This window comes from Motacilla alba, chromosome 5 (genome assembly GCF_015832195.1).
Source record: "Motacilla alba alba isolate MOTALB_02 chromosome 5, Motacilla_alba_V1.0_pri, whole genome shotgun sequence".
Lineage (NCBI taxonomy): Eukaryota > Metazoa > Chordata > Aves > Passeriformes > Motacillidae > Motacilla > Motacilla alba.
This window is the reverse complement of record NC_052020.1, coordinates 51,443,731-51,561,345: the sequence shown is the minus strand read 5'-3', so window position 1 is coordinate 51,561,345 and position 117,615 is coordinate 51,443,731. Positions and strand designations below refer to the sequence as shown.

The window sequence follows — 117,615 nt, the reverse complement described above, 5'->3', positions numbered from 1 at the left end:
CTGCTGGCCTCTTCCAACTGCAGGGGAGCCATGGTTGTGTTAGATTGCCTGAAGTCTGTATTTGCTGGAGACTCACATGCTCGCTTTACCCAGCAGGAGAAAGATATAAGAGGGGAGAACAAAGAGGAAAGCAAAGACAAGGGAACAAAAGCTGGGTAACACTTTTTGCAGTTAGCCAGACCCAGACTTTGAGCAGCATCAACAGACTTTCTGAGGCATCACATGAGGAAGCTGAGTGACAGCTAGAGGAGACTTCTCCTCCACCCAGCTCCCTCCTTGGGAAGCTCCATTCCATCTTCCACCATTAACCTCTCTGGACAGGTTCTCCTCAAGCTGTGAGAGCAGAAACTCTTCTTCAAACTGAGCTTAGCTGAGCAGAAGATAAAGACAGCATTTTTCCTCAATTACATTAAAAAATAGTGGATTATCAGGACGTGCCAGCACCCTCTGGTAGCAAGAAGGGGCAGTGCAAGGGTGGAGCTGCTGGTCTCTGACACCTGCCCTGCCAGGGGCCTCAGCTGTGCCAAAAATGAGCAGCACAGGCACATTTCTGCTGTGGGGGCAGCTGGTATCTAAGCTGGCCTCAGGGGCAAAGTGAAATGTAAATCCTCTGTACTTCAAGCCAATGCTAAGGTTTTCTTCACTTTTAAGAATGCTTTTGACCAAAATGATGAGAGATTCACTGTGTTGAGCAGTGTAACATCTGCACCTCCTGTCACAGCCTCTGTCCTGTCATAGTGCCACATGTGCTTGCAAAGGTAAAAATAAAAATAAGCAGTACAGTGATTTTTTTTCCCTTTATAAGGTCAGGAACAGTCTATCTATCCATTTTTATTGATGCAGTGCTTGAGAAAGTTCCTGCCTGACCATCAGGCAGGCAGGCTGCCTGGTACCATCTCTAAGATCCACAGCACAGAACTGGCCCAAGTCAACTCCAGCAAGTTTCACATGGAGTGATGCTGTCTGAAGGAGTGAAGAAAGGGAACTGGATAGTCAAAGGCTGAACATAATCCCTCAGCCTTTCCTTATAAAACACAAGGGGAAGCACTCTCCCAGCACCAAAATGGGACCAAGAAGAGGACTTGGAAGTAGTGTGGTTTTACCTTCACAAATTCTCTTCATTCTAAAGATGGAGGGTAAGAGTGAAGCACGTGTGGTTTTATTACAAGGATTCATGATCTGAATACTGGAGAGATCTTTGGAGACCTGTGAGGGCCCTGACATCCATGGGTGGCTTTGCTCTTCACCTGGCTGTGCAGATTTGCATCAGGGAGATATCTCTAGCTGCTTCTCCTCTGGCAGAGGAAAACCAACAATCTGTTGTCTGTGTCTGATGCAAAGGAGAAGTCACCAATAATGGGATGCTGTAGAAAACCTTGTCGCTACCAAGAGGGGCCGAGCCCTGCTCAGTCTCCAGCCAAGGGCAGCTGATTTGACACCCACATCTGGCCACCAGGACAGCGTGCCAACCGAAAGGACATCACAGCAGTGAGACTATTGATCTGACTCACTTTGTGGTCCACAACTGATGCTGGATAGGAACTGCTGCCTGTGAACCTGTCCACCACAGCAGAGGAAACAAAACCATCCAGGGTGAAGCCAATGGGCAGAGCCCAGGGCAAGGCAAGCATTGGTCCTGCTCCCTGCTCACTCCATGGAGGAGGTCAGGGCCCCACCTGCTCCTACTCTGCTCAGTCCATAAGGGCAGCAGAAATTTGAGTACATCCCCACATCCTCCCACCCCCCAGCATCTGCCTGCTAAAACAGTTAAACCACCCAAAACTGCTATGGTTTCAGTTTATCACGTATCACGTACAGATCTCTCAGTGCTCACTGGCTCTCATGATGTTTGCTTCCCTCAAAATGTCATCCTATAAAAAATACCTAATTCAACAGGGGAAGGGAGTTTGATATTTTCTTCTGAGGCTTTGAGTATGCTTTTCTTTTCACCAAGCAAAACCACTTTTGCCTTCTGTAACTGGAAGGAGAGAAGTGTGATCCAGGGCCTTGAACTGCTGTAAAGGCTGAAAAGGAGGGGCTCTAGTTTCCTTATTCCATCCCAGAAGGGCCTCTCTGTCTGTAAGGCTTGTGACTGTACAATTTGACTGTATGATCTCACTCTGTCAATGAAAGGGACAGACCACTGCCTGCACTTGTGCTCTTGCTGCTGTCACCAGGGCAGCCACTGAGTCCCCCATTCCAAACAAGATCTTCAGCCTCAGCGTGTCCCTTTCTTTGTGTTATGAAAATGGCTGTTTATGTGATTACTGTTGCTACTGGCACTTCAGTTTGATGTGAAATTAAATGCTTGGTCTGGTAATGAACCATGATTTCCAGGTTTTTAATTAAAATAATAAAGATTGAGTAAAAACAAGAAAAGTTTGAAAGTCTGAAATTTTTAGAAAAACAGGGAACTGTTCAGCTTTACTTTGCTTTACCTTTCAGCTGTTTCAATGTCATCAAATTTTGCATTTTTTTGTGGAGGAAACCCAGCCACTCCAGTTATGAGCTGTAAAGCTAAGAAAAATAAATAAGAAGAGTTTCACTTAGCCTCTATCAGTTGCCAAATGAGATGTGCCTTTTGCCTGAAGTGCAGCTATATTACAGCAGAGATGCCCACGGAAGGAGGATTTTCTCATAACACCCATGACCACAACATCCCTTATGTCCTCAGACAGGATTCACTCCCCTCACCTGGGATCACCTTGCTTTCAGTTTTCCCCAGTCCTGGATTTTCCCTTCCCCCATCAAAGGCAGAGCCATGTTTGCACAATGGCTCCTTTTGCAGCAAAGGCAAGCAGCATGGGCAGCAAACCAGCCCCCGTGTGCTGCAGGACAGCTGCAAAGGTGGGGGATCCCCCCAAACGGGAGGAACATAACTCCACCCAGGAGAGATTCCCCCTTGGCCGCGGAGTCCAGCCCTGGGGGCCGGTATGCGCAGGAGCACACCATGCTCACATCCCTGACCTCACAGCACTTACTGTGCCTTCCCCATGCAGGACACAAGCAGAAAGGTGATGCTTTGACTTTGTGGGGTCACTCCTGACTTACACCACCACCACAGCTGATTTAGAGATTCCTACAGGAGTGGCACTCGCATTTGGTTCCACATGATTACTTGGGTGGTGACAAGGAGCCTGTATTGTGGTGTAATTACTTTGATAAAGATTTCTGCTTAACAGACATTTTCCCCCTCTCTGCTGGGTGCAAACCTCACACAGAACCAAAATCTGTCCACAAGTGCATTAAAATGCAAAACGATTTCTGCTTCACAGAAGGACCCTTTCCATTGGCACCTCTGATAGACAAGCGTAATTCTCGTTCTATTTTACAAAACTCCCCATTAGTAAGGGGAACAGAGGCAGAGGGATGTTTTAAGAGATCTGGAAGCTGTTAAACATTTTCACCAGGTCTGTTAGAAATTCACATCAAGAACACAAAGTTGAAAAAAACCCCCACACACACCAAAGAATTCCTCCAACTGAGTTTCCAGGCCAATAAGTGCTGTTCTGCATGTGCCCAGCCATCAGGTATGAGCAGAGCCTGCACTGCCAAGGCAGTTTCTTCAATCAGACCCAGGTTCCTCTGCCTATAGTACTGCTGTACAAATTGGGGAAGAAGAGCTGCTGAGCCCTCTAGACATGATTACACCCATGTTCCTGGAATTATAGAGGGCAGGTACTGCAGAAAGAAACAGACAAACAAGAGAAACCTGCCTGCACCCTGTTCTTAGCTGTGCCCAGCAGCAGAGATGGTCCCACCACAGCCATGTCGCCAAGGTCTGGGCTTTTCCCTGATGTGTGTGTCTTTCCTGGCTGTGTGGTCTGGGCATGGCAGATGCACACAGGGGCTCAGCATCCTGAGCAATGCACACCAGCATAGTTCAATAGCAGTGGCTCCAAAGGGAGAGTGAAAAAGGTTATTGCTCAGTAATTAAAACTGAGTTCTCATCTTTGACACAGCTGGGACATGGAGCAAGAGACGCTGCAGCTAAGGTTTAGCTTCCTTGGGGTGCAGCTGTGAAGGGAGAGCACCCCATCCCAACATGGCTTTCTGAGCCCTGTGTTGGGGCTGCAGGCCTAGGCACAGCCAGTGGCCATAGCCAGCCCTGCAGGAGAAACACCCAGGAGAGGCCTGGGAATGGGAAACAGCTCTGTGGACAAGCTCTGCCCACATGTGCACAGCATGGAGGTGACCCAACGGCAGCATAATCAACAGAGAAACAGCAAAACAGCCACCTCAGGCTTACTCAGAAAGAGAAGAGCTGAGCTCACTTTTACCCTGCTTAGTGGGGAAAAGAAAATCCCATTGCATTCTCTCTGCAACCAGCTACTCAACAGCTTCCTTCTGTTCCTTTGCTCTTTTGTTGTTCGTTATGGACCTTGGTCTTGCTCTGACTATCCAGGTTTTCCTCTCAGCGTAACCAAGCACACAGCTATACTGAAACCATTTTTTCCTCTCCCTGGAGAAGAGAAATATGAAAGCACAGGTTTTCCTCCCTCAGTTCAACTCACCTCTCTACTTTCCACAGATGCCATTTCCCTTAACCTTAAATTTCTTCTGCTGAAAAAGTCCCTCAAAATAACTAATCCTCCTGCCTTCCTTCTCTGCCTCCCACCTCCTGTTTCCCCATCCCTGCTCCTCTCCTGTTTCTGGTTTCTTCCCTTTCATCTGGTTTCTCTCCACCAGCTGGTCTCTACATACACACAGCTCTCCCCTTCCTTCTCAGTCTCTCTTCATCCTATTAGCATTTTTTCACTTGTGCTAATTAGGCCCTCGGTTAACATCTTTTCTGCTTCCCTTCCCATGACTTCCTAGCCCCCCTGTCCTGGCATTTTCCCTTTCCAGGGCTGCCTTTTCTGCCTGTCCTGGCATTTTCCCTCCCAGGGCTGCCTTTAATGCCCTGGAATCCCTATTGGGATAAAGAGGCTACTCAGTGCATCCAGAGGTCTGAGTGGGCTCTGGCAACCCCTGTTAAAATACCCTTGCTCAGAAAGCTGCCCAATCTGCATCCCCACACTGCTGCCCTGCACAGCTCAGCACCAGCGAGAAGCCACTGTGGTGATGATCACCCCAACCAAGGCTCACTGCCTTAATTAAGAGGAGATCAGATCATTACCAGCAGGTCAGGCCAGCACCAGCTCTGAGCACAGCCAGGCCAGGTGCTCTCCTCCCCCAGCGTCCCCAGCTCCACATGAAAACTCCTCCACTGCAGTCCCAAACCACAACCAGCACCAGTCCAGGAAGGGCTGGGCATCCTTCTCTGTCAGAGGGAACAGGGGAGCATTTCACCTCAGAGCTGATGTCCCTGAGACCTGCCCTCGAGGACATATGCTACAGCAGCAGCGTGACTTACAAACAGAGCCTTGCTCTGCATCTTGGTGGCACATTCCCAAGTCTCCAAATAGCACAGGTCACTGACAAATTGTATGATTCAGATGCCAAACCCTTGGTATCTGGGATGGTTCTAGTTAAGGACTGGAGAAAGGAAGGCTTGTGGCTTCTGAGGAGTCCAGCCCATTGCTGGGAGAGGTCAGAGGGGTTTTGGTCTATGTGTGTGCTTTTGTCGAAGCTGGACTGGAAGAAAGTTTCTTTTCCCAAAAATGCCTTTGAACTGCTTTTCCCAGGGGTATTTTTCTCAGCACGAGATCCTCAGGCAAAGAGTTCTGCAGCTGTCAGAAAGCAAATGCCTGCAAAGAAAACCAGTACAGCTCAGTGTATTTTGTTTTAACATCACTGTCACTCTTCCTTCTGATCATCACTGTTTGCCAGAGCAACCAAAGCCTTACTACTGGACTAGACAGACCCTGTGCTGAACATGGGAAGATGAACTCTCTGGTAAAAGGGGAACTGTCTAGACAATCAGCTCCTGTTTGGAAATCATTTAGAACAAGAAAAGTAGATTTTTTTAAACATTGAAAACATTGAACCATCATTTATCTGGCAGCAGCAGTATGGCTCATACACATAATCCACCTGAGGACACAGGAAGGGAACACGAACACTGGGTTTTGGCTAGCGCTGCTTGTGACAGCCAGACTTTGCCTCTTTCCAGGCTGCCCTAAAGGCTGCAGGGAAGAGCAGCTATCCTCTTACAGGAGTAACTGAGGAACTGGGTGTTGAGACACGTAACCACACAGCCAACTCTACCCAAGCATCACCCAAAGCCCACAGAGAACAGCCCTGGCAGAAAGATTTGCCCCAGCTCAGCACAGCCCCTCCTCAAACCACAAGGAGCCCACAGGGAGCCAGTGGGACCAAAACCCAGAGAAGGGCTCTGCTGAACACACATGGGAGCTGGCACAGGAACACTACTGTCCCTCCCCAGCCCTGCAGGGCCATTCCAAGGACAAGGAGGCACCGCAGCTGCATCTCTGCACTGCAGCTCTCCCCGCTTGGAGGAACACCCGTTTGGGATGTGTCTGACCCCACATGAACCTTCTCCCTCCTTCCCCTGCCAACTGCAAATGCGTCACTGAGGGATATTGCCAGAGCCAGCCCCGGTGAGAAGTCGGGCGCTTTTTATTGCAAAACAGATGAAAATGAGGCAGTCTGCACACAAAACTGTATCCAAAAGTATTTTGACAGGGAGAAAGTTATTCCCATTTTTTGCATCTAACAGATTTTATTTTATATTAAACCAAAAATTTAAGATAATTTTGAATTTTCTTTCTCTCTCTCCCCCACCCCCTTGGATTTAGAAGCTGTGTTAGCAAATGCCACAATGCAGCAGCAGTGCCATAAGCTCCCAAACAGCCTCCTTGCTGACCTCAAGCACAGGCAGTGAATGAAGGACTCTTTTAAATTGCTCTCTGTTTTTCCCGTTGCCTCCCACTATCTACTCCCCAGGACACAGCTTCCCCTGGGATTGCTGAGCACACACAATCCATCTCCTCTTCCACAAATACTGAACTTCTGATTCTGACAGGGATGGATCCTCCAGGCTTGGGCTGCATCCCTTCAGCTGCCTCTGGGTTTGTGAAGGCCGAGGACCACAGCAGCTCCTCCCCAGGTCAGGATCAGTGATCTATGCCTCAGCAAAGCTTTGCCTGGGCTGGGTCAGCCCAGCACATTGGCAGTCCCCTGGGGTCTGCATCCCTGCCCACTTAAAACATTGCTCCTTTGCAGTATTTGCCAGCTGCAGGGTGGAACGGGCCTTGCTCACTCCAGCCATGGCATCACCCTCCCCAGGTGGGAACACCAGCAGGGCCCCCACTGACCTGGTCCTGGTCAGGTCTAAGCACAGGGGGCCTGGATTCCCCTGAGCACTGCAGCTGGCTGGCAGCTACGTGCCAGGGCCATGCCAGCTGGGGGACGATGGGTAATTGCCAATGAACCATGAGGCTGGAGCAGCCCTGACAAACTCTATCTGATCGTGCATCAAGCCAGCCCATACAGTTTACTTGTCAGAATGTTTTAAGCCCCTGTGGATGTGCAGCAGGAGCTGCTGCTGTACCACTGCTCTGTAGCAAGGGGGTTGTGACAGCAGCGATCCAGGCTCCAGGAGCAGCTATTCACTGCTCTGGCAAACCAAGCTCATGGCTCTCCTCTCATCCAGCTCCTGATGCTAGGGTCAGACAAATCTGCATCACGGCACGAAGCAAAACACAGCAGCATATTTTAACTGTGCTTGTTAATAAACAGTAGCAGCAACCCTGTCCAGCCAAAAAGGGAGAATTCTAAGGCAGCAACAGGCTCCAAATAGGATGAACAACTATTATGGAGATGAGGTGCGGGTGCAAGAGGATGCAGTAGAGACAAGACCAGCAGTGCTTTCCTGCTAACAGCAGTGATTCATCCAAGAGAGCTAACTAAGTAAAGTTTTCCCAGACAAACAAGCAAGGTTTGTTCCTGTAAGTCATCCTAAAACAGCTGGCTTTTAGTTTTCCATTGAGCATCAGCTGCCTCCTTGTCCACTCTTTCCAGGAAAACCTTTAGAAAGGTTGAGGGGGAAGAAGGAGGGATGACAAGAGAAGGCTGTTCAAGAATGCCTGCAAGTTAATAAAAAGACAGTGTGGAATGCTCTTCTGTGACAAAATGGGAACATCTGATTTTCTTAAGATTCCACACTACTTTCTTGCTTTATTGATTTTTTTAAAGAGATTTGGGTATATTCCCATTTGGCCATATTTCCAGGCAGCTGTGGTGTGAGTTTTACACACCCTCTCCCTGAGCCAGGCCTAAACTTCCCCCCACCTCTGGCATGGGAATTGCTCCCAGGGAGATGCAGGCAAGGCACAGCTTCCCTTCCCATCCCTACTCTCAGTGCTGGGTGAGGGGCTGGTAGCACTTTTAGAACTCCAGGGGCCAGAGCTGACCTGGGGCAGGTGTCACCCAGAAGGGTTTAAGGGCTGGAAGCTCCAAAGCTCAGCTCAGCAATACAAGATCCAGGCATCATGAGACAACTTATGCCAGTCCTGGTGAAAAAAGGACAAACCCTGGCCACCCCACCACCAATCCTGCAACGGAAGTGAACATTTTAAAGTGCTTGTTTGCAGCACCCTAAATAGAAAAAATATATATATTTGCCTCCATCATAGGCTTTGCTTTGTGAAGGGAGAGAAATGGGTTTTCAGGGGCTTTTTATAGCTTTGTGAGCTTCCACTACAAAAACAAAAGGAGGATACAAGAGCCCTGTTTCCACCATCAGCAATAAAATGTTACACAGCTATGAAGCTGAAACTGAGATTATAAAGTAAAACTAAGTTGAAATTTAGTACTTTTGCCTTAGGTCAAGAAGTTGCATTTTCAGTGGAACCTTAATTACTTCTTCCAGCTGTAGGTCTTAAATAAGCCTGTCTGTCAAAAGCTCACAGATTGGGTTGAAGTGGAAATTTCTGTGTAACCAAATTTGGAGCAGATGAAATTAAAGAAAAATAAACCACAGAAGAAAAACAAAATGACATAATGTACTGAGGTAGAATTAATTTTGCTTTCTTGACAGACTTCTGGAAGGGGTCACCAAGTCCCACATGCCCATGCCCAAGGTGTTGGGCAGGAGGAGAGGAGAGCCACAACAGTGTTAGTGCAGTGAAAACACCGACCAAAAGTTGAAGAAAGCCTAGAATAACTAAAGTCAAACTTCATTAGGTCACTCCTCAGTACAGCTGCATTTTATCATCTCCCAAGGTCAGTTTTCATGCGAGGGAGTGTCAGAGTCAGCAATTCACATTTTTTATTGATATGCCACCTTGCAGCAAGTTCCATGTTAAATTTAACGGGTGCAATTTCCAGCAGGGCAGGCGGCTGCTGTGGTGTTGTCTCCCCATGGGGAGCCCATAGTCCTGGCTGTGTCTACTCCAGAAACCAGCACAGGGCAGAGCCAGGGCCACCCTAGCCTCGAGAGCTTTTTGGCCACCAAGAGCCATGGTAGGGTCCCACAGCCCCTCCAGCATGGTTCATGCTGCTCCACAGCCTTCCCTGGGGACCATGACCAGCCCAGCATGGGCAGCCTAGAGCAGGGTGGACAGAGCAGCAAGAATGCCAAGAGTCACTGTTGGCACATTAATCTGCTGCCAAAGCACATCCCCCTGAACCTTCTAAGGAGCCTTGGCCTTAAACCCCAAATCCACATTTAGAGTAGGTCTAGACTCCCTCAGGTCATCATCTTCCTCTCTTTTTCCTTAAAGACAAGGAATGTGGTGTTCAGCCACTGTAACAGTTGGGTCAGCATTTGGCCTGGAGGAGAATGACCCTCTGCAGAGGAAGGGCCACGGGAGCAATCAGCTTGGAGCCAACAACCCATATCCAAAGGTGTGGGCACTTCATGGCTACATCATGCAGCTGCTGGCCAGCTGCCACAGCTGCTTGCCAACGCTGGCCTCACTTCTGGCAAAGCCTGGAGCTTTTCTTCAATGAAGGAACCCAGGCACCCACCCCTCCCCAGCCAGCTCTCTACCCCACACTTATTCTGGTCACTGGTCTGCAGCTTTCCCCTGCCTCCATTTCAGTCTGGGCCCACTCCTGCTCATTCTGGTGTGCCTGATCATATGTAAGGAAGCACAGATAATCGGATAACTGCCACATTCAAAAAACAAAAATGAAAAAGAAACTCGGGACTCCCAGGAGAAGCCACACTGCATCACACAGTCTCAAAACAGAGCCATGTCATAACAAACCATATCCAGGCCAGGAAAGGAAAGCGATCCCCTATTATCTCCAATATATTGAGTAAATACAATCTCCCAGACCCTATGAAAACAAGAGGGCTCCCTGCGCCCACCTCCCCCCGACCTCAGGGAGAACAGACAACTTGTGACAGACAGCCTCACCTCGCACCACCCTGGACTGTGCTCCAAGCACAGAACAATCATCCCTGACATCTCCTCAAGGAGATGTGTCCAGGGCAGGCTCCTCTGCTCGCAGCAGGAACGTGCTCGTACGTGTCATCCGTTCCCCACCCACGCCTTTGCTTTGCCATCTCAGCAGTCCCTGGGGCTTTACCCCCCTTTTCGGTGACATTCACTGACTGTCAGGTCCCGTCCCGTCTCTGCCCTGGGTTGGCAGCGAACGGGAGATGCTCGGGCCCCAGCACCGGGGTCCCGTTCAGGGTGACCGAGCCCTCGCTCAGCCCCAGGCCGGGCCCGCGCCTCCACCACCACCGCACCCAGAGGCGCAGCCGGGCCGCTCCCGGGCCCGCTCGCTCCGTCCCCACACAGATCACATTGCCCTCTAGCGGAGCTGGAGGCACAAAAAACCTTCAGCAGCGGCCACAATGACTGGGGAAATCAACACCAAAAAAAAATCCAGCCGATCAGCTCCCAGCCAGGCTCCCGGGCATGCGGAGCCGCTCTGTGGGAGCAGCCGGGCCCAGCAGCAGCAGCCGCGGGCCGTGCAGCGAGAAAGGCCAGAGCCAAGTGCCCTGAAAAGCAACGAGCCATGGTGCAGCTCCCAGCCATCCCACAGGACAAGGCCAGGACATTCCACGCAGCGTTTGGTTCCCCTGCACACTCAGGGCTGGAGCCTGGGCTATCAAAGGCTGCTGCACTTCGGGTGAAAAAGCTGCAAGAGATGTCCCTCCACCCGGGAGAGAGGGAGGATTTTAAGTTGGCAGTTACCAAACTCCTTAGTGCTGGTGCTTTTTGAGAGGAAAACACTGCAACTATTTAGCCAGGGTGGGTGGTGGGTTCAAAGCGATGGGAACAAAGCAATGGCTCCAAGCTGTTCCAGCCTCCCAGCCGGGATCGCTGAGAGGGGGATCGATTATCCCCCTTGGAGCAGGATTTCAGAGCATCTTGCAGGACCTGTGAACCATCAGGACAGCAGCTCATCCCTTGCAAAGGAGGGCAGCACAGATGGGATGTGGTGGCCCTGGCAGTGGCAAAGAGGCCGTGGTTCAATCCTGGGACACAGGCACCCACACAGCCTGGGGGAGGCTGGAGCAGCCCTTTTTCCCAGCAGCGATTTCAGCGTGAATCCTTACCAGCTCCCACAGGACAGAGCCACAAGAGAAGCTACCCAGGAAGACACAAAAAAGAGGCATCACTAACTGCTATGGAAGCTGCCCAACTTCCCAAGGGGTTGTTTTTTCTTGGCAACCTGACTCCAAATCCAGTATGGGAGGATTAGCGCAAGACCTGGCCTGCTCATTACATCAACTCCAAGGAACAAGCCGGACTCTTGACTGGGCTTGATAGAAAACCAACACAAATGAGAGGAGAATTGAACTTTCAAACCACTCCTCCACCTAAAAATAGTTAAAGGTAAAAGAAACAGGGCTATTTTTGGTTTACAGGTCAGCACAGACAGTCCTGTGCCTCTGCTCCATAGAAGCATTCACCCACCCCAGGATGCCAACAGTCACACCAGGAGCTCAAGGCCACTCTGGGACAGGGTATTGTCCCAGTTATCCTTGGAAAGATGGCCCAACCAGACTACTTTGGGCCTCTTGCAGCCCCTCCTCAAGTGCTACCCAGCAACTTCTCTCTAAAGTTTCTGTTGCTCTCTGGTTTGCAGGGTTGGACAGCTGCCACTGCATGACTGCACCGCCGAGTCATCCAGCCGGAGCATTTGCTGAGGGGAAGCTCATCCAGGCTCGGATGCTGCAGGGACTGTGTCACTCTTGGACACTCACAACCCCACTCCCAATAAAGGCATCCTCCACACTCTTGCTGGGGTGATTCTGGGCACCACCAACCAGTTCCTTTCCACTAGGCAAGGAAAGGTTTGTGGGTGTGAGCATGTGGATCCTCATGTCTCCTGAGAGTGCCACCTGGTCAGGATACAGGTCAGATTGCTGCACACCAGCAGGGCTTGAAAGCAGGGACCCATATACAGAGCAAAAGTCTCCTCCCTCTCTTGATCCACCTCAACCAGGAAGGATCATGCCCTCCCATTACCTGACAGCCCTCCATGAGGGAGTTTCACCAACATTCTATGAGGGTCAGGCACATAGCTGCTTTTTGGGTTTGATTTCTCTGTCTGTATTTCTTGCATCCATGATTCAGGTATAAAAGCCATGCAGATGAGGTCCTGGTGCGTTTTCTATTTGAGACCGGGCAAGAAAGAAAAGGAAAAGGAGGTCAGTGCACAAGAGGTCCTTTTCCTCCAAGCCTGGGCCAGTAGATAACAGCGAGTCCCTGCTGAGAGAAGAATCATGGAGGCAAACAGCACTCAGGTTTCCTCTGAAAACTGGGAGCAGACGCTGTGCAAGACACTGGACTGAAGTGCACAGTGCCCTTTAGCTGGGCAGTGGGATGCAGCTGATCACTCACCTTTGGTGAGGATATGCTCTTGGACTCTACAGGACATTTCACATGCCTCTCACACACAGGCCCATTAGTCAGACCTTTCTCTTCCCCACTCTTCCAGTTTTATTCCTGTCCTTTACTCACACATCCACCCAGATCTTCCATCACCCAACAAACACCCACCTAGCAATAGATTGTTTCAATCACACGATGGTCCCCACTGCTGGGCCAGCACTGCTCTTGCTGAGTGACGGGGAAAGCAAAGAACCTTCTTCCCCCTCAGGCGAGTCCATCCAGGGGAGGAGCAGCACCAAGCTCTGCACCCTTCCTCCCCAGTCCTTTCTTTCCAACTCCTTCACTTAACTCAGGTCAAAGCTGCTGTGCTCTGCATGCTCCTCCATTGCCCAGGGCTGAACACATTGAAAAATTACTATATTTTACAACATATGCAAATAATAAAGAATAAATAATCCCTGATCTGCTCAGCCATTCTGCTAGAGCCAAATGGGGACAGAACTTACCTTCAAAAGTCCTGAGACACAGCATCTCAAGCAAAAGATTTTTAAGAGGCCTGAATAGACAGAGATGAAATTCAGCAGATTTATGTTTTTTGGGACATTGAATCTAAATTTGGAATCAGGCAGTTGCCTTCCTGTTAGGCCTTAGCTATCCACTTTCCCAGAAGTAGCTGCCTGTGTTTCCAAGACATTTGGCAACTTTTCTGCCTCTGACATCATGAGAACGTCCATTGGTTTCTGTAAAAGGGCTTTAAATAAAAGGAAAACACTATAGAAAGGTAGAGCATCCCCTTTGATACAGGTTCAGAGGACATAATCATTTAGCGACCTCACAGACTGAGAAGAACAGAGGTTTTAGTTCTAAGCGCACTTTCAGTGAAAAAAAAATGCACATTTGATGAAAAAGTTTCAAATAATTTTTTTCATTATGACTGAGGACAAATTCCATATGCATTCAACTGGTGCCAAGTTAGGTCTTCTAAACCTCTGACAGAGCCTTATTTTATCTGATCATTAGTTACAAAATTAGTTCTTTGGGAATACCATCTCCTTGGAGAATCAGACAAGTTGAGAAAATTTCCCTCTGGGGAATCACTGGTTTAATATTCAGATTCAATTCTCTTCTAAATTTCTGGTGTGCTCTCTCATATATTGAGTAGAGAGCTGAAGACATTTAGCAGACCATATCATCAATTTGAAATTCATGTTTTGTCTGGGAATGTGAAGGCTAAGCTGCTAGAAGTAGAAGCATATTCATCCCAAACTTGCTCTGAGCTGGTTCCCCCTTTCTGAAGCTCTTTGCACGCAGCATTATTACATGTAAAGCTAATTTCCCATGCACATTTTGTAGCACTGCTCCCCATGTGAACTCAGCTGCTCAGGTGCCAAGGGCTGTGCCCCCAAGTCCCACTTTAGAAGTGCCCTCAGATACATCCTGTTTCCTAGCCAGGATGAAGCCACTCAGTGATGGCCATCCAGATCAAATGGCAGAAACTCACTTCAGAGGAGTCCCTGATGCAACCTACACCAGGAGTGAAGAGTGGTAGGAACAGGAAAAAATGCCTGTTTACACCTAAAAGCAGGCTGGACATGACAGTGAAGTGTAGAACACACAGCTTCTGGAGGAGAGGAAGCCTCACCCACTGGTGCCAGGGCACTCACTGGTGCCTCTGCAGAGGAAGGATTCCAGTCCCCAGGGCTCTTAATCAGGCATTTAATATAATTGATCTTATTACACTAAGCATATTACTGTTAAGCCTTCAGCTGTTAATGTTCAGTTGCTGTTGGGAGGGTCAGTCCCAGCCACAAATCAGCCTGAAAGCGACACAGCTGAAGCAACAAGATGATACTTCTGAGAGTAATAATTACTTTGTTCAGGGAGTCTCTGAATCAGCACAGCAACAGCTCCTAAAAGCACTGACTAGTCATTGTGAGAGACCTCTGGGACACATCCCCCAAGGGCATCTGTCTGCAAAAGTGCCTTCCTCACACTGCCAACTGCCCACCCTGGGCTCTCCTGCTCCTTAAGCCCCGGCTCTGAATAACTTGGACAGGTCTGTCATATCAGAGAGCATGAACTGCCACTGAACTTGCTGGCATCGGGTTCCCAGGGCTTTCCAACCCCTATGCATTGCACAGGCTCTGCAATTCTCCACCCTCCAAAACACACACAATCCTCATTGGCCTCCAGCCCAGCTCTTAGATCCTCCAGGGAAGCCAGAGCCCACCTTCATCTTCCAAGGCAGAGAAAGGTTCCTGCAGGCACCACTCAGACCCCAGCAGAAAGCTTAACAAAACAAACTTCCCTCTAGCACAAACCCCAGGACTGCTGCTGAACATACCAGCAAAGATTGATACCCAAAACCAGCACCTCCTCTTTGGGATTCCCAATCCAAACCTTCCAGCTTCTAAGTGCCCTCTATATCCAGCATGAGTAGCTAACAGCAACCATCTGAAGACCAACCCTTAGGAGCTGTAGGTTGTTGAGGCTTTTTAATGTCTAAATGAAAGCTTTAACCACCCACCTGGTGAGGAGTTCATCAGCCAAGGGGGTTTTTGAAGGTATTTGGGCAGCCATGGTGAACAAGGGGTCAGGGGTAAGTGAGCTGCTCTGGGCCTGAGTCTCTCCACCCAGCATCATGTGGAACCAGGCAGAAACCATGCTGGGGTTGCATTCACACCATCTACTTTTCTTTGTGTCACAGGGGTTTTTTTCAAGAAGTTTTAATATTGGTCAGCTCCTTACATACTATTTGTTTAAAAGGGACATTATCTTAAATATCCTTTTTTGACATTATCAGCTGCGATTCCAGAAATTAGAGAGGCTCAAATTATCTAATGTAAAAATCACCAATGATCTCAAAAAATATGTATTTGAGAGTGTCTTTCAATTTGTTAATTTTCCTCAGCCTTTCTAAGGCAAAATTATAACCTTGAAGTTGAGAGATGGAATAGAATTTAAGATAAAAAGAGTCAAACATTAGCTTTCAAATACCAGGAATGAGGACCCAGGGCTCTAAAAGGGTCCTTGAATATTTGGAATCAGAACAGCATATACAAGAGCCATCTGTGCTAAAATTATTCATCTCATTGTTTTTACACATGAGGTGGAAATCTATATTTGCAAAGTATTGCATGTGATTTAAGCACCCAAGAGAAACTGAAAGAGAAAAATTCAGCCCTGAAGATTTGGTCTGTCAAAAGTAAACAACTGAAAACTGGGTGTTTGCTGATTCATTCATTTTGTGACCAACTCCGTCATTGTCATTTACTTGATTTCCTTCTCTGTCGTACCTGTCCTTCTCTGTCCCTCTGTCCTTCTCTGTCGTACCGTCTTCTCTGTTTCACAATGGACAGAGAAGACTGCATGGAAGAGTCCTTGGAAGCTGTAATCAGTTATCAGCACACTCAGATCTCTGACTGAAGGTTGTGGAAAATTCAAAGACTTTAAGCAAGAGCTCAGTGTAAGACACAGCTGGCTGGAGCTGCTGATAGGCAGGAGAAGAGCAGGTAAAGTGAGATCTATGTCACAGGGAAAAAAAAACCAGATTGGATTTCACAACACTGCCCACAAGATGCCTCTGTCAGACCAGTCCTAAGGAACACGCTGGGAAGTCCTCATTGTTACCAAGCCTGTGCCAAACCCTGCTGGTGGAAACCAGGGGCAAGGAATGGCAAACCCCATAGAAAATGATTCCCAAAAAGTCCTCCCAATGCTCTCATGCCTTTCTCCCACCACGGAAAGAAGGTGCTCCTGGACTGAGGCAGGCAAGGGAGGTTGTGGCCCCTGAGCCTGCTGCCCTCCCCCAGGAACTCCCTCCAGCCCCTCTGCAGCGGCAGAGGAGGCTGTGCATGGACTGCCTGCCATGGGAGCTCTCCTGGCCAGCCTTTCCCAGGCCATCTGGGTCAGCAACATCAACAAAAGCAGTTTAAGGCCATGAAGTATGAGTCATGCATCCTGTGACAGCCTTTGCACACAGGGACTAACACTAGGGTACACCATCTCCCAGTGTTTCCGTGTACCAGTAGCCTCCAAACCAGTGCCGCTCAGTTCAGCACAGTGCACACTGTGCCCTTCAGCTTGCACTGGCTCTTTAATGGTGGTTCCTGACCCTTAGAAGCAGAGCCCGGCCATGCAGTAATCTCACTGATAGTTTGTTTCCTACAGCCCGGGTCGTGCTGGGGAAAACCGGTGCTGGAACGGGAAGCCTGATGTTGGATAGCCCAGGGGCTTGCAGCATGGGTTTGAGGCACAGGCTCTGGTTTCTGAGATGCTCTCTGAAACATTATCCACAACTCATTAAAATGACCTGCTCTGAGCAGCCTGCAGAGCACAAAGATTTTCTATTGGAAAGTCCTTGGCTACTCAAAACAAACAAGGAAATAAAATGGGATGAAATATAACAGCTCCAATAAAGGCAGCATTCTGCTGTATTATCCCATTTGGAAAGGCTAAACAAAATCCAGTAGTGAGAAAAATCTTGATTTCACTCCTGATTTAGCATTTTCAAGGCTAACAAGGGATTACACTACACAAACAGGCTGCTACCAAATTAGTTGACTTCAGGCCCTTCCCAGCTCAATAAGCAGTTGGATCACTATGGCCACATTTTGCTCTGCACTGCAGTAGATTTTTGAATGACTCCCTGTGAGCAGCAAGAAAGCAAAATATCACCCTCCTATTTCTGCATTTTTAGGGCCAAAATTGCTGTTCTTTCCCCTTCTGTGCCCAGGCATGGAGATCTGGACAAGAACAGTTCACCACCATTGGTAAAGACCATCTCCAGACGGGGAAGACATGACCTTCACTTTCCAGTTTCCTTCTTTGCTTTCTTTTTTTTCTTTTTTTTCTCCTCCATTCCTTTCTCCAGAAAGTCCCCCCAGCAACAAGACCAAATTAATACTTGTGAGGAATGTCTCACCAGACTGCAAATGCCTCTGCTCTTTATCCTAAAATAATTCTCATGTGAGTGACTAGAATTGCAAATTGTTTTACCTTAGCCAAATGTGGGACTTTAAATTATTAGGACTTTTAAAAGAGGCCAGAGGGTGCCCAGAAATGCCATTTCCACCTGGAGTGAAGCATGACCTCTGCAGGGCATAGCTGTGTCCTCTGTCACTCCTGAGGATGGCTGTCCTGCCTGGAGCAGGGGGCACAGAGTCAAAGCTCTGGATGAGTCCTTTTCAACGCAGGTGGCTTTCTTTGATCCCAGGAAGAGCTGCATTTGTATCAGATAATGGCTCAGGGTGATATTTGAAGCTGGCAGGTCCGTGAGGCAGCAGCTCACCCTGGGTGATTTTCATGTTGCCAGAGGATGGAGAGGCAGTGCTGGGCACAGGGACATTGTCCCACCAGCTGTGGATGGTTCAGGGTGGCTCTTGTCTAGCAGAATGAATTTGTCATCACCTGGAAATATCTTCTTGATAGACATTTCACCGTACTTGGTCTTAAACACACCTGTGCACACGTGTTCCCATCAGTGGGGTCACTGATGTCCCTCCTGTGCTGCCACTCGGTTGAACACTTTAAAATAGTCACTCAACAGCAAAAAGATGCTACAAAGTGACTTTTTGGGAAGGTGGAAATGCTGATCTCCGATCTGGGGGGAGCTCTGCCAACATACCCATGCATCCCAAAACCAGCAGCTCAGCTAGTCCAGAGCCCAGAGAGACTTTGGGTTCAGAGAGGGAACCGTGTGACAAAGCCCAGAACACAAATCACCCAAGAAACTGTCAGCAGTCAGATCTAACCCAACATTTGCATTGAGCATCTCGGCAGTACAGTGTGACAAAATCTCCACTCCAAAATTACTGAATCTGGAGGAAGTTTAAATCCAGAAACAAAACACTTATACATGAATCAGCCAGTATTTAGAGTGTGTGTTCATGGGTGGGAGTTTATGTGTTTGCATCCCATGCACACACATTTGTATGCACTCATTAACTACTGCAATTTCTAAAAAAAGTTAAAACTAAGATCACAAGAAGTAAGGATCGCTCGTATTAGTTTCATTTTTCATGGGCAAAGTCGTAGCTGAGGCTGGCACCACGATTTGCTTTTGCTCAGCTCTTTTCCCACGGGCAGAATTTGGGTCAAAAACAACTGGTTTAGTGAAGCTGCAGAGAGCCAGCCCATGCCAGGGGCAAATTCCAGGCCTGGCCTGAACGAGTGTAATTCACATTCAAATCAGCTGAAGTTATGCTAGCCTGCTGCAGGACTGGCCCAGCTCCTGCAGCTTTCCTCCTCAGATTGTTCCCAGCCTGTCACTGTGATGAGCACAGGCTGCCAGGATTTTGGAGTGAGGCGAGGACGGCTCAGGACATGCTGATCAATCACAGAGCCTTACACTGGACAGATCTGAAATCAGTCACCAGTTTACCAACTTCCAGGCATGTGACAATCAGGAGCATTTGGGGATACATATTTATGTTTCCAGAAGTGAAAACACAGGGAGCTATTAATAGATGAATCTAAAAGCATCCCCGGGACCGTGTGAGGTGTCATCATCTGGCAGCACTTCACTGTACCCACTGCTGGGAATGTTGTCATGTGGGTTGTCATCGTGCACCCACCCGTGGCAGCAGCACGGGCTCAACTCCACTCTGGGGCCAGCTCAGTCTCCACCAAAGGGGCAGGAATGTTTTAACTCCCCTCCAAAGCATTTACAGAGGGAGTCACTGCTGGAGCCCAGGCACAGATAGGACAGGGATATATTTTCTTCTTACCAACTCAGCTGTTTCCACCTTCCCTTAGGAGACAGGATTCCACTTCCTCTCTCCCCAGGCAGATTGAGGAAAGCCTGGAGTCATTCTCTGGTTTCATGTCAAAGGTACACTTGGGAGCAGGAGGGCACCTGTGAAGGATGCTCCTCAGCTGGGGGCAATGCTGAAAGGAGGATGCAGAACTTAACCTTGCTCTTATTTTCTTGGAATAGGACCTGGCTAGGGTTGGGAAATGGCTAGGCAAGCCTCAACTTGATGCCCAGACCTTGTCAGCATGTGACTCAGCAGACTGGGAAGCACTTCTCATGCCCTGCATCTAGGGCCAGGGGATCAGGTAGGATTTGGCTGCACAGGCCAGGTGTTCAATGCACTGTGCATCAATATCCAGCATGAAGAACAGAAACACAATGTGTGTGTCCATTTGTTTTCATGTCTACTCCTCTGTTTCTCCTGCCATGTGCTCCCCATGGAACTGCAGGCACATTAGACTGTTTTCCAGCTCTGAGGTAGCTCTTATAAAAATAGGCAGGGCAGTACTAGGAGATATTGTCCTTTCCCAATAACCTCTCTCACATCTGTGCTGTTGCCCTGTAGAGGTGCAGGTGATGGCAGAAAGCAGGCTGAGTACCCACTGCTAAAAAGTGACAGCAGGAGAGGAAGGTGGCCTGACCAGCTGATTCCTGGTTAAGTCCTCAGTTCCTGGGTATGGCAGGGTGCTGAACTCCTAGGGGGAAAATATTCTTATTACTTAAAGCCAAAAACATGAAATAAATGAGGAATTTTACCTCTTTTTTTTAACCTGTAATTTTTCTGGGAAAAAGAAAATTCAAATATATTAAAACAGAGGTATTTCACATCTAATCTGTTCTTGTCCTTTAGTGCAGTCATCTGGCACCCCCTTCAATTTCTAGAAGGTCATTCTACAATAAGGCTGTTTCAAATAGCTTAAAATTAGTTACAGATTTATAAACAATTACATATTTAGGTAAGATGAGGGATTTTCCTTAATACACATTTAATGATACACTCAGAATATGAACTAGCTATGGTTTTGGGATTTTATTCATTTTTATGGTGTTTCTACCCATTTATTTTATGGGCTCTGGGGAGTGGAGGGTAAAATTGAGAACTTGTAAGAGGTTATAAGAGAAAAGAACTACCATATTTTTCATGGCAGTTTGAATAGCCAGGTTGAAGAAAAGAAAAAAAAAAAAAAAAAAAAGAAACAGCAATGCCTTTTATTCACATCTTAGGCAATTACTTTTTCCCAGTGCTGGACCCAGATGTGGGATCTGTATTTTTTTCTCATGGGCTTTTTTCCACCACACCTCTCCAATGCAGCCCAGTGCTCACCAAGGTGAGAGCATCTCCTCTATCTGCAGCCCAAGGAGGGAGGGGCTATGGTTGTCCCCTCCTTAGGGACTGGGCCAGGCAAAGGAGAGGCTGCAAACAGCCAGGGCCCCCAGCAGAAAGCCCCAAGAGCTCAGTCATGGGGGTGCATGGCATTGTGCCTCTCTCTGTGTGTTTAAAGCATCACTCCTACCAACATCTGTCAAAGCTGCAGGCACCTGGCACTTCTGTAAATCAGATTTTCAGGTCTTCAGCAGGCATTCAGAGAAAAAGAAAACACATTTATGGGCCACCTGCAGTCAAACATCATGGAGGTCCAGACACAGATTTGCACAAACCAGTTCCTTGTGATGGATGGTCTGAGTACCCAGCAAGCCAAAAGCTCAAACTCCTTCTGTGTTGTTGATTGCATAACTCACATGCACCACTTCCAGCCCCTGTTTTTACAGAAAATTTCTTGAAAGGAGAGGAAACAGCTGGTGAATAATTCATTGTGTACCCTCCCAGTTGTATTGCAGCCTCCCCTCAACAGGCAGGGTTATCTGTACCACCACGAGCCATTCCCCAAATGCTTCTGGAAACAAAGGCTCCCTTTCTGCAGCTGTTTATCCAAAGGACATGGAGAGAACTGCAGGAGGAGTTGGGGAAACAGCAGGAGTATGAGATCCTCCCCAGTGCAATCCTTTCTCAGGGAGCAGAGGTATCTCTGGACAAGGAGGGCTTGGGACTCACAGTCACATTCCAGGTTTATCTGCCAGCTCTGTTCCCCTCACCATTAAGTCTTTTCCCAACTTATAATGGACCCATCCTCCCACATCAGAGACTGCTTCTGGACTTGTAACAAACCAGAAGTTGTGAAGATTGAAGAATTATGAAAATTAAAGAAACAAACAATCGGACAAGGAAAACAGCTTCAGGTTGTGCCAGGAGGTTTTCATTGGATATGAGGGAAAATTTCTTCACTGAAATGGTGATCAAGCTGGCCAGGGAAGATAGTGCACAGCACAGGCTGCCCAGGGAAGTGGTGGAGTCACTGTCCCTGGAGGTATTTAAAAGATATGCAGATGTGGCACTTGGGATGTGGTTTAGTGCTGGCTTAACAGACTCTGGAACTGGGTGGCACAGAGAAGCCCTGGGGAATGTGGCAAAAAGTGCACTGGCTCCAGGGAATGCTTTTTGGGGAAAGTGGCTGTTCCCTAGGACAGGGCTGCCAATCAGGATAACCACACTGCTCATCTTGTGCTGAGGACCCCAGTCATCATCTCACTTCCAGCTTATCCTGAACTGCTGGAAAGTTGCTATTTCACCTCCCAGCCCATAACTCACACATCTATTAGTCACTGACAACAGATAATATTTTTTGCCATCACATGCAGTGCTGTAGATGTTGCCAGAGTCCAGCTTGGGGAATATGCCTCCAAAATGTCTTTAGATGTAATTTTTAAAAAAGACTTAAGCTGCCTCAATTGGCCTGCAGCATGGAGGGAGACCAGGGAGAGGTTTGCAAGTTGTTTTTTCAGAGCTGCAGTAAACCCATCTCCAGGCCCCCGCCACCGGCCAATGCTGCCCTTTGTGAGCTGCACAGATGCAGTGGGAGGGAGAATGTTGGTTGAAATCCTGACAGACTTTATGCTAATTCACCAAAGAGCATTTTAGACCATACACGGACACTTAATCGAGTAGGAAAGACAGCAGCGAACACGACATTTAATTATGGGAAAGAAAAACGAAGTCTTTTACCCTGCATTTGGCATTCTCCCAACACACAGAGTTAATTGTTAGGAGGGTATATTAGAAGGCAATGAAGGAGAAGATTGAAAACCCTGATTATACTGAGGTCCTGAAAATGCTGAATTTATTGAATTTCACATGAGAAAACACAGTCTGTGCTACACTGAGGGCTGTGCCAGCAGCTAGCTAAGAGCTCGGGGGGTCTGTATGTGCATGTAAGAGGGGAACAAAGCACCCCAACTGCTTTATGAGCCTTTGCCAACTGCTGGCCAAGCCCCACTGCATCCCTGAAATGGGGCAGGTCAGTATACACTCATGTGGATGCTCTTGGTGATGCACAGGGCCAGCACGCTTTTCAGGAGTTCAGTTTTCCTTTAGAAAAGGATCTAACCAGGTAAAGCTGGAAAGTGCATTTCATCTGTGTAGTACATTTAGTTGCATTTGCCTAAATTTGGCAAGAGCCTGAAGCAACAGCAAGCCCAAAAGCTTTGGCAAGCACTGGCACAGATTCCCAGAGATAACAAGAGCGGTGGGGCTGGATCATGGGAAGATCCAGCAGTCCCTGATGCACCCAGAAGAGGGGGTGTTACCAGAACAGAGAATCGACCAAAATTCTCCCCCAGAAAACCCCACTGTCTCCAACAGTTTGATTCTTAGCCCTGTCTTTGGGCTGTGGTGTTGCCTCAGTGTCCCTCAGCACATTTCACTACGAATTTTTTCAACTGTCCCTTGAACCACATAAAGTTTTAGCCTATTTTTTCTTCATGCCTCATAATGGGTGAAGAGCAAAATTATGACCCATGCATGTAGTCATTATATCATGACCTGTGGCCCAACATATCTCCCTGGGAAACTCCCCAGATTGGGTGCCACAAAGGAAAGCAGTGCCAATAATTGCCAATTCCGTCATGGCATTAACAATCCCATCTGCTTTTGCTGAAGTCAGTGGAATTTTTCTCAGGATTTTAGCAGCAGAAGATGCTTAACCCCCCCACCCCTTTTTTTTTTTTTTTTAAACAGGAAAAGTCCTCGTGGATAAATGAGCTGCAGCCGATGGGGCACCTGCAGTAGCTGTCGCTGTGCTGCAGGGGGGAACCTTTGGCTGCTGATGCACTCGCGGCTGCCGCAAGTTGGAGCAGGCAGCGCCACTCAACTTTGCCCGAAATGCCCGTAAGGAAGAGCCCTGGTGATTCGTACCGTGGTCCCGATTTTCTTACAGCTTCTGGGTTGTTTTGGGGTTTTTTTCCTAGCTTTAAACAGTTTAGGAAAAAGAGTCCTAAAAATTAAAATAATTTGTAAAAAGACAGAAAGAACCTGACATTTGGGGTAAGATAGCCAAAATTATTCTTAAAGATCACATGGGTTTTGTGCCTGACCAATGCCACTGGAAATACCCAAATGGAAAACTTGAATCTGCCTCACGGACACAGAGTCAGGCTGTAACTGCAGAGGGGGAATTCCAGCAAAAAATATAAAATTCTGGCTCTTAATGAAGTGCGGCAAACCAGAGGAAACCCCGAAGGCTTATGTACCAGAGGCACACCCCTGTCACGGCAGCCAGGTGTGCGCCCAGGCCGGGGAGCGCTCGGCACTCACTGGGCTCCCAGTTCAATCCCGGCAGCTCCGGCGGGAGGTGAGCTCAGGCTTGAGCCAGCCCCGGGCTGCTGCTCTGAGTGGCCCTGGGTGGCCACACGTCCCTCAGGGCCAGCCTGGGGACACACACAGCTCCCGGCTGTGAGGAGCTGAGGCGGGACAGAGCATCGATTTGTTGATGGAGATCTCAGGGGAAACTGCTGAGCCGAGAAAAACAAATTGACAGCAGCTCCATCCTCAGCAGCCAAACGCACTTCGGTTTGGTGTAGATTTATCAGGTGCCTGACCGAGCTTGTGCTGAGCTTGAGCACAAGCCAGCCGTGTTTAGCAGGCTGGTGGCAGGCAGGAGGGAGCACTGTGCCCGTGCCAGCCCAAAGCCTGTAGACAGAGCAGGAACAGTGGGATCCGGAGCTCTGGCTCAGCCCTGCAGGCTGGCAGCATCCACCCCTCGTGATTCAGCTTTTAGGTAAATAATTACGTTTGGATTTTTCTTCTTGTTGTTGTTTTTGGTTTGGTTTTTTTTTTGTTGTTGTTTTAATGAGACAAGAATAAGTCTCTCAACTAAAATGTCCACCATGCTGTTTAAAAATTGATTTAAACACTTCCCACTGTTTTTTTTTTTGCTTATTTATCCCTCTCGCTGAGATTTTTTGAAAAGCAGTTTTCCACTTTAGACAAACATTTTCCTATAAGGACCTCTGTTAGGAAGGGGCTGGCTGATCATTTGCAAGAGTGTTGATCCCTGGGGCCGCTTCCAGCACTGCTGGGTAATGCTCCAGGAGACCTGGCAATAATTCACCTCCAAGCTGTGCATGCCCTCAGTCACTTCGGATTTTCAAAAACCACGTTAGTGTGGAACTGCACGGCAGGAACACGATGCCCTGCCTGGGTCAGCAGGAGGAAAGTGTGAGCACACACTTATGGGCAGGTCAGAAGTGGAAATGAAGGTTAGAAAAGTGCAGAATCCAGGTGAGCAGATTCCTCTTTTTTTCAAGGATTGAGGGGGATTGTTTGATTTTAGTTTGCAGCAACAACCATGCCTCAGATCTCCATTGCACTGCCAATGCAAGCATCCTCAGAGGAACCCAGGAAGACCTCTGCATATAAGGAAGAAGGAGATGTCTCAAAACAGATTAAAACAAATCTCAGAACAAAGCCACCTCAACTACAACACTTTAAATGGAAGTCAACTTAACGATTGAAATATTGGCCTGCTCCAGAAGCACATTTTCCTGTTCCCTGTATGTTTCAGTTCAGCGGTGGCTGAGCTGCTGTGCAGTAAAACTCACTGGTGAATGAGCTACTTTGAAAGCAAGAGAACTTTATCCTCTCGGTGGCTCAGTTTCTCTGGTGTCTCCAAAATGTTTGTTTATAAGTGGGAAATGACTAACTGGCCTGTGCAGAAACGAAGGCAGTTGAGGTTCCAGCTTTGGGAAGCTGCCCATGGTGTTAGGCAGATGGAGCTGGGGAATGAGAGCAGGGGGCTGAAGGCAGCAGAGGGAATGCAGCTCCATCCTCACCACTGCAGGTGACTCAAGGAGTTCAGCTTCTGACATCTGCTTCAGCCCCCTGGGGCCCTGAGAGAAAACCTGAATGTTACATCCTACTGCTCTGACCTCGCCTCTCCTCTCCCTCCACGACCATCCTCACACTTCTGCTAAAAAAATCCTGCCTCAAACACACTTAAGTCCTGCCCTCAGACTCACTTAAGTCTCTCAGAGCACAAATCAAGCATCAGAGAACCAGTCCCTTCTTCCCCAGACAGCAAAACACTGGAAGTGGCAGCGCCAAGGAGGCTCCCCTTGCCTTTACATCTCCACGTGCTGTCAACTCTGAAACCTAATGATTGTGCTAACACAGCAGCTGCCTTTGGCTTGCTTCCAGGACCATTGCAGCAGGCTGCCAACTGCAGTGGGCTTGTGCCACCATCCCATACTCCTTCCACAAAGCCCCAACCCCTCAGAGGGAGAATCCAGCTTATTGCAAATGTTTGCCACGACACAACCACTGTCGCATGCCACAGACTGAAAGGTCACCTCTGACACAGGACAAACTACAACCCACATGACACAACATTGTCTCACTCCCCAAGAACAGCCCAGACACTGGGAACAACAGATCAGCACCCTCGGGAAGACCATGGATGCCAGCAGTAACTTAAGCAAAGCTGCTTTTATTCTATACAAGCAAGCAAAGACCTTGAACTTTTATCAGGCACTTATCACCAAGACAACCAAGAAAGGTGCTTGAACCCTGGCCAATATGCTTTTCTTTCTGCTTCACAGAATACACGAATTGCAAGATCAGGCTGTCTCCTGGAGCATTTGTGCCTCAGAGACAGCAGCCAGGTTTCCAGGGTAAACTCAAATGAACTCTTATTTTCTTGTGGGCTTAACCAAAACACAAGTCTAAGGGATCTCAAATGCTGACATCATTTAAAAAAATCCAACCCCACAATATTAGCTCTTCCAAGCACAGACCTTACTCCAAGGCTTACCTCCCTTTATCACACTGGTATATTATCCCAGACCCACTTTCTTCAGTGGTTTGAGCTGAAACACCTGGCTGTAAACCAGGACACAGGCACTTCCTATTCTGCCATCTCCAGTTTGGAGGCAGGAGAGCGGGGCTAGAGGCTGACAGCAACAAAGCAGAGGTGTGAAGAGGTGAACCTGAGTGATTTTGTCTGTCTCCTACAAAGTTTCTTAGCATGACTGAAATTCCCACTGGCACTGTTGGGTGCTTCAGCAGGTGATGCTGCACCCAGCAGTGAGTGAGCTGCTGAACAGCAGCACTCCCAGAGCCACAGAACAGCCCCCACGGGTGACAGACTGTGTTGGCAAGCATGGGTTACACAGATGGGATGGGTGGCCAGGATGGGCTCTGTCCACAGCACTGCAAAAAAGTCTGAGGGAGCCCAAGACCTTTGTCCAAGTGTGCTTCACACCTTTCTGCAGTAAAAAACCCTGTATGTGCTCCAGACACTCTATTCACCTCAACAGTGGCTGCTCCACTGTGGGCAGCCCTGCAATGGTGAGTCCAGTCGGCCTGGCCCGGTCCCAGTATCCAAGCAAGGCTAAAGGAGAGATCCAGGGAGCAGAGCCAAAGGGGAGGAGACCACCGGGGCCCCTGCAGGTGGTGGCAGGGAGCAAGCTGACCTTTGTGTAGTGCTTAGCAGCTGAGTTCAGTTGTTTCTCAGCTTCCCTATTTACATGTTTTTGTCATGTATCTCATCATTTATATCATCTTTTTAGACCTTTTTTATTTCTGTTTTCTGCAGTGGAGGCATCATAAAATTCTTGCAACATTTTGGAAACATCAGTCCTCCCATTTCCCTAAACTGCATGTGGAGGAGTAGAGGAAAATCCTGGCAAAGGAAGCTTGGACCCTAATGCCCCAGCCACTTAATAAGCCATGAGCAGACATACTAATGGACAAATCTGAAATCTGATCAGGCAGTTACAACAATTTCTATGCAAAAGCAGTGCTTCCAAATGAAGAGTGCATGAAATTATGCTAGTGTGGAATCCATCAGGTAAAAGGCATTGCTACACTGATTTTAAGCGCATTTATATTCACAAAATTATCTACCACCTCTACATAGGGGATAGCTACTGACTTAGAACAAGCAAATGGAAAGACCCTACTATGAAGTCGCTATGGTTTAACCTCCTGATTGTACTTGGACTTGAAAATTTAATTAGAAAGTAATTACAGAGAAACCGGAAATATTGCAGAGGCCTCATCCAGGCCCGGGAGGTTTTCTTGGCAGCAGAGCAGCTGCATGCAGCACTAGAAGATTTCTGACCACTTTTTTACAAAGCAAAAGACAGACTCTTTCTAAACACCACTCTGCAGCAGAAAGGCTTTTGACTGATAATCCAATCTTTTTTCAGAAAAGCAGGACGGGTTTCCCATTGGGTTGCTGGCGGCAGAGCTGCGGGGGCTGCAGTCGCTGGTGGAGTTAACTGCTGCACCGCAGCCGCTTCCCACTGAAGGAAGCTCACGACAGAGCTGCCCTCTTTCTTCATCCCTGTTTGTTATTTCAGACCAGACCCAGCAGCAGCCAAGAGCATAGAGAATGAACAAATGGGAATAAAAATAAGTCCTCTAAGACACGCAAAGCATTAGCCAGTTCTTTTTTTAATCTTTCTGCTTGGCCATAGATCTATTGTGTTTTAGAGCTGAAATAGCAGAGGGGTTTCTTACAGCAAAGCCAGATCAAATGCAACTTTTGGGTAAGCATTATACTGTATGTACCAACCTCTAAACAAAAGTGAGGGGGCTGCTTTGCTTTATCTTAGACAGGAGTTTGTCCTGTAATAAGCTACAAGGTCAGAACAGTTCCATGCTGAACAGCAGGGTCTGAACAGCCACACATGCCACCAAAATTAAATACACACTAATCAGAGGTGAACTCAAACCAGTTAGGCCCAATGGTTGGATAGGTAATTTCTGAGTCACGGAGCCCTACTCACATGCCAGCTACAAATGCCTTGGGGAAAAAAAAAAGGATGGTTAGGGTAATGCTCCCCATGGCAACCCAAGCATCTACACAGTGAAGCTGCTGCAAAAAGAGGAGATCTCTGCTTTGCTCCAAGCAGGCTTCATCCCCCCAAACCTCATCAGAGAAGGGGATCTACACAGCCCTGACAAGTACAGCCTGCTCCAGAAACAGGAGCTTGTGAACATACCGCTAACACTATGTACCTACACATCCCTCAGCTTTATGCAAAGCCATTTTGGCATTCCCAGCAGCATTGCTTGGAATTAGGGTGCTGCTGCATCAGCAGTCCTGGGCCCTACAGCCTGAACCACAGGTTTCATTCAGGCCAATTATAGCACATTATAAACAGAGGATCCTGCTTGTTTTGGAAGCGGCACATAGCAAGCAAGAAGTTCTGCTTCCACAAATAGCCTGGGAGCTGGTGAGGACAGGCTCACATCCACCAGCCTGAAAAGTGCTGGGGTTAAAATGACACCAACAGAGAACACGGCGGTGTCCCCAGCCTGGCCAGAAACTGGAATGAATAAGGCTGAATACCGATCCCCTATGGGGCCAGGCTCTGCTTCAGCAAAACTTTTATCCTACTTATCTACAGAAAAACCGAGCTTTCATCCTGAACTTTCCTTGAATGTTTTAAGTAGCAAAATTTAATAATCATAGGTATACTTTTACAGACAAACAGATGATTTTGTAAGGGTTTTAAGGCATGTTCATGATATACAATACAAAAGGCAGGCAATTCATTGGTTCTTAGGAAACCAGGGCAACAAATTCACATTGAATTCAATCAGGCATCTGCTCAGAGCAATTCCCACTGGGGAAGCCATCCTATCCTCTAATTATAAAACACTGCATCATTTTTCTAACTTTTGAATATTATTGATTTTTTTTTAGGTGGGGAGAGAAATGCCAAGTGTGATGTCAGCAGGCAGCAGTACCTGGCACAATTGCTCTTTCCCAAAGCAGAGCACTGAATGCCAACTGAAGCATGGCTGGATATTGCACAATGAGAGACAAGCTATGCAGTGCATATTTGGGGCAATGGACACAAGGGTATGACCCCTTGTGCCCTTGGGGGTTGCTCTGCCAAGGCCAGGTTGCTATATCATTATGATAAGGGTAATCCTGTTAGGCAAACACATCAAACAAACAGTCACTCCTGATTGCAGACCTTGTCTAGGCAGATCTAAGCCTGGGTTAAAAATGTGCTGAGTGTGCAATTCTCTGTCACAGTACACCAGGGGCTGAGAGAGGAATACATGGGGGCTTCTGTGCCTCAGGACCCCATGCAGGCACTCTCTGAGGCTCAGGCTAATTCCTGGAAGTATCTAAAAATTGCAACAGGATAAGTTCCCTCTCTTTCCCCTTCACTTCTTGTGTAGAAGAGGACAGATGACTCTTATGTCAGCCTGTTTTGCTTCTATATTTATGTCCTGCCTCAGGCTCACAATGTTCAGCTCAGATGCAATCCAGTCTGGTCATATTAATACATCTGGGAAAATATTTTTAACAACCAACATCAAGCTTAAGGCCAAAATCATCCACAGGCACCAGGAGCTCTCTGACCCCTCTTGACCATTTGCTTACGAAACAGAAAGGCTCCCCAGAAGGTGCTCTGTAGACTTTTTAGGGCCAAGCAAGCTTTTCAGTTTTCCTCTGTAATATGCTGGATGAAATTTAATCTCTGCTGTAGCTCTGGAAATTTCCCTACATTTCCAAAAGGGTGAATGTGGCTCTTTTAATACAGGTGCCAAAATCAAGGCTTCATGAGACGTGGGCTGTGAACCCAGCCAAGGTGAAGAGGACACTGATGACAGCCTGTGAGCATCCCTGAGGGCCTGCAAAACACCTGCAGCAGAAGGAGCTCATCACCTTGCTACCCACCTCACTCTGCCAGACCACTTTATCAAGGAAATAGAATAAAAAATAAGTTTCAAAGACTTAAAAATTGGATAATTCCACTGGTGGGCAACATGAACAATTCCGTGACATTCAGCCTCTCATCAGCTGGGACTGATGTCTGACAGCAGTCACCCCTAAATACTTCCTACAGTGCCACTGGAGAGATTTCCTTTCCAAAACAAAATGTATTAGAGCTTCACCTGGGCTCTTGTGAATCAAAAATGGGTAAGGTTGGAAGGGACCACTGGAAGTCATCTAGTCCAACCCCCTGCTCAAGCAGAGTTCCTGGGAGCACATTAATCTGGATTGTGTCCAGCAGCTTTTTAATATCTTCAGGAAAGGAGACTCCTCAAGGTTTCTGGGCAACCTACTCCACCAAGGACCATTTCAGATGCCGATTTTTGGAATTTGCTCAGCAACAGCCAAGAATAACAAAAGATTTGCTCGCTTTGTTGTTTCCAAAGCAGATTTTTCTTTCATGCCATGGATCAGGATGGAGCTGACCCTATAACACAGCAGAGAAAGCAGAGCAGCCAAGGTTATGGGTAGCTCTGGCTCAGTGTGAAATGGTGATTCACACAAAGTCAAGCAAGCGGAGACTGACTGTAATACAAATAAAGAGTGAGGAGGAAGAAGATGTGGATGCAAGACAGTGCAATGGTGAGTCATGACAACAGGGCATGGTTCAAGGCCATGACTCCTCTCCTGGACAGGGCAGTGTTGTCTGATGATTCCAGCAAGGGAGTCAGGAGCATTGCCCCTACCCAGATCACTGCTGAATCCCTAATCAGCTGTCTTGTTTATCAAATGAAAATATTTTTGCACTTTCCAGGAAAACTTCTGTATCTTTTCCAAACTGATTTGATATTCTGAAATGAAAGGACAGCCACCTGTGAAAATGCTCCCCTAAAAAAATGGAGGTGGGCAAAGAGACACACAAAAAGAGACACACAAAGAGACACAAAAAGAGACACACAAAAGGCATGTACATGACCCAGGTGTAACAGACCCAGGCGGATGTAGGAGGGAGGTGCTCTCATCTCTGCATCTGATGTGCAACAGCCATCCAAGGTGAACAGCCCTCACCCACCACCATGCTGGAAGATGTGCTCTCCTCCTTATCAGGCAGCCCCAGGCAGCTTCCCCTGCTGCTTCCCATCCCTGGTTCTGCAGGCTGCCAAGGGCCCTGAGATGACAGAAACAAGGACAAGCTCATCAGGGGAACCACCAGCAGCAGCAGAAATGAAACCAAAAGGTTTCTGAGAAAATGTTTGTGTGAGGCTTCCACGAGGTGTCAGCAACCGCTATTATTCATCAGAGCTGAACAGAGTGCCTGGGGCTGCCATCCACCTCCTCACATGGCATGTCCTCACCAAAGGAGAACAAATCCTGTCTAGTGACTGCCAGCAGCTCTGGCGCCGTGTCTCTACACAGGATGACCGGTCTCTGTCCTGTGTCTAACAGGAACTCACCAGCTGCAACAGGATGGTTGAAGCAGCGTTACTGCATCCCCTGTGCAGGTGGGATGCTGGTGGCAGAGAGATTAAGCTGAAGATCAGTGATGTACCTGTGGTGAGAGGTGGACATACAGTGTGTATATTCCAGCCCAGCACCCCTACCACAAAACCCCTGACTCTCCTCATTCCTTACTTCACTCTAAAGATGTGCCATTTTAGCTAAACAGGACATTAGGCATTTCTCTCTGACTTGTTGATGAAGATCCCAGAGGCTAAAAGTGAAGTGGCAGCTGTGCTGCTCCAGCCCACCAGGGATCTGGAGCTGTTGTCCAAACTCTGCTGACCTTTCGTCCTGAGCCTGCCTTTTTCCAGAGGAGACTGCTAAGTGTTCAGAGTTAAACCCATGCATGACTTCTTTGCAAGGACTGGAGTAAACCCTGTATCCTTCAGCTGCATTCAAGAATGAGGGATGTACTCTTTGCCCATCTTCAATCTCATGCTCAAACCCAGCACTAGACTATGTTCAGTGTACTCCCTGATAGTGCCTATTTTTATTTTGCTTTTAATTACACACACAGTCAGGTCCATTATGTCAAAATTATCCTGCCCTCAATTTAATGAAAGCCTTAGGAAGCAAATGACGTCTGCCACAAGAAATGGCAGAGCTTTTCCCTTCGTGTGATTACGTAGTTGGGGTTTCCGTAGTATTAAGAAGGTTTTAGTTGGTCACTGGCTGGAGAAACCAAAGGATCAAGATCCCAGAGGAGGGTGAAGATGAAAATAGCTCTGAGAGGATACGTCACGTTACTTGGATGTGGCTGCACAGATAGAGTAATCTCTGTCATGTGCCAAGGAACCTGTGATAAGCCCTCTCATAGTCAGATCGGTAATAAGATCAGCTACTTAATTCAAAGTGATTAAAACCAGGCTGGACTGCAGACAAACAAATCATGTTCATGGGTCTGTGCAAAAAAATATACATATCAGAAAAGTAAAACTTTTCTGGACTGTCCTGTTACATCAGTACTGCTAAGCACTGCACCCTATAAACAATTTTGGGGCCAAATGTAATCCAGTGCAGACCACAGAGAGGCTGCTTTTCCTACAGGCAGGCTCCCACTTCAAATGTATGTGACAAATACAATTTGCAAAGGGTTACCCACCAGCTGCGAGGCTGAAAGGACTTGGCACGCTCTGGCCTATTTTTAAGCCAGTGCTGGGGCCCAAAGCACACTATGGTTGTAACCATTCCCACCACCTCCACAGGAGAGCTTGGCCTGTGAATAATGGTCCCACTCCTACACCAAAGGCATCAATTTCCTACGAAAAAGCCAGTTTGGCTTTGCAACTGTGCTAATGCCTTGCCTTTGGGCTCTGACACCACTTGGCTTGCCCAGGCGTATGTGCAGGATGAGTAGAAAGAGCTGGGCAACCTGACATCACCACACTGGACATCCAAATCAAGGGCAATGTCCTAGCAACAGCTAGAAAAGGATTTGGGATTCTCATCAGGGCATCCTCCAGAGCAGGAGGCACACAGAGATGTGGTGGGTACCACTGCCATCAGCAGTGGGCAGCAAGGCACGGGCAGACAGAAAGGAAGGGCTGTAGAAGCAGCTATTTTTACACCATTTCCTTCAGTCCTGCACTGTGGTACAGATTATCCCATGGCTGCAGTGATAGGACGTGACTGACGGGTCAGTGCCCTGGTGGTAGCAGGGAGTGGTGAAGCGGCTGCCTTTAATGGGTTTTCACCTGGAATCGGAAACAAGCAGTGAAAGAGGATTTTCTGTGCCGTGGCTGACATCCAAGACGCCAGGAGCCGTGGTGGATCCGCAGGGATCCTCGGATGACGAATTGTGCTGACAAACGCTGGACGTAATTCTCTCCGGCAAAGCCGGCAAAGCAGATCAGTGGATGTTGTCCTTCTTCTATTCTCTTCCCTCAGATGTGATCAGCAAGAGTTTTTAAGTGTGACAGTATCCTGCCCAGCTCCCCCACCTGCCTGCACCCCCTCACACAGATCCCCAGGGTTTGCTGTGAGCATTGCTTGGCAGGGAAGAAGTTACAAAGCAAAGCAAGCACAGTTCAGGCATTGTTTCCCCGGCTGAATGGTGGTTCAGAAGAGGCAAACAAAGGGGATGGCTGTTCCTCGCCAGCTTCTTATTCATCGTGGTCATCAGGACAGTTGGTAGCATGATGTGGTCTCCCTTCCTGCCTCCCCGAGCAGCTTCACAGAGAGGGCTGCAGGGAAGCAGAGCATTTCAGCCCCTGTCTGGTGATCCCCCTCAGTGTGCACAAGGGTCTCCATGCCAGCAGCAAACAGCAGCAGCGGGATAACTCCAAGGACAGAGAAATCAGAGCTGTGGCCTGGGAACCCATCAGCAACTGGCATTGTCCACCTGCAGATGCCAGAGGGTCTGATCTTCCTGATTAGAGGACAGTGGCTGCACGAGGGGAGACACTGGGGCCAAACACACAGAGGAAGAGGGGAATGGTCTCAGGGGGTCAAGGATGGAGCAGATCCCAGTATTTGCTATCAGTAAGGAGGCCTTATCAGAGAGCAGATCCCACCAAAGCCAGCACTTGCTTTCCGAGTGTGTTATTGCACACGTGCATTTTAGGGCCAAGGGACTGCAGGTGCCCAAGGGGCGCCCCTGGTGCAGGGCTGTGGGCAGTGCTGGGCTCACCCCATGCCATGACCATCTCCTCGCTCTTCTGTAGCCTAAACCTAACAGGTGCCTGTCAGAGGGAATGGCTGCAGGCAAATGTCACTCTGGAGACATCTGAGAGGCACAAGTTTAGCAACAAGCACATGTGCACACACGTGCGCTGGCTGAAGGGCAGTGCCAGGCCCCAGCCCGAGCCACACAAGGGGGCCAAGAACTGGCACAGGCCAGGCTGGGCCCTGCCAGGGCGGGCACGGGGGTGTGACACCGCCTGCCCCGGCACACGTGTACCCGGGCACTGCCCGTCTGCAGCCTCCCACGCCCCGGAGGCCGGGAGTCCCACAGCCGCCGGGCACAGGCCCGGTTGTGGCCCAGACACCATGTGCCCTTGACCCATGTGTCCAGGCTCTGGTGTGCCCCAGACCCCCAGATTCAGGATCCCATGCCCCCGGGATTCTGCACCTTCTGCTCTCTGCATCCCTTAGTCCCAGGACACCATGTACCTGGCCTCCGTACCTTTGGGACCGCAGACCCCCGCCCTGCTGGGACCCCACATCCCTGGGACCTCATACCCCCGGGAGCGCCGATCCCTACACCCCCGCGACCCCACACCCCCATACTTCAGGAACCCCCATATCCCTGTGACCTCCTGCTCCTGGAAGCCCCGGTGCCCCCGGCCCCCGCCCCGCGGCATTCCCGCCCCGCCCCCGCGGGACTCCGAGCCCTCAGCCAAGTTTCTTGGAACTTTGCCTCCCGTGACGCACGCGCCGGCGCCGGGCCCCATCCTCCCGGCGCAGCCAATGGGCGGCCGGGGCGCCGGGGCGGCGGCCAATCGGCGGCGGCCGGACAGTTCCCCGGTCCTGACCGACCTTCACCGCCCGGGCGCGGGGGGGCCATAAAAGGGCCCCGCGGCGGCGCGCGGCGCTCCCGCCTCCCGCCCCTCCACTGCGGCGGACACGGCACGGGCGGCACCGCGGGACCGGCGGGGAGGTGAGCGCCGGGGGCGGGGGCAGGGAGACAGGCCGTTCCCGTGTACCGGGCCCCGTTCGCCAGGGATATGGGCGTCCTGGGCACTGCCGGGAGGCCGTTCCCCTGTACCGGGACTCCGTGCACGGGAATGAGAGCGTTCAGTGCACCGCGGGGAGGCCGTTTTCCCGTACAGGGTTCCCGTTTGCCAGGGACATGGGCGTCCTGTCGCTGAGGGGAGGCCGTTTCCGTGTACCGGGGACGCGGGTGTCCCGTGCAGCGGGAGCAGGGACGGACAGAGAGAGGGAGGGAGGGAGGGATGGCGGTCCCGTGCCCCGGGGTGCGGGTGTCTCCTGCGCCGGGGTGTCGCGCCGGCCCGCTGTCCCCCGCGCCGGCGGGGAGGCGGGCGGGCCAACCCGGCGAGCCCCGGAAGCAGCCCGGGCAGCCCCGGCCGCCCGGCACTGACCGCCCGTCCGCTCCCGCAGGTCCGGGCCGATGGTGGGAGGCAGCCCCCGGCGGAGCCCGGCCACACGCCATGCCCTGGAGCGTCCGCTGGGTCGGCGGCTGCGGCGCCCAGTCCCAGAAGCAGTGCAAGAAATCCTCCTTCGCCTTCTACCAGGCGGTGAGGGACCTGCTGCCCGTCTGGTTCCTGGAGGACATGCGGACCATGGAGGTCTTCCACTGGGAGGACGGGGGCAAGGTGAGCGTGTACTCGCCCTCGGAGGCGCTGCTCTACGCGCTGGTGCACGACCACCAGCCCTACGCCCGGCACCTGCTCACTAAGTTCCCGCAGAGCGCCCTGGCCGTGCCCAGCCAAAGCTTCAGCTGCTGCCAGTCCGCCCCGCACCTGGCCATGGCCGTCCGCTACAACCGCGTCCGGGTGCTCTTCCGAATCCTCAAGGCCATCCAGACCTTGCCCCCCGGCGACAGAGCCGCCCACCTGGACCGGCAGGGCTGCAGCCGCGTGGAGGGCGGCAAGACAGCCCTGCACACGGCGTGCGAGCTGGTGCGGCCCGAGTGCCTGCTCCTGCTGCTGGGGCACGGCGCGGCGCCCTGCCTGCGGGACAGCGCCGGGAACACCCCCCTGGACACCCTGCTGCAGCAGATCTGCCACGTGCCGGCAGCTAACATGCGTGCCAAGCTCCTCTGCCTCGACTGCCTCTTCTTCTTCGTGCCTCAGGACCTCAAGTTTGCAATGAAACAGCAACTGTTGGACAACCGGCAGCAGTGGCAGGACCTCCTGGGTGAGAACAGGTTCCGGTGCCTGGTGGGCTTAGCTCCCCCATCGCTGTTTGTCGGAGCCATGCGTGTCTTGATCAGGACCATTTCACCCGAGCACTTCCCAGAGGCTCTGGATAATCTGCCTCTGCCTCATTTTCTAAAGCCTTTGGACTTGAAACTGGAGAGCTAGAGGGGTGGTATGACAGCCTCCTGCTCACCTGACAGAAATAGACTCGTGCTAAAAATGTGTCATTATACAAAGCTGCTAATGCAGTGGCCAAGTATCTGTTTTACTGAGAACAGTATTTTTTAAAAGAATTGTATCCGGCACTTTACAATATATTTTATTTAAAGATCCTTGTGGTGAGGTGAGGGCCATGCTGCATTTTATAAAGATGTTCTATGGCATGTACAAATGAGGGTATGGGGAAGAACATATTTGTAAATACATCCAAATAAACCAGTGGCAGATGTGATCAAAATACAAAACAAGCAACTGAAAACCCTGGAGTGGCATGTGCCTTGGAAAAGGGTGTGCAGGGTGGGGGAGTATCTTTTTGTTAGGATTTCCCTGTTACATAAGCCTCGCTGTCCTGGAACAGGATGACTCCTTTTTTACAGCTCTCCTAATACATCTTGGCAGAGATGCGGGGTTTTTTTAAAGACACAGATGAAAACTTCCTCATCTTGTACACAAGACCAAAGAGAAGCTAGATACTGTTACAACTTCCCTAAACAAGGCTGCCAAGGATTTGCATCTGAACAAAATGTATTTTAAAATATGCATAAATAACAGTTGGCTTCCTTGTCAAGTTGTCTCTGTTCTCCTTGGAGGGCCAAGGTGTTTGTTATCAGGCAGAGAGAGATTGAGCACACGTGTTGCTGTGGCCAAAACTGTACCTGCCCTGGCCAGGCTGCACCCTGCAGCCCCTCTGTGTGATTGCTGCAGGGTGAGGAGGGTAGCAGAGAGCAGGAGGGCCAGCCTGCTATTCCCAGGGGGATGTAAGGAGGTATGACAACGGCCCAGGATCCTAGATCATGGCTTTTTCAATGGATTCTGGCCACTCCACTGCCACTCCCCATCAGTGTGTCATGGCTCAGGTTCAGCTGAGAGCATCATGACAGTCTTGTTCACTCTGGGTGCCAGAGGAGTAGCTCAGATATCCAAACTCTCACCAGCTATCCCTTCTGAGATGCTCCAAGGCAGAAACAACATCCTCACAGCTGCTCCAGATCAAAAAGCCCTTTGGGGGTAATGTCCTGCTTCCAACTCTTCTGTTTTGACTGAGCAAAGGGTACAGCTTCAGTTCCTTGCTCTGCAGCCTTTACTCTTCAGCATTCTGGGCAGTCCCTGTAACTGGCACTGCCCCTGTGTGCTCTGCAGGGAGCTGTGCTGGCTCCATCAGCCCTGCAAATGACAGTGATCTCCTAGGACACAGCACTGGAGCCTTGGCTCTGTTCTTGGAAGTTGTCATTGAAACTGTAGGGTTTTGTTTCAGGGTTTAAATTCATAGCCAGGGATCTGTTTGCCACTTGAACTGTTTTAGGACTGCTGTTTACTCTAGGGTCATCAAGGAATTGATGTGCTTAGGAGAGAAGAGCTATGCTCAAGGCACAAATTTCTTTATTCATTAATTTTGGTTAAGGAATGAAAAAGCCACAGAATTAGGCACTATAAGCTGTTCATGTTTCAGTAGAACAAAGTGGTATTTAATCTAAAATAATCTCCGTACTGCATGGACAGTAAAAGATAAGCCATGCTTCTGAAATTTGAGAAGAAACAGAAAGAAGATTGCTATTCTTAGCCTGATAGCACTGAAAATGTTTCCTAGAAGAGAAAATGTTCCTTTTTCCTAAGAAACGAAGCTGATACATGCTCAAACCTATTACCATGGGAAATTCAAATCCCTTGCTGGAAAACATGGAAAAATTCTAACTGTTCTCTTCAGCTTCCTTGTTGGTTATAAAAATACAGAAATCCAGAGAACTAATCCTAATCTTCCAAACCTAGCCACTTAAAAAAAAAAATAATTATCTATGTTGCTGCACTCTTCATTAGAGTACCTGTTGCCCATTGCTTCTGTAACAATGGTGTGGAAACATCTTTCCAAACAGACAAGGAGTAAAGGAGTCTGGTCTAATTTGCACATGGCAAAGTTTCCAAGGTGAGGTGGGGGAAGACACAGAGCAGGGGGTGGGACAGAATGTTTATCAGCTCTGCTGACAAAGACACATCGAGATTCAGCAGCTGGGGGGGGTTGGTTGGTTGGTTGAACTGGAAAACGCTCCTGCTCCCAAGCTGTGAGAGTAATTACACACTGCCACAGCACAACAGGCTGGGCGGGATATCCTACACCTTCAAATGAGCCCTTTGACAAAACATCAATGCAAAGGCTGTTCTGTGACTCCCTGGAGCCCTCCCACCAGCCCTGGGGTAATTCATTTCCACAAACAGAACTGATCCCCTCAACCTGTTGGGATGGGTGCGAAGCCAGCTGCCTGCTGTGCCCTTCCTGTTATTCTGGGACAGGAGTCAGACTTGGGGCCGAGCCCACGCTGGGATGGCTCTGCCCAAGGTCACCACCAGCCCTCGCTGTGTGTGGCTCGTTGATGCCTGCCATGCTTCATCTGGAGAGGAACTGGGGGCAAAGCACACCGGTGAGCACACGGATCACTCACCCAGCTGGGTCCAGGCTTGTTTTTCAGACGGAGCCATGGCTTGGGAAAAGGCTGGGGCTTCTTGGCATTGGAAACAGAAGTCTTTTGTTTATAGACCAAGCAATAGCAGCATCATCTTTCCTCAGACTGACCTGCCAGCACATCTCTGTCTTCTGCCACCTTTAGGGCACAGTGGAGTGCAGGCTGCACAGCACATTCAGTTTTCCATCTCTTGGAGAAGGCTACCAACAAAAATACCAAGGAGTGCCAGCTGCATCACCACTGACAAGCTTAAAAAAGCAAACATGGACAGTGATTATGTCACTGCAGAAGAGAACTGTGCTGCTGGAGCCAGGAAGCTGGCTACAAAGGTATGGAAAATAAGATTCACAAAGTCTTAACACCATGAGAGCAGAGGGGTAAGGAGATAAAACTTAAAAAGCTTTTGTCTTACCTGCACATGTTAATGTTGTCACACATGGCAAATTACTCATCCATAGGAAATGCTTTCCAAAAGCATGCAAGACAGTAGCTAGAACCAGCATTCCTGAAAAGCTTGGTTATAGTCAGTCCCCTAAAAAACGACCTTCTGTCAAGAGCCAGTGATGAAATTTTGTAAATACATCTCATGGGTTGCTCAAGCACTTTCAAACCAAAACATTCATATCCTACCCACCTTGTAGTACAAAGTGGCTTTATTTGCTGTGACAGGTAAAAAAGGCCTGAAACATTATCATTCAGAAAGCAAGGGGAGGGAGGAAGTACTGAGTTAGTTTTGACTTTGGAACTGACTCCTCTCTGCAGTTCCCAAAGTTTAGCCTGCCTAGAGTCTGTTGAAGGAGATGAAGTCTCTTGTATTTTGAGTAACTTGTTTAAAAGATGGGTTAGTGCTCTTTAACAGTCTTTTACCCTGGCACAGAGGCAAGGAAAGACAGAGACTAGAAAGGGGCCAGGGTGCCAGGTTTGTTTCCTAATTTCCTATTTGTCCTGTGTCTGGTGTCCAAGCCATATGGGTTTTTGATTTGCAGTATAAGAAATCTACTGACATCAGCAGATCCTTGTGCATTGCATCATCCCATCCAGGCAAACAAGGCACTTGTGCCATGTGCTTAATATTTAAAGAGCACTGTAAATCCTTGCAAACCAAGTTTCATAAGATCTAAGTTAATAACAGTACTTCCATCCCTGCCTGGTGTCAGCACATGTCTGAGGCTACATAACCATGAATTCCCAGGCTGGCTTCAGTGGTCTCTCCTCCTCTACCTGTACCGTGTGAAAAGGAGGTTCTGCTTATGACTTGCTCAGACCATACCCAATTGTCCTCTATGACCCAGAATCTCAGCAGTGGTGCTGCAAGGCTGCTGCTTGCACTGATTTGCTCCTGCTCTTCCCACCACACAGGTACAGGTGCACGTGTAGCACAGGAGCGGAAGGAGCTGAGCTCCCCCACAAAACCAAACTCAGCAGGAAACACAAATGCAGTTTGCAGAAGCATCAGAGATCCCTCCCTGCTGCTACAAGAAATGGAACCAAGTTCAGCTGGGGTACAAAGATTGCCCCCGCTTGCCCTGATGACCTCTGAAATGACCAGTATCTGTTTGCCCAGTGGTTTAGTCGATAAATGAAAAAAAAATCACATAAATCAACAAAGCTAATTTCAGAAACCTCAAACAAAGAGAAACTCATCATGTTTAGAAATTACTGCTAAAGCCAGGAGAGCCTGGTCATCTAATGACCCAGGCCAGCAGTTCTTATGTTGAGCTTATCACATCTGATTGATTTACAGTATCTGTTTTAAATCCAACTTTATTGATTTTTAAACTGTGGTGCATCCAAGGCTCTCTGAAGAACCAGTAGCTGAGCTAAACCCCAAAACATCCCCTGCCATCAACCCTGCCTCCTTATTCTGTAAGGAAAAATATTCTTTTCCTGATACAAATGTGAGAGTTGACCAAAATGGATCTGAATCGGCAAGGGGAGAGGCAGAGACAATTCTGAGGAGCAAAGAAGGCAGAGAGGGACTTTGATCTGCCCCACACTTCAGCTTTCTGAGCAAGGTTTTAGCAAGTCTGAGCCAGTAATTCAGGATCTGTGTGAGCTCCAGACCCTCCAGCCATTGTAAGGTTACATTCCCTGTACTGCAAATCTAACGGGAAGCAGAACAAATCAACACTTCTCCTTCAGGAAAGCAAATAAGGCTTGAAAAGCTCAATTCCCCAGTTCATGATCCATGGCAAGACACCTGCATGCCTGGAATATGAGGGGTGACCATGGACCAGTCACCCCTGCCGTGTGCTCCCCAGCTAAGGCAAACACAAGGGCAATACATTCCATTGCCCTCAACAGGGAGATGAACAATTAATGCCAGACAAGTCCTTCCCCAGGAAAGGGGAAAGCAGTGGAAAGAGGCCAAGGACAAGAGACTTCCAGGCAGAAAGGACTTGGCTCAGCCAGGACAGGGAGCACCTTCCCTGCACTGTGTGCTGTGAGTGCCACAGCTCCTCTGCCCCAGTCTCATGGCTCTGAGGGCAAATGGGCTGTCCTGCCAGCAGTGACCAGGCTGTGTACACAGACCTTGACTCTGTTTGGAAGACTGGGCAGCCCCATCTTCTCTCTCAGCCAGCAAAGCAACTTTGCCCAAAATCATCCCTCTGCTCCTTTGTTCCAGTCCCAGTGGTAATTACTGTTTTGATGTAAGGGGTGGTTTTTTTGTCATCACGCTCTTAATATTCAGGCTTTATTTTATAATCATTAGGGGTTTTTCTTTTTAGTCGTGCAAGTAAATTGCAATAAACACATACTACATCACACTCGTATTTTTAATGTGATGTCATTTTCCTGACAATGTTTGAGGCAGCATTTTACAGCAAAGGCTAAAAGGATAAGTAATTTCTAACTCACAGTAAGAGAGAGAATGAAATCCCTTGAGGAGCTCAGTTTCTGAACATGCTTTCCTCTCAAACCATCTGCTAGGGCTCTCCTGCTCTCTCCCACTCTTGCAATAGGAAAGCTATTGATGGTTAGTGACTCAAAGTGGCAAGACAGGGGGATGCAGACTCTCACAATGATTTCAGTCCCTTGCTAATGCCATGCCCTGTCAGGGCTGTGGCCAAAGGCAGGCTGGATAAAATTCCCCAACTGGTAAAGGATGTGATCTGAACAACGGCTTGTCCACTTTTTCTGTGAGGAAAGGGGCACATCACTTCTGATAACACATCTGCAGGCTCTCCCAGCAGGAGCAGGACTGGGACCTTAAGGAATCCAGAGCTTAAGAAAACTGCTGAAAGCACTGTAGGGCCAGAGAACCATGGCAGAGCTCTCAGTGCTCTGGGAAGAGCTCTCTCATGCCACTGAGAAGAACGTGGCACTCCCTTGGGTTTGCCTGCTTGTTCAGATGCCCAAGGTTTGACTCAGCTTTGCTGCTGCCTCATTTTCCCCACCAAGAGCAGCATCAGGGCTGTGGTTAGACCATAAATGCCCTGACAGAAAAAATCTTCTGAGACAGCCCTGAGGTAAGAGCTGCTGGGAGAGCAGAGCAGGTGATTCACTTGCTGAGTCACTCAGCAGGTAGAATATTCCAAAGGATAAAACCAGGTGATTTCCTTCAAAGTGAAATGCCAGCTATGCATCACCCAGGCTTGCCTTCACTATGGAGAACATCAGGTGGGGTGTACAACTGTACAAGATCCTGGCCAGAGACAAGCAATTCACGTCCAGCATCGTCCTCCCAACCTTCACGACAGGTCAGCAAGCTACCATCCCGTCAGCCAGGGCTGTGGTATCAAGCTCTAGGTGAAAGACTCAAGGTGTATTGCCTCATAATCCTTTGCTCCAGTCAGTCTGGTCTCTATGAGACCATCATCCTTCCTGAGAGTCACCACCCAGACTGGGTGTGCAGAGAGAGGCACTCCACCCTCCATTCTTTCTGTCAGCAGTACAGTTCTCTCTCCACAGCCTGTCCCCAGACTCTTGTCTGCCACTGACCCCTTCCAGCACACACAGCCCTGCTCTCAGGATGCACAGGGAGCACACTACCAGCATGGCAATGGGAAACAGCATCCAAGCTGTCCTTCACTGCTTAAGAGACTGGGTGAGCGCCAGCTCCTCAGTGAGATCAGGCTGCTGTGGAAGCACAGAGCAGGAGGCACCTGGGGCTTTGGGAAGACAGCATGGGCAGGCAGGCACTGGGGCAAAGCACCACAGACCTCGTATCATGAATGCAGTGAGAACCTGAGTTCCTTTGGTACCACATGGCATCAGCTGTGCTTACACACAGGCTTCGACATGCCTGTGGTACTGAGCCACTGCCCACATGATGAACGGCCAACCCACAGCACATCTCCTTTTGCCAGTTCAGAGAGACATAGATCAGCTTAATTCCAGCTTCTGAGGTCCAGCTTTCCAGAGTAACATCAGCAAACATTCTTATCAGTAATATCTGCAAATATTCTAATCACCAGAGGTCTCTGGCTCAGTATTGCCCTGCCATGGCCACCACAGCAGCCTTTAACTCCTCAAGTCTCCCAGGCCCCCACAACACAAGCCAGACAGCAGCAGACCTTGCCCTGCAGTAGTCCCTGCTGCACCTGCAAACAGCATTTTTGCTGGTACCAGCCCCAGGGTTGCCAGGCAGGTGTTTCTACTGCACAGCTGAGCCCCACGGGGCTAAAGACAGAACCACCATGCTCTGCTCTAACAGCACGACTCTCCCGTGTTCCCATCCTCGTTCCACTTCAGCTGAACGATGGGGGAGGAAAAATGGGGAACAAATTACTTTGCTAGCCCTGACAGTGAGGGAGTAATTTTCCAAGCTAGAGCCAAACAGAAGAGGGAAGAACTGACACAGAGCTTGGCTCTACCCACCTCCAGCTCAGAAAGAAAAGCTCTGCTGAGCAAATGCTCTGCCTTTCAGAGGGTGCTAAGCAGCACTGAGTACTCACTCTGGGAGGTAATAAGTCCCAGCTGGTAGACTGGATCTGCATCTATTCACCTTTTCAGCATTTGCAGTTCATGCATGGGAAGTGGCACTGTGCTGTACCAAACCAAGGACACAGAGCTGAGAGGGTATTCGGAAGTCTTTTGTTCCAGAATCAAAAGAAGCCTTTCCTGCCTCCTACTTGGGATTTGATGCTTTAGAAACTGGTTGCTCAGATACCAAACAAATCTTGTGTAGATTCCCTATTAAAACAAAAGCATAGAAATTTATGTAACCAAATCCCTGCTTTGGACTGTGACCTTACCAGGCCCTGTTCATTAATTAGACTTCACTGAAGCTTTAATCAGATCCAAACCTGACACTGGTGTAGCTCACTCTATAGGATACACCTTTGCTCATGGGACACATACCAAACATGCTGTTTTAATCCCACGTTGACCACAGGTGACCTTGACATTAAATACAGTGTGGCAGAAAGATGTGTCCTACTTCTCTCTGTTAGCTGCTGTCTGTGAAGAAAAAAGCAAGTTTGGCTATCAAAGCCGAGGAATTTTAGCTCAGCTGGCAGAAGGGCTGCACCCCCTGTGACAGCAAGTCTCTGAGCTCTGACCCTAAAGAAAACCCTTGCTCTTTGTGGTATCAAAACATGAAACTAGCACAGTGCTCCTGGCATTTCCACCTGCCTTCCTAGCTCCCAAGCCTCTGCAACATAGCTCTCTATGGGTTAATGGGAAAACACAACTCTACTGGTTTGTGGCTCCCTTTCCTGTTGCTGTAGGATGTATCACACTACTCTCAAGCCCACACCCTCAGTGTAAGCTCAGTGCCTGACATCCTGCTGAACTGGGTACTGGGGGTCACCTCACTCAGCTGACCACTCTGGTCTGCTCCTTTCTGAGCAGCCTTTGGGAACTGCCTGACCAGTCAGTCTGTCAGCAGCCAATCTTCAACTCCTCTCTCCTGCTTGCCTGCTCTCCTCCTCAATCTGCCTTTAGGTAAAGATAAGTTTACTGCTGATTTACCACAATAAATACATGAGATGTCTGGGTTTGGGGAAAATGACCACGTAATAAATAAAAGGGACAGCTCAGGCCTGTTGAAGTCAAAGACTGATTCTACACATGAGCATCCACTTGTGAAGGGATCACCTCTGTGAAGAAAGACTATTGGAACCAGCACCTAGAGCTTAACAAAAATGTATTTACTACACAAGTCTAACCATTTGCCTTTTACAAGTCCTCCATATTGTTGTAATGTCAAATCATCAGTGGTCAAAGGAATCTTTCTTATTGTTGTTCATGACATATTGATTCTGAAAATAAAAAGACCAACCCAACCCCCAGATACATCTCTTACAGGTGATGTGACATGTTATGAGCCTGCTGGTGGCATTGCTTTTTTGCCTCTTCTACAATGAAAAGCACTGTTTTCACACAGGCCATCAATAAGGCCTGAATGTTCTTATGAATAAGAGAAGTGCTGGAGGACTGATGTGCAAAACTGCTGTGTGTTCACAGCACCAAATGACTGTACAGGCCATTCATTCATGAGTTGGACTCAATGATCCTTGTGGGTCTCTTCCAACTCATAATATTCTGTGATTTTGTGAAAATGGCATCAAAGGAAGATGCACTCGTTCTTCACCTTCAGAATTCCTGACTTTCTGCTAATATTATTCAGATCCAGCAAGCAGAACACAAGGGACATAGGAGTACATTAAGAAGTGAAAATAAGGTGATACCACCTACATAAAAGAATCAAGCAAAGCAACAGAACATTAAATGGCTCTGACAGATAGATGTTCTATTCTTTTATATAATTACAGAGTTTGGTCCCTTTGTCCAATGTTAAATTGGACAATCCATTGGCTTAATGGAATGGAACTGCAACCATTTCCTGACAACAGCACAACCTAATAAGTCTTATGATAAGGAAATGCTTCCTGGCATTAACCTGTTTCTTCTTCCCTCATTCATCTTCCACAGGTCAGAATTACACTCCTCAACATCCCCCGAAATCATCATTTTACTTCTACTCACCCTAGCAACCACAGATTAAGGTAGGTATTCTTTCAAGGCTCTTTCACTCCCATTCCTGCCCCTCTTCCCAAGGGGGAGCATTATCTCTGCTCGTACTGGTTTTCTCAGAATGTCCTTTCTGAAATCCAGGTGCTTCCAGCTGTTTGCAGTAACCTTGATGTGAACACGTCAATGTCAGAGGGAAACAAAGTCACATTAACACTATGCAATGCAAAAGACTTCACCCCAAACCAGGACCAAAACTGCAAATGTTACACAAAACTCTACCACAGGCCTCCTGTGACTTGACTCTCTTTTGAAAAGATATGCTCCTATTTCCCAACCAGTGGCATAAAATGGCTTCCAAAGATGCTCCTTACATATCTACAGCAGATGCATTGGGATAAAGAGAGGGGGGGAAAAAAAGATGGTTCCTTCCCCAAGTGTCATCCATATTAAAATTTTACGAGTCACTGCCAAAGAAGAAAGACTACCACATTATAGAAAGAGGATCCATTTGTTTTGCAAAATCACTCGCTTGGGATGGCTTCCAAAAACATCTTACTTGGCTGGACATAAGCAGAGTTGCCTCCAGAGATGTTGTATGGCAAAGCCTTATAGGCAAAGCCTACCAATAATATTCCTGAAGCCTATCTAGGGTGCATTGTGGAGAAAGCTTTGCCATGAAAAGGACTAAATATGAAAGACAAGCATTCCAGTATTCCCTACTTGCCTGGCTCTGTTTTCACAAAATTTTTTTTCAAAATAGTAAAAAAAAAAAAGGTTTTGTTTTTCCCCTAATCAGCATGGTTATAACTGTGGCCAGTATTTCCTGGGCTTTACATGACAGCTGAATTCAGATACTTTTAATCTTAATTGGGAAAACAGCTGAATATAAGTCAAGAGATCAACAATACCAGTGTTGATAAAAATAAACTCGGATTTCTTTTATTTTTTGGGGTGAAAGCAATGCTCACATTCCCACTGCAGCAGTGTTTCTGGAGCAGTGATTCTCCAAGATGCTTCGTCAGGCACTGCCAAGTGGACCATATTTGTTTACAGACGTGTACAACTTCTGGGGTGATTTCTGTTAAAAACTAGATGGAAAAAGTGCAGGAAAATCTACAAGAAAGTTTCAGTGGTGACCCAGGTCAGCCCACTCAAGAATTTGGGAATAGCTATTTTAAATCTACTCGCTCTGAACAAGCTGTACTTGTAAAACTGAGAGTAAGAAAAAGTGAGAATCTTGAATGCAAAATGCAAAGAGGGTAACAATTTGCAAATCATCTGGGTGAGAGGCCTAATTGTTGAGTCCATTAGACACTGGATTTTAAAAGTACCCATCTCGAGGTGAGAGATGGATACTTGTGGACAATCAATGTCCTAAAATAATCGTAGATGGTAGATACAATATGAGCTGTACTGCTCCCCTCAACATTTAACTTTTAAAATTAAAAACTGCATGAAATTTGGTGAAATTCTCCCTAAGAGAGCATGAACCAAGTTGTATTTGTAATAACAACTTACTAGGGATGCAATTTGTGTCTCTTGTGCTGATGTGTTCCACCCTGGCTGACTTTGGGAACTCTAGCAGGGAACCCTAGACTTAAAGCAAGAATCCTTAGAGACAGACCTAAAAACCCATTTGTCCAGATCTGCAAAAGATCCCTCTTATCCCCCACAGAGGCTGGCAAAACTCACTAGGCAGGGAATCCTGGGTAGGTGATGAGCCTGTCCATGCTGCCCAGAACAAATGTGCTGAGGCAGACTCTGAAGTCTGGGCTCTTGGCAGCACAGTTCTGCAAAGACATTGTTATTCTTAAGGTCCCTGAAGCTGACAGCAAGATAGATGCCAACCTGCTTCTAGAAGTGGCTCTGAGATATCACTGGCTGTATGATTGTGACACTCAGGGATTGAATGAAGCACAGCCTTTTAAGTGAAAGCTGAGCTCACCTTGCTTGGTGTGCTTTGAAACTCATCTGGAAAAATATGGTATCTCTCTCCCATTTAAGAAAAAACCCAAACATCTGTTACCTTCCATCTCAAAAGTCTTCTATTAAAATGAGGTTTAAGAAATCACTATATTGCAAGCAGCCAGCAATGGTGAAAAACATGCTGCAGAGGACTAAGGACAAGGTTAAAGCTGACACAAAATCCAGCTGGTTTAAGCTCTGTTTTTTTATTAAAACTAAAGTTAAAGTAGAAGGAGCTGCTTCACTACAACCCCGGACCTCAACTCCCATCCTACAGCCATTAGAAATGGCAGGATGGGGAGGAAGGAAAGAAGGTGCCATACACAACACTCAACTGCCTGTTTTCCTCAAAGGATTTGCTCTACATGGGCATTATGCAAACATATGAAAGGACAGGAGAAAGATCTCCCCACTAAGCAAAGAACAGTATGAAAAGCCATCAGCAGGCCTTAAAAGCAGGGAGATTCAGCTCCCCGGTGCATCCATTCCAAGCAAAGACAAACGTGTTTCAGATTTTTTTGTTGCTGTTTTAAACAGGCCCCACGTTGGCAGTATTTTAAGAAACCAGCTAATGAGACCTGAAGCCCAACAGATCTCCTACACGAGTACCTATGGCATCGACGTTAATATTTAACAAGGGCAGCATTATTATTACAGCAATTACAAAGAGAACCAACAGAGCTAAACATGTTATTTCAAAGTGTTACACTGATCGTTTACCACGTTCTCCTTAACTTAAAAGGTCTGACTTTCACCACAGCACCATGGAACAAAGTGCAGGTCCATTGCTTCACATGTTTTTAGCCCCAGTTTGGAGTGCAGGGTGCAGCTCACAGAGGGAACAGACCCTAGACCATCTGTTGAGGCACAAAACAGATTTAGCAAGACAAGCGTGGGAGCTGAGCAAGTAAAATCTCAGTCATTCTAGCAATTACCCTACTTACTTTGCACTTCCCATGATCAGCTGGCTGGTCTGTTCCCTAGAACAACCAGGGATTGTGGGGTTTCTTGCTGGCAGTTGCAGTTTTTCCCCTGCAGCTCAAGCAAATTCATTCTCTATGGTACATCCCCCTGCTCTGTAGCGAGGCACACGTGCCAGGAATTCTCCTGGGGGCTTCCCTGGAACCTTCCTCCCAGCCTTATATTTCTTTTCTGGGCGAGATCTATTTAGCTTGATCTTTCACCTGACCCAACTGAGCTTAGCTAAATTCATCCAGCCCACATTTAGGGAAAAATACAGCAGCGTGACAGCCTCAGCAAGGAGTCATCTGTTGAGTATTCTCATTTCATGCTTCAAGAGATGTTAACACCTGTGTCACTTCTCCATCTCATACTCAAGATACCTCTGCACACCCTTAACAGCAGAGAGCTCTCTGCAAAGGCTCCCCACACTGATTAGACAGCAGGTCCACTGAATACAAATAAACCACAGTCACTTGTGCAAACCCAAGATGGTAAGTACAGGACATTAATACAATTCTGTACGCATCTTTAGGCACATTTTCTCTGGATATGGGATTCAAAACACAAGTGTTGTAAATGGAAGTCTCCTTCCCTTATCTGCTCTAAGTGTATCTCAGCTGAGGTTATGAGAAAAGTATATTAAAATGGAAAAACAAGTCACTGGTTTCTTCAGTATCAGAAATAGTGAATAATGTTTGAAAGATTAATTTGCAACTGCAGCTCCACTCAGTGATATTCAGCTGTGTACTATTCAATTCCTCTATCAGAATCACAGGCTATAAAAATCCCTGTATTTAGAAGTAATTTCTGAGGGCCAAAATGGAAAGGGCACTTTTCAGTTTGGAAGATTTAGTACATTTTTGGTATTTTATTATCATTGTTATCAGCTTTTACAGAACAGAAATCAAAACTTTATATATGTGCATATACATATATTAAAAAATCCACCATCCATAAGAACACAAAGATTCTCAATCAGGTCTTTACTTTTTCATGCTTTTTTTCTTCCACTAGCATCAAGCAGGATTTTAACCTTATGGCTAATCCAGCAATTTGATAGGTATATTTAAATAGATTTCAAGTCAGGTAGACTCAAAGACCAAAGGAGTCATCATGGTAATTTCACTCAGCTTCTAGTGTGATACCAGCCACAGAACATTCTAAAACATTCCCTGCACTGAACCCAAACCTCACTTCCCATCTCAATTTCAAACAGTGAGAAATCCATAACTGATAAACCCAGATATTGCCATTCAGCAGACTGGGGAGATAATTTCATTTATCCAGACATTTTAATCTTTATTGGTAGAGCTCTGGTTGTAGTAGTTCACAAAAGATAATGACTACAACTCAACTTTCACTTTCCAGTAATTAAAATCCAGTCCTATACATTACAAGTTCTCTTCTGTCCTGATGTGAGAGTGGTTAACTATGATAATTCATTATAAAAAATCAGGGTGATCTACTTTGTTTGGCACAGGATCCATCAGTCTTTCCCAGCTACTTGCCACTATAATACTGTTTCCAACATGTAACTTTGGCTTTCAGGAAGGCTGCAAGAGGAGTAAGAACTGCAAATACAGCTGGAAATCCTCAATCCAGTCTTACCTCTCTACTCCTGACAGTAGGGACGGGATGTAGACAGGGCCAGTTAGTGTAAAATTGGGACACCTGAGAATTTACACCAAAGTAAAGAGGAGAACTCCATACCTTCATAAACAATTTATGCTTCACTAATTGCTAATTAACCAGGATAAGCCATAGGCATGCAAGCACTTGAATGTCAAGCCTTTATACTCAGAACAGCATTTACTGAAAAGGTGTATCAAGGTTGTTCCTTGAAATCTACCCAGAACTGGCTGAAACAACTAGCAAAAGCTCACTCAGTAAAGGGAGTTCCAAGAGAAAAGCAAAAATATAAACCAGAATGTCACACAAGTCTGAAACAACCCACAAGTGCTTTTGAAATGATTGGCAGAACTCATCTATTGAAAAGCAATGTAGGGGAGTTATGGGGTTCTGATGTTCACAGGTGTGTGGGAAGAAGGGAGGATCCTGGTCTGTTCCATCAGACACTCTTGGAACAGGTAATGGAGGCTGAAGAGTTGAAAAACTTTGTACTGCACAAATAATATATGCTTAGAGAAATATTCTTAGACAATGACCCAAGTTCATAATTAAGGGCTACTACTAATTTTCCTAGTAGTAGCACTGTTTCATATCAACAGTTCTGCTATCTTACCTAAGGAATTAGTATATTTTCTTTGACATTTGTTAGTGAAAGACTTTCTCTGTACCATTTAACACGATCCTATCTATTTTTATTGCTGTGAGACAAAGAAAACCAGGAGTTTCTCATCTGTCTAAGATAGCTGGTTTCACAACAACTCATCACATACAACTTCATTAAGCTGTGACATCAGGACTACTCCTGCATAATAGCAAGGAGTCAGTGCTGTAAGGAGACTACTATTTCCCTGCAGGAGTCAGAGAAGCAGCTGAACCAGTTTGTCAAGATAAAAGCTATGATAATTAGCAAGGACACTGCCATCTGAATCTGAACAGGATTCCTGGGGCTGGAAGTGTGTTTAAGAGTCAGAAGCCTCATTAATCACTGTTACATTCTCTTGTGTAAAGTTACCCAGGTCCCCACTCAGCCAGGAAACAGCTCTCTCTTTTGGGAAGCAAAGCCAAGGTGTTCTCTCTCAAACCCCAGCTGCAGTTCCAGTAAAATGCCAGAAACACAGGAAGTCCTGGGATAATGAATAATTCAAGGAAGGGTGCAGTTACAGCACATGTGGTACAATCACCATTTTCAGCTGCACCATTTTCTAGCTGGAACCACAAATGCATGTTTTTCACTGAGAACTAAAATATTCCAGATGCAATTTTTGTTCAGCATGCAAGGAAAGACATTTGTTTACTTCTGTTACAGCAAGACTATCTTAATACGGACGCAACAAGCGTAATATTCAAAGGAGAGAGGTGTTTAATTGTCTTTGCTTGAATGATGAACATTTTGCTGGCTTGACACCCCTGTCACAATTAAATAAATAGCTAAAATAAACTTCACGGTATTCAGGTCCTTACATTGTCATTACCATGCTGTCTGGGGCAGCATTAGGGCACATTAGTCTTTCACAACAAGACGACTGTCAGACATAGAGAATTCTCTTGTAAATCACACAAAAGATGAGTCTTACCACAGTAATTTATTTCTTAAAAATCTAATTTATTGCACTTTGTCTTAAAGCACAAACAAAACCAAAAACCTAAATACAGAAATAAAAGTAAAAAAAAAACCATCCTAATTTTGTTGAAACTACCCTAAAAAGTAGTCTGAAAGAGCTCTTGACACCAATTGAATATTAAGGACCATAGCAAGGAACAGTATTATACAGTAAATAAACAACTAGCAAGCTCAACCCATTACTAAGATGACTTTGAAAAATGTAATACAAAAGTGTCACTATTAAATAATGCCATTGTACTTGAGCATCTGGTGCTTGGAGGGCACAGAGAAGTTGTTCTTTCTCATGTCCTTTCTCCAAAGTGATTGACTTGGGAGTTGCCATAAGACACTTTTAAGCTGAATTTCAGCTTCTTTGGGGTCCTCAAGACACCGAGCTATGCTTGCATAAAACAGACTGGGTTACTTCACAAGCTGATTCCATTACCATCCACTTCCAGACAGGCTAAAAGAATCCCTCTGGGGTAATCTCTGTATAGAGATGAGACAGCAAAGAAGCAAACAATCTGTAAAAGGGAAATAAATCTGTCCTTCCTGTAGGACTGAGATTCAACTGAGAACTGACAGCCAATGCCACAAGTGCTACTAAAAAAAAAAAAAAGACATAACTTCTCTCTCCCAATTCACATTCTCACCTTGCACCATGTTTGTTCCAAGTTTAGTGCAGTACACGCATGAACTATTCTGAAAGAGAACAGAGGTTAAAAAGAAAACACATCCTTTTCCATTTGTGTTAAGTTCTGAAAAGGGAAACATCCCCGCTTTTCAACTCTTGGCCTTTCCTGAAGCTGGCTCTTTTACAGTATTGGTTAGCAGCTGCTTAAAACATTCTGATGATTTATAAGCTTAGAACAAACACAAAATAACTCCTCCGCCTACACACTGAACTCAGGTTCTCTCATCTATAGTTCTATTGCTTAAAAAAGATGAGGTATCTTTCAAAGAAGATTTAGTATAAAGAAAAATAAACTGCAATGATTAACTTAGGTTATTTCCCAGTTCATCACATACTCCTGTTGCAACATCTGTTAAGTATAAGACACTTCAAAATTTAGCTAACATAGCTAAAAATCAGAATATTGTTAAGTATTTTCTCACAATATCACAATTTTTAATGGGATATATAGGTAATTCTATCCATTACCATTTTATTCTTAATAGATCTAAGTTTGGTACTCAAAACAATATGAGTCCAAATGTTAAAGCACTGGCTGGAGGCACAAATACAGCACAACAGGAATGATGAAAGCTGCCTTGTACATTCCTGCTTTGTACTACAAACTCAACAAGCGACCTCTTCTTATTCCAAACTGGGACTCACCCCCAAAACTCTGTCAGCTTCCTGATGGCTACGGAAATGGGCAAAAATCCCCCTGATATTAGGTGTAATCCAAACCTCTACCTTGTGAACGAAGCCAAATTATGAACAAAATTTCTGGAAATGGAAGGTTAGTATAGCCTCACAATTATTTATATGGAAATGGATCAAACTAAGTTCATTCTAACAATACTGTGTAATCATGATGCTCTCAGATCTTACTAAGAAATACTTCACCATATTTTCTTCCATGCTGCAAGGAAAATAATTGTAAATATATGTACAAGAGTCAGGGAGTAATCCCATCAGTATGGTATGGAGTTCCAAATACAGAAGAAATTGAGAAATGCTTGATGTTTCCACATTAGAGAAATATTTAATGCAACAGAATTCCTTCTCAAAATCAGTACATTAGTTGCATGCTGTTGTGAAGTACTCGCTTTCATTGCTAGTAAGGTTAACTTAAAAGTTCTATTTTCAAAGGAGCTTTTACAGTAGTACGGTATAACAATTGCAGTATGCCACACCTAAAGAGTCTCCCAAAAGATTATGTAACAAACATTAGAACTCACAGCTTGGGGGCTATTTAACAGGTCAGTTTTCCAATACAAAAGTGCTAATATCACAGGTCCAATATGAGTGGCTTTTAGATCCAATATTCTGTACATACATTACAGAAATTCTGTCCTCCTGTTTTTTTCGCTGCTTCACAAGCTTGACAGACTTCATATCACTTCCCATTCATCTTCCAGATCATCAGGGTGAAGCAGAACAGAGGTGTCATTATTTTTCTGCAAACTATGGGAATGGCTAAAGGTCTTAGTGAGGCGCTGGAGCAGAGATCCTGAAGTACTGATCGCCCACAGTTCATCTAGGGGGGTCACTGCAAAGCATAAATTATCCATCTTTTAATTACAGTAGCAGGTTCCAATTCTAAACACTGAATAAATAATATTTGGATCTGTTTTCCCAATTACAGCCAGAGAAGCTTTTTACTAATGTGATAAAAACACCCTTGGTGAAAACACAGTGTGTGTGGCTCTCCTTGCATATGGCCAGCTTGAGCCCCATCAGGTAGAGCTCAAAGCAGACATCCCAATGTTTTGGACAGACTGTCATGCAGAACCAACTTGCCTGTTAAACGGGAGACATTCCCAGGGATCTTTTTCCAGTAGTCTCCTGCAGGATTCTTGTCAGTGATGCCGTATCGGCGAGCGACGTCTCCGTTGGGGCAGCGTGCCCACACCGTCCTGGTGCTCAGAGCCAGCTGGCAGGCCTGCAAACCTACAGGGAGTTGGACATGAGGAGGGAGCAATCAGCCTGTCCTGGACTCTAAATACACTTGCAGAAAGTACTCTGAGAGCAGACATCAAGACTATAATAGCTTTTATATTTTCTAACATGAAGCACCGGTGAACAAAAAAAAGGTTTTTAACTGCAGACTTGCTACTCCCTGCATCTACTGACCATAAGGGTTATCCCAACATGGATTTAATTTGTTATGTGGCCACAGCCACAAGCAACATACAATTAGAGGACCTTCATAACGTGCTTTTGGAGCCCCCACTGTAAGTGGCTACCATATGGGGAATAAGCCAACAATTCCAATCCTAATTTGTCTAAAAATGGTTAATATTACAGACACTGTGGACGCTTGCCCCCCCTTCACAAGAGTACTCTGCAACTAAGTGCCATGAGTTAACGCAGTGACAAATCTTTAAAAAGCAGACAGCATCAATGCAGTTATTTAGAAGGAAACAAATAAAATTTAGTTTTATTTAAAGGCAAGGCAAAAGTGTAATTACCTAATCCACAACATATCCAGCACACAGGATTAGCAGAAAGATGTGAGAAATAGCGTAAGGTTTTTGTTACCCACATCTAGGTAAGAAACCTTGTGTGATAACATAATTAAATACAAAACCCCACAGCACAACAGTCTCCCTATTGCTTAGGAATTATGCTTCAGTTTTAATTGAAAGGGAACTGTACCACTTACTAATTGAGTGGCAGCAGCCTGAAATAACACATCAGAAATTCATTTAAAAAATCGTATTTCTCCCAGTTGACTACTCAGTGTTTTTAAGTAAAACCAAGGTCCTCTTTAAAAAATAACCCTTATCAAACACTTGATTGAAAAAAAAAATAATTAAGCATTACTATTCAATTTAAAAAGCAACAAGAAAAAAAAAAAAACTAAACAAGAAAAAACCACTGAGAAAATGGCAGAAACAACAAGGAACTGATGCATTAATTTTTACCTGGTACATGTTCCCAGTCAGTGCCTACAGGCATTTCATCTGTAATTCCAACTCGTACGTGGACATTCCATTTGCTATCAATTGCCCACAACATCTGATCATTTGGACTTGATTGAATGCTGACCAAGTTGATTCCTACTGGCTATAAAAATTAAGCATAGTATTTAAACTTTGTACTACTGTATCTTTGTACTATTGTAGCATTTGTTTTTCACAGAAGTACACAAGAGCAGTAAAATATTTACAGGGAGAAATGTATTTGATATTTTATGTGCTATTGTACACAATTATCCATTTTCCAAGAACTTTAGCCCTCTGTAAGTGCAAAAGGAACATGAATGAATGTATCATTACTGATAGTGATATTAATATTTGAAGTTCAGTATTCAAGTCTAATAATGTTACATTTGCCTAACCACTACTATTCCAATCAGATACAGTTGGAACTGCAAGTTGGAAGAGGGAGCTCTTCCAAAGAAATGCACAAAATGCAGTATTTTCCTCTTGCCTGACACAAAGTTTTCCTAGTATTAATAAACCTGCACTTTCTTTCTAAGCATATTCTAAAGCAGTACATTTCTACAGTCTGAATGTCTCCTCTTTGCAATGAAATGATGATCTGCCTTCATTCCACAGGAATACATCCATGGAACTCCCTGCAGAGCACCGCAGTACTGGAGCAGCCACACCTGCAGGAGGAATCCACAACACTACCCACTGGCAAACACAAGTGAAACACCATTCTGCTCCCAGGCATGCCCTTACTCCACCTGCTTCTACAGAGATTTGCCTTAACTACTGTTCAAAATCAGTGGCACTGACATAACATCATGATTGTGTAGCAAAACCTATCATCCAATCAGCTTGGATGATTGCAAATATCCTGCAAAACATCTACTTTGAATAAAAACATGGATGTTAAATACAAAGTTTTTCTCCACACCAGCCTAGTGAAGGCACTGCAGAAGACAGTATGATGTCTGAAATACATAATGTCCTCACAAAGCAGCACTGCATTCCCTGCTTTAACCTCATGGGCATAAGCTGAAATTCCAGAGTACTAAACAGAAGAGCAAGTAGCTCTCTGTATGTATAAACCATGATCTGCATGTTTATACAAGCACACAGCCCAGTCCCAGATGGGCCCTCTGTGTACATAACAGTTACCTGCTTTGGTTTTGCTTTTAAAATTTTGGTGCTAACTTGGGTCTGACCAAGCCAAATCAATCCTGTCTGTTCAGGTTTCAAGGCCCTTGACTATCTTCTCATGTTTTTCCTCTCATTAGCTACTTGCTCTTTGTTGGGAGCTTGAGGCTGGTAGAGCCTTGATCAAGTAAGTTGTGATCACAGTAAATTCACAAGTGGCTGCAGTTTGAACACTTAAAAGTAAAGCCATTAATTGTCTTGAAAAGCACTGACCAAATAGAATACCACCTGCTTAGCTTTCAGAATGATAGTAAACTACTGTCTTGAACAAAAATCTCAACGAACAAAAAAAACAACTTAACCCGAAAACAACAAACAACACCAAAAAACCCTCCAAACATACCCAAAACCAACCGAACAACCCATCAAATGACAACCCACACTAAAAACAAAACACCCCAAAACCCCACACGATTTTCCCATTTGGACTTCTGCCCTTTTTCTGGAAGTGATCCTTACTCCTGGCCCAGCTTCCATTTCTCCCCTCCATTTTTTATGTGCTTCTTTCTACAGCCACCTTGGCTCTCACTCCCCCCTTGTCCCTGCTCATGTCCCACAGTGCTGCCCTGGGGCAGTGCCTCACTCCAGGGCAGCTTCCTGCTCCATCACATCCCTCAGCACACTCCTGCTCCTGCAGCCCCACGTTTTCACACAAGGGAGCTGGGCAGTTATTAGCTCGTGCAGGCTGAAGTACTGCATGAACAGGAGACCTTTGCCTTTCGTCTCTTTTTTTACATTTCATTTTTTTTAAATCCACTTATCTCCTTCTTACCATGTTCTTCTAAACAGCCACCTCCTTCCCAGATTTAGGACTTTCTGTCACCTTTCCCCCATGTCCTTCACACAACAAACTCTGTCTGTCTATGCTCTGCAATATGCTTCATGTTCCAACCAGGGCCCATCCCAAACTGTGCCTGACACCTTGGTGGGACTTTTGTTGCTGAAGTGTTGAGATTTGTGCACCTTGCTCCCCACTCTCATATGTCAGGATGCCATGCCTCTCTTCTACTGTCATTTGTCTAGAAGAGAATTCTCTGAGAAAGAGATGGAGGACTATTTCCATCAAAAAAGACTTACTGAGAGCTTAAACCTGCTACCTAAGCCTGTGCATTATTACAGATTTACAGGTAGTGGAAGCTAAGAAAAGCAGAGGAAACACCCAAAAGGAGAGCTTACAACAAAAAGAGCTGTATGAATCTCAGCTAAATTGCTCCTGATACCACTGCAGGCTCAAGTGCAATCAAAGCAATTACTTCTACCCTATTCTGCACCACCAACACCTCTAAGAAACAAATGCTAATCATCAAATTCAAAATAATGTGTTTAAAACTTGGCCAAATATTCCTCTCATTCTTTGCTTTTCTAAGTGAGCTCACTTCATCCTTAAGTTTCCCTCCCTCTCTGGGTATTTCACTTCCAGCTTCTCTTCCTTCTTCAGGCTACTCAGCTCTTTCTGATAACCTCACATCAATAAGACAATCCTCTTATTACTACTGCAAAGGATCCAGGCAATTCCTCCACCCTCCAGCTTTCTGCTGTGGAGCAGCCAGTAAAGGACACAACTGACAGGACACACAGTGACATCATTATTTACAGCAGCTTTTGGCACAAACCAGGAAATTTGTTTGGAAACAAATACAGGCAATTCTTAGAGCCTGCTGCAAAGATTTGACTCCTGGATTATTTTTTACCCAGAAAGCAGCCATCTACAACAAGAAAGTACTCTCATGGCTACCACAGTAAGGTGCATAAAATTAATTTTAAATTTTCTTGACATAATGAACTATTTTCTTAGAATAATCAGGATGATATAATCTGAGATATATCCAATTTTCACTAAGTTTTAATTACCATAAGCATGCTTTAAGTATTTTATAAGTTATATAACAAGAAAATCTCTACAGCTTCAGTTAAAGGTTAAATAGAGTTCTCTCACAGCACTAAAGAGAGATATCTCTGCAAATTCATAAATCTGCTGATAACATTTTAGAAACTGATAACCATGAAAATTGATACATTATTTCAGCGTAGCCTTTACTCAGCTGGTTTAACTTCCAACAGCATTCATGAGATTTATACATCTTGACTGTGAAACATGTCCTATTTGTAATTTACTGGAGAATCTGGAATTTTAAAGAACCTGGCAGCAGTTTCACAGCCTTCCTGCTCTGATGCACCAAACTCTGTTTATACATTTATTCACTATACAACCACCACTGTGATAGATCAACCTGTTATGGATAATTCGTGGCTCCAGTGCTATTTGATAAAAAATTGCAGAACACTGTTTTTCTATTACTTGGGCTGCCAAACATTCCTAAAAGTCTCACAAGTCTGACTGTTTTAGCCAGTCAGATCTGAATGCAGATTCCCCATCCTCTGGTCTTGTGCCTCGGCTGCAAACACTCCAGTCACTCCCTGTCTTTTGATAAGAAGAATTGCCCACCAGGACCATGGACTGCAACACTATCAACTATGTCCTTTTCAACATTAAAGCAATATACTAAGAGCTGTGGATATATTTGTTGTCTGCTACAAATAAAAACAAAGAAAACCAGCTCACCACATGTCTGTTGTGAAAACAGTGGTGATAAAATGAAATAAACTTGAAGAAATCACATAACTGGCAAAGCGTTAAATGATATCAAGAAACAATGTCTATGCTAAATATATTTAAGTTACCAAGTTGTCAGTTAGCTTTATAATTCTGTGCAAGTTATTTCCTCTCTTTTGCAAACCACAGAGAAGTAAGTTTCAGTGTAAGAATTCAACTTACTGGTAACAGTATCAAACAAAATCCAAAGAAAAAACTAACACATTTCTCCACCCAGTCTCCCCTACATACTACTCAAAAGTTTTCTCTTATTGGTCACAGCTGAACCCAAATGGTTAAAGTTCCCTGTCAAGGAAGAAAGGACAAACACACGCACACACAAAAAAGGCACCAGAACATTTTCCACGTCACTTTTCAGGAGCACAGAGTCCATGTGCTAGCAAAGCTCCATTATCTCTGTTCTGCTGCAAATATCCAGGATAAGGAAGACTAAACATAACTTTATCAGTCTGGCCAAGCCCAATCCTTTTTGTAACAGGTTGGTGGCTACATTCAGCACAAATGTTCTCCTTGCCTTCCAAAGAGAAAGCAGAAACACCCTCAGCTGGTCTCGGCCAGGCTGTAAGAAGGTCACATCAGGGATACTTCTCACACTCTTGAGTATTATGAGTGCATCAGACTAATTTGACTATTTTCATGACTAAGAGCATCCAGACCCTCCTAATGAAGATAACAAAGAATGCAACTTAGAGACACTCTCCCCCAATAAAGGCCTATTTACATATTATTTTCTGAGGTCCATTTGAGTGAAGATTATAAAGCCCTTTCAGCATTAGCTTGCTAAATTAAGTGCTGCTTTTTTCTCTGCACGGAAGTTCAAGGCATTATACAAGAGTAGGAAAGATGAATCTGTGTTTGGTCTTCCTTGATGCCACATGTTCTTCAGGAAAGCTGGCATTAAACTGCCAGAAAAACATAACTATTGTCTATAAAACATTATTTTCCTCAGAAGCCTCAGAACAGCAACAGGACCCTTTGCCCCACTTTCTGCCTTCAGTGAATAAAAGGGACAAAGGCCTTAGCTGGGTATTTCCAACCAAGGAGGAATCTACTGTGCTATCTATGACTAGCACAGTTTGGAAGACAAAGCAAAGCCAAGGAGGAAATCCCTTGACCTCTCCCCTTCTGTTAGCTCTAAATTTTTTATTCCAACTTTTTTTTTTCTTGCAGAAACATGGGAAAGACAACAACAGTATCAAATCATAGAAAAGATCAAACCAAACCCATGCAACTACTCAACATAATATACTTTAACAACAACAAAATACAGCATAAAATATTTTTAAATACTTAGTGCAACTGTTCCTTAGAAGCAATTAAACAAATAAATAATTTAAATTTCATGTAACCACTTTAGAGACCATACAAACTCCAGGCCTACTCAGGTTTGCCCAACTGTCTTCTGATCCCACTGTTTTATAACCAAGATTATAAACTGTAATGTAGGAGATAAGCCCTCTGTAATTACCCCTACAGGTATTTTTAATAACATATTGAAGAACTGAACTGTTAGGAAAATAAGAATTAATTATTTACAGAAATGTGCGTTGAGTAAACAGTAAGCGCGAATTCCCAGGAAACAGAACATAATTTAACACTGGGTAATAAAAACCTTGTATAAGCAAATCTGAGTAACCAAGGCTTTTATTTTTTTTATAAATACACTTTTAATGAGCATCAGCGAAACACCCTCTGATGCAGCCTATGCCTGTGAAGTGCCCCTCTTTACTTTTTGAAACTTAAATACCTTACCAAGGAAAGAAAGCATTTTTGGGGGGTTATAGGGAAGGGTCTTCAAGCTCCTAATTCGAGGTCAAAGGGTCTGATGTGTCAGCAGATATCCCTGGGTGCCTCCTTACACTGTGCTACCACAGCTCATACCTGCTAAATCATGGTGATCATCCTCTACCCATGAATTTTTATACCACAGTGCTTTTATTTTTGAATTGAGTAACTCTGAAAAACTGTCAAAACTTAATGATAGTAGTGGTTACGTTATTTGCCCAACTGAATGTTAAATATATTTCTTCATCTTTCTGAAGAATAATTAAATATCTAATTCTGTGTTAAGTAACAAAAATATGGGAATATTGGAAGAGCTGCAGGTATGAGGAAGTTCCAAATTATGACCAAACTGAAGTATGAAAACTGAAGGCTCTCTGTCCCACAATTGTTGTTTTAAATGTAAGCCAGTCTTGTCAAAAAGCAAATACACCACCTGGAGATCACATTTTAGAAGGACACAGGAGGATTGCCTACTGAATTTTCTGGCAGTACTGCTCGCTGGGTACTTTCTGTGACCCGAAGCTTCTGGCGCTGATAACAACTGCTATCTCCCACGCCAGGCCACACGACCGCTCTTCTGAACACGGCGATAGCTGCGCCCTAAAACAACTTTTAGCAGAAGGCTAAAACTCCAAAGCAGCAAACCACAGTGAAATACAGTGACAGCAGTTTTCTTAACTAGCAACAAGGAGGAAGATAATAAGCACTACGCTCAGCAATGGAATCAGCGTGAGGCAACTCCAGAACAAATGCTGAAATTGCATTTTTTCAGCCTCTAAAAGCACCTTTTATGTAACTTACAATTACTTAAGATAGGCATGCCTGTGAAGAATAGCACAGACTTGAACTTAAACATTATGGCATTCTAAATCAGCTAAACAAAAGACACAGCTGCAGAAGCTTTGATCTCCTGTACTTATTTGCAACCCACCTTGAGACAGCTGCTCTTACTACTGCCAAACAGCTTTTCTCTACATCATCTTGAAAAGTGCAGTCCTCCAGGAAAATCTTCTCCCTATTAATGTCTTCAGAGGCCTCACATGAGTGAAGACATACAGAACAACAGACTAGTTAGTCTGGTCTAGAGAGAACCAGGCCTAATGACTGACTGTATTATTTCTCCAACCTAAGCAGACTTTGGTTAATTAATTAATTAATACTTGCTCTGAATCTCATCTTAGCACTCCAAAGCAGAACTCATGGTAACTCAGAAGATGTCTGTGCAATGGCTAAGAAATGCAAGCTGGTCTGTGCTAGTGAAAACCACTGGACTTGGAAAGAACAGGCATGTGAAATTTCCTTCCCCTCTAAATATTCAATTCTTGAAGATCATTCCAAACAAACCCTTCCTGCATTTCAGCTTAATGGCAAAATATGAACTTGAGGGCTGCTCACCACTTCCTCCTCTAAGTACTACTTAATGCAGAACTGGCCTTAATAACAACATAAATCTCACTGAGAAATGCAAAAGCAAGGCAGATGCAGAAGAAAGTCCCCAGATTCACAATGAGTGTTCTGTAAGATAAGCAGAATTTTATCTGAATAAAGGAAACAAAACAAAGATGATGATAACCATTTCTAACAAGTCAACACTCATCTTTAAGGCACAACCAACTCCTTACCTTTTCTTGACATATGTTCAATGTGAGGTACTGAAAAGAAGTTAAATCTATCCTGTAGTGATTTTTCAGAATTACAGATAATTTGCCTAAATTTTAAATGGCATTTTTAAACTACCATTTGATTCGTAGTTTTAATAATTTTTTGAATGACTGTGAAAGCATGAAAAGCCTTAATTTAGTTTTTTGGAAGTCTGTGTGCAATAAAAAAATAGCTCCTCCTACATCGATAAGAATTTCTACTACCTATAAGAATTTCTCTTACCTATCAAGCTTAAAGTACAGAGACACAATTACCAGGCTGTTTATGGGAAGAGCAGTAAATCAAAAGTTTCTCTTACCTAAAGCACACAAAATGCAGGTGACACTTTTATGGCAAACGAAGTCAAGCAGTGCTCGTCTGCTGAGAACTACAAATGATCATCAAACGCTTTATGCAGCAACCAAACGTTTCCCTAAACAAACCCCTTGTACTTTGTAGTTCAGACAAGCTATGTGGATATTTAAACAGACCTCTGGATTTAATAGCATCACTTTTTCAATTCTATTCTCTATGAAATTTGGTTACAAATTAGCAAAGAGCAGCCATTAAAGAAGTGACAATAAAATGTCTCAATCTATTTTTAGAGTAAGGCTGATTATTTACAATGAGTAGACAATTAGTCACTCATTACAAATGTTTGTTCTGTTTCCTTTAATTTTGTCAGATAAAGTTGTTTATCTGATAGATGCCTTGATGTAAATCTGAGAAGGTGGCTTTTAAGGCCAGTTTTTAAACTGTGGGAAGCAAGAGCTTCTCAAGATCAGATTTTGTCTCAGCATCTTTTTCAGAAGGTACCAGAAATCAAAGCTGAAATGTTCAAAGAATTATTTTCAAACAGTTCAACTTGGGGGGACCTTTGAAAGCAATTTAAAGACTTTTACCTTTTGATCAAGCTCTACCCCTTAATAATCTAAATTAGTCTTACAGTCTATACTAATTTTTTATTTTATTTTTAGTTATTTTTCCTTTAGGCCCGAAATTGGAAAAGCATTAAATCCTAATAAAGATACAAACATATAAAAAGATACTCCATATTATCTATAGAAATAATATTTGTATTTCCTGCCTTCTTTTAAATTAAATTTTTTTATATATGTAAAATATGGATGTATTTTGAGATGTGTTGCAACAGATGATAGTTTTGTCCTGCATGTTAACAATAGAATGGAAAAACATTTTCTATTTCCTGGTTTAAAATAGTTTCATCAAAGCATTTTGATTAGTTTTGTCAATGTCCTTGAAACAGCTTTCAAAAAGCTGCCTAACTACATAATTATTTTACTTCTAAGACTGCAGAACCAAATTGACAAATCACAGAAACCAGCTATATATAAACTACTACTGCTCAAGATACTCTAATGATGTTATCAACCACTTCTGAAGTACTGGATAAAATAAAAAAGAAGGAGGGCAGAGAACAAATAATGTTTTCTTCATCTCAAGAGATGCTTCAGTAAGGAGGTACAGAGAAAAGAGTTACAAATGAGAATGGGTTTAGCCTTGATTTAAGAAAAAAATACAGCATCACAAAGTCAAAGACTGAACTTAAATTATATTCACTCATTTTAGCATGAGCAAAATCTCATCAAAACTGCAGTCTCTGAATACCTTTGTGAAGTCATGCAAAGATGAACGCTGTGCAACTGCAGCACTCCTTTAAGGAGAAGTGACACCATAAAAGCAGAGTCTGCAGCTGCTCACAAGCTGCTCCTGAGTCATGAGATCTGGGATAGGCAAGTCATATTGGCTCTGACATTTACTGGGGAATTAAATATCCATAGTTGGTTTTAAATTACGTTATTTGAGAGTGCTCTGCTACTTGAAGCAAGTGAAAAGCAATTTTGATTTCCTTCTTCAAACAGAAAATGGCTGAATCATTCACAAATACTTCTTACAGTATTTCTCTTGTTCTGAACGTAAGAGCAAAGCAGCATGAACTGTGTCAAAGTCAATTAAGGGACAGAACAGTAAGGTGTTCCTAAGAAGCAAATATTGTTCATAAATAGTTCACTCTTCAGGCATCACGTTGTATTTGGAAATACTTTTAAAGTTCACGTATTTTCTCATTTTGCATTAAGCCTCTGCAAAAGCATGAATGGCTGCTCATTTAATGACTTGTTTTAACATGCTGGAATTGTCTCAAAACAAGCATGTAACCCATGAATTTTCATCTTATCTGCAAGCAATGTTTGAATTCTTGCCTCTTTATATTGACCCATTAAATTTGCCATGTCAGGAGTTGGCAAGATAACAGGAAAGGGAATGACACTGCTCTGGGTATCAGAAGGTTATAATTTTTGGAAGGCAACATCATCCAGGTTTGTTGATAAGATTATGGGAAATAATTTGATTTTCAATCTTGTCCACTTTCTACTTAAGGAAGTCACTGGAAAATCATGAGCCACAGCAAATCCCAATTCTGGTAAACACCTTCATATTGAGGAGTTTAATCTACTTCAGGGAAGGAGTAGAGAATCACTTAGTACACAGAAAATAGTATCAGCATAGAGAAACAGCTTTTTGGGCTATTCTCCTGAATAGACCTTTGGTAAGAAGACACTATACAAGTTTAATTCTCTGTCTTTTGGCAAACTCAGTTTAAATTGAATGTTTCTTCCTCTTTTTTTTTTTATAAGAATACTGCCTTTATGGGAGACACCATCACTGCCACCTTCAGTCTCATCTTGCTGCTGTCCTACCCCCTTGCTAGCAGGGACAAGGTGTCACATCACAAAGACCCACTTGCAGCACACCAAGAACAAACACCACGTTACAAAATGCACAGAATTAGTCATCTAACCAGTGCTGTGCTAATTGATGGGATGCATATCTGCAGTTTTCATTTCCCTGTTCCCCTGCCCTTCTTTGCTGTTACACCCTGAGATACACATGAGCCAACAACTGGCTGATGAGAGATAAGCAGAACTAAAAGCAAATTATGTAAAAACCAAATAAATGATTGCAACTCCACTGCCACAGATTTACTTCTATTTCTTAATGTGTACTTTTGAAAGTATCACACATTTCAAAATCTTTAAGAGAAATGCTGCAACATCATAGAATGTCCATCAAGTATGCAAACACATCCAGTGCCACTGTGCTAGATCAGCAGACAGTTCAGTTCAAGCCATTTCTTGCCAAAGAGTAAAGAATGAAATCAGTAGTCAGAGGTCAGCTCCATCACAGCAGTCCCAACCCACAACAGAAATTACTCCCATTTCATAGATTAACTTGCAAAGTATTAGAGCAGCAATGAAAGCAAGCACTGTGGTTAAAGGAGAGATTTAAAAAGAAAACAACCAAAAACCAAACAACAGACAGACACTGGAGAAACAGATTTTGTCAGTTTTCTATATTTTCCAAATATGCTTCCAGGTTACTTTAGGAGGCTTCTTTCAGTTCCCACCCTCCCAGCTGGCAGGTAGAAAGGATATACAGTTTGCCCATTCTGGTAACAAGGGAAAAGAGCTGCATTTGTACTGCATGCTTACAAAGCACTGTATGACGAGGAAAGTCCCCCCCTGAATTCAGGCACAGCACCCTAGCAAGCATCCTAGACTCACAAGGGTGAGGATAAAGGGAGAGGGAGGCAGGCCCTTCAGCACCATGCCACTTGAGCAGAGTCCTCCCACACCCTCTGCTCTGTGCCATTTGCCCATCCAGCCTCTTGCTTAGTACACAGAGGGCACAGCTCTATGCTACACTCTACTACAAAACCTGGCTCTACCGTTTCCCAGGAATTCTAAAATTACTGTTTTATTGTTTAGCATAGAGCTAAACCACTGGGTTACAAAGAATTGCAATCAACATTTTACCTGTATAGGTGGCTCAATCATTATCCACGCGGGAAGCATCAAACTCGGGTTAAGAGGCTGAGTTCCCACACGGAAATAAATGCCACCATTGGTGTCACAGGCCCAAACATGCTGATTTCCACAGGTCAAGCTGATCAGCTTTACACCACCTAATAACAAAGAGATTATTAGCAACCTGGCATTTTCCTTTCCAACTCAGCTAATAATCACAACTTGTATTTAGACTTCGTTGTGTTAAACAAGCTTTAATCACATAAAAATGATTAGACATTAATACAACTTGTGGGAGAATAAAAAAAATTGCTGGATACAATGAACAAAACCAACAGGTAGTACGTATGTGAGAAATTTCTCTTCTAAATCTAAAAATAAATGTTTTAGTCATAGGAGAATGCAATTTCTAAAGCACATTATAAATAATCTATTACAATAACCAAATTCAAGCAGGGAACCATTCCTTGACAAATGTTATCAGTGCCTAGACAAACTTTCACATGACCTAATGTGAACTCTTCTCTGTAGCTGGCCATGCTTGGAGACTTTTAAAGGTGTCAATCTGATAATACAGTCAGCAAAGAACATTCCTAACACCACCAGCATTTCAAAAATATGAGAGCATATGTGTTATGCATTTCAGTGTTAACATACCAGTGTCACATCTGTAAATAAAGGAACAGATTTTCAAATGGATTTATATTCACCACTGTACATATTTATTACACCAATCTCAAATGTGCAGCAGTATTTTAACCCTGTCAGCACCATCAAAACAAAGCTGCCAAATAAGTGTGTGTTGGAATTTCGGCGTGGTTTGTTTTTGGGTTTACTCTAGATTCCTGCAAAGACAGTAGAGATGCAAACCTGGTATTTTAGACTAAAAAGAACTGCTAGTTAACTGTCTACTGAAACTCTTACTCTTTCAAATTAACTTTAAAATAGCCACATGACATAATGTATCTAACATTTGATTTCCTTTTTTCACCCCATATTGGACAAAACAAAGCTAAGTAATGGAAAACAAGTTCCAAAGGAAGTGGGACCCAAGCAGTACAGATCCACTATAGAAGGAATGCTCTGGTCAGACTCCAAACTAAAGACTCTAAAAATAGGCCTTGCTGGTGACTGAACATGCCGGTGCTGCTTGGGATGTCCTATTCTTGGTAACAGTTCTGTTTTCAGGGATGAGAAATTTGGCAACAAATCCTTGTAAAGTGCATCATTCTTTAAAGAAGGGCTTGGAATTTTATCCCACAGAGTGCAAGTTCAAAGTATTTATTTCTGCAGAATGAAATATTCCCAATTGTTAGGGCTTGCTGGGGAAAAGAACAGGAAAAAACAGGACAACATAGCTTTACCTTTTAATTATCTGTAGTAAACAGATTTCATTAACCAAAATTATTTAATTTTCTGAAATGCAGGAATAGAAATCAACCTATCTCATCCCAAAATTTCCTTTAACCAGACAGCTTCAAATAAAAACCAAAATGACAAACAAAAATTTCTACTGCTTGGGATGAGAACATCTATAGCAACTTTCTTTTGAGAACAGAGGCTTGACTTCGAGCTGCAAAGCCAAAATCTTACTCAAAACCTCATTATTTCTTCTAATAAAGTATGCCTCAAAGCAATGGTTTTGTCACATGACACCTCAGCTGTCCAAGCGTTCTGATCCAGACACGCAGCAGGCACTCACACATGGAATCACATATCACCTACCCAGCAAAGCTGGTATTATTTACGTCTACAGTACAATTTGATATTCAAAACCACAGCCCTTATGTAAATGTTTTGGGGTTTCTCCCTCCTCCCACCTACCATTTGTATCTTAGGACAAGGTCAGGTTAACCACATTGACCAACTGTTTTGGAGCAAGTAGCATGAACCAGCAGCATTGTTTATTGCTAAAACCTAAAGGTCATTCTACTGTGTTTAGAAACCTTGATAGTGATAGTGGAACGCTAATCAAAATAATCTACTGGGTGCTACTCCCAGTACATAATGTAAAAGGCAAGGTACTACCAACATAATAAGAATATTTCAACCTTAATACTGGTAAACCCCATCACTTCCGTACAGAATTCTGAACTGCACTTTACAGAAAGTTGCTCCCACCCTGTCTGCACTCCGCAGTCACAGACCTGTTTCTGGAGCAAACTTCAACATACACTTGACACAATAACAATAATTCTCCAATTTCTTCAGTCCCATTACAACAAATAAAGGCTTTTCTATTATAGCCATGGATATGCACTTGTTAAGTAGTGACGTACCACATGCAATTAAATGGAGGAAAAATGCCTAAAACATTGTCACATTTCAGTGCTAACCCACAGTGACAGGTACAGTGGAGTGTTTGAGTATTTCCTGACCCCAAATCTCTTCTATGCCACCACCATGTGCCAGAGCTGACAGGAACAGCTGAATGTAAAGGTTGAACTTCTGAACTGCTGAAGTTCACAGGCCAAGTATTAGCCAGCTAATACCAATTACACTGACTTCCTGTATGAATTTTTTTGAGATTTTCAGACAGTGGCCAGAAGTTACTTATTTTTTCACTTAAACAGCTACTGTCTAAACTGCTAGAAAAGCAGTGGTTCATGAAAAGAGTTTCAAGTCACACTAAGGAACATGAGAAGAACAAAGTGGCCAAATCTATCCTGTAGGTCAGTAAAAGGCATCAGTGTTTAAACTATGGTATGATGAGTGATTTGGAAGCAAATCATCAGGTCTGAAAAATAACTGGTGTACAACTGAAAAACAAGTTAATTTTAAAAGACATGGTTTATAATTTTTCCAGGAAGTATTATAAACTATACACTAAAATTGTACACGAGGCTTAAACTCTGCCAGCTGTGTCTGCCTTTCCTTAAACCTTAAATTAAAAATTGCTTGTCTGTTATCACACCAGTCATGAACACTGCCATCAAAAATGGAAAAATTGCAAACCAGTTGAATTATTTTTAAAATGGTGAGAGAATGGTGCATAGTCTCAATTTCCTTTCTCTTCACCTGAAACAAGTGTGCAGATTAGCACAAATATAAGAATGTTCTAACAGTCAGACTATTAAACAAATCTGACGAGAATACTGCTCATGAAAGTGGCAAATAACCTGATTACCCCAGAGCCAAACTTCAAACTGCAACTACATTTCAGTGATCAAATCATGGTCAAGCACCTAAGCAGATGAAAAGAGCAGTTAGCCAGCATCACATTCTAAGCATTATGCTGAATGACTACATCACTATAAATCTGAACATGAGTGTTATCAGCTGCATCATTCATGAAAGATTCAACTCTTGGAGCACAGTTCTTCCTCGGCAGGAGCTAAAAATGTGTTTAACCACAAAATGCAGGCATTTGTGCCCTAGATCAGGTGATTATGGCTGCATTGAGGTACATGAGCCAGCCTAGTTAAAGCTTTTGGAGCCCTTGCACAGCACTGTGTCAGGCTGAGCCACTTCAGCCTGACCAACACACGCACACCAAGTACCTTGCAAACAGAAATCTTCTTGTCTCCAGGAAAAGGCTAAACAGAACATTCTTTGAAAGCTACAACTGTTCCTGATATTTTACAATCACCTGCCAGTAGGCACTATTTAATCCAGTAAATGTTATATTCTACATCAGCAAACTGAAAGATACTTCTGGAAAATATGGTGTGCTTAAGAGACAGTCCACTCAACAAAAGTGTCATACCTAGTTGGGAGAGATCCAGTTTTGTCCAATGCATTCCTGTTGGGCAGCTGGAGGAAAGTGTTCTGATGAATATCTGCCCGAGACTATCCAAGCCCCAAATGGCATCCTGGCAGGCAGAGTAGTGCACCATTTCAGCCTCTGGTGGTAGCTGCACCGTAGAAGGACGAAAATGAGGATTCTGATCACTGACACAAAACAGATCCTTGTTGCTTTGGCACAGCCACAAAAAGCTTCCTATGGAAAGGACACTTCTGTTATTAAAATAATTCCTAATCCACTCTGAGAAAGCTTAAACATCTCCTTTTTCTGGAAAAAAAAATCAGTATATTTGAAGGCAAAACTAAAGTTTCGTGGCTATGCTCACAGGGTAAGGCTTTGAAGTACAAATACACATCCCTAAGCCCTTATTTAGGCACTTAAATACTCCATTTCTCAAATAAAGGAAGTAGTAAGTGATCTCATTTGAAGAAATGTTTCATTTGAAGGAACTAATAGAGAGAAGACACATGTAACAGTGCACTATCACCTCTCTTTATTCTTTTGCTCTTTTATATCCTCAATAATAGCCTTTCAAAAGCAGCATTCTTTTTCAGCTCTAAACCACATTTTTGCTGCTAAAGCCAGTGTACTTAGATAATGGAGTTGCTAACTACTGTAACCAGCAGTTCAATTTCCTGACAGGGTCTCACTTTGGGCAATTTTGCTGCAGTAACTGCACTGACAGGAGAAACACTTGGTTACTACAGGCATTTCAGCAAAGCATGCTCTGAAACTTCCAACTACAAATTCTGGCAATTCATGCTTTGGCAGTTTAGGAAGCTGCTGCTCCTGAGGACCACCCATTTCTCTGTTGGATGCCACTCCACACCAAAGGCGAGAGTAAATAATACGTTATTTTAATCTCCAGTAGTTTTACAGACATACTTCCAACCCTACTTCAACTACTTTAGATCCCCGCAAGCAAAAAAGACAACCAGTATCTGAAGCAATTCAGGATATTTAATTCCTTACACCATCAATTCCACTCTGTTTATAAATACACCTGCACCGTTGATTTACCAACCTTCTTTAGACGAAGCTGGGGAAGCCAACACAAAAATCCATTTTGTGGCAGAAGCAGTACCACGAGGCACAATATTATTCCAATACGTGCCTTGAAAGAAAGAACAAGCAGCATTAATAGGAAACACAGTTTTCTGTTAAAATTTGTTATTTCAAATTTAGAAGAAATTCTATTGCAATCGATTTTATTAAATATATTTTAGACAAGATTTTCTATGAAAATCTTTCAAGATACTGTTGGGGGAAGTGGTAGTCTCCTCCCAACACCTATGTAAACACACAGAGAAATTTGTGAATGCAGAAGAGGATAAAGAAGAATATTAATGGTCTTCAACAGGGGACCAATTTGGGGATGAGGTATGTTAGATGTATTGTTAGTGTTTACCTAAAGAAAGAAATGTACCAAATAAGTATTCTGTTTTGAGAACTGCAGCAAGAAAAATAAAGCAACCCCTCTATTAGCACTAAAAAACTGTAACATTAGTGTCTTGCACAGTCACACTGATCATGAGCCAGACTCCACTGTGCAAGATAAAATAGCTTCAGCAGCTTAAGATTTCCTTATCCCAGAGAAGAGACAAATGTAGGTGTTAAAAGCAGTAACTTGTGCACAGTTCACTGGCTGACAATGATTGTTCCATGAAAAATATTTCCCTTTAAATGACAAAGTATTTAAGACCAAATGCTAATAAATGATTTAATTTAATTTTTAAACAAGTTAAAGCTGCCCCGACTTGCCATGGGTAATTTCTGTGGTGACAGAGTTGTAGTTAGTTATTTCCTTCTATTTAATATTCTTAACTTAAATTAAGATGCAAAAGCACACCAACCTATTAAGTTTCCCTTTGCTACATGGAATTCGTTTTTGCCTGAAGAGATCCAGACTCCACTGCCATTAACTCCAAGGAGGCTGGGCTGACACTGAAGCTGCTGTGACCAAAATGCCATTCGAAGCTTGTCAGCCACCTTCTCCACAGGTGCCTGAGCTGCTGTTGCCACCGTGTGAGTTGCCTGGATTATGGTCTGGAACAGGCTGCACTGGTCAAACACGACATAATCAGTGATGCTTACCTGGGGAAAAAAAGAAAAAAAACGTGCTCTTGATACTTAGTTAAGCTCTGGGGTGAACTGCACAATCTTTCACCAGAAGCTTTTTTAAAATTTAGAGTGTGGGAAGGGAAAATTAAAAATGGTACGTTTTGAGTAATTGTCTTGCTAATAAGCCAAAATCAGAATTAAATGCCAGCCTACAATTCCTTTCTATCCAACAATCCATTTAGAAATCTGCATTTTAAGATAGGACTTTGTTTTAGGATGTGTCCCTCTAAAAACATGCCAAACTCTGCAAACTAAGAGATAAATTTTCAATTTCCCAAAGGAAGAGAAACTTGCACAGTGTAACAAAACTACAGGACAAAAACTTGAATGCAATACTCCTTTGCAACTAACTCACGGACATTTTAATTCACAGTGCAGGAGGTTTAAATAAGCAATTGCCCAAGTTCTGTCATGGACAACTAGGTTGGCAACACTCTGGGATACTCCTAGAAAGGAATGAAATTTCTAAGAGCACAAAAAGAGCAGCAGTTTGCCAGTAACCTCAAAGCCAAGCTACTCCTGATGCCCACATGCAAAAAGGGATTATACGTGCACATAGACCAAAATTCTTGTAACCAAGGTAGCATGTTGACAAATTTTCTGCAAGATTGTTTTTGTACTCCCTTCTTCCCCACCCCTATCTCTGGAGAAAACAAGAAAAGCTGGAGAAACCAGAGGCAGGAATTCCAAATCAATACCAGACAATAATTGCAGTTAACTGAGCTGGTTTCACCCACATGAACTGTGGCTGAAGCAAGCAGCTCCACATAACTCAAAGAAACCTCAACTGAATAGAAAAATACAAAACACATTCTTTTGCGTGGTGACTTATTATTTATTTTCTCTAGCTAAGGAAAAGGATGGGCACTAAAAGAGAAGAGGACGCATTCAGCAGCCAGACTTGAAGCTCTGCCTCAACAATATGTCCTATGACCTGGCAGAGCATTTCTTGTGCTCTTGAAAGCTTCTGCAATGCTGCTCTGAATGGCCACGGGATGGTTTTCCTTCCCTCTTTACAGCAGACACAGAAAGGGGATTTCAGCCACAGCCACACAGAAGTTTTAACATACTGAATAAAGTGTACTATTAATTGAATTTTTTCTTAAAATCTTGTGGGAAAACAACACAAATAATCAACCCAAGGTAAAAGACTAAACTGAAAGCAAAATTAAAAAATGCCTACTTGCCACCAATGGTTATCATCTCCTTGTGGTTTCTTTGAAACTATACCAGTCCTGAACCAGAGATTGCCATGGATATCCAAAGCCCACAGTGTCTGCTGATCGCCGAGGGTTATGCACACTGGTTCCAAAGCTTGCATTTCACTGGAAATGCAAACAAGTAAAAATGTTAAAAAACCTTAACGCCAATTTGTGTTAATGGTATTTTAAGGAAGCTGTTACATTGCTAATAGTTTAACATGGTTGAAACTCAGTGGGACCAAGCTAAAAAACACATTTGACATTAAATTTTCAGTTATTCAGTACTTTATATATTATCTGTTTAAGTAATAAACATTCAACAACAACTACAACAAAGACCACGAGTCCTTCAAAGATCACTCAAGGTTTGAAACTTGGATACATAACAATAAAACTAAACAAGCCCTATTCTGTTAAGTAAATAAGCAATCAAGAGCTGTGTTCTTTAAGGTTTTGATAAAACAGCTTCAAAAATCTATCTCCTCAACTTCCTTGACCTATTCTGAGAATAATACGGGCAGTTCAGGGACCACAAAGAGAAAACTCAGCTCAACTATGTGACAGAGATAAATGCTGAATTTAGGACTGGAAGTTTCCTGCATAAGTAAATGATTTTCAAGCTCAGAAAGTCAACAGGGTCAGGTGATCATATCAGACACTGAAAAGGTAGCAAACAATGCTAGTTCTTTCAGATAACCTTTCCTGACAATTTAAGAACAAATAGTGACTGCCTTCTGCAATTCTAACACAAAGACCAAGAACATGAAATGTACCTAAGGTGTAGGTCAGCAGGTCTTTTCATTAAACAAACTCATTAGAGTACGAGCAAGTTTCACATTTGAACAAAGACAACAGTAGTTTCTCAGACTCTTCAAGAGTCAAATACCAGGCTGGGAGGCAGCACAAGTTAAGGTTTCACAATAGGATATTCAGAAGATAAAATCTCCTGATAACAAGAACTTGAATTTCTTTCTAAATTTGCACCAGGCTGATGTCACAAGAGACACTAAATTCTACATTCTCAAGCCAGCAGTAGAGACTCAGTGCTTTTAACCTTATCACAGAGGAACTACTACGGGCATAGGATCAACTACAAAGCTAAATACCAACTACTCAAAGTATTTATAAAAATCTGTGGCTGGGGAGTGCAGAAGTGTTATCCAGCTGTCTGGATGACCAGAAAAATGCATACATTTAATCTCAGGTAAAAAAAAAAAAAAGAAAAAAAAAAAAAAAAAAAAGAAAAAGTAAGAAAAAACCTCTCCAAAAAATGGAGAACTCCTTAAAACCATTATGCCACAGATTAAAGAAGCAATATTTATTAGAAAATCACATTGACAGACATAATAAAGATATTTTAAATTTTTTTGTCACTCTTTAAACCTGCTTTTGTTTATGACAACTCCTTTCATTACACAGCAGTCACGGATAGATGGATGGTAGGAAGGAAGGAAGTATACACAGACAGCCAGCCAAAATAGGTATATACACACACACACACAGTGGTATACAGACACACGAGCTCAGGTAATACTTTTTCAAACATCAAGGAGTTCCAGCACCATAATTTGTGTCATGCTGGTTATACCCAGCATGTCCCAGCAGAGTCATTACCTGACAATGTCACTCTTCCACTGCTCTCCCTCAGGACAAAAGCTGCGCACGCCCTCGCGGTACAGCAGGGCCCGCTGCTCGCTCAGAGCCCACACCACATTATTTCTGGAGGTGACCTGTGACAGTGGATAAGGGCAGTCAACCTTTACTGCTCGGGCACAAGGACGATCCACACTCAGGCCTAGAAATCAGAAAATGAGGATTGCTTTACACACTTTGGCTTTTTGCAACAAAAAGGAAAGAGATAAAGCAACTCAATAAAAGAAAATGCAGAAGGGAAGCTCTTTCACATGCTAACATTTGTCATTTGATCACAATTTCCTTGAGTGACTGTTCTTTTTGTAAACTACTAATAATTTCCTCTAATATAGCTGATGTTACATTTTAAAAAATAAGACACTACATCCTTCAACATCCTGCACAGTGCATGTCGAGTCCTGTCATTTCTGTTCCTTTTCTCCCTCTAGTGTCAGCACCAGGAATCTCCATTTATAAAACCTCTATTATAGCTGACAGAAGTGTCAAAGAAAAAGCCAGTAATGGAAGAACTTTTGCCCAAAACGTGCCAGGGAAAGAAGCAACCTGATTTGAGTAGTGACAGCAGAGCAATTACAAAAGAGCATGCCACAGTGTGTAGTACTGAAAGGAGCAGAGAGGTCCTGGTAGATTTACAGGCAGTTTGCACACATTTCTACATCTAATCTACAAGAACATGTCTTCTTTACAATTACACTGAAGCTTGATTTACACACATGAAACTGCATGTGAAACATCTCAGGAGACACAGCTTTTGTTTCATCTCCTTATGCTGCCAAAGCCAGTATGAACAGACTCTTGTGTATAATATATTCTAGACTAACAAGAACACTCATTTCTAAACCTCTGAGCACACACTTTTGTTATAAATGTTACACAAGACAGTGAAGGGGATGAAAAGATCCTGGAGCAACAATTTTGACTGGCTGCCTCTCATTAGAAGACTGATATACTGAGAATTTATTTTTTGCATCAAAAGACAAATCTGGAAGCCCTGGAACAGCAGAATATAAGCTGATGTAATCAAACCAATCTTTCAAAGGGAAGAAAAATATTGAATCAAACCTCCACAGAGCCCTGTATGATTAGCATCCAAAATTTACTCTCCATCACCACTATCCATGCCTGTTGGCAGTATACATGTGACCACGGGCAGGCCACTTGATTTCTCTAGTACTACTACACTTAACTAAAAAAAAAAAAAAATTAATACAGTGTCTTTGAAACAGTGATGTGTACCCAAAACAGTTTTCTTTATCACAAAGAATTTTTGCATTGTGCTACAGTAACTAAATGTAAAAAGAGAAATTACAAGAGTGCCAAAATTAAGTGAAAGGTAAATAAGAATTTTGATAGCCACTCAGACATGGTGTCCTGTCTGTATATGTCTTATACAGTCTGCCCTTAACCCAGTCCTCCTCTTCATTCACCAGTAATTCCTTCATCATGTTATGGTAATTTTTCCTTAGTAACTCTGTGCAAGCCTCACATGCCTGAGAGTCCTTGGTACTTTTCTCCCCTATCTCTAAAACTAGTTCTACCATCCTCCATCCTAGCTGCTTGCATTTAGCCTGAATATTGTCTGCAAAGCACCTTCCAAATACATCCTCTTCTATTCACTGAAGAACTTAAAACTAAGGCCACAACTTCAAAGTTGCCACTACACTACCCCTTTTTCCAGTTTGTGCCTCATTCACATCCAGGAAGAAGGCAGCTGCAGATTCCTGCTCCACAGCCCATTCTGTTCCCCCATGGCTTTGCTTTCTCTATCACATAAAACACATACCACTTGTCTATACTTGCAAAGCACTTCACCACCTTCTGTCTCAGAATATCCTCCTGTCATTATCAAGTGATAACTCTTACCTTCTAGAGATCTGTGCTTTTCAAAACACAAACCACCTACTTTTCCCTATTCTGCCCACTTAAGGCTGAGTTGTTTCAGTGCACCATACCACTTTCAAAGCAAGGATATTATTTTGATATTTTCTGTAATTCCATTTATCTCCATCCATCTCCTATCTTCCCCATGCCATAAATTCTCTGTACTGTAGGTAGTCCACTTGGCACACACAAAACAAGTGGCCATGAACTGGCTTTTCCACTCTCCTAATTACACAAAATCTCACAACTGTTTCCAAGTGTTTCTCAAGATAAAAAGGTTTCATTATGTGAAATGGCTGTGGATAAAAGTTTATAGCAAATTGCCATCATCCTACAGACTTGAAATCTAATAATCTCAGCCCACAAAAATTCAAAGAGCCTGCAATTATTTCGGGTACCTGTTTGCAGATACAGATCTCCATTTGTTCTGATAATCCAGGCAGTGTCATCACTTAGAGCCACAAATACAGCCTGGGGTAAAGCCTCATACCAGTGCCGTTTTCCTTTTATAGTTACTTTTCCACAAGCAAAAGCTTTGTTAGTCTTCTGTTCAATCTTCCAGAGAAGAGTCCCTGTAAGAGAAGCAAAGAAAGAACATAACAGCACTCAGCAATTACTGCAACAGTCACAGGTGACACGGCCTAGCTACACCTGAACTAATAGGAGGGGAAAAGCAAATCAATACCATTAAACAAAAATGCAAGTTTAAAAAGTCCTTACAATTTTATTTTTTTTTAAGCAAGACTGTAACATAAATAATGTATATATATATATATATATATATATATATATAAAATATATTATATATAATATATGTATTATATAGTAATATCTCAAAATATATAATATCTCAAATATATATCTATATAATATATAATAATATATAAAATATATCTAATTATATATAATATCTCAGAATATATAATATCTCAAAAATAGGTAAATATATAATAAATATAAATATATAATAATATATAATAATATCTCAATATATTGAGATATTATTCGAATATATAATAATATCTCAAAAAGAGGTAAACAAATGGAACGACAAACTTAATTCCTGGCTTGTACCAGAACAGTACATTGTCATATTAATTTCCTTTGAATGATTCCACAAAGTTGCATTTAATTCCATTTTGACATGTTGTGGTTAAGAGGCTTCCACATTAACACATCCATGGCAAAGTGGGGATGCTAGAAACTTGCACAGATTCACTGAAAAGCTGGGTGAATTCCTGGAACTGAAGGATAAGAAATGCAGAGGAACAACCTTTTTGTCCAGGCAATTTGAGCCACCATCAACTGCAGCCTGAAACTACCACGAACAAATATGGCACATGCCCATGCCTTTCACTTTCCTGCAGGGACCCTGCTGGACCACTTTTAAGGGTAAGACACTGAGCTGGATGAACACACACTCTCACCTACTACAAGTACCCTCAAATTGTTTTGGCTACGGCAAAGCTCGGCTGCAGATCAAACAGAATTTCTTTCAAAACAGATAGCAAGTCTTCCCCTACAAACAGAAGGGAAGACTGACACGTGCTTTTAGAGATGACAGGGAAGAAAAGTAGTGGCAAGGCAGGAGACAAAGAAATTAAATGGCTGAGAAACTTTGTATTTTCAACTCCAGTCCTGGAACAATCTGGAAGGCCAAAAGTGACTCAAATTTATTAAAAAAACCTGCTTAATTTTAATCCAACGTAATCCTCATTCAGAACAAATACATATGCAAATGTACTAAAACTTCAAAGTTTTTTCTTCAGTATTTCAAAAGAAATCAAATCAACCAACCCACGCATACACAAAGCCAGTTCTACACTTACAAGAAAAAGAACTTTAAAATTGTGAATCACAGAATGGTTTGGGTGGGAAGGGATCTTAAAGATCATCTAGTTCCAACCCCCCTGCCAGGGCAGGGACACCTCTCACTTGACCAGATTGCTGAAGGCCGCATCCAGCCTGGCCTTGAACACTTCCAGGGATGGGGCATCCACAGTGTCTCTGGGCAACCTCTTCCTGTGCCTCACCACCCTCACAGCCAAGAACTTCTACAGCTCTGTAACAAAAACCAAGGTTTTGTATAGACAAGGAGCTCTTCTCTGCCTACCACTAAACTACTACTTCTGATGTTCACTTTAACCAGGCAAATAAGTGCATGTTGAAAAGCTCCCAAAATGCAATGTGAACCTCCTAGAAAGACAGCCACTTAAACTAGAACATGGGATGGAGAGGTAGTGAAGATACAGTCATATAACTGTGACTATTTAAAAAAAAACAAACAAAAAGAAATCCAAACCAACACAATACTTTTACATGAAACAAGCCCTAAACAACCAAGTTTCTGGAAGTAACCGATTTGAAAAAAACAAACAATAAACTGCCTATGTGGAAATTACACATTCATTCAACTATATATGTAATCTCAAAGATTACAAATTACACCTAATTAAATAATAACTGATACTAAAAAAAAAAATCAACACAAGAAACAACCAAAAAACCCTCAAAAAACAAAGAAAATGGCCAAGTCTATCCAAGTTTTATATTTACAAGGCAACAGAGCAGCAGAAGCCAACCTACCTGAGGGGGAAACTGCCACTTGCTGGACTCCATCCTCAAACTTCTGCCAGCGCAGGCCGGCCGCAGGAAGGGCACTGCAGTACAGGCTGCCTCGGTAGTCCAGGCACCAAATGTATTTTTCTGAGACAACCAGGCTCAGGATGCCATATCCAGGGCCAGAGTATCCCATCCAGCTCTCTGCAAACTAAAAACTGTAGAGTCAGAACAGTGTCAGGTGTCTTGAAACTGCATAAGAAAATGAGTATATAAGAAGAGCAGCTCCCACATTTTGTTTTTAAAAAAGTTAAACTTAAGTACTTTAATCAATGAATAAATTTGCCTTGTGTAAAATAAAACTACATCTGTCACTGTTCTCTAAGGCTGCATGTGCACAATGAGACTGCTCCAACAGCAGATTTAGCAAAAAAATAAACCCCACCACCCCATCATCCAGCTCCAAAGAAAGAATATATGAAAAGATATGGTCTGCCCGTAGTTCAGGAAATTACTCATTGTCTAGGAAATGATGAGCAAAGGGAACAAGACAGCTGAAGGGCAGAGACAGCTGAATATCCAACTCTGGTACTCTCTGTATGGTAGCGGAGCCACGTTGTGCAGAAATCTGGTTTACAGCCTGCTCTCTTAAATTTTGATTGCTTGCATGAGGTGAACTCAAGCACTGCATATATTATATGTCGTTCTCTTCTGGAACAGGGGAGGTTTCTAACATGACAGAGTGTAAGAATACCATAACCTGAAACAAAAATCTTCTGCACTTTGGGCTGCAGTTATCAGTAGACAGGACACTATCAACTTATAACTCAACCTTTATGAATTAGTATTTGGTTCATCTCAATGCAAGGCTGTTAGAGATCTAAAAGAAAGAGATCTAAATATCTACAGATCTAAATATCCCCACCCTACAAGAACTGCATTTCCTTCTTAACTTCTGCTAAAAGTCCCAGTGATTCTGGAAATTCTGCAGATTTTACAATTAACTTTAGTACTTCATTTCTATAGTATCTATGAGGATTACCCACAAAGTAACTGTGAAGGAAAGAGGGATAACAGAAGAAGGAAACTGTCAACATTTTAAACAGTACTAGCCACTACTGGCTAGGGGGCAAAGACTAATCCTTATTCTGAGTACTTAGAGGTAAAACCATCCTTAAGCAGAAGCCAGCCATGTGAGATAATTAGCATTAATTCTTCATGAACTCAGCTGAATTTGGGAACAGCATCATGCAGAATTTGGACTACTGGAGATCCAAACAAGCAGCAGCCTTTGAGTGTGATTGGGTTTCACTGTTCACTCTTTAATGGATGGGTTTCTAACAGCATTTTTGTTGAGCTGGGAATAATACAGCCAGAACAGCTTCTTTGCATTGTAAGCACACATCACCCATTTTGAAGTCAGATACATCACATTTTTTAAGACTTACAACACGTACTGCTGTTTGGCTTTATATTTTACTTGCGTGTTGAATCAAATTAAAAAAAAATGCTCTCCTAAAGATATAAAGGACAGTAATTGCAGGAATCTTTATTTTGAAAAGCTGTTTCTTTTTAAGGTTAAAGGTACTTTAATTAAACTGAAAAGAAATACCTGATCAGATTTTAAGAGCACCATTTCATCTAGGCTTATCTTGGCTACATCCTGTGCACCAGGCACAGCACCAACTTCAGGCATGCTGGTCTCAGAGGATGAATATGGCAATCCATGTCCATAAATATCCTCTTCATCACTTGAGGCAGATTTTTCAGTCCTACTTTCATGAGTGTCTGCTACCCTTTCAGCAGTGCTAGAACTACACTTAGCTTTGATTGCACTTTCAAAATTCCACCCAGAAATGGAAGAGTTATCTGAATGAACATTGTCAGAGATGTCACACTGGAGTGCAGAAGGGTCTGACAGAGCGCTGTGGATTAGAGAGAGCTGCTGTTGGTCTTCCTCACCAGTTTCATCACTTTCCTTTGTCAGAGATGTCTGGACACCAAGTATACTGTCACATTCCAAAAACATCTGGTCTGTAAGGTCTGGATCTTCAGAAGATTTTTCAGTCTCCTGCAGCTTCATTTTATCCAAGTCTTCATCTATTTTACACAATGTAGGAAAATCCTGCTCCTCCTCCTCCTCCTGGCTCAGCTTTCCAGGACAGCATTCATTGCTTGCAGAAACCACACCACCATTACATTCACCACCAACACTGCTTGTCAAGTCTTCTGTAAGCATCAGAGGAGATGCAGATGTCAAAGTATCTATAACAGCTGAAGTACCCATGCCACTGTCACTGTTTGGAAGCTTCTGTAAATCAGCCACATCTCCATTTTCTTCATTAATCAGTACGTTTGCTGACTCAGGAGACTGCAGGACACTGAAAGTTTCTGAACCGTTATCTTCTTGCAAGATTGTATGGGACTCCATGCTGAACATACTTTCCTGATCTGGAGACCCAGTACTCAAATGATCAATGCTGCCACTCATTATGCTGGAAGTCATGGAAAAGGAGTCTGCATTCAAGGAATGTGGACTGTCACCAGAAAGCTGACGCTCATAAATTGGTGTGCCTTCCAGAGAGCTGTGGTTTCTCCTTGTTCCACCTTCTGTTATCACACACACACATGAAAAAGGAGGAGAAAAGTAGTATTAATAAAATCTCTTAAATCCCTGGGCCAAGCAAGAAATTAAAATATTTTTAGAACTGGAAGAAGAACAAAGCTAAATCTAAATTTTAACCATACTGATTTTTTTTTTGCAAATTTAACATTAAATAATACATATAAAGCCAAAAAAAGTCTTAATACAGTAAACAATTAAAATAATCGAGTACTCACACTACTTCATGAAACTAAAGAGGATGGCTAAAAAAGACACTGCCAAATATTCTGAATAGGATGAAAAGATATTACACAATTCCAGCATAAAACTGGACACAGAGTCCACTGTGTGGTCCCTTTAACAAATACATTAGAACTCAAAGCACGTTTACATAAAGCAAAACAAAAGAAATCAACTCCAAACAGATCTAAAAAGACTTCATCAATTTATCACTTTTAAAGGAGATTTTCATCTTAAACAGAAATGACCCACCACAAACCCTCAACCATTTCAGAAGCACAACACCCCAACATACAGGAAGCCTGCCCAACACAGACTCTTCCATGTAATGTGCTCTCACAATGTGCAGCGTCAGGGAAAGTTCTGCTCCACCTACCCTGTTTCTTCTTTTTTTTCTTTTTCACCTTAATTGGCTTTACAATAAGTTCTTGATCAAAATCTTCAGAGCTGATGGTGCTGAACCGTTGTGAAGAAAGTTGACCTTCTCTCTGAGCTTCTGGAAGTTGGTCTGGACACATCATAAAGCTTGAGCCACTGTCCACGGAGTTCACAGAGCTGCTCCTGCTTCGTGATTCACTGACTACAGAGCAGCCCCTTTTCCTGGCTTCAGTGCTCAAGTCTCCCACTCTATCAAAACTTTTCTCTGATAGTGTTGGAGTTTCCAGATCATCTTTCACTGAAGAAGTGCCATTTTTATCACCAGTAGCTGAAGGAGAAGTAACCATTTTTTTTTCTGTTTCCACTGAAGGGCTGGATGATACAGATGAAACTACTGATGATGGGGTCAGCAATTTAGGACTTGTATCTGTTAAAGGATTTGACAATTTTGAATTCACATGTGAAATTGTCCAAAAGAAAAATAAAAGTATAAATAGTTCAAGTATAAATACTAGCATCAAGTGAGTAGGGGCATAATTTTAGAGAGTATTGAATGAAAAGAATATTTATGCAAAAAAAAAAAAATTCTAAGCTAACAACATTTAAAAATAAATATCTGTGAGCATGTACACACACTATAAACTCCCTGGAAATTTATCTATAAGAAAGCACCTCCCCCAAACCCTGTATCAAACTTCTATTAGAAAAATTCTCAATTTATGCTTATGTAAAAAGAACAGGACAGGTCTGCAGCTTGGAAGATCCAATTCTATCACACACTGAAGTGCCATCCTATATCTTTAACTTTTTCATTCAAACATTCAGTAGCTTGGAAAAAAAATCAAGGAAAAATATCAGATAAATCACTGTAGTGATTAGCAGAAAATACACTTCTAAAGGCTCCTTTCAAACTATACTTGAAAGTTGAAATTAAAATAATAAACAGTCTCTAGAAGTTTGTGTGTAAAGACCTGCCTAAATGACTAAATGACTAAAGCTATTGCCAATATGCAATGACAAGAAAGTTAAGTTTTCCAGCACTGAATGAGATGCATAGGACATTTATTAGCATTTTGCTAAAAGAAAACTAAGATTGAGTATTTAAATGCATTAGTAGCCCCTTTTAAAGAGTTCTAGTAACATAAATGTTTAATTCAGATGGCAACAAGTATGAAACAGTCAAATTATTTTTGGAATTTTAGTGAGCATTCATTGGATTTATTTGCCAGTTCTTTCTTTTTCATTGCTAGGAAGGCTGAGATTCCCCCTGGAACGTGGCTGGTGACAGGTGGCACAGAATCAACGTATTCAGCTGTTGAGACTGATCCTAAAGGGATAACCATGATCAGGAATGCAGACTGCTTCAGCATCATGGTTCAGAATGAGCTCTCAAATGCACAGATTAGGGATGCCTCGTTAGGTTAATGCTGATCCACTCTCAAAAAAGGCAAGCATATTTAATTTCTTAATGCCCCCATTCCCACTGCAGCCAAAAGAGAAGCTCAGATAAGCAGATAAACCAGATCTCTAAATATAACCTATCAGAACAGATGAGTAACTCTACAGGACCTGGCAGGTTTTTGTTACAATCTGAAGGGATTTGTCTGAGGTTTGATGTGTTTCAGTTTTATTGGTTTTGGTTTTCCCTTATTAAAAAAGTACAATAGGCACCATGTTCCATGAGGAACACACTAATTTATACATACTAAACTTACCAATTTCTATACAGTAAGCTTACTAATCTATACCAACCTATTGATGACAGTCCTTCAGGTCTATTTGAAATTCTTATAATGTCTCTATCTCCCTTTAAGAGAAAAATCTCATTGTTGGTACAGGACACAGACACAATATCACCGTATCCTTCCAAGCCACCAATCAAAGCCTGTAAAGAGTCAGCAGAGAAAGAAATAATTGGCATTAGATTAACACAGCGTTTGCACAACATGGTACTCTTAACAAAAGCATTCTCTGGATTTTAATCAACATAAACAGTACAGGCTAAAGATTTTTATCTTATCAAAAAAAGAAAACAGAAAAAAGAAACAGAAAAGAACTCTTTAATCATGATGCAGCTCAATTTTTATACTAATTTAAATTCCACAGATCCATTCTTTGTCCAACTAAAGGCAACTAAATATAACAACTTAAGCAATATACAATTTGGTGGCAGAAGAGTGCCACAGTATGAATATTTAATATCATTTAGACAAAAATATACTAGCTTGTATCCGCATTCATGTGCGTTTTTAAGACAACAAAATAGCTAACCCTTCACTGTATACCAAATAAAAGGTAATACATCTTTTTTTCAGACCCCAACAGTGGTAGAAGAGAAAGAATAAATAGTTCCAGGCACATTTTATAGGCCTAAAATATCTTTCTGCACAAATTCCTAGACTGTAGGTTTCTATGTGTTTCACTAAGCATCAGAATTAATTGTGATGTTAACACCTTAACTGAAAGCTTTAAATATATGTAATTTTCATAAACACAATACTGAGCTAGTTGGTGAGTATATCATTGCAGTGACAACTTGAGAAGGGAGACAGTAAATTTTTATTTGTTTTTTAATTTTAAATAGGGATTTAAATCACAGCCATAGAATGTATAACCAAAACAGAGTCTCATGGCATATCATGAACAAAAACATGGAAGAAACAAAATATGCAGCCCCGAGATTTATCTACCTGGTTCACAGTGTCTAGTAAATAGATGCTGTATTCGTTCCAGGTCAGCACCCATCCTTCTTGGAAAAAGCATGACACAAGCCCAAGGTGTTTCTCTGGAGAGCTGTAACTTCCTCTGTCAGGTGGTTCTAAACGAGGATACAGTTCAAAAGTTTTTATTCCTCCAGCAAATACATCTTTCAATATGAATGTGGCCTGAACAGTCCCATGAACATCAGACTTCCACAGACGAAGCCCAGGTCTGGCAGCAAATAGTGTCAAGTCACTCTGTTTACACAGGCCAGGTATAAAACATGCTCCAAATTTGCCAGTGCTAAAATGCAAAAGAATTTACTTTAAAAGCTATATACTCAACTTTGAAACAATTTAAAAACTAATGGCACAAATTCACAAATTATCAAAACTCCTTGATTAAAATATTCAAACGTCTGAAGTACAAATTTAGTTACAGTAAGACATGAGCAGTAAATCCAAATAACAAGTTTCCCCTCAGCTTTGAATGTCAGACACTGCATCAACTAAGCAAGTTAAATGACTCTTCCTAATAAGCTTCATAGCCTTAATGCCACTCTGCCCACCTCAAAAAGATCCTACTATGCACTTGTCCTTCTCCCAGAATTAATAAAAAACAAGCAAAACACTACAAACTAATCCTAAGAAATTGACAGCTATTACTTGCAAGAAGCATAGAACAGACCTCAGCTGTTAAACCCTTCATTCCACAGAAACACCATTACTATCATCCAAGAAAACCCTTCACATATAAGACAGACCTTGGTACTCCTCTAACTATTCATATCCCTGAAAGATACAACATAAACCCTCTTTCAAGGGTAAATTTCCTCTCCTTAGAGATAGGGTCAGTCGTGCTGTTCCATGACCAGGTTCCCTCTTCCTTACCCAAGAGAGATTACACAAGAGAAGATGTCAAAGCCACACAAGAGGTTCCTAGTCTTCGACTCAAATTTAAGTGCTTACTATACATTCTCCCTGTTAACTCACTTCAGCGTATAAGAAAAACAGGGATGATGACTTGCTTTTTGCATCAAGTATTACATCACTCATGACAGACTTGATTACAATGCTTGCTCACTGCAAGTCACAGTAAACAAAGAAGGACTGCAGAGAAAGTTTGGCAGTGTTTTCAGTTTAAAAAATAAGAAAACATCTTAAATATTTTTGCCTAATAGTGCCTTGAAAATATGATCGTGACATACTTGCAACCACATACTTTCTAAATAGGTATAATTGTCATTTCATGTTTGATCACACACAGCTATTGTAACTAGCTTTTTATGAGCAGACTGCTGCGTTGTATTAATTTTACTGCCTAGATCGTTCTGTCTGTAATTCACTTTGAAATGCAAGAATTAATAGATGAGCCCGCATCAGGATTTTATGAGGGTTACTTTTTTCTGGGCTGTGTTCCAACTTGGTTGACGGATTTCTCTTCTGTGTAAAAAAGCAGAGTCCGCTGTAAAGTAGAGACAAGCAGCACCTTCTGGTTGTAATCCAACTGGACAATCGAAGATGGCTCTTCCAGTACAAGGCTGGAGTTGCAAATACCCTTTCAAAGACACACACACAATTCACAAGAGTCAAACCCTCCTAAAAATACAAGTAACATTTCAAAGAAATTTATGAGCCCAAGAGAAAAAAAGAAAACAAACAAAAAGCTTTTGAACTCCTGTTGTATGAAATTCACTTAATGAATAGGGACTTAATTTATGTAGGCAAGAGGAGAGTTAAATTGTGTGTGGCATACTGTGAAATGCAGTTTCTCTTGGAATACTAGCTAATACATTTCTCTTGAAATCAACAGAAACTTTAGGAACTTTAGGACACATTTTCTTCCTTCTTCCCCACTGCCAGCTCATGCATTGCTGAGACAATCATTAATTTTGGTGATTTCTGTCAAACAAAATTGAGGGACAGTCACAGATAAATCAGATGTTGTTTAAACTTTTCTCCCATTTAAAAATTCCAGTTAGCATTGAATTTGTTGACATCTCAGGTCTGTATTAACTAACAAGATGTGAGAAAAATTCCATTTATTGGTAACATGCCAGTCAGCCAGCAGGACCCAAATGTTACTTTCATTCTACATTCTAGACTGAGATGCTGAACAATTCTGGGAGAAATACTTCACCAACAGAGCTACATCAGATAAAAATACACCTTTCAAACTGGCTGAAAGCTGAAGAGAGATTTGATAGTTATTTCATGAAAAATTAGAAGGATCACTACTTCTTTTAAAATGCATTACTCTTTAAAAATTATAAGGCAGTTCTGAAGGATATCCAGTGGTTGCCTTGCTGGGTGTGCACACACTGGGCCAAGTGTACACATACCAACAAAGCCATCCAACTAAACACGTAACACTGAGCAATTAAGTAACTGCTAAATATTTAAACACACAAGCATCCTTTCAGAAAGTGCAAATGTGAATCAAGGTCCCTGTAACAAATGCTCACCTGGTCTAGGTCTAGTGCAGAGTAGACAATTTTTCCTTTGTCATCTCCAGAGAATAATTTCATTCCATTGGGACTCCAAGCTAAAGCTGTAATGCTGCTTTTGTGGATGCCAGCAACATCAAACCTGCGAAGCTGTGAAACAATAACAAAGCAATAGAAGAATGAGCTGAAGAGAAAATGGATGCACAAAGCCTATTCAGTGACTCCTAACTGGTTTAACTGGAGATCAAGTACAGAAATGCACGTCCTTCTAAAGTTTATTTAGCGAAGAAAACCCATAACAATCCAAAACCCCCCTCCACCAAAGAGATCAGCCAATCATTACACATGAGAAATCTCTCAGAAACGTGTTTGATTAAATACATATTTTGCAATGCAAAGCATGCTTTAATTATAAGCTTAACATACGAAGCCTAAAACATATTCACAGCTATTTCATCAGGCAAGACTGGCTGGGTTTCACTCTTACACAGGATCATGGTAACACTCTACTAGGACTGGCCATACTAGAGCTCACAGAGATTTAGGCAAATGAAAATATTTACCTGTTTGTTCCTTCCAGGTAACGAAGACACAAGCTGGAAAACTGCAACCCGACCTGAGGCTGTACCAACAGCAACCAGATCATCAAAACAACTCAACAGCTTTACAAAAGTTATAGATTCACACCTTCCCTGTTGAAACAAACCACACAAAGAATTAACGAGTTAATGAGACACCAACAGCTCAAATCTGAGCAACTCAGCTCCATCAGAAGAGACAACAGTAAGAGTATTTACCTCAAAATTATATTTTTTCATCTGGTTTACATGTCTGCAGTAGAGATAAAGCATTCCAATGCTGCTCCCCACAGCAATGTAGTCTCCATTGGTATCAAGTGCTGTGAGGTAAACCACAATAGAGCGAAAGCCTTTCTGGATCTTTGTAGGAATGGCATTGAGGAGATAATACAAGGGACAAAATTCCTTAAATATAACTGGTGAAGCCACAGATGCCATAGCAAGGATTTGCATCAGCAATTTTAAGGCTGAAATAAACACACCTACATGACCGCATAAGGAAATCTGAAAGACAAAAGCAAAAGACATGTCACTGACTTGTGTGGAAAGAGTAAAAGGATAACAGCCACAATCTAGCAAAAAAGGAAGAAAAAATACTCAGATTTTGCTTTGCATAGAGAAAAAGCAAGTTAAACTCTTGTAGTGAATGCAACCTATTCTTAGAATAAACTTTTTCCTACCAAAAAGTGTATTTCCTTCAGTTCAGCTAACATATAAGGATGTATGGTAGCCACTAAAGATGGGATAACCACTTTTCCTTGCATCTGCAAATTTGTCAAAGTTGAGTTGAAATGCAGTGTTTCTTTTCATCTGCCTAATGAAAAAACCATAAGGACTCTGACACTGAACAATCCATGTGATGTATTTCTTCATCTTTCTGCAGCCTCTACCCTCAATCCAACCAGTGCCCAAGAGCATGGGATATTACAGGGCTGTAAGATCAAAGCAACAGACCAGCATTTGTGCTCCACTCCTTAATGCCCCACAGCCCAAGGAAAAACACAGCTGAGAAGCAGTTCAGCTAGAGCTACATCTGCTATACATTCAAATAGCAACCAAAAAATTAGAATAATGTGGGAAGAAAGGGGTGAGTAAAGACTTAAAAACTCCTATTTTGACAGACACAGGAAAATATCCATGTAGCAACTGAATTTAGAAAGATAAGGAGCAAACAGGAAAAAAGCACCATATGTCCAGGTTTCCTGTTATGGATAAGAAAATCATTTCATGTTTGTGAGCAATACTGTAAATATACTTAGGGGAGAATATCTATGAATAACAGAAACAAAGAGTCTGTTTGCCTTCTCCAAGAAAAACAATGTAGTCAGAGCTCATCACAGCAATAACATACTGGCACCTTCAGAAAAAGCTGATCGTGAGGAATGTAAAAATATTCAAAAAATTTAATTAAACCCAGTAATTTTTCTCAGCCCTACAGCCTTGAGAAGAATATTTTGCAGCAGTAGCTGCTGCTTCTTCTCATGGGTGACTTTGAAACATGGAAAAGAAAAGAAGCCTTCACTTCTCAAGTTTTATTTTGCTATGAGCAAGTGCAGTTAACAGAATGGTATAGAGTCTTGCAGTTTTCCAACAGAAGAATTTTGGGTATCAGTAGACAGGAAAGTTTTTTATGGTTGTTTAAGATCTTAACACTGAAGATTTTCTTTAGCTTCAGCAGAGTTAGAACTTCCTTAGAGAAATAAAAAAAAAAAAAAGAGATCTGCCATCTGAAGTTAGAAATGCTTCCAAATGCACACAATTATTCTGTGAAGTACTCCTACTGCAATTTCTGATATGTTCTATTGCGCCTTGTTTTTAATTCTCTAAGGATGGAAAATGTTTTTTGTTTGTCAGCTTCATACATTGCTTGCAGTGTGTATCAAGTAAACTAGAAAAAAAAAAAAAAAAGCTGTTCTAGTTTAATATCTCCCTTACTGTGAAAAGCTCTGGTGCCTCAGTTCTCCAGCTATTTCAGTTATTGTGCAAGAGCATTCAGCACATACACTTTGGGCCCTGCAACACTTGCTGTCAATATAAAATTGCACTAGGGCCAAAGGGACTGTTTGCATGACATTGCCCATGCATGTCATAGACAAGACCACAGGAATAAAGACTGGATTTTGGGCTTAGATTTTATCTGCTACAAAAACTGCCAATAACTACACTAGCACCAACTGTTACAAGTTCCTAATTGTGGTAAATTTTACTGCTTGCTAGAGTTTAGAAATTAATTCCACTCTCCTCCAATGTTTACAGACTGTTATGATGTACTTCATGAAATATCATAAAGACCAGCTGTTGCATGTGTCCAAACTATTTCTGAATGAAGAGTTCCTTTCAGAAATGTTTACTAAGTTAACAGATAACCTTAGCACATCATGACACTTCCACAATATTTTCACAAACCATTGATTTCCTATCCTATATTTTAAGTCTCCTGACCTTTCCTTCAGCATTTTCTGCTTTCTATCTACAGTCAACTAAATATAAAAAGAATCCACTGTGAAAGTCTCATTTGCTGTTCTAAATGTACTGTTTTGCCATTTTAGCAATTTTACTAGTCAATAGTGTTTTTTTCTTTTCTCTAATAAAACAAAATCTAGTCTTTGTCCTGAGTCTCACATTTTCTAATCCTCCTCTGTCTAACCTCAACTTCTACCACTACCCAGCTACTGCCTCATGAATTCCACATATTTTGGTTTTGAAGTCCCCTTTGTGACTCTTGCAATTTACATCTGTCAGCATCCAAAGCTGCTCTTGTAGCTGGAACCATCTCACACTCCTCAGTTACTAGAGGACTTCCCAAGCCCTCAGAATTCATCCTCTTTCTTAGTCTCCACCACTTATTCTTCCAGCTCAACTAAACCATTAAAAACAGAGTAACTGATTACCAGCTATGGAAATATGCAAATTTTTATTATCCAGAAAAATACTTTTCCTCATTCCTCTACAATAACCCTATCTGCTACCTGATACATATTTTGGAAGTTTATATTTTTTTTAAAGAGAAAAAAGGAAAGTTTTATTGAGCTTTTTCTTCCCACCCACAAAAAACCATGGGAGGAATTATTTCTTGTCACATACTAAGACAAATTTTAAAACTCTCTAAGGTAAGGGCTCTCACTCTTTGTAAAATTAATATACAATCCCTGATGGCAAAGTAGTCAAAAAAAACAAATTAAGATTTTGTTCTCTATAACCCATTCACCTTGTACAATCAAAAAAAAAAAAGGAAAAATTTATCAATGAACTATAATTTCTTGACATTGCACACAAATTAGTTTCATCTTGAGCTGTTTACAGACTTACAAAACACTTCTACTGATTGTGTAAAAACATGTAAGGGAAAACTCAAAACCATACTCTCATTAAAAATACTACTAATATTATGTAATTTTATCTACACTAACCAAATGTATAAGGGACTAGAACATCTCCCATATGGCCTATACATTCAAAACATCTGCACAAATGCCACAACTCTCTGCTTCTGAGCCTAAAATTAATATCCCTCTAACAACAGCTGTGTATCACATGTAGTCTGTGACAGCTTTAGGATTAATTGTTATCTATTTTTCCTACCTCATTAATCAAAGGCAAACAGCAGATATAATCTATTTTCTCAGGCAGATTTTGGAAGTGGATGCATGTGTTCTGTCTGCGTCAGCCACAGTTATTCTGAAGTACGTAACAGTCATATAGGGCAAATCAGCTTGTGCTAAGCAGCTGTCCTGCAGAGATAAAGTGGAAAAAATACCACATCAAAAACAATCACTAGAGTCCTTCCTTCTCAACTGTCACACTTCACAAGTTCTTAAATACTGCATTCAAGGCCATGCTTTGAAAAGTAGCTTTTTAATTTTTTTTTTTTTCTGGTCTTAGAAAGAGGAGTAAGGCTCAAGGCTGCCTAACAGAGGAAACCGAAGTGAGAGATAATCCTGTGGTCCAGCAGACAGGCAGCACCCAAAGGTTCAGCACCAGGATATGACAAGACAGACTGCAGGAAACTAAAGCTGTCACTGCATCTCTCTGAGCCCAAGGGTCCTGTTTGTACTAGAGGGATAACAGCTCCTTTTTTTTCTTTTTTCCACATCTTTGACACTAAAACTTACATTTAAGTTTTTCAGAGCACAGACAAACTCCCATATAACCACAGCAAAACACAACAGTCTCTGTTCTCAGCTAGATCCTGCCAGCTAAAGAGGAAAGCAGTTTTCTTTTCTAATACTTCTCACACATTCAGCCCCAGAGCAGGCTACCCCACTGTCACATCTCCAGAGCTTTTCACAGCACAATGCTGCAGAGCAGAGAACACAAACACACACCCTGCCAAAGGACCTCTGCTTCACGTGTCCTGCACCCAGGTCATGGTTACCTGATTAACACACACTTGGCTTTACACAATTCATTAAATGTTCCATTTCTGGCTTGTGAGAAACAGAACTCACACTCTGAAACTTTAAAAGTTTAATAAAGGATAAAAGGGACAATATCCAGCACTGGGGTGTTTGGCAATATGCCAGAATCAGACCATTAGCTTAAAACAATGTTCTTATATACTGTTACATTACAGGGGATACATACATACTCATAAGAGTTTACACATGCTCAAACATTCCTGTGAGTTTACACGCTCTAGGAACTCTTTTGCTTGGTTTTAACCTGCAACTTGTCTGCATGCCATCTTGTAGATTAAATCAATATATTTTATTTCTTCTTGAGACTCCATTCTGTTTCTTTGACACTTCCTAATAACCAGAGAGTCAGTAGTAAATTTTTTTCTCTTGGGGTCCTGGTTCTTGTCACTGTTATTTTATCATTCAGGTAAGATGGTCCACAAATGTGAGAAACAATATAGCTATTTCACACCATTATCTGAGCTAGTTACACAAACAAAAGCATTTTAACATTATATTTATATAGTTTTTATTTTAACATTATGCTAAGGCCTAAAATATATATTGATCACACTATTATTTATATAAGCTGCACTGTACATACCTAAATTGACAGGTTATATTATACCAAAAAAGCAGTTAAAAGGAAAGTTGTACTATATACAATACAAATTGTATACTATATACAATTGTATACAATATACAATTGCATACTATATACAATTACAATTTGTACTATATCAGAATCTTTGTAATCAATAAGAACTTGCAAAAGCTAATACATAAATGCAAAAGCCAATAACAACATTTGCCATTTATAACATGGCTCAAATGATGTTTGGTTTTTTTCCTCTGTGACATAATAAAAAATAAGTAACAAAACAAAACAAAAAATCTAGATGAAGGATGTGGAAAGGGTAGAAAAGGGGAACCTACAATCACTGCACATCATTAGAGAGATGGGAAAATTCAGCTGATGGTCTTGTGACACCCTACAAAACCTTCACAGAACCCTGGAATGGTTTGGGTTAGAAGGGACCCTAAAGACCATCCAGCTCCAGCCCTCCTGCCATGGGCAGAGACTCCTTCCACTAGACCAGGTTGCTCTGAGCTCCCTCCAAACTCTCCACGAACTCTTCCAAGGACGAAGTACCCACAGCTTCTCCGGGCAACCTGTTTCAGTGCCTCGCTCCTGTCACAGTGAAGAATGTAATCCTAGTATCTAACATAAACCTACCCTTCTATCACTGTGAAGCCATTCTCCCTTGTCTTAAACCCCCCACCTCAAATGGATTTCTTAAGCATATTTTACTGAAACATACTCAGGTGTTTCAAAGCACTCCTTCCCAACAAGCCCTTCTCGCACCTGTGCGGCTGCAGCCCCGGCCAGGGAAGGACAGAGCCCGCGGCTCCCGGCCGGACACCCACGGGGCTGCCTCGCCTTCCCGCCGGCTTTACCTCGGCTTATGCCGGATTTACCGCCCAGACACAGAGCCCGAGCAAGGGGAGGGTGAGGCAGCCCCTCCGGGTAACGCAGCCGCCGAGCCCCCGCCGGAGCCCGCCCCGAGCCCCCTCCCCGAGCGCTGCCCGCGCCGGGAGCGCCGCCCGCAACAGGCGCCCGCAGGCGGCAGGCCCCGCTGGCGGCGCCCGGGGAGGGGAGCGGGGCCGGGCCGGCCCTGAGGGGTCCCCCCAGCTCCGCGGGGACGCGGCTGCACTCACCGCTCCGGGGCGCGGGCTGCGGCTCAGGGAGGGCGGCAGGGAGCGGCGTCGCCGAGCCCCGAGGCGGCGGAGCGGCGGCGGCCCCGGTGCCTGCGCCGCTCGGGGGCCGGGCTGGGCGGGGCCGGACGTGAGCGAACTTCCGCGGGGCGGCGGGGTCGCCATGGCGGGTGAGTGAGGGGGGAGCCGGAGGCGGCGAGCGCGGGAGTAGCGGGGGGCAACCAGGGGCGGGGTCCCGGCGTTTTCTCAGCAAAGTAACGCGGTTTGAAGTGCCCGTGGTGCTCTGCCAGCCCGCCGGGCTGCTGCTGTCACACTTCGGTGTGCGCCGTGTCTAGCGCCTCGCTCATGCCCCGGGTGGAACGAGACCCCCCACGTGTTTTACCACGTCTCTGTATAAATATCTAAAGGGTGGGTGTCGAGAGAATTGAGCCAGGCTGTTCTCGGGGTGCCACCCAGCCGGACAAGAGGCAATGGGCAGAAACTGATGCGCAGGAAGTTCCACCTGAGCGTGAGGAAGAACTCCGTTACTGTGCAGTGACCGAGCCCTGGAGCCGATGAGCCAGAGAGGTTGTGGAGTCTCCTTCCCTGGAGATATCCGACATCCCTGCAGAACCGTCCGGACGCAATCCTGTGCCGTGTGCTGTGGGGTGGCCCTGCTCGAGCAGGGAGGTTGGGCCAGCTGACCCACTGGGGCCACTCCCAAGCTGACCCATTCTATGCTTTAGTTTGGACTTTGTATGTTTTGATGTGATGAACTCTTTTCAGGCATCTCTGTGGATAAAAGTTAAAGCCAGCAAACATTCAGGCAGGGCATTTGGCTTGGCTTTGAGCCCTGCTTTGGCTGCCAGGGCAGGGCCTGAGGTGCAGAGGTGAGGCTGCTTTGTGTGATCAGAGAACGTGCAGAGGGTTCTTACAGCTGCCTCCCCTCCAAGGAGACACCCTGAGATGAGGGCTTTGTGCTCAGCAGTAAAGCACCCACCACCTTCAGCAGGACTCAGCCTTTCCCCAAACTCTTGCAGCTCGCACGTTGCTGTGAATTAATTCTGACATTCATGGCGTGAGCTCTGCACACGTGCACAGTAATTGCTGCCATGATTTCTGTCTGTCGTACACTGCATTAGCATCTGTCATTTGATGTTAGAAGACTGCTAGATCTGCCAGCACTACAAAGCCACTGCTGTCCATGCTGCAACTTCACATCTCAGAATGTGCTCGCACTTGTTTAATAACATGGTTTTCTTGCAAATAGCAAGAGATGAGGAATTAGATTTCATGACCAAAGACAGTTAATGTAAATTCCATTTTACTTTAATCAATATTTACCAGTGAAGCAAGGAAATCCTTCACACAAATAGCTGCTGGACACTGATTTGTTTCTGTATGCTTTAAATGGATTCAATATCTTTTATTTTCTCATACAGCAAAAAGTCCACCTGATAGTACTCCAAGAAGGCCTGTTTTATCTGTCAGTGCAAGAAAAATTAAAGATAATGCAGCCGACTGGCATAATTTAATGATGAAATGGGAGAGGCTGAATGATAATGGATTTACTACAGCGAACAAAATAGTCAACATGAGGATCAGTGAGCAGTAAGTATGCTAATACACACGAATACAGATAGCATAAAGATTGCTTTTATTGAGAGATTAATCTGCTTTCTTCACTAGAAAGTTCTGTTGGGAGATGGGAAAAGAACATGTCACAGTGGATAAGCTAGCTCTTAGATCAAACCAGGCAGTTGCATTTTTTTGGTTACATAAACTACATTCAAATAATGTCTCATATAGTGATGGTACTTGCAAGAAATGGAAAGTGTTTATTTTACATAATCAAGTATAACATATTTTAAATACTTACATAAGATACCAAGTTAAAATCTAATTCTATAAATCTCAGCCCATGTGAGTTCCCTTATTCTCTTGCATGTGAGGCGTAAAAAACTCAAGTCAAAAGTGAGGCGTAAAAAACTCAAGTCAAAAGTTCAGAAGATTTTAAGGAAGAATCAGTGATTTGTACAGACAAAAAGTTTTAACAGTGATGACTTAAAACAAAACCAACAAAGAATCAACAAAAATACCACACCATAACCACCATAAAAAAAAAAAACCACAGAAAAAGTGAAAAAAACCCCCACTTTGGTAGAGCTTTTCTTTTCATTCTGTAATGAAAAACCTTAACTAACAGGGCTGTGAGCAGCTTCTCCAGATTCCTGGCAACTGAAGAGGGTTTGTCTGACTGGGTTCTGACAGGTACAAGCTGATGAATATTTTGCTGTAATGGTGCCAGATGTTGCTTTTGCTCTTCAGCAGCTCTCTCTCTCCAGTCTCAGTTTACAGCTGCTGTGAGTCTGCCAGACAGGGCAGGTGTCTGCACATTGGCTGCTCTGGGGTCACAGGTAAATGTCTTGGCTTAAATTTGCACAAAGGTGAGTTTGTGGTGAGGCACCAGCTTGTCCTGTGGAGCAGCTGAAGCCTGGGCATACCTTGTTGGTGATTAGAGAACAACCTCCAGCACAGGGGCAAGGTAAAGAGGGAAAAAGTGTTATCTTAACTCCTGCAAATGTTTTTTCAAGCACATATTCTAAGGTACAGTAGTTCTGTTTTTCTCTGAAGATTATGGTACTAGCCCCATTTGCCCACATGGCCAGCTATGCTTTGGGCTATTTTTATGTAGGAATTCTCATGAACAGCCTGTGAGTGAGAGATTTTGTAGGATCAGACCACAAGGATTTTAAATCTGCACTGCTCAAGTAAACCTATGTGTAGTTGTTTACGCTGCCTCGTGTTTCTATTTTAGATTTCAAGACAACAAACTGGAGATAGCGTGTGATAACAGTGCTACAGAACCTGAAAAGCCAACCCCAAAATACAATGAAGAGCTGGACAATTGCTGTGCAGAATTACTTGAGACCTTAAAGCATATGGTAATACTCATTTTTCAGACTTAGTCAGTATGAATCAATTCCAAGTGTGCTCAAGTAAGAAGGAAATGTCCTGAAGTATTTATTGTAGGCAGAAAATTGGGATTTTCATTCATAGTTCTTCAGCTTCAAATCTAAAAAACTATAAATCCGGAGTGCACCATTTATTTGATTGATTGGTAAATTTCAAAGTTGGTTTTACATCTTCTGTCAGCTTATAGTTCTACTCCCCCCTTTATAAAGTGATGTGGAAACAAATCATACAAAGAGTGCCTTCCAAAGCTGCACCTGTTATCTGTTTCTCATCGTGGATATTCCCTCTGTTTAGAACAAAAGAAACAGCAAAGCATAAAGCAGTGCTCTACCTGCCATCATATCCTTGCAGCTGTCTTTGATCAGACATAATGCAGTCATATTTTTAGCCTGCCTATCTGTATGTGCTGTGCAGATCTCCTTCTCTGGAGAGTGGAGTAAGATAATTATGTAACCCAACATTTTTTTCTGGATACCTTGCTAGGAATTAATGTCACCTGCCAGTTTGACAGGAAGCAAACAAATTTTTTCTGCCAGATACTGTAATTTAAAATTCCTAATAAAAATAACTTTTACAGCCTTTTGCCAAAGTGGAGGTCCATTAAAAGAATGGTAAATCTAATGATTAAATGAGCAAAAATAGCTAGGATACAGACCTCCAGTATTTAGAAAAAGCAGGAAACTGATTTCACTCAGATTTTTTTCTGTGGGGAAAATGTTTGGGGATTTTTTTTTCTTGATATAGTCTTGTATTCAGACTACAAATGCATTGATAAAGTTTTTACTCTTCCTGAGGAACAGGAGTCTAAGCAGTCAGTGTTAGATTGGATACTAAACATAGTTACTATGACCTAATGTATTTTTCATTCCTTAGGAGTTTATACAAGCTTAGAGGTTCATAGATGTATCTGTGGTTTAGCTGCTTGATGTAAAGATACTGCCTGCAAGCTTCATTTTGGTGTCAATTTTCATACCCAAATGCACAAAGTCAGATGAACATGAAGGAAGTGGATGGAATGACCTATTTTTTGAAGCAAGCTGTTAGATCACCCTAGATATATTGTCTGTAGTAGCTTGAGCTGCTTTTCTCACCTGCTGCTAATCTTTTGAAATCAAAGTCATCTTGATATGGTAATGTAAAAAAGATCTTGATAGGGCTTGTGCCATGCTGGTGTGATGTTTTTCCCTAGTGCTAAATTAGCCTCCTACAGGTAGCCTCTGTGTTGCTGAGGTGATAAAAATGAGAGGGCTTTAGTAGATTTCTACATGTGGGAAACAAAAGAATATGTCCAAAACAGAGTCATATCTGCAGTGTTCAGAATTTCTGGGTATCTCATATTAAGTCTTTATATAGATTCCAGTTTTGATTCCTGTCTGGAGTTAAAAAAAATGCTAGTTAGAAATGTCAATATTAAATAGCCTTCATAAATAGTGTGTTTTCAAAAAATGCTTAAGATTATGGTAGTCTAATATTCCTGAGGTATTCATTAACGTTCCATGTTCATCATTTCAGACAAAAATACAACTGAAAATGGAAAAGCTTACTTCAACTACTAAAGCAATCTGTGACTTGGAAACATTCCGCCATGGAGCTGGGAATTGCAAGACTCCCTTCTTTCAAACATGGCCCACACCATACTTCTGTAAGTAAAATATTGATTATCTTAGCTAATTACATTGTGTCATCAGTGTCATCCAATTTATGACTGAAAAATAAGCCCTCTTATCTGGATGTCTTGCCTGAGAGGGAGAGAGAGCTGTCTCCTTTACAATTGACTAATCAATAAACACATGAATGCATCACTTGGTTTAGGGTTACTGCTGATGACTGCCAAGCATTGTCTGACATGCAACAATTACAGCACAGAACTGAATTTGTCAGCAGCTTACAGTGTCCAAGCTGCAACAGCCACATCCTCTGCAGGCAGAGATGAATTCACAGCTCACTGGTGTTAAGCTGCAGGCTTAACTACTTGACTTGTTACTTGACATTGAAATTAAATCCTTGAATGCAAAGAGCAAGCTATACCTCAGTTAATTCTCAAGCAGCCAAAGAAAAATACCTCTGATCTCAGTGTCAATCAAGACAAGTAAAGAAATGTTACACTCTACTGTTAATATTAATTCTTTTAGCGTTCACTTGGTGGCAGAAGGTACTGCCTCCCAACTGGTATTACCCCAGTTTTAAAACTGTCTGAATTTAAGAGAAGCCTGATTGCATGGAAACCAACTGCTTTCTTTGTGAAAATCATATCTCTGTGAAGCTCTGCCTCTTAATTCACTACCACAGTTTAGCAGGAATCTGAATGTATTAGTTTCTGCCAGCCTCAAAGAATAAGAATGACAAAGACAACTGCTGTCAAAACACCCATTGTGACTGAATCATTTAGTGATGCTGTCTACTCCATGAAAGACTAAATCCTTCTGGAGGCAGTGATAGTTCAGGCTAAGTTAGAAGCACATGCTCAGTCTCTCTTTAAAAATGTGTGGTTATTTTTTAGGAATTCAAACAGTGGAAGATTACAGATGGATTTTAACCCCCCTACCAGTTGTACTAACATAACTAGTAATAACATAACTAGTAACAGTTTTTGCAATAAACGCTTTGGTTTTGGTCTGTTGGGTTTTTTTACTGTTGTTTTTCACTATTGGTATTACTTATTGGTGATCATGCATTGCTGAAGTGCTTCACAGCATGTGAGGGCATCCTTAAGATTAGATAAAATCAAGAGCGAGTCTAAAATGTGAAGCTTGTATTGCAGAATAGCATTACCAAATTTTAAAATCAAATTTCAGTTATTTGAGGAACGAACTGATTATTTTACAGTGGGTCCTGAGACCAATGCCACTGCTTATTCTAGAATTAAATGCAGACTCATGTCAAAATCAGCAGTGTGTAAAATACATCCCAAAGCTGAGGAAATTGTTTAGCATTTTATATTATAATGTAAAAACATCATTAATGCTGTAAAAAAAGGCTAAATTTGGAGAACAGCTTATGTAAGCTAGAGTATTTTTATGATCCACAAGTATAATTTAGCTTTTAGAGAATTGCTGAAATGTTCTGGTCAATGTGCTTGGTTTTTCATTCCATTTCAGATGAGGTTTCTCTGAAGCTGTCTGAAATGTACAAGAAGGAACTACAACTCAAGCGAACAATTGTACAAGACATTGCTCATTCTGCTGACCAGGATCTGATGATGGTGTATTTATCCTCGTGGCTGTACCAGCCTTACATTGAGAACAGCAGCATGCTGCTGCTCGAAGCCATGCTGCTGGAAACAGGACACAGGCAGTGCTAGAATTCCAAAGGTTGGAATGGCTGCCTTCTAGTGATGCTTATATGAAACTGAACTGGCATATTGCAAGGCTTACCAAGTAAGTTGATTTTTTGTAAAAATTATTAAAAATATTTTTCTCTATTCATACTCCTTACTTTGTCTCAGCTGATACTCCTTTTTCTGCATGGGATAATCTAGTTTTGGTTGTTTTTATCTATTTCAAGGGCAACACAGAGGCTACAGGTAGGAAGCTAAGTCCACTATAGTCAGAAAGAGGTAAGCACTGCTTGGTAGTCTGGGGGATTCAATGCATTAAAATCTACAGCAGCAAAAAATGTTACTTCCTCCCAAGTCTGGACAGCCTACAATACCTACACAGTCCCTTTTGCCACAGAAATTCAGCACTTCTTGATCTTCCATGGGTTTTTTTTTTTGTATGAATTAACAGAGCAAATGTTTTTGTACTTGATTTATAAGTGGAGGAAAGGAAAGCGCAAAAAGAAGAATCCAAAAGGATCCACATAGTTTGGTATGTGATTTTGAAATGCTGTTGCAGACAATAGTATAAATTCTGGTTTGGTTTTGATTCTGGTGTTGTTGCGTACATCACCCTCAAAGAGTGATCAAGCCTGAACCAGCACCCAGGGAAGGTTTAGTACAAGTCAGCATTCTGCAGTCATTATATAATAAGATATTGTCCCTTTTAATTAATTTTAACTTTTTTTTTTGTAAGAAATGTTTCATGAAAGTATCTGTGAATAAAACAAAACCTGCTTTAGTCAAGGCTGTATCCCACCTTGTTTGCTCCCTGTCATAGGGCTCAGTGAGTTTTTCCTTGGGTTACTGGTACTGATGTCAAGTGGTTTTGGTTTGAAGGTGTGTCTGTCCCTCTGTACTAATAGGAAAAGCAAGGTCACTTACCTCATTAGCCCCAAGCTGAAACCTCGTAAGCTTTGTAAGGGAAATACATCAGTTTCCTGCAGTAACAGGACAGACAAACATGAATTGAAGTTTTCTTGAAATGTTGTTCTGTTGAACAATGGCGTTGTTTCTGGTAGCTAATAAAAATTCTATTCTTAGCCCACAATTCCAGCATCTAAAAAGAAATTCTGCTCTAGCTCAAGGAGGATAAAGTTAGATACAGCTTTGTTGGGTTATGTTATTTTTTCTGTGGAAGTGTTCCACTTAGTTTAACAGCCACCTTAATTCATCTGAGTTGGGCCAGACCTGTGTCACTATGGAAACATCTCATACTTCAAAAATATTTTTTCCAAGGAGAAAAGATTGATTCACATATAGAACTGTTCTTTTAAGATGAGAGTAGGTGTATTATATTTCCCAGCATGTGCAAATTGATAGGGAAGGCAAAATTGAAGCAAGTTTTTATTTTCTCCACAGGTGGAAATTGTGGTTTGTTCTCATTTCTTAAGAGGAAAAAGGCTCTTCAGGAAGGGGTCTTCATATTCACAGACCCTCTTGCTTATTGACTGTTGTTGGGGACTGGAAGATTACTGCAAAATCATTGCAGAGATGTTTTGTCATTCTAGCTCTAAGCAGTTGATTGTTGTATTTGTAGCCTTCAAATATAATTATTAGACAGTCAGTACAAAAGAGTATCATAAGGAACTGCTCACTGCAATGAAAGACTTTGAAAGACCAGCAGAACTTTGCTTTGTATGCTACCTTCACTTACAAGGTAGGTCTGTATCCTCTGGCAATTACCACCTCCTAAAACAAAAGGGAAAAAAAAAAAACAAAACAAACAGTAACTCATTAATAACTGATTAATGTACAGTATCTTTCACAACTACTCATAAAAGGCAACATTTTGTATAATCAAATTCATCTTCTATTTATGCAACCACAAAAAAAACCCCACCATACAAAAAAGCCTAACCCAACTATGTTTAAAGGGACATAGTAGAGCAGTTTATTTAATCTGTAAATTATCTTCTGTTTAGATTCAATTTTAGTGTTTTTCTTCGTGGTAACAATACCATGGAAAAAAAAATCAGTGCTCATACTCAATTTAAGAACAATTCTCCTGTCCTTGGCAGATTTGTCTGATTGTCCCAGTAGTTGCATCTATTCAGCAATGAGGTGACACACATTTTAAAGATATGTTACCACTTTTCAGTAATGTCTGCTCATTTAATGCTGTTCTTTTTCACCTGCTAAACTTCTTGAACGAAAAGACAGTGCCCTGGACAAGATGCTGGTAGGAGGTCTCCACAAAAATATAATCTGATCCAACGATCATATTGAAAGTATGACAAAAATTCAAGTAATTTGCCAAGTTTTCTCCCTGCCTAGAGCAACAGTCCCTTTATATTATGATTAAACGGTACAAGGTAGTGTGGAGTTATTGGAAAGGGTGAAGTGTGGAACTCATTAAGGATGCATCATCTGAAAGGGAAAAAAAAAAGTGTAATACCACTCTAACAAAAGTGGGTCATGACAGACTAAAGCAAAAAAAATAATTTGGTACCTCGTTAAGGAAAATTAGATCACTACTTATGCACCTTCCCATCTATGTCTACATAACAGCAATTTTTAAAGGTGTGGCTGAACATTAGACAAGCAACTTAAATACATTTCCAACTGTTCAGTACAAATCAGATCTTGTTTGAGGCTATTTTTGTCTCAACTCAGTGAATGCTTATTTCGGTAAGGATCAGCTAGGCTGTCACATTGTTCCCAGAATGCACAAGTTTGTGGATTATACTTAAACCTGCTCATTTTTCCAGGCAGATTTATGTGCATCGAGTCTAGATGCAAATCAATATTCAAGATAGCTTTCAAAAAGTGCAATAACAGTGTTTTGTAATCCCAGTGGCACAGGAAATGCACATTTTTATTATAGCTTTTATTTTACCCATATACAGCTTGCCAGTACACAGCACATCACTGCTGAACAGCAGTACAACTGACTGCATTTTTAGATGGCTAGAGAGAAAAGGAATTATGTAACAAAAGGGAACAGTGCAAGTTTTAGGGTTGACAAGATTTCCACTTTCCACCCATCCCCAACATATAAAGCAAATAGAACAATGTTAATTCTAGAATTTTTGGTTGCAATGCTGCTAAATTTATATAAACATAAGTTATAAAAAGTACAGGGCATAGAAACAGTTTACAAATAAGTTAAATTTCAATTATCTCATATTCACATTAGAAAAATATACATTTTATCATCAGTCTTTTCCAGAAGAAAGCTTATAGGGTTTTCTAATTTATGGCTCCAATTCACTTTGCGAGAGCAAAACATCTTCACTTTGGCCACCTGCTTCCATTGCCAGTAGTGCTTCCACTGTTTCCAAAGGAATCCCTTCGGGTGTGCGAATGTGCATTGTAGTACCATTGGAATCAGTCACAATGACGATGCCTTCCGCCTGAGACAAAACAGCAGTGTCTGGATGAGACAAGATCAGCCCATCTGAAGTCTGAATAAAAATCTGTTCGTGTCCCTGAGACAAAAAATCATGGCTCTCATCAGAAATCTCAAAAGCTACAGTTTCATCTACAGTAACTGTATTTGCCAGCTCCTGTGCTTCCTCTGTCCCACAAGAATATTCACTCTCATTTTTGAAAGCATTTTCCTGGTTCCCATGAGCGGACAGGGAGGCTCCCTGGACAGCGTTCTGGTGCGACTCAGCCTGAGCACTCTGGGGGTAGTTTATTGGCACAACGCTTGTTGAAAAAACTTTCTCGAGTTCCTGTATCTCATCAGTCATATCAGCATTATGGAGTTGCTCAGAACGTTCTTTAATTGCAAAATTCGGGTTTTCTTCTTGCAGTTGATGATATTTTGGACTGTGACCATTTTCTTCACTCGTTGCCAGGCCAGTGCTGTGCCTGGCCCCTGGCTGCTCCATCAGGGAGCTGTGGAGCTCAGGAGCTGCCGGTCCCCCCGCCGTGCTCCCGCTCGCAAAGCGTGCCTGAACCAGCCCGGCAGAGCCGCCTGCTCCCACAGGCAGCACCACTTCGGCATGCAGCAGAGATGCTTCACCTGCCACGCCTGCTGCCTGTATCCCTGCAGGCTGGGGATACTCTATCCTCATTTCCACAGTTTGGGAGAAGGTACCTGAATTTTCACCATCGATTCGAACTCCTGAATCAGCAAGTGAATTATGTTCCTCTGCTGTCTGTAATGTACTTCCAGTTGTACAGCAAGTGATATGCCTGTCTTCTGAAAGCAGGATTTCTCCATTTAATGGATTAAAACCTGAGAAGGGGAAAAAAGTATTATTTTGCCAGGCAATCTAATATTGCATGCCAAAACTGTATTTCAGCAATAATTTTGGAGGAAAAGCTAGACTACTTCCCTGCTTTGCTTCCCCCAAATCAGCAAACCTGAACCACCCTACAGGAGTTTCACAGAACTTCCCAATGAGAAAGTCACTATAAAAATATTTAAGGAATTTTTGAATAGTGATAGTTAATCAAGTATTTCTGTATTCAGAGACCTTATATTTAGAGGCAGCATTTTTCTGTTCATCCTGAAAACAACCTCCATTTGGGCTGAAAGGCAAACTCCATTTTTTTCTATCTGTCATACAGCCAGTAACATTAAAAGATAAAGACTTTACCAGGCACAAACTTGTCAGCTGCTCACCCTCATCACTTTTAGTAAGATGATGGAATCATTTAAACTTCTGTTTAAATTTCTGTTCCTAATCAAGCTCATCCTGGATTTAGACATGTCATCAGGTTACTACACATTAATTAGCTGTGCTTAGAGCCCCAGCAGCACTTTTGCCCTGTGCCAGAAAAGGTCAAAACCACAAGAAATGCAGTGTTCTACCAGTTACTTGACCTGGACCTGACCAGGGATCCTGAAACCCTGAAAGTAGCTGGACAATAACCACTAAGCTGCAGTTGTATGAGCTGTCAGTCTTTATTATTAAAGCTAAAAAGGAACAAGTAAGTTGGTTTGGTTTTGGATTTTTTTTGTTATGAAAGATACCACTGCACTAAAAAGGAGACTTAACACTGCAGAGAGGACTATTTTTAACATTTTGCACTGTAGACTAGCAAACACCCTACTAGCAGGTGCAAGCAAAATGTAATTTTAAAAACTCCTAGCCCAGAAGAAAATCATAGTGCAGCAAGAAGTAAGCATGGTCATGCAGAGAGCCTTTCAGAGAAAGAAAACCTAATGGAGGGAAACAAAAATAACCATTGACTGAAAGACATACAAAGGGCAAAAGCAAAGACACAGCAACACCAAAACAAGGTGTTTACAAAGTGGATGGTACTGATAGACTCATCTTACTAGAGATTTACTTTCCTTTCACTGTTACCCTGCTAATCTGAAGGGCAGCAGGATGAAACATGAAGAACTAATAAAAAGAAAGGCAACCACCTGAAGACTGTGGTGCAAAATGCTCAATTCCAATACAAGATGTATTCCAATTATTGATAAAGGACAGCCTACACAGCTCTCCCTTTCCCCCAAGTTCCACACAGCTCTGGTAATTCTGCTGTTGTAGCTGGCTGGGGCCAAGAGGAAGGATGTGCACTCTGCTTCTCTTCCTCTGTTCTCCCACAGCTGACACAGAGGTCGTGCACTCAGAGGGACAGGACAGACAGGAAGCACACAGCACAGGACACTACTATGCTCGTAAGTATCAATCACTGCATCCAAGATTGAACTACTGCTGTCTGCATCATCTGTAACTTTTCCCTCCTCATGAGGCCTTTCCAGTTAAACAGCTGCTTTTGAAGGACCTGGGAAGCAAGTTAAGAGATGAAACTGTAAGACAAAAACCACAGTAGCTTGAGGAACAAAGATTTGTTCAGCTCCTCCATGAACAGAACAGAACTGGAAAATCTGAAGAAGTTACCATCTTTTTCAAACAGGGTACACAAATTCCCACTCCTTCCTTTCATTTCATTTTGACTGGCATAAACGTTGTTCACATTTTCTGTTATGTCTTCTAACTTGGTCCTTTTGGCTGGTGGCAACAGTTCTTCCCCTGAGCTCTGTCAATACAAGAGATTATTAACTGCAGCCTCTAACAGTTGACAATACTGGAAAAGATAACTGTGGGAACATCATGGCAGTGAACTGATGATCCTTGAAAACAGGATTTACACTAAAGGGCTTCCTAAGAGGTAAGGATTTAAACACAGCCCTCACACTTAGCCAAAACTCCAAGGGGACAAAACACAGCTCTCTGCTACAGTTATAAACAGACTGAAGCTCATCAACTGACTTGTCAGAAAGAAACTGTTTTCATGCCCCTCTATCCAATTAGCAGAGCAATGAGCAGTGTATGTACCTGCTGTAGGTTAGGCCATTTCCTGTAACACAGGCCAGAGTCTGTGGAGCCCCCAGTTACCAGCACCTCAATGAAGGTCTTTTGTCCCTGTATCAAAGACCCGTAAGTCTTTGCTTTGTCCTGAATGCTACCAAGTGTCTTCCCAAAGCCCATGCTTAGCGTGTTAGTTCACATGCCCTGCTAAGATACTGCAGCAGAGAGTACTTTCAATATTTCCAAACACCACAAAAGCCTTACTTTAACATGACTCAGATAATACAGCATGATTTTGTAAGGAATGATGATGTATTTTTAGAAGTTTTAATTGGTCTTAGTTTCACTGTTAGTTTTCACAAAGGTGTTCCATACCTCAGCTAACCGTTTTTGTCCCAGTACGTCCACAGGCACTTGCTCACTGACCATTTTAATTACACATTGTGAATAAGAGTCTGCACCTTGCATCTTCTGTTCTCCGCTGAGTATTTCCGTGATTCCTAGAGATTCAGCAACCTTCAGAAACAGATAGAAGGAAAAAAGTAAAAGTTAGCCTCTCAGATCTAAGTACATATATGCTGAGATACAGATCAGTTTTCTTAAAACTGAACTAGAACGACATCATGTCTAGCCTGACAATCACCTCAGCTCAGTGCAAGTATTTAGACTCCCATGTTTTCTACCTGCCTTCACACTGACACATGACCTTCATCTGAAGGTGATTGTTGACAGGCAACCTTGTAAGAATTACGGTTATATATAGAATCCAGGGACAGTTACTCAGAGCAGTGTTTAATAAAGATTATTGAGGCTCTCCACCATATAAAAAACATTTAAGTCTCCTGTTTGGAGTATCTCTGTGTAGTTAAGGATTTTTCCCCCTCCTTGTTTTCCATTCCTGTGCTTAATCCTTACATAGGTGTGCTACCATCCAGCTGCTCAAGGCTAGGTTGTTTTGGGGTTTGGTTTAGTCTTGTTCTTTTTTAAAGAGCATCATTCTATATTAAGAATGCACACGAACACAGAAGAGAAGCAAGAAAGAGGTTTCATCTTTCTTTCCAGCTGCAGCTCCATAAACAATGAATCTGGAGTCACTGAAATAACAGTTTGCAATTTTATTAATGCAGTCACTACCTTTCATGTTTGTTAATGTGACTGTGAACTGCATAGATGCATTCATTTTGCCCTCGTTTTGCAATGAAATTACTTACCTCTTTAAATCAAGGTCACTCATTTTAAATACAGACACCCACCCCGCTCCTGATCAAACATCAGGATGTACTTTGATTAGTGGTTAATGCTAAATAAACGTGCAGCTTCATACTACTCTAGACATGCAAGGCAGGTATCAGCACGGCTAGAATTGTTTTTTATCTTTCTAGTTGTATCCACTGACATAAACTAGAATTGAAGTTTTATTATGGATTTCTTTTTCTTCTTGGTAAGTTGTTGGACTTTTCACAATAACGTCTATTTTTGCTAATTAAAAATCTTCTTGTTTTCAAATAAGTTTATACATTTACCTGCATGAGAAAGCTTATCAGAGAAAATTAAAAATGCAAGGCATCTAAAATAAAGCAAGCAAACAAACCAACCAATCATAGTTCCAAACTGAGTGCTTTATTACCTTTGCATCTTTTATTTCAACAGGCTGTTGGCAATTCACAGAATCAGAATTACTGAGGTGATCATAAGCCATTTTCTTTACCATGTTATGCAAATCTTCAAACTCCCTATACACATCTGGAAAGTAAGCTTTGGCTGGATGTCCTTTTTCCACCTAGGAATAAGAGAGGAATAAAAAAGGGCTTGTTTCTCCCTCCCCTATACTTTAAAAAAAGATTAAATTAAGATCTGTCAATTTTGTTCTGTTCAACATTTTAAAATAGAAACATTCAAGTCAAGAGACTGTGGAATATTCAAAATACCACTGAACCAGGCAGCAAAAAGCAATGCTTTGAGTTGAGACCTACCAGAGTTTTGCCTCTGTAAGACTGAAATGATGTGTGGAACATCTCCATGCTGCACAATCTTAATTTAGGAAATTCAATTATGACTCTAAAGGAATGTTTTTAGGTGTACTAATGGACATATCCCTAAAATAATTTAATATTTTTATGTAAAAACTCACCTTCATCAAGAGGAATTCATACACTGTAACAAGCTTTGTAAGACGTGGGAGAGCCAGCTCCATTAAGTCTTCATTATCACATTGTTGTATTAGCTGTCAAAAGCCAGAATGAGATTATTAGGAAAAAGCAGCCCACATATTATGCACCTCATTTTCAGAACATAAAATATCTCTACTTTTTTTCTGAGAGATATGCTGTATGTTTAGGCAGCTTTAAGAATAGATGTAAACTAACTCCAAAATGGGGTAAGTTACAAAACCTCAGAATAGTTACTACTCATGTACAGACAAAACTCAGTCCCACAAACGTTGCCAATTCATAGAAAGAACAGCAACCTCAGAAGCTTTAGTAGCCATAAAGGAAAAACAAAGAACAAGTTGTGTTACTTGGATTTTAATCCCCATTCTGTCCTCCCCCAAGACCTTTTGTGGGTTTGGGGTTTTTTTGGGTTCTTTAGATTATTATTTATTTTACTGTGTTGGAGGAGATACTAGTAGTAGCTAGTAACTTTCCTTCTCCAGAAAAAGGGAAGCAAGAATTTATCTACATGTCAGAAGTCCCTTTCCAAACCCAGTTCCCATTTTCCCTTTTTCCAATATTCTGCTGGAAGTATTTTTTTCTTAAAAGACAACGTTTTCTTCTTAGAAGCCACCTAAGGCTTTCATCTTGCCCATACATGAGGATGTAAAAAAAACCCACAACTTTTTTTAAAAATTATTCATTGAAAACAATTAATAAAAATAATTAATACAAAAATAATTACTACAAAAAGGGGGGGCAGGAAATTGGGGCGGGGTAAAAATACTTGCAAAGTAATTGCAGAAGAGAATCATACCTCTTTTAACCTAGCTTTTCTTCTGAATACATTGTGTTCTGCTGACACACTACTAAGTGACTTTGAAGGGGACTGACCAGGTCTGCTAAGCCTTCCAGAACACCTGGATCTTCCGCCCATCCTGGGTCGACCACATCTCTTTGGTCGTCTGGGTCTCCCAGGTCCTTTTGGGGTTACAGGTCCCCGGTGTCCTGAACTGGTTTCATTTGGTTGTTCTGCCAGCAAGTGTCTGCTTTCCTCACACTCTGATGCCTTAATTAAAAGGAAAAGTGTTTATTCACCATTTTAAACAGTTTTGAGGAAGACAGTTTTAAAATTAAGTTTGTCATCTATGCAAACAATAAACAGCATATTAAAAAATGCAATGCTGGATACAAGCATAATTTGCAAAGACAGTTGTGGTATAAATCCAACACACGAATAAGACTGCTACTTCTGCATCACATATATGCCATTATTTGCAAAGTCAGCATTTTTGAACCACAAGGTGTCATATAAAATAAAAAGAGTAAATAAACATAATGAAAGAGGTGGTTTAAGTGGGTTAAGTACATTTAATATTTTTGAAGTAAAATATATCCTATTTAGATAAAGATGTTGTAGAAATAAAACTTAATTAGCAGTAAAATATACTCAAAGAATAATTTGGGTTTCATTGTAACTATGTCAAAGCATGAAGACTCTTATAAGAAAGACAAAAACTCTGACACCATGAACAGTGACAAGCCAAGTAATTAAATTCCAAAATGTACTGCCCAGTTACCACATTTCAAAATCCTGTCTTCCCTAGGAACACAGCTAGGAAGCAGCTTCTCTTGCAAGACCACACAGAAAGTCAAAGTACCTTTTATATGTTTAAGTTATGATGATAATTTCAGTGTAAAACTTTTTAACTGTTCAAAGCAGTGACTTCTTACTTAAGCATCTTCCCTTCCAAGCTAGAATTTCTAAGAATGTTCCAGCATCTTTCAAGAAATGAGTTTATAATAGTACTGAGTTACATCAAGCTTCTCTGCATAATCTGTACATTTGCATCCCAACATTCAGTAACTCCCTACTATTCTACTGATTAGGAAAGCTCTATAAATGGCAAATTTATGTCAGTTCTATCCAGGGATTAAATTACTAAATTAGTTCTAAATTTGACATTGGATTAGGGGTTGAGCATGGGGATCTTGATTGGCTTCCTGTCTGTATCAAACAACTACAATAATTCAGAGAGCAGCCTTCAGTATTCTGCAATTCTCTTTTTCCAGAGATGATAACCGAGTGTAGAGGATGAGGGAAGGTTTGTTTGCTGTAAAATTTCACTTTCCTGAGAACAACTTCACGATTACAAAGACAAGTAATAAATGTGACACCCCCACATCTAAACAAGTACTTTTTCCTAACCAGCAGCTGCATCAGCTCTTGCTGCAAAATGTTAAGAGTCATTTCAATATTAAAAGAGTAACTTTTCTTTGAAGTGACCAGCTTAGAACATCACAGGAAAAAAATTTCAGCTGAGGCAGCTTCCACCCTAGAGACTCAAATTTCACCAGTGTTCAGTGTGCAGGGTTTCAAAGCCTCACTTTGAAAACCTGCTCTAGGAAAAGCTGCAGTTCACTGTTGTGTTCCAAAGAAGAGATTTTTCTGTGATGACATTATTTCAGCAACAGAAAATGAGATGATGTGTTGCTGTCATGCTAAAGGCTGTAACTGAACAACAGTGTTCTTATCCAAATGCAGAGAAGAATGTCATTTATGCAGACAAGGTGAAAACTGTATGTCAGAAACACAGTAAGAAATGAACACTCAGTGAACATGTAGTTGTATGTGTCTGTGCAAGAGTACTATTGCTGCAGCACTGCAAGGGACAATTTGATTTTTAAAGGACTTCAATGGGAAATTTGCCTAATGTAGTCTATCAGTGGGTATTTCTGAGCAGTACAAGACTGTGCAGCTATAGAACTGCCATTCTACTTTCCACAGAATTGACAGGTTTTCTAAGTAACACTTTACCTGTTCTCCAGCCTTTGAATCAACAGTTTCTTCCAGACTGGTAGCTAGTGCTTTTTCATGACTTAAAGCAATTGAATCCAAACGTGCTGGACTCATCATTTCCTCTTCCACAAATATACTTCCATTAGGCTTATTTAGAGGTATTTTCTGAGGTGAAGGCTCCAGCTGTCCATGGTCTGGGTTAAGTTTATAATGTCTTGCTAATCCTCCTTTTCCTATGTAAGATTTTTCACAAGTCTGACATTTAAACATTTTGGGTTTCAGATTATAATTTGAAGAACTGAATAATGCATCCTTTCCCTTCACCTTTCCTTCTTCATCATCTTCTATAATCAGCTCAGAGTAGTCATCAGAATCAGACTGATGACCATCAGCCAAATCTTCCATTTTAATGAATTTATAATCTTTAGCTTTGTATTTGGGGGGGCGCGAAATCCGTCCAGAACGAGTTTTCACCTTCAAGGATTTCTTTAACTTGTCATCCTTTGGCTTTTTTTCAAGGCTTGGTGTACTTGCTGAACTGGCTGCAGCCACAGTAGGTTTTGGAGACCTCGAAGCTGATGCTGTGGCACAAGTAGCCCTCTGTCCATTCACCATTTTGGATGGGGGAATCTTGTCCACAGACACTGACCCGTGAGATGGTAAAGGCCTCTGCATAAGCAGCTGAACTGGAGACTCAGAAGAACTATGCAGGAGTAGCTGCTGCTGCTCAGCTCCTGAAACAGGCTGTATCCTAATTATCTGGGGATTAATAATGCCAGCTCCTGGTATGCTGGATTTCCTACCAACTGGCTGACTCAGCGTTATAGTTTTGGACTGGATTGGTGCCAATGATGTCATTGGCCCTTCAGTTTCCTTCATCTGTCCTGGGTGAACTTGGACACAAATGGCTTCCAGCTGCTTTTGTGGAAAAAAGGAAGAGTTGCAATTACACACATTTATTTATTTATCTAATAATAAATAAATACAATATTTATCGAGATAATATGCACATTCCCTTAAAGCAAAGCGTGAAGAAACTGCTGCACATCATTAACTTTCCATCTTAATGCATCAAAGCACAGATTCCCTTCCTTCAAGCTATGGGTTTTCCTGCACATTTTCTGCTGTGACTGCGGTTCAAGTAAAGCACGTAAAGTTTGCTCTGAGGCCATGTCACAGCTTTGTTTCCTGCTAGAAGCCCTGTCTGGAATAGCAGAGTCAATGCCATCACCAAGGCACATTCATAACCTCCAGCAAACCCCACACACGGGAAAACTACAGTCTGCCACATGATACAGGCCAACTACCCAGTCCCTCACAGACTATAATGTGTGTTCAGTTTACAAAAACTTTGTGGTGATGATTCACAGAATCAGATGCTACTGTTCATCTCCCTCACAGTTTCTCTGCCTCATCCAAATTTCTGCTTCAGTTTAAATCAGTCACTTCACAACCTACATCCCAAAGGTGGGTTGAAAGCCCAGGGACTGTCACCTGCAAGAGGCATGCAGTAGCTTCCTGTGTACCACCACTTAACCACCAGGAAACAGCTCTTCTAAGCTGTTCTTGGCTGCACGTGTTGTGAGACCGAAATACTGACCACAGCAGCTATTAGCTACATTCCAACACGGATTTTCCTAAACCACATTGAAAGTTGTGCCTTTGAGCTATGGGAGTGGAGTGTACACCCGAGGGCAGGTGTGACTGAGGAGAACGGTAAAAAAAAAAAATTAAACCCGCCGGAGCCGTGGCTTTCATCACCAGCGGAGCGCCGCAGCCTCCCTCCCCCCAGCCCCCGGGGTTACCTTCTGCGGGAGGAGGCGGGCGGCCGCCGCGGCCCTGCCCTGCTGCAGGGCGACCTGCTGGGCCACGCTCTGAAGCTGCCGGGCGGCGTTCTGCATGATGCCGCCCGCGGGGCAGGGCTGCGGCGGGGGCGCGGCGGCCGCCGCCAGCTTCAGCTGCTCCTGGGCCTTGCTCACTTGCTCGATGACCCGCCGGAGCTCCGCGGGGGCCAGCGGCGCGGCGGCGGGACGGGGCGGCGGGGGTGGCCCCGGGCTCTCCAGTAGCCGCCGCTGCTCGGCGCCGCTCAGCCCCGCGCTCTCCGCCGCGCTCCCGTCCGCCCGCAGGTACAGCACGGTGCCGCTCGCCGCCGCCCCCCCGCCGGCTTCCAGGGCGGCCAAGCTCCGCACCAGCTCCTCCGTCACCGCCAACAGCTCCGCGCCGCTGCCGCCGCCCTCCTCTCGCCCCGCCGCCGCGCCGGGGGGCGCCCCGTGGGTCCCGGGGGGCTCGTCCTCAGCGGGCGGAGGGGGCGGCGGCGCCCCGGCGCCCCCCGCCCCGGGAGCCGCCATCTTGGCAGGCGCGGGCGGGCGGGCGCCGCATCGGCGGCTGCCCCCGGCGGTGTCGGCAGCGCGGGCGATGCGCGGGGCACCGGCAGCGGGGCCAATGGCGCCCCCGGCAGCGCCCGCCGCGCCCCCCGGGGCGGGGCCGCCCGGCGCCGACGGCGGCTCGCGCGGGCTAAAACCGGCGGAGGTGCGCCCGGAGCTCCTGGCCCCGGTGGGGTTGGATGCGGGACCCGCGGGCAGAGTTAGCGTGAGCTGGGTTTGCCCGCTGTTCGAGCTGAGTCTGTACCGAGTCTCAGTAAAAGAGGGACATGGAGCTCCTAGAGCGGGTACGGTGGAGGGTAATAAGGGATAGTTGAGGGACCGGAGCGTCTGTCTTACGAGGAAAGGATGAGGCGATCGCGCCCTTCCAGTCTCGAGAAGAGACGAGTCAGAGGTGACCTCATGTCTGTGTACAAATGTCTAAGGGGGCTTGTGCCAAGAGAATGGATCCACGCTCTTCTCGGAGGTGCCAACTTCTGGGATACGAGACAACTGATGCACAGAAAGTTCTACCTGAACATGCGGAAGAACTCAACTGTGCAGGTTACCGAGCACTGGAACAGGTTGCTCAGAGAGAATGTGGAGTCTCTCTCAACTGGAGATATCCCAGAACGGTCTGGACGCAGTCCTGTGCCGTGTGCTGTAGGACAAGCCTCCTTTAGCAGGGAGGTTGGAGGAGTTGCGGTCTCCTCCAAAGTGACCCGTCCGGTGAATGTGTGCTCCGCCACTCGCTCTCACCGGGCGGCGTTTCGGGTGTCACGCGGGAAGGGCGACCCACACAGCAGAAAGAGCCCGAAGGGGTCACCCGAGCACGCTGTAGCCGACCCCGCGCTCCGCCGGGGCAGGCCGGGCTCCATCAGCCGCAGGCGCGCCAGGAAGCTCGGACCGTGCTGCGGCACTGGGCGCTCAAGCCCCGCACAGACAGACAGACAGACACACCCCCCCACCCCCCAGCCGTGCCCTTGTGCAGAGATCACGCCGCGTCTCAGCACAACCTCGTGAGGTGAGTGTGAATCGCTGGGACAAATCGGAGACGACACAGGAGACTGGAAATAAGAAGAAAAAAAAAAGGGGAATCCCTGTGGCCCGTACGGGGATCGAACCCGCGACCTTGGCGTTATTAGCACCACGCTCTAACCAACTGAGCTAACCGGCCACCTGACGCACAGGGCAGCCTGTCTGGCTGATGTAAAGATAATCCAGGCCAATGTTCCGCCCTTCGGCCGGGGCGGCGAAGGCGACAGAGTGAGCGAGGAACCCACTCATCCCCGGGAGCGCCGGAGCCGGGCCCGCGCTTATAGAAACACACGCTTAACTCCTCAGAAAAACCAAGAGCAAATCGGAAAACTTTTCCCTGCCTATAGAGAGATGCAGCGCCTGGGAGGGAACAACCGTAACGTGGGATCGGGGACAACGTTGCCTCTAAGTCAATAGGCTAATACTTCTCCAAGTTTACTAAGATATGATTCCAGTTTCTTATAATTAAAATATTTGAACAGTCTTAAAAAGCATCTACTATTCTGTTTAACACACTACTAGGATCTTGGTTTGCACGGACAAAAAAAAAAAAATCACCTTTTCCTGGTGTTTTGATTTTTGCTACATATGCTGCGTAAAAACGAATTTTTCTGCCCACCTTTGAAGCCTACGTTAAAGCACAGGATGTCTGTTTAGCCAGAGACAAACACCGGGGGACGGGGACAGGGAGGAGATGACACAGCTCCCCAAAATGCGGGATTTTGGAGACAGCTCGGTGAGAACACAGCCCCTGGTCTGGTCTCTTCCCGGGCTCTTCTCTCTGCCAGGCTGGCGGTACGGCTGCACTCCCCATCCCGCAGTGGCGCGCAGGATCCGCCAGGGATCAGCCCATCACCGGGGATGAATCTGAGCCGCCGGGGCGCTGCTACGGACACCCGAGACTTGGCAGCAGACAGGGCCCGCCGCTGGATTTATGGAGCTCGTCTCTTGTCCCAAGGGCTCCCCTCCTTACCCCCTCACCCGCGGGCGGCTCAGCCCCGCCATTCCCGGGGAGTCGGGACGCCCACTGACACCTCGAGGAGAGGTATTTCGGGCTTTATTCTAGTTTGCGCAAAGCAGGGAGCTGGGTGGTATCCCACAAAAGGCTAACCCAATGATCATCAAAACTTTACACTTGCTATACCATCTAACAAACAAAGGCATCAGCATTCCTCGGTTATCAACTACGTAAGTTTTCTATTTATTAGTGCTCAAACCACTATTTGGTAGTGGCATCTCGCTTCTCATGCTAATTAGTCCGCAGTTCTTTTGTTCCGG

The 117,615-nt window shown here is 43.4% G+C and overlaps 5 protein-coding genes and 1 non-coding gene across 9 annotated transcripts; 3 read left to right on the top strand and 3 right to left on the bottom strand.

The window, feature by feature from the left end:
• The first annotated feature begins 35,472 nt into the window (after positions 1–35,472).
• On the top strand, positions 35,473–37,328 carry ANKRD9 (ankyrin repeat domain 9). The gene is made up of 2 exons (XM_038137199.1): positions 35,473–35,628; positions 36,090–37,328. Exon 2 carries the CDS (start codon positions 36,140–36,142, stop codon positions 37,013–37,015), a length of 876 nt encoding a protein of 291 aa, XP_037993127.1. The 5' UTR covers positions 35,473–35,628; positions 36,090–36,139; the 3' UTR covers positions 37,016–37,328.
• A 440-nt stretch (positions 37,329–37,768) lies between these two features.
• Positions 37,769–57,616, top strand: LOC119701115. The gene is made up of 3 exons (XM_038137201.1): positions 37,769–39,854; positions 46,405–46,478; positions 56,840–57,616. Exons 1-3 carry the CDS (start codon positions 39,387–39,389, stop codon positions 57,027–57,029), a joined length of 732 nt encoding a protein of 243 aa, XP_037993129.1. The 5' UTR covers positions 37,769–39,386; the 3' UTR covers positions 57,030–57,616.
• On the bottom strand, positions 54,297–95,633 carry TECPR2 (tectonin beta-propeller repeat containing 2). 3 transcript variants are annotated; one of them, XM_038137194.1, is made up of 21 exons: positions 95,501–95,632; positions 92,967–93,115; positions 89,604–89,888; positions 89,370–89,498; positions 88,825–88,956; positions 87,760–87,917; positions 86,351–86,663; positions 85,413–85,545; positions 83,659–84,087; positions 82,050–83,047; positions 80,465–80,648; positions 78,277–78,450; positions 75,959–76,139; positions 74,326–74,467; positions 72,875–73,115; positions 72,046–72,135; positions 70,983–71,216; positions 67,286–67,434; positions 56,204–56,345; positions 55,077–55,226; positions 54,297–54,825 (listed from the first exon to the last, which is right to left on the bottom strand). In XM_038137194.1, exons 3-21 carry the CDS (start codon positions 89,835–89,837, stop codon positions 54,668–54,670), a joined length of 4,371 nt encoding a protein of 1,456 aa, XP_037993122.1. In that variant the 5' UTR covers positions 89,838–89,888; positions 92,967–93,115; positions 95,501–95,632; the 3' UTR covers positions 54,297–54,667. The 3 variants fall into 3 exon arrangements, 2 of the variants coding, with proteins under 2 accessions (XP_037993122.1, XP_037993123.1); XM_038137195.1 differs by lacking the exon at positions 92,967–93,115 and having other exon boundaries at positions 95,501–95,615; XR_005257002.1 differs by lacking the exons at positions 54,297–54,825; positions 55,077–55,226 and adding an exon at positions 62,740–63,837 and having other exon boundaries at positions 56,211–56,345; positions 95,501–95,633.
• On the top strand, positions 95,539–101,886 carry LOC119701116 (cyclin dependent kinase 2 interacting protein). Its single transcript, XM_038137202.1, has 5 exons — positions 95,539–95,667; positions 96,919–97,087; positions 98,295–98,421; positions 99,965–100,094; positions 101,551–101,886. Exons 1-5 carry the CDS (start codon positions 95,661–95,663, stop codon positions 101,751–101,753), a joined length of 636 nt encoding a protein of 211 aa, XP_037993130.1. The 5' UTR covers positions 95,539–95,660; the 3' UTR covers positions 101,754–101,886.
• Positions 101,887–104,590: 2,704 nt separating this feature from the next.
• On the bottom strand, positions 104,591–115,401 carry ZNF839 (zinc finger protein 839). 2 transcript variants are annotated; one of them, XM_038137197.1, is made up of 8 exons: positions 114,745–115,401; positions 112,958–113,857; positions 110,957–111,208; positions 110,121–110,213; positions 109,617–109,769; positions 108,365–108,505; positions 107,579–107,717; positions 104,591–105,957 (listed from the first exon to the last, which is right to left on the bottom strand). In XM_038137197.1, exons 1-8 carry the CDS (start codon positions 115,285–115,287, stop codon positions 104,966–104,968), a joined length of 3,213 nt encoding a protein of 1,070 aa, XP_037993125.1. In that variant the 5' UTR covers positions 115,288–115,401; the 3' UTR covers positions 104,591–104,965. The 2 variants fall into 2 exon arrangements, with proteins under 2 accessions (XP_037993125.1, XP_037993126.1); XM_038137198.1 differs by having other exon boundaries at positions 112,958–113,854.
• A 1,001-nt stretch (positions 115,402–116,402) lies between these two features.
• On the bottom strand, positions 116,403–116,476 carry TRNAI-AAU. Its single transcript has one exon. It is a non-coding gene; the product is annotated as a tRNA-Ile (tRNA).
• Between the last annotated feature and the right edge of the window lie 1,139 nt (positions 116,477–117,615).

Excerpts from the sequence above, each read along its gene's own strand:
- ZNF839 (XM_038137197.1), bottom strand. The coding sequence starts at position 115,287 with ATGGCGGCTCCCGGGGCGGGGGGCGCCGGGGCGCCGCCGCCCCCTCCG. Across the intron at positions 108,506-109,616 it reads TTGAAATAAAAGATGCAAAG|GTTGCTGAATCTCTAGGAAT; the intron begins GTAATAAAGCAC and ends CTGTTTCTGAAG. Across the intron at positions 107,718-108,364 it reads GACAAAAACGGTTAGCTGAG|AGCTCAGGGGAAGAACTGTT; the intron begins GTATGGAACACC and ends TTGTATTGACAG.
- TECPR2 (XM_038137194.1), bottom strand. The coding sequence starts at position 89,837 with ATGCAAATCCTTGCTATGGCATCTGTGGCTTCACCAGTTATATTTAAG. Across the intron at positions 87,918-88,824 it reads CTGCACTAGACCTAGACCAG|GGTATTTGCAACTCCAGCCT; the intron begins GTGAGCATTTGT and ends TGTCTTTGAAAG. Across the intron at positions 54,826-55,076 it reads GAATGTCTCCCGTTTAACAG|TGACCCCCCTAGATGAACTG; the intron begins GCAAGTTGGTTC and ends TATGCTTTGCAG.
- LOC119701116 (XM_038137202.1), top strand. Across the intron at positions 98,422-99,964 it reads TTGAGACCTTAAAGCATATG|ACAAAAATACAACTGAAAAT; the intron begins GTAATACTCATT and ends TCATCATTTCAG. Across the intron at positions 100,095-101,550 it reads ATGGCCCACACCATACTTCT|ATGAGGTTTCTCTGAAGCTG; the intron begins GTAAGTAAAATA and ends ATTCCATTTCAG.
- ANKRD9 (XM_038137199.1), top strand. The coding sequence starts at position 36,140 with ATGCCCTGGAGCGTCCGCTGGGTCGGCGGCTGCGGCGCCCAGTCCCAG.
- LOC119701115 (XM_038137201.1), top strand. The coding sequence starts at position 39,387 with ATGGCTCTGCCCAAGGTCACCACCAGCCCTCGCTGTGTGTGGCTCGTT. Across the intron at positions 39,855-46,404 it reads CCAGGAAGCTGGCTACAAAG|GTCAGAATTACACTCCTCAA; the intron begins GTATGGAAAATA and ends CATCTTCCACAG. Across the intron at positions 46,479-56,839 it reads CCTAGCAACCACAGATTAAG|GAATACATCCATGGAACTCC; the intron begins GTAGGTATTCTT and ends TTCATTCCACAG.